General features: G+C 45.0%; 3 protein-coding genes and 1 pseudogene across 9 annotated transcripts; 2 read left to right on the plus strand and 2 right to left on the minus strand.

Annotated features, from left to right (window-relative positions):
* Positions 1–2572: 2572 nt before the first annotated feature.
* On the minus strand, positions 2573–15213 carry IGSF23 (immunoglobulin superfamily member 23). 2 transcript variants are annotated; one of them, XM_072774830.1, is made up of 5 exons: positions 15057–15213; positions 10400–10582; positions 8206–8478; positions 5250–5403; positions 2573–3088 (listed from the first exon to the last, which is right to left on the minus strand). In XM_072774830.1, the coding sequence occupies exons 1-5, from the start codon at positions 15118–15120 to the stop codon at positions 3055–3057; spliced, it is 708 nt and encodes a 235-aa protein (XP_072630931.1). In that variant the 5' UTR covers positions 15121–15213; the 3' UTR covers positions 2573–3054. The 2 variants fall into 2 exon arrangements, with proteins under 2 accessions (XP_072630931.1, XP_072630937.1); XM_072774836.1 differs by lacking the exon at positions 10400–10582 and having other exon boundaries at positions 15057–15204.
* A 7405-nt stretch (positions 15214–22618) lies between these two features.
* On the minus strand, positions 22619–22751 carry LOC140609104 (U4 spliceosomal RNA; annotated as a pseudogene).
* A 1613-nt stretch (positions 22752–24364) lies between these two features.
* CEACAM20 (CEA cell adhesion molecule 20) lies at positions 24365–103974 on the plus strand. Of its 4 annotated transcripts, none has more exons than XM_072774926.1 (13): positions 80853–81023; positions 81606–81970; positions 85678–85755; positions 86348–86626; positions 87069–87350; positions 88626–88904; positions 91770–92048; positions 94294–94408; positions 94618–94703; positions 95509–95570; positions 95936–95971; positions 96475–96597; positions 101781–103972. In XM_072774926.1, the coding sequence occupies exons 3-13, from the start codon at positions 85692–85694 to the stop codon at positions 101832–101834; spliced, it is 1659 nt and encodes a 552-aa protein (XP_072631027.1). In that variant the 5' UTR covers positions 80853–81023; positions 81606–81970; positions 85678–85691; the 3' UTR covers positions 101835–103972. The 4 variants fall into 4 exon arrangements, with proteins under 4 accessions (XP_072631049.1, XP_072631027.1, XP_072631036.1 ...); XM_072774935.1 differs by having other exon boundaries at positions 81829–81970; XM_072774948.1 differs by lacking the exons at positions 80853–81023; positions 81606–81970 and adding an exon at positions 24365–24523 and having other exon boundaries at positions 101781–103974.
* A 2764-nt stretch (positions 103975–106738) lies between these two features.
* Positions 106739–124677, plus strand: ZNF180 (zinc finger protein 180). 3 transcript variants are annotated; one of them, XM_072774908.1, is made up of 5 exons: positions 106739–107004; positions 109955–110044; positions 115047–115121; positions 119120–119246; positions 120323–124677. In XM_072774908.1, exons 2-5 carry the CDS (start codon positions 109994–109996, stop codon positions 122062–122064), a joined length of 1995 nt encoding a protein of 664 aa, XP_072631009.1. In that variant the 5' UTR covers positions 106739–107004; positions 109955–109993; the 3' UTR covers positions 122065–124677. The 3 variants fall into 3 exon arrangements, with proteins under 3 accessions (XP_072631009.1, XP_072631000.1, XP_072631018.1); XM_072774899.1 differs by lacking the exon at positions 106739–107004 and adding an exon at positions 107052–107128; XM_072774917.1 differs by lacking the exon at positions 106739–107004 and adding an exon at positions 114798–114885 and having other exon boundaries at positions 109996–110044.
* Positions 124678–135091: the final 10414 nt, after the last annotated feature.

Raw genomic sequence — 135091 nt, forward strand, 5'->3', positions numbered from 1 at the left:
TAAATGCTATAAAGCAGAACAATGCTATGGCAGCATTCAACCAGGGGACTGAATCTGTAACAGAGGTGGTCAGGTGGTCTCTTTGAGGAATTCTGCCTCGTTTATTTTTAGTGGTAGGGAGGGACATCACAAAAATTCACAGCTGTTCCAAAGGGCAAGGGAACAGCCTTGCTACAGCCTTGGCCAGAGGACAGCTAGACGCTGACTGGTGAGGGCGGTGGCTGCAGTGTCACTGTTGAGACCCAGCCAGATTTGGAGCTGTGAGAACCAGTTTCTTCCTGTCGCCACCCAAAGAGGAAATAGCTAGCTTCTCTAACAGTGGAGGAAAAAGGGAAGAGTGGAGGGGTACAGCAGGATGTCTAGGTGACAAAGGAACTGGTTAGATATTAGGGGTTTCCAAGCAAATCTGAGCCTTTGGACAGACCAGGGCAAGGACCCCAGAGTCAGTGATCTACACATATGGCTGCTGGGGGATTTATTTATTTTTAACAACAAGGGTTAGAGGTGCACCGTCCAATACAATAGCCACTAGCCACAGGTGGCAATATAAGTTAAAATTAAATTGAATTAAAAACAAAAACTGAGTTACACTATTCATATTGCAAGGGTTCAATAGCCACATGTACATCACCACAGAGAGTTCTGTTGGACAGCACTGGGCTAAAGCACAGGTTTTGGAACTGAGTAGACTTGAGTCGGCATCATGCATGCCTGTGTTACCTCAGGTGAGTGACTTGCCCTCTCTGAGCATCACTTTTATCCTAGGTACACAAGGATAATGACCAATAGCTGACACAGGAGGTAGGACCTCATGAAAGGAGAAGGGGGCTCTGGCCCCAAGGAGAGAGCAACAGGAAAGTGGGCTGATTGGAAACAGGGATTTCAGAGCCAGGTAGTTCTCCAGTTTGGAGAACAGTTCCACCTTGTTCTACCCATGTGACCCTGAGGAAGTGGCATACCCTCTCTCTGAGTCTCCCCTCCTTTGCCAGTAAAATGGGGATGGATTCTCTTTTCCTCAGTAGGTTGAGTGAAGATAATATGATACATGAGGGTAGGAGCTGGCACACAGACAGCCCTCAGCAGACAACATCTGAATTCAGGTCTGCTCCCATTACTGCTAATCATAATGACACGGTAGGTGGCTTTGTGTGGGTCACAAAACCATTGATGCTCCTCTGCTGTTAGATGCATCCATGCAGGGGCTTCATCCAAATTCCTTTCCCCTTGGCCTGCCATCTACCAGGATTCTCCAACAGCTCAAAATCAAGTAGTCAATCTTATTTACAAATGGGCCGTGGGTTTCTGGGGGTGGTGACCACCTCCCTCACTTCTCTACATCCAAGGTTTGTTTGTTTGTTTTTCTTTTTTGAAAAGGAGCCAAAATAAGTTGCACGTGCAGAAGACATTTTGGGGTGTCTGCCCAGCTTACAAGGCAAAACCTCCCCCACTTTCTGAGCAATGAGCCCCCACAGACAGGGCTGAGCCCCTTGAACTCTGCTTGTACAAATCATTCTGGCTCCCACTGCAGCCACAGGAATGGGACCACAGTTGACACTTGACCCAAGTGAGCCAATCAGATGCCTTCTCTGGGGGTTTCAGGAACAAGGTGAAGGGATTCTGTGGACTTGGAAGTGATGGGATCATGTCTCTCCCCACGTGGATAGAGAAGCACTGAGCACTCATCTGTGGAGAGAGACACAGAGAGAACTGTGAATCCCATGTGCCCAGAGAAGAGGATGACAAGGGATGAGGGCTGGGGCCTGCGAAGGAGGTTCCAGATGACAAGGGATGAGGGCTGGGGCCTGCGAAGGAGGTTCCAGAGCATTCTTACTTTCTGATCATGCACTCTTGCTTTTGGTGGGAACTTGAAAAAATAGCCACGGATTCTTCTCTCCATCAAGAGTTGGTGTTCATTTCTGACTCCTCAAATCTGGGATGGCTATGTAGCTGGCTTTGGCCGGAATGTGGCAGTAACAATGATGTGCCATTCTTAACCTTGGCCCCAAGAAGCATTGCCCCTCTGCTCTCACTCCTGGAATCCTGCCTCTGTCATATGAACAAGCTTGGGTCTGCCTGCTACAGAATGATAGATGATGTGGAGGACAGGTTACTTGTTCCAGACAACTGTCCTAGTCCAGACACCTCCTGGGTAACTGCCAGCTCATCACAGGGGCATGAGTGGGCCCAGGAGAGATGAGAAGAATGGCCCAGCTGAGACCAGCCCAAACAGATAACCCCACAGAATTCTAAGCTAAATCCATGGCTGTCTTTTTAAGCCATTAAAATGGGGGGATAGTTTGTTACACAGCAAGTTCTAACTGATGCACACTTGGATTTTTAGAAATCTTCCTGGATTTTTTTTAATTTTTATTTATTTATGATAGTCACACAGAGAGAGAGAGAGAGGGGCAGAGACACAGGCAGAGGGAGAAGCAGGCTCCATGCACCAGGAGCCTGACGTGGGACTCGATCCTGGGTCTCCAGGATCGCGCCCTGGGCCAAAGGCAGGCGCCAAACCGCTGCGCCACCCAGGGATCCCTCTTCCTGGATATTTATATTAAATTTGTCCACCCCCTTTTAGATTTTATTTATTCATTCATGAGAGACACAGAGACATAGGCAGAGGGAGAAGCAGGCTCCCCCCGGGGAGCCCAATGTGGGACTCAATCCCAGGACCCTGGGATCACGACCTGAGCCAAAGGCAGATGCTCAACCACTGAGCCTCCCAGGTGCCCCCATCCTTTTGTTTTTATTGGACCACTTAAGTGAGTATCCTTTGCTTTCAGTTCATGAATTTCATGAAATACGGACTGCTTGTATGGGTGGTTTCCAGGGATTTGGGGAGCTGGCCAGGTAGGATGCTGGCAGCTGGGGAGAGAGAGAGAAAAGCAGTCTCTGGGACTCTCAGCAAGATGAGAACATCCCACAGACAAAAGATCAGGAGGGAGGAGGTCTCATCAGGAGGTCCCAGGAACATCATCTTGTACCCCAGCCCCAGAATTCTCTTGCTGCCCTTCCTGGCATCACTTTGAGGCTGACAGACAAGTGCCCACTTCAGCAGCACATCCGTATTCTTTGTCTTCTAGCCCTATAATGAGAGAAAGAGAGAGAGAGAGAGAGAGAGAGAGAGAGATTGTCATCATCATCATCATCATCATCACAGATGTGGCTGACATTTATTGAAGGTTTACCATGTGCTGGGCACCATTTGCAGTGCTTTATTCCCGCCATGTCATGTAATCTGCACATTTTCCCTTTGAGGTACCTATTACCATTATCCTTATTTTACAGATAGGGTAGAGAGTCCCATGGCCTTAACTACAAACAACAGGGATCTCTCCTGGCCATTGGTGGGTGTTGTGGATGTGTGTGGAGCTTCCCTTCAGCCCACACCCCTCTTTTCTAAGAACTGCTCCTCCTCACTGGGAGGGTCAGGACAGCCACGCCTGTCCTAATGACCTCATTTCCTGAGGCTGGTTCCTTCTGGCTGACGTCAGCATCCATCTGTCATCATACATCTTGGCCAAAATGGTGGGAGGACAGGAAGTGACCCTTCCTGCCTGCTCATGAAGGCAGGGACTGGATTTCTCATCTTTCCCCTCCAAGAACATGGTTTTGGGTTAGGATCTGGGTTTGGTTCAGTGTCAGCCATTTGTCAGCTGCGTGTCCTGGGGGAAGGTGAGTTTCTCTGAGCTTTGGTTTACTCGCTTGGAAAATGAGGACAAGAATGTGCCCATCCTTCAGAGTAGCTGTGACTTGAAGGCTCCCAGCACTTACTGAGGGCCTGGGAAGTTGCAGCTGCTACAGTGATGATGAGGTAGGGGATTCACGTAGCAGCCTGGCCCTCCCCCACCCCTGGAAGGTTCTACACAGGACTCACAGACTGGAGACCGGACCCCATCCTCTCCCAGCTGATCCACAAGGCCTTTGCAAACCATGTCAGCTTGCAGTACACAGGCTACAGAGTTGTGTGTTGTTATGGCAGGAAAAAAGGGAGCAGAGGTTAGGAGTGAGAACTAGGAATGAGGCCAGGTTCTGGGTTTGAATCCCTCTCCAGCTGTGGGGTCTGGGGCCACTCACTTCTCTCTGAGACTTAGTTTCCTCTTTGATAAAAACAAGGTCTTTTTCTTATCCACCGCCCTACCTCCCTAACCCCACCTGCTGAGCTCTTGTGGAAATTAGATAGAATAATGTTTAGCAAGCAGATAATAGGTGCTCAGTACATGGTAAGATATTATAGTATTACCATAATAGCTACTACATCTAGCATTGAGATGCAAGTCAGGTGTAAGTCAGATCCCATCCCTCCTCTACTCTAAACCCTCCATGGCTTTCATGTCACTTAGAACAAAAGCCAAGTCCTTATATGGCCCCCAAGATCTCCGTTCCCTCTCTGATCTCATATCTCATGCCCTGTTTCTCTTCCCACTCCTCACACCACTCCAGCCATGCTGGCCTCCTTGCTATTGCTTGAACATGCCAGGTGAAGTCCTACCTCAGGGCCTTTGCACTGGCTGTTTTCCCTGCGGGGTAAGCCCTTCTGCCAGACATCCACTGACATCCATCCCTCCTTTGCTCAGTGTCTTTGCTCAGATGTCACTTTCTCGGGGAGGCCTTCACTGACTTAGTTAAACTGTGTCCCTCCCCAACCCTGGCCTTACTTCCCAGCCTTACTCTGCTACTGAGCACCCATCATTATCCAACATGCTCTCTATATTTTACTTGGTCACCACCAGAATTGCTGGTGTCTCAGACTAGAATGCAAGTTTGTGCAGGCCTGGACTTTCTGCTGCTATTCCCAGGGTTTTCCCCAGTGCTAGCAGCGTAGGTACTCGATAGATGTGTATAGAAGGGAAGAATATGGGGCTGACCGTATTCCAGGCACAGCTGTAGCCACTTTAGAAATACTAGCTTGTTTCATCCTCACGATAGCCCCTGAGGATGGCATTTTGTATATGGTCAAACTGAGGCACAGATGGGGTATGACTTGCCTCTGCCTTCACTGCAGGTACGGAACAGAGCTGGGATTTGAACTGAGGCAGATGAGCTCCAGAATCCCTTTCTGTCTCTCTGTTCTCCGGTGTTCCACCTTGGGTGGGTGCACAGGGGTCAATATCATCCTCCCTGAGTCTAAAGCTTCTTGGGAGGAGGCTACCGATTGGGTTTCTGTCTTGCTGCAGAGTGAGCTCTGTGGCTCATGGGGGCCGAGCGGACATCAGGCAGTGGACAGGGATGAGGACAGCACCTACTTTAGACTCTGGACGATGGTGAAGCTTATTCCTCCGATCAGCATTGCCGCCCCTACATTTCCAGCCACGAGGAGGCTGATGGCAGCTCCTCCTGACAGGGAGAGAACGGGGTCCGGCTCGATGGGCTCAGCCTCTGTGGGATCCACTTTCTCTTCTGGAGGAACAAGAAAGGGTGAGACTGAAGGAGCCATCCTCCCTCCACACCCCTGCCTCCCACCATTTCACCTCCTGAATGTGTCTTCATCCCATCCCCCTCCTCTCCATCCTCTGGTCTCCACCACAGCCTCTTCTTGGCTCTCCTGCCCCAGTCTCTCCTCCCACCAACCTCCCCACCACGCAGAAGCCAGAGGAGTCCGTGGAAAGCTCGAACTTGACCCTGTTCCTTCCCTGCTCAGAATTTTGCTGAGGCTTCCCAGGACCTGGGGAGGAAGCATCTCTCATTTTAATCTTTGAAGCCCTGCTACCTGCAGCCTCAGCTCTCTCTCCTCTCCACCTTTAAAACTCAGTCCCATTGGACTCTTCTCAATTTTCTTTCTTTTTTTCTACTCAATTTTCTAAGCTCACCTCTCTTTCCTACTTCCCAGCCTTTGTGCTCCTAGTATGCCATTTATGCCATTTTCCTTCCCTTGGCCTGGATAACTCCTATGTACTCTAGTACTGGCTCAGATTTCCCCTCCTCCAGGAAGCCCTCCCTGACCCCCTTGTTGGGTCAGGTGGCCTCTTGGGTCCCACATCCCTTGGCTCTCCCACCCAGCCTTGCCCACTCTAGTCATTACTATTTGAGGGCAGGGCCAGGGCTGTCTCCAGAATGTCCCCAGCACCACCCAACACGGGCTGGTTATGTAGTAGGCAGTAGGAAATTAACATTTCCAGAAGAGTTGATGAATGAGTAAAGGGGGGTCTCGAAAGTCATTCTCAATGAACATATCAGAGTCACCAGCTGCTATAAGATTTGCACTTAAAAAAAAAAAGATTTGCACTTTTTCTCTTGAGAATCACCCCAAAATCAAATCCTGAAGCTCCAATTGGACCCTGGCTAGGAAGAGATGGCAGCTCTCTGGGGCCTACCCCAGCCAGGGTTCCATCACTCCTGCCCTTTCCATGCTCTGGACCTTTGCTCATGTATTCCCTGCTGCCCACATCCCTCCCTGGCTTCTCTACTGGCCAGGTCCTCTATACTATTCTAGCTCACTCCAAGTCTCTTGTTCTCCATGCATAAATACATGAAAAATATATTCATGAGGATAGCTGCTATCATTCTTCTTTTTAAAATAAAGCTCCCTTGGTGTCCATTGAAAGATGAATGGAGGGATCCCTGAGTGACGCAGCGGTTTGGCGCCTGCCTTTGGCCCAGGGCGCGATCCTGGAGACCCGGGATCGAATCCCACGTCGGGCTCCCAGTGCATGGAGCCTGCTTCTCCCTCTGCCTCTCTCTCTCTCTCTCTCTCTCTCTCTCTGTGACTATCATAAAGAAATAAAAATTAAAAAAAAAAAAAAAAAAAAAAAGAAAGATGAATGGATAAAGAAGATGTGGTTTATGTATACAATGGAATATTCCTCAGCCATTAGAAACGACAAATACCCACCATTTGCTTCAACGTGGATGGAACTGGAAGGTATTATGCTGAGTGAAGTAAGTCCATCGGAGAAGGACAAACATTGTATGTTCTCATTCATTTGGGGAATATAAATAACAGTGAAAGGGAATATAAGGGAAGGGAGAAGAAATGTGTGGGAAATATCAGAAAGGGAGATAGAACATAAAGACTCCTAACTCGGAAACGAACTAGGGGTGATGGAAGGGGAGGAGGGCGGGGGGTGGGGGTGAATGGGTGACGGGCACTGAGGGGGGCACTTGACGGGATGAGCACTGGGTGTTATTCTGTATGTTGGTAAATTGAACACCAATAAAAAATAAATTTATTATATAAAAAATAAATAAAATAAATAAAAATAAATAAAATAAAATAAAATAAAATAAAATAAAATAAAGCTCCACATCCAATGTGGGGCTTGAACTCATGACCCCAAAATCAAGAGTCGCATGCTCCACGAGAGAACAAGCCAGGCAGCCTTAAAGCACCTGCTTTCTAACAGGTGTTCTGCTCGCCCCATTCACACATTATTTCTGCTCCTTATGACAATCTTGCAGAAGTGTACATGGTCACCCCCATTACACCCAGGAAGAAACAGAGGCTCAGAGAGGGAAAGTCACTTATCCTAAGTCACCTGGCCAGGGAAGCACAGGGGCAGGAATTTGACCGGCTCCCAGACTACTTTCCTGATCCCAACTAGCTGTTCTCATTATTGTCACCTGGGGCTCTGCACATTTCACTGCATACAGTAGTAGTCACAAAAGTAATAATAATATGGATAATACTAATTGCAGCCACGATACTAGCTCATGCTTTCTGAGCACTCCCTAGTGTTCAGTAGTGCTCAGCACTACTATTTGAAGCTGTTTGCCTGCTTATCTCATTGCATGCTCACAACTACACTTTGGGGTGGGTGCTGTTATTATCCCTATTTACAGACAAGGACACTGAGGCACAGAGAAGTCAAGGCACTGGTCCAAATTCACACATCCAGGACGTGGTAGAGCCAGAGTTCAAATTCCAAAGCCTGTGCTCAGAACCACTCATTATCACCTGCTTTTTTTTTTTTTTTTTTTTTTTTTTTAGGTGTGCGCTGAGACCTGAGAGGCCAGGTTCACACAGCCAGGAAACAGTTGGAGCCAGGAACCAGACAGCTGGCTCCAGATCCGGAGCTGAGCTTTTATTAGAGTTCATCTCTTTCAGCTGCAGCCTCTGCAAAATGGGCTAATCACCCCACTCTGCCAGGCAGATGGAAGAATGGGATGGCATCTTGGCTCTACAGGGTTTCAGAGTGGGTGGCTTTGTAGAAGGCTCAATGCAACCAAGGACGCAAAAGTCTGGGGTGGGGGTGGAGGACTCACCTGGCAGCGAGATGGTCACAGGGTCAGAGGGATACTGTCCTTGGCTGTTCTTGGCCGTGCACACATAGGTGCCCAGATTCTCCCAGGACAACCTCCGGATGATCAGCAGAGCCCCAGTCATGTAGGGCTCCCCATTGAGGGTCCAGTGTAGCACGGGCTTGGGGGTGATATAAGAAGCCAAACAATTCAGGACCACTGAGTAATTGAGGTCACTCTGGATAACGCCATCGATGTTGTAGGGGAATGTGAGCAGACTCACCCCCTTGGAACTGGCTGTGGAAACAAGAGCAAGGCCACATGGATGGAGACCACTCAGAGAGGCTGAGCACTTCTTTTGTCCACTGCAGGGACATTCATTCATTCATTAATTCATTCATTCACTCATCAACAAATGTATTTGGAGTTCCTGATCTGTGTCCAGTCCTGCTCCAGACCCGGGCATACCGCTCCCCTCAATCCCTCACCTTCATCACTTCTAACTGCTAGCACCTCACCCGTTGCCCCAGTACTTTGTCTGGCCACCAGGGCCTGCTCTGCCCAAGGAGGAAGCAGTCCAGAGAATTGGGAAATGAGCACACCCAGGGGCAGACCTATGCAATGACAGGCATGGGCTGGTATATAAATATCCCAGCAACCCAGCCTGCACTTGGACCAGGGTGAGGCCGAGTTGCTGGGAGGGAGTGGATGGATTCTGGATTATTTTGAAAGCCGAGCCCACAGGACTTGGTGATGCATTGGAGAGAGAGAAAGAGAAGAGTCAAGGGGGGCCTCCAAGGCTTGGGGCTGGCGCCACTGGCTGCTGGGAATGCTCTTTACAGAGATGGGGCATACATAATAGTTCTCTTTCCAATGTTTCTTCCAGGTTAAAGACTTGAGGTCCAGGGGTCTTAGGCCCAAGCTTCATGGTCAGAGAGAGGCCCAGTGAGTATTTAAACCTGGAAGTCTGATGTCGTGGTGAGTACTGGGAGCCTCCACACGGAGCTGATTTCCAAATTCAATGCAATATGATACAGTGAAAAGAACTTTAGTTCAACCTGAGAACTCATGCAAGGCTTCCTGGAGGAGGTGGTGTCTGAGCTAAGCCTTGCAGGAGGAAAAGGAGCCCACCAGGTGTAGAAACAAGAAGCAATGTAAAGAACCACCTGGATCTGGCTCTTACTAGGAGCCAAACACCATTCCAAACACATGCTAACTCATGGTCAGTTATACTGTGAGTGAGACTGATCCGTGCTTGGGCAAAATTATTCAGAAAGTTGTGATCAGCATTTGAAATGTGACGTGAAATATAACAGAAAATACCAGAATGCATTGCTCATAGCAATAATTGTTATTTTACGACACATGTCTTTCAATTACTTGTGGTGTGTGTCTATGTGTACACTCCAGGTCTTGAGGTGAAGTTCATTTCTCACTGTGGGTCTTGATTGAAAAAGCTTGAAAACCACTGGATTTACACACTTAAATTCTCAAAACAACCTGATGAGGTAGGATCTACCATGGCTCCATTTTACAGATGGGAACACCCAAGTATACAGATGGGAAGTCACTTTTCAAGGATGCACAGCTGGCCAGAGGCAGAGAAGGTATGTCTGTGCAAGGCCATTCCGGTTTCAGAGGCTCCACGAGCTCAGGGCTGAGAAGGGCATGGGCACGGGGAGGTGGGGGGCTCTCCCCACCCTGGTACCCTGGAGATGGTGCTGGGCTAGAGAGGCCACAGGGAAGGAGATAAGCTCCAGGATCATAGAGAGTCCTGTAGAATCCCAACATGGCCTCTTGCTTCTAGGTGACCACAGGCCACTGACATCACCTCTCTCTCAGCCTTAGATCCTCACCTGTGCAATGGGGTTGGTGCTTAGAGCATCTGCTTTCTCAGGTTGCTGTGAAATCCCCCGTGTTTGGTACAGAGTGAGGGCTCAGTAAGTTGGAGCTGGTCCTTCCTGCTTTTTGGTGTTTACTAGCTGGCCTCTCTGCAGGAGCACTTTCTCCCACTCTGTGGGGCAAACTCCTGCTCCACCTACACATCCCAGCTTGGATGGCCCCTCCTCTGGGAAGCCCTACCTCTCGCTGCCTGGGAATGTGGTCCCTCTTGGCCCCATTCACCCTTGCCAAGTATCTGCTTTGTCACATTCCTGTGTCCTCTGCTAGTTTCCAGCACCATGTCTTGGGGGTGTCATGTTTCTGATGAGCAGGCTACCTCGGTTGTCCAGTGTCTCCTGGCCTGTGTGGCTGTGCCCCTGGGGCCAAGAAGCAGAGAGAACACCATTCAGGCTTCCAGGAACAGGCAGGCGGGCACCGGCTCCTTCAGTCAAGAGGTCTGGAGACGCAGGGAAGGGCAGCTCCGAGGAGGCAAGGCAGGTGCAGGATGCGATCAGGATGCCTTGGCGGAGGTGGGAAGGGAGAGGAGAGAGCAGAGGGAGCAAATGGGACCAAAGGTAAGACGCTGCCCCAGCAAGTAACCCTTCCTGATTTGGGCGAGAAGGAGTATGGCACATTGAATGTGGGGTGGGCGAGCCTGCGTGGCTCAGTTTTAAGTGTCTGACTCTTGATTTCTGCTCAGGTCATGATCTCTGGGTCCTGGATTTGAGTTCCACACTCAGCAGGGAGTCTGCTTGAGGAGTCTCCTCTCCCTCTTCCTTTGTCCCTCCCCCCACTTGAGAGCTCTCTCTCTCTCTCTCTCAAATAAATAAATAAATCTAAAAAAAAAATAGGAAATGAAAAGGGAGCATTCACTGAGCACCTTCTATCAGCCAGATGCTGTTCTACACACTGAATATGTATCATCTTACTTACCCCTTACATTGACCCCACATTGCACACATTACTTAGGGTGTACTGCAGATCCGTTCTCTAACCTTCTCTGCCCTGTTCTGCTTCCCGAGAAAGTCTGACTTCTCTGAGCTGCATTGCTGGGTCCCCTTATCTTTTGCTTCTGGTTAGCTTCTGCCAATGGGAATGACTTTGAGGTAGCTGATCCCACAGCTCTCTCCCTGCTTTGTCAACATGGGCCGGCTGTGTCCCTCTACTAAAGCTGCTGTTGGTGGCCCTCTCCATATACCACTGTCTCTGAGGTTTGGGGTCTGTTCTTCCTCTTATGGCTTCTAGCACAGAGGGGGTAACAGCTTTCTGCTGTGGCTAGCCCTCTGGTGCTGCATGGTCTCAAGGGGGTTTACTTATGCCCTGCTTACATTTCTGCAAATAGTCCCTTTATTAAACTCCCCTCAAGGGGTGCCTGGGTGGCTCAGTTGGTTAAGTGTCTGCCTTCACCTCAGGTCATGACCCCAGGGTTCTGAGTTGAGCCCCAAGTTAGGCCCCTGGGTCAGCAGGGGGTCCGCTCCTCCCTTTCCCCCCTGCTTTTCCCTCTCTCTCCTGCTCATGCGTGTGCGCTCTCTCTCTCCCTCACATAACTCAATAAAAAATTTTAAAAGTCTTTAAACCCCTCTCATTAGTTTTTTGAGTAGACCATTTTCCTGCTTCAACCCTGAGTGACACAACTATTATACCCTGAGTAGGACTGAGGAAATGGAAGCTCAAAGAATTGAAGACCATTGTCCAGGATGTCATAGGTGGTAAACAACAGAATTCTGTAGTAAAGTAGACTGGTGATTGTGTCCCACTGTCCTCATTTGCTCTCACTTCCTTTAATTACATTTCCATGCGGCTTGGGGTTTAGAGCAGAATCCTTGGAATCTGGCTCCAGACCCTATGAACCTACCCACCCCATTCTACTGCCTCTCACTGGATTGACGGCTGTTGCAATAAGTACACAAGATCCAGTCATAAAAGACTAAAACATTTGAGATGAAAATGTAAAGAACTTTGGCCAAGTGAAAAAAACAACCACCACCCACCAAGTCAAAAGAACAATAACATGCCAGGAAAAATTATTTGCAACAGATTTCACAGACCAAGAGCTCATTTCGTGAATATGTAAAAAGTTCTGAGATATCAATAAGAAAATAGAAACATACAAAGGATATGTATAGACAACTCATAGAAAAGAAAATTCAAAAAAAAAAAAAAGAAAAAAGAAAAGAAAATTCAAATGTCTCTTGACATAAAGAAAATTTTCAGCTGTGCTCCCAGTAAGAGAAATGCAAATTAAAAACACCCCAAGGTAACACCTTTCACCTATCAGGTTGGCAAAGATCCAAAAGATTGATGACTCGTCTGTGTTGGTGAGGCTGAGGGCAATAGGAAAGTCCTATTCATGGCTGACACAACCCATGAAGAGGGCTGTCTGGTAAAGTCTTTCGGATTAAAAAATTTCCATATCCTTTGACTCTGAAATTAAATATCATGGAATGTGTTTTACAGATACATTTTCTCAGTATAAAATGTCTAATGGTCAGGGTCATCTGCTACCCCTTAGTTATAACGGGTAAAGATTGGAAATATCCAAGTGCCTGACAATAGGGAACCGATTTAATAAATTATGGTCCATTCACACAATAGAACAATACAGTTTTACAAAAGGCTGAAGAAGCACTCCAGAATGCCATCAACTGAGAGGGAAAGATCTCCAGAGTAAGTAGTTAAAAAACCAATTTAATAAATTATGGTCCATTCACACAATAGAACAATACAGTTATTATACAAAAGGACGAAGAAGCACTTGAGAATGCCATTAACTGAGAGGGAAAGATCTCCAGAGTAAGTAGTTAAGATACAAAGGCATGCTTCTGGATAGTTCTTATGGTGTGCTACTTTTGATGTAAAAACAGAAGAAAAGTAAATATATATATATGCATTTCTTATAAACATATAAAGAAACCCTGGGAGGATTCATACATAAAACAGTGGCTCTCTGTGTGTGACAGCGGGGAGGGAAGGAAAGAACTGGGTGAGTGGATAAGACAGTGACTTCACTCAAGGTCTTATTGAGACTCAAACCTTTGAGACTCAAACCATGGGAATGTATAGCCCATTCAAAAATTAAGTAAAATTTTTGGGTGCCTGGGTGGCTCAGTCAGTGAAGCGTCTGTCTTTGGCTCAGGTCATGATCCCAGGGTCCTGGGATGGAGCCCTACGTAGGGCTCCCTGCTCAGCGGGGAGCCTGCTTCTCCCTCTCTCTCTGCCCCTTCCCCTGCTTGTGCACTTTCTGTCAAATAAATAAATAAATAAATAAATAAATAAATAAATAAATAAATAAAATCTTTTAAAGAATTAAGTAGAATTTGAATAAAGAACATAAGAGAGCATAAACTATGTTCTTAATAGTCTTCACACACACACACCCCAGAATGTAAGCTCCAGAATTGGATGGCCAGTGTGCAAGCCCCAAAACTTATTAGCTCTGGTGACTTTGGGAAAATTAATGATCTTCTCTGAGCTTCAGTTTCCTTATCTATAAAATGGGAATGATAATGCCTCCAGGGATTTTTCAACTGGGGAGGATTTTGGTCCCCCCAGGGGGACATTGGCAATGTCTAGAAATCTTTTTGGTTGTCACGACTTGGGGTGGGGGGTGTGCTACTGGCATCCACTGGGTAGAGGCCAAGGAAGCTGCTCAGCATCCTACCATGCTCAGGACAGCCCCGGCAAGAGGGAAAGCATTGGACCCCAAAAGTAAGCAGTGTAGATGTTGAGAAGCCTTGATCGAATGCTTGTAAAGTGCTTAGAACAATGTATCAACAAGGCGACCGCCAAATCAGTGCTTGACATTACAATGATAATTATCATCACTGCTACCATTCTTGCTTCTGCAACTGAAAGTACTAGGTATAGTATAAATATGTCTTTTAAAGATTTTTAAAAAAGCAATACAAGGGAGCCTGGGTGGCTCAGTCATTGAATATTTGCGTTTGGCTCAGGTTGTGATCCCAGGGTCCTGGGGTTGAGTCCCGCATCGGGCTCCCCCACACGGAACCTGCTTCTCCCTCTGCCTGTGTCTCTGCCTCTCTCTGCGTCTCTCACAAATAAATAAATACAATCTTTAAAAAAATTTAAAAAGCAATACCCACTTACAGGATCAGAAATACCCACTTACAGAACAAATGTTAAAACATCAGCTTTCTTCATGAATGGGAAGTGGTGGCGAGGGGGTGATGACCCCCAGGGCAGCATCACCAGACACAGACAGTGCTGTGTGTGAAAGGTCTGTGGAAGGGCAGCTGCTGGGAGGGGGGATCAGCTGAGAACCTCACGTTGGCTCTGCCAGGGTCTCTGCCAGATTCTCCCAACCATTACTCACTGGTTGCCTCCACAACTCTGAGATCAGCACTAGTCTGTTTTATGTCAGGGAAACTGAGACAGAGTGAACTTGAGCCTTAGATCCAAGGTCGTAAGTGGATAGTTGGGAGTTGTCTCATCTTAGGGCCTTCTAGGTGGGTGCGGGGCTCACTGCCCACCTCCTACCTCCACTGATTTTATCTCTTAGCTGGCAGTTGGTGTGATTTGTCTTTATTTAAGATTTTATTTATTTATTTATTCATGAGAGACACAGAGAGAGGCAGAGACACAACACAGGCAGAGGGACAAGCAGGCTCCCCACGGAAGCCCGATGTGGGGCTCGATCTCAGGACCCCAGGACTCACAACCTGAGCCAAACGCAGACGCTCAACCACTGAGCCCCCCGGGCGGCCCCTGGTCCTGAATTCTGAATCTACCCTTGCCAGCCAGCTGTCTTGGACTCTTCTCCTCTCTGAGCTTCACTTCCCTTCTCCTAAAAAGGGTCAATAAATAGCACGGCCTTCTGGGGATTTCAAGAGTTCTCGTGCATTTTTCAACTGACTGGAGTCAGAGCTCTGACAGGGGGCAAGTCTGACTTGGAATAGAGACTCCTCTCGCTGGGAGCAGAGGACTGTCCTCTCCCTGTCCCCAACCTGTGGGTGAAGCCATTGTTTCTTACTCACCTGTAAGAAGTAGCCTCTTGCAGGCAGGGCTGCGGCCGGGGCGGGCGTCCAGAGGACACCTCATGCCTCGTTCTGTCCAGGGGCCACACAGGGGAGGTCGCCGCGTCTGGAGTGGGGGCCTCCTACCCTGCGCTATCAGGTTGGCATACCTCAGCCCCGCCCCCGTCCTGGCCCCACCCCCGCCTCCCTTCCCGGCCCGGCCCTTGGCTGAGAATTCACCTCCCAGACCTGCACTCTTCTCTAGCATTGTTGGGTTAGTGGGAGTGGTGCGGGGGGAGCACACAGGGCAGGATTCTGGGAGAAGGGGCTTGGGGGTTTCTCTCCCTTTCCTCTCTGCATCCCTTCCAGCCCTCCTGGCCGAGAGAATGATGAAGATGGAGAGTGGGGTAGAATGGTCCTGCCTCTGTCACTTCACATCAGAGGAGAGGAATGGGCGAAGAGCATCAGGTAGGAGGTGGCCGGGGCGTCGCTTGCCTCCTCACTTTGCTCCAGTCTCTGTGACTGTCAGCTCTGAGCTTCTACTTTTCTCTCCTGTAAGATGTGGATTTAAAAAAAAAATAGATTTTTATTTATTTTATCATTTATTCATGAGAAAGAGAGACAGAGAAGCAGAGACATAGGCAGAGGGAGAAGCAGGCTCCCTGCGGGGAACCCATGTGGGACTTGATCCCAGGACCCCAGGATCACGCCCTGAGCCAAAGGCATGCAGATGCTCAACCACTGAGCCACCCAGGTGCCCCACTGCTCCCTTTTCTTAGTGTCTTACACAAATCATGTCACAGCTGACTGCATCTCATTGCTCCAGTCTCAAATCAAATACCAATTGCTCAAAAGAGCCTTCCCTAATCCTGCTGTGGGTGAGGCCCCAGCTTCTTGCTAGCAAGACACACTGTTTTCTTTTCTTTCCAATATTCACTACTGTCTGAAATTATTCATTTCCTTGTCCACTTGTTTATTATTTGTCTCCCCTCTCCCCCATCTATTTCTCTAGAATGTCAGAAAGGTAGGGATTTTGTCTGGGTGTGTCCAGACAGTGTCTAGACCAGTGGCTAGCATATCATGGGTGCTAATAATTTTTTTTTTTATAGTGAATGAAGAATGAGTAAGTGAGTGAGTGTCATGGTAGGTTGGAATTTGAACTCCCACCTGACTGAGCAGCTCATACTTTTCCCTCCCAGAGAGGTCCAGGTTGTTTCCTGGGGCAGAGTTTCACCCATGAGCCTTTGAAAATAGTTATTATCAAGTGACTTGGTGATATCTTTATTGGCATTAGCCACATTGCCTTTTTTGATGATTTTTGTGAAGGCCTGCTGGGGCAATTAATCAGTCCAGGAGACCACCAGTAGGTGATAAGCAAATATTTGCAACACGATTAATAATCATCTGTGGATGAGGAGTCTGAGCTTTAGCTTGTTTAGCTTTCAGGCTGTTTTATCAGGATAACAGCACCTGGAGTTTCATTTGAGAAACCAGCCTTCTCACAGTTGCAGGGAGAGGAGGCCCAGGCCTGGCCAATTAGAGCACTTCATCCTCCAACCACAGTGATTGGGGAGAGGGTTGGGCACGTGACCCAAGCCTAGCCACTAAGAACATTTCAGCACTGTGCGTCAGTGATAGCTGGACACATACCATCCACCACAGGCTCCAGAAAAGCAAACAGAGGACTTTTATTGGAACTCTGGAGGAATAAAGCATTTTCTTTCTGTCTGGCTTGCTAAGCTGATGGGATCTGAGTATGGAACAACTGGAAGCCCTCTTTCTATCATGAGTAGAGAGGCTGCCTAGAATGAGGCCAACACATAAGAAAGCATAGTCAGTAGATGGACAGATTTTTGATGACATTTAAACACCTAGATCCAGCTGTGCCTGAAGTTGGCACTAATCGTTCAGCTTTTGTATCATCGGAGTCTACATATTTCCATTGATCTTCCTGGAACAATTTGATTTGGGATTTAGTTACTTGCTTCCAAAAAATAAAAAAATAAAAATAAAAACAACCTCTGATGGAAAGGAGAGGTGAAAAACAGAGTTTTTTTTTTTGAGAGCATGTGATTTAAGATCTAGTGGAGACTGAGGAAGGGTAGGGGATACCCTGGGGGAGGAGGACGATTAGCAGGTCTGTGTTTCCCAAGCCTCAGCCTTTCTCATACCACATTATAATTCCTTCCATATGCACACCCCACCTGCACTTTTGTTTATTTACTCAATATTTGACTTAAAAATGACTCATCTAAAGTAAGATTGACTCAGTTTTTAGACAATAACACCCATGAAATTACATACTAATATGCTACTTGCATCAATGCAGATGACAGGAAAAACATAATGATGAAAATAAAACATAACTGTCCACATAACTGCAAAATTTTTGATGTGTCACTGAAAGAACATGAGCCTTGATCCATTGCACAACAATGTGAAGATACTTACTGCTGAACTGTACCTTAAAAATGGTTAAGATTGGGCAGCCCTGGTGGCTCAGCAGTTTAGCGCCGCCTTTAGCCCAGGGTGTGATCCTGGACACCTGGGATCGAGTCCCACGTCGGGCTCCCTGCGTGGATCCTGCTTCTCCCTCTGCCTGTGTCTCTGCCTCTCTCTCTCTCTCTCTGTATCTCTCGTGAATAAATAAAAACAAAATCTTAAAAAAAAAAGAAATAGCTAAGTTACATTTGCAGAAATCATAACAAACCATCATCAAGTCCATAGGTAACCTGGGGAAGGGTTAGCTAAGTAGGAAAACAGAATGCAAATGGCAGATATAATGAGTCACTTCTGTTTCATTAGCATCAGCTTAACCAATGGATCAAGTTCAATCTGGATAGTGATGTCTTGTGGATATTATGTAGGCCCTGAAATGGGATGATAAAAAGAGAGAAGAAAAGAAGGAGAAGGAGAAGTAGAAGAAGAGAAGGAGAAGGAGGAGGAGGAGGAGGAGGAGGAGGAGAAGGAGAAGGAGGAGAAGGAGAAGGAGGAGAAGGAGAAGAAGAAGAAGAAGAAGAAGAAGAAGAAGAAGAAGAAGAAAGAAAGAAAGAAAGAAGAAGAAGAAGAAGAAGAAGAAGAAGAAGAAGAAGAAGAAGAAGAAGAAGAAAAAGAAGAAGAAAAAGAAGAAGAAGAGCCACTTCACCTCTATGGTATTTTTCTGCCCTAAAACCCAGAACACCAGTCTAAGTATGAGAAGAGCTTAGCTGAACTCAAATTGAGGGACATTCTAAAAAATACTCTGTGTTCCTTAAAATGGTCACAGTCATGAAAAAACAAGGTAGGACTGAGAAATTGTCACAAAGGAGGCTTGAGACACATGAAAACTAAATGCAATGTGGGATCTTGGATTGGATCCTGGAACAAAAGAAGCACATTAGTGGAAAAATTGGTGAAATTGGAATCATGTCTAGAGTTAAAAAAAAAAAAAGAATGAGTCCCTCTTGGAGGAGACAGTAATGACAATTGCTAGCATTTACAAAGAAGTTGACACTGAATAAGGGGGCACAGTGCTGTATGGCAGGGGATGCCATCATCCTATTACAGAGGAGGAGAACGAGGCACAGGTAGCCAACCTATCCAAGGCCATGTCGCTGGTACATGACTGGCAGACCCAGATGCTGGTTTCCAGAATCTGTGATCTTAAGCATTATATACACCAACCTTTTAGTCCCTTGGACCTCCTAACACTAATAGGTGTTAGATATTGTTGCCGCTTTTTCAGAGACAGGAGGAAACAGAGATATACAATGAGTGTGGTTAAATACATTGTCCAAGGCCAGACTCATAAGGCCAAGCCAGCCTTACTTCCTCTGGTCCTGGGACGATGAGTTTCCTGAGACACAGGGTCAGGTCCTGTTTTCCTGGCTCCTTGAGCCCTTGTAACATCATTCATTTCTCCCAGCCTGTGTGTGCAAGTATGTGCATATGCACATTTGCAAGGGCTTGGTGTGTTGGAGGAGAGCAGTAAAGCATCATTTAACTAATAACATGACAAATAACCAGTGCTGGGTGGCTCTGGACAAAGCTGAGTTGTAGAAGGCAGCTGGAAGGCCAAAAGGATCTTCTGTTTCACCAGGGGCTAGGTTTAGATAGGGAGAAGTCTTACTACACATGTTTCATGTTTCCATGGAAAGACTGGTCAGAGGCAACCCCAGCTCCTTCTACGGGGTTTGGAAATACCTGCCTACAGTTTGGTTGTCACTATGCTTGAGGACAGAAGAGTAATGATGTTTACGGGCTAAATACCCTGTGATAATAGGCAGGACCGTCCTCTACAACAGAAACTTGTCTCACCTAAAATGCCAGTACAATTCTAGTTAGAAACCTGGAGTTGGATAAGGCCCTGGTTTTTGTTCAACTTCCCTGTTATGAGATTGATGAGTCTGGGGTGGCTCAGACCCCCTCCCTCTGTTTTTAGATTTACCTATCCCTAGAAAGAGTCCATTTTCGCCTGTCACCTTCTGCTATATGATAAAGGGCCTACAGGAAATAAGATGATCTGGAAGAGAAATTAGTGGTGCCCTCACCCCTGATATATTAGGCCCTTCTCTCACAGCTAAAGTAGTTTTCCCTGGGCACATGGTTGTCTGGAATAAAGACTATGTTTCCCAGTCTCCCTTTCAGCAAGTGTGGCCCCAAGGCCAGGTTCTGGTCGATGAGATGTGAGCAGAATTGCCCTTTTGGGGTCATGCCCTGAAAGGAATGAGGTCTTTCTTTCTTGGTTTCCCTTCCTTCAGGCAAGAATGGGGACATGGTGGAGTGGCACCTTGGACCACTGCAATGAGTACAACACCATAGGGATGGCCAAGAACAGGATGGAAGAGCCCAGGCTCTGGACACCTTCATAGAGCAGAGCTGTATGCCAGCTTGCACTGTTACAGAAGAGAGAAATATATTTATATGTATTTATGTGTTATTAGAGCTATTCTTATTTTGAATCTGTTACACACAGCCAAATTTATATCCTAAGTTAAGTTGCTCGATTTAAGGGAGCAGAAAGCAGAGGGAGGTAATGGCAAACCCATTAGGCCGCACAGCTCAGTCATGTTTCCTTATATTCTTTATTGTTTGGTGAATAAAACCAACATGTTGCCCTCTCTTTCTCTTTTACTTCTGGATCTCTCTCTCTCTTTCTCTCCTGGTTCTGCCTTTAGGCCAGGATGAAGGGTGATCATTGAGATCTTAAATCTCCGCTCAGTTGCTGGTAGGAAAGTGGGTGCAAAGACACCAGATTGTCTGGAGCTTTTTCTGCAAAGCCCCACTTACACAGGGGAAAGACCAGATATGGATTTCCCCTGGATGTAGGAAGCTGAAGAGAAAATGTCCCAGGGGTTTTAGATTGTGGATTTGCCTGCTCAAGCCTTCTTTCTTCTGGGTGTCTTTTCGTGCTACAGAGGCAGGGAAGCTAAAACCACACTTCCTCACTTCTCTTGAAGCCAGGGTTCTGCCAACCTGACATATTTCATGAGATTTGGAAAGGGGAAGTGAAATGGTGGCCGTGCTTATGATGCTTCTGCCACAGATTCTGATGAGCACAGTCATGGAGAGGCTGGTGTCTTTTTCTGGGCCACCATCAGTGACTGGCTTTGTGCATTTTGAGAAGCTCTTATCTTTATGAATCTAGCAAGCATGGCATGGTCCTAGAGCCAAGAGCTCCAGTAGTAGCAGCTTTTTGATTCCCCAATTTTCTAGGATACTTACTGGTGTTAGCAGCTCCCCCAGTGGGTTAGTTCTGCAGCTTCAGATCTTTAGTCTGTGGGGCCTGATAGAATTGGCTTCCTTTTCCTTCCCATCAGAGAGCACCCAGCTAGCTGTCTTTCCATGGGCTAGGTCTGTCCCCTTGAGCCTCTAAGAATTGGAATCAATCTAGTCCTAAGTCAAATCAGATGTATTAGAATGTCACAGCCCCAGATCTACTCTCCCAACATTTAGAAAACACACCAACATTTCCTGCATGAAAGCAATTTTCTCACATTACTGTTTCAGTCATGGTCCATAGATCAATAGAAGGAAAATATGAATTTAAGTGACATGACACTTTGTTTGAATAAGAAGATCTAGCAGAATTATGATATTCTTTTTAGCTCCATGAGGGCAGAATAGAGAAGGGACAATAAAAACTCCTAAGTCTGGGATGCCTGGGTGGCTCAGCAGTTTAGCGCCTGCCTTCTGCCCAGGGCATGATCCTGGATTCCCGGGACTGAGTCCTGCATCAAGTGTCCTCTGCAGGGAGCCTGCTTCTCCCTCTGCCTATGTTTGTGTCTCTCTCTATGTGTCTCTTGTGAATAAATAAATAGAATCTTAAAAAAAAAAACCCAAACCTCCCAAGCCTTTGTACTTTTCAGGAAAAGGGAGTGTCGGTGTAGATATTATTAGCAAGGGCAACAGATTATTAGTTAAGACAAGCAGTCCAGATTTTAGAGGTGTTATGAACTAAATTGTGGTCCACTCCAACCATTCATATGTTGAAGCCCTAAATTCCAATGTGACTGTATTGAAGACACAATTATTAAAGAGATAATTAACTTCTTGTTTTAAAAAAAGTTTTTATTCATTTAGAGAGAGCATATGTATGTGCACACGAGTGATGGGGAGGAGCAAAGGGTGAGGGAGAGAGAAACTCAAACAGACAAGGGACTCCATCTCACAAACCTTTCAGATCACGACTTGAGCTGAAATCAAGAGTCAGACGCTTAGTCGACTGAGCCTCCCAGGTGTCCCAAAGAGGTAATTAACTTTAAATGAAGTCATAAGGGTGGAGCCCCAATCCAATGGGACCAGTGTTCTCATAAGACGAAAAGACATCAGGGATATGTGCACACAGGGCAAAGGCCATCTGAGGGCACAGCAAGATGATGCCCATCTACAGGCCAAAGAGAGCCTCAGAAGAAACAAACTCTGCCAGCATTGATCTTGAACTTCCCGCCTCCAGAATCATGAGAAAAAACCAGAATCATGAGAAAAAACTTGATATTTAAGCCATCAGTGTATCCAGTAATACTTTGTTATGGCAGTTCTAGCAAACTAATACAGGAATTTGAAGGTGGCTGTCAGAGGATGCAGCAACATCAATCTTTGAAGCCTTGCTGTCTTATAAGACTCCTTTGCTAGGAATAGATTTACAAGGACAGTTTCATTAGGCAAGGTCTGCTTTTCCGAAACTACAGGAGAGTACAGAACATTTTCTCTTTCTTGCCTTGCTGAGGTTTTTGTTACCAGCAGTTAGAACAGCCTAGAGTTTCAAGGCAAAGTCTTGCAATTATATATAAATACATATATTTTAAATATATAATATAAATATATGATATATAATTTTTATATATTATTTTATAATAAATATATGATTTTATATATTTTTTCTTTAATTTTTATTTATTTATGATAGTCACACACAGAGAGAGAGAGGGAGGCAGAGACATAGGCAGAGGGAGAGGGAGAAGCAGGCTCTATGCACCGGGAGCCCGACATGGGACTCGATCCCCGGTCTCCAGGATCGCGCCCTGGGCCAAAGGCAGGCGCTAAACCGCTGTGCCACCCAGGGATCCCTTATATATATATTTAACACTATGAGAATAAGGAAGCAGCTTTAACAGTAAAAACTTTCACAATGTGCAGAAAATGCAAATTTTAGGATTATGAGGGAAATTTTTCAGTTGGTAGTAATCATGCCACAGATAAACCTCATTGGCTATGATAGTGCAGCTGTGCAAAGCTTATAAATAATGGGATTATTAACAAACATACGACATGCGACATTTTTCACCCCCCAAGATAAAGAAATAAAGTAGGAGAGAAAAAATAAAAACTTTGGTTTGAATTGTTCCAGATTGGCTTTGAACCTGCGCCATCTTTTAGGCTTAATAATCTGTCACTTTACATCTCATTTGGTGGTTAACGGTGACATTTTACTAGTCCAAAGTTTGGAAAATATCTACATTTGCACAATTCCTCACTTCTTAGAGAATTGTATTGGAAAAACTTTTGTCTTCTTGCAAAGCTGAGGGGTCTACAATGGTGACGACTCCAGTCTTCAAAGTCTTACTGAGGGGTAGGGAGTGGGGTGGGCTTCTTCCCCTTAATGTCCATCTCGTATTTTAAGACATTTGTATATTTATTTATTAAGATTTATTTATTTACGAGAGACACACAGAGAGGCAGAAACACACAGGCAGAGGGAGAAGCAGGCTCCCCCAGGGGAGCCCCATGCAGGACTCGATCCCGGGACTGAACATCAGGCCTGAGCCAAAGGCAGATGCTCAACCACTGAGCCACCCAGGCATCCCTACTTTAAATCATTTTTAATGGACATTTCATCTTGCCACCTGTGTCCCTGCTCCTCACTCCATCCCACGCTTAACTGAGCCTGGGCTATGATCAAACGCGCAAACCAGCCTTCAAAATATCAGTTTGGACATTTCTGGCTGCATAACATGGGTGTCCTAACTCAAAATGGTTTGAAACTCTGACATGTACTATCCCATGTAGCAGGGGTTCCTATGATGGGGCAGTTCCTGGGCTGCTGAACACGGCTGCTCAGTGATAACTCCGCAACCCCAGGTCCCGCATCGCCCTTCCCAGCTCTCAGCACGCTGCACCCGAGGTCAACTCCCTCCGCGGACGAAGATGACCGCCACGTGCCCGCCAGCAACTGCAGCCGGGCCCCCAAACCTGAGAAGCGCTGGTCCCTTCCTAGATCTCCTCAAGAGCCAATAACAATTTCGATCCCTGGGTGGCGCAGCGGTTTGGCGCCTGCCTTTGGCCCAGGGCGCGATCCTGGAGACCCGGGATCGAATCCCACGTCGGGCTCCCGGTGCATGGAGCCTGCTTCTCCCTCTGCCTGTGTCTCTGCCTCTCTCTCTCTCACTGTGTGCCTATCATAAATAAATTTAAAAAAAAAAAAATTAAAAAAAAAAAAAAAAAAAAACAATTTCCCCATCATCCCCCTGGAGACATCCTCTCGCTCGCCATTGGCCAGAGCCAGGTCACATGACCAGTCGTGGGCCTGGGAGCATCTGATTGGCTCAGTCTTCGGCCAATCAGGATTTTTGTCCTTCCTGAGAGGCTTCGATCCGGAAGCCAGGGCCCAGAAAGAGAGGGAAGGGGCGCTCACGTGGCGCTGGGGCTGGTCCAGCGACGAGGGCAAGGAGGAAGGGGTGCTGCCGAGGCTCCCCAACGGCCTCCGCCAGCGTGTGAGTTCTGCAGCACCCGAGGCGGTTCCCGGCGCCCCCGAGCGCGGGTTCGCAGCCTCCCTTCCTGTGGCCCAGCCTCCAGCGCTTCTGTCCGCAGGACCTCACCCCTAAGAGCAGCCCCATGAAGGTGGAGGGTGGAGTCGGGGCTGGGGCCTGGCCCCTCCTGCCGACAGCCACGGGAAGGAACCATCCTGAAAGTGGGTCGTCTACCCCACACCCGCTTCCAGTTAAGTTACCTGCAGCTTCGGCCCTCCTCCTGCCTGAAACCTCCAGAGGCGCTGAGCCAGCACTGCCCAGGTAAGCGGCCCCGAAGTCCGGACGCACAGAAACTGTGTGTGCCACCCTAACTTTTTAAACCATGAATATTCGGAATTACCTGTTACACAGCGGTAGGTACATCCCTACACGAGGACACCAGGCAGTTCAGTGAGGTAGTATGATGCATATGTGTGTGGGACACACTCGATTTCAATGCTGTTACTATTTTAATTCTTATCCTCCCACCCCCAATAATTTAAAATCAATCTCTTGCGTATATACTTAGGCTGAACTGAGAGCCACCTGAGAAGTGGGAAGCAACATTGAACAATGGCAATACAATGTGAGCTATATGTGTTTTAAAATCGTCTAGTATGGGTATCCCTGGGTGGCTCAGCGGTTTAGTGCCTGCCCCTTTGGCCCAGGGCATGCCCCTGGAGTCCCAGGTCCTGATCCCGAGGTCCTGGGATTGAGTCCCACATCGGGCTCCCCGCAGGGAGCCTGCTTCTCCCTCTGCCTGTGTCTCTGCCTTTCTCTGTATGGCTCCCATGAATAAGTAAATAAAATCTTTTAAAAAATGAAAAAAAAATGTGTAGTAGTTACATTAAAAAGCAAAAAGACAGGATAACAGATTATTTTCACCTGCTTGGCACTCCCTCTATAAAATCTATTTCAGGTGGTCGTCATTTTGGTGGATTTGGATCAGTAATTGTATTGAAGCTAAATGTAACATATGTTGAGTTGTGAGAATCCTTGAAAATTATCTCTTGAAACATGGGTATGAAGAGCTATTTTTATTTTATTTTATTTTATTATTTTTTAAATAAATTTATTTTTTATTGGTGTTCAATTTACCAACATACAGAATAACACCCAATGCTCATCCCGTCAAGTGCCCCCCTCAGTGCCCGTCACCCATTCACCCCCACCCCCCGCCCCTCCTCCCCTTCCACCACCCCTAGTTCATTTCCCAGAGTTAGGAGTCTTTATGTTCTGTCTCCCTTTCTGATATTTCCCACACATTTCTTCTCCCTTCCCTTCTATTCCCTTTCACTATCGTTTATATTCCCCAAATGAATGAGACCATATAATGTTTGTCCTTCTCCAACTGACTTATTTCACTCAGCATAATACCCTCCAGTTCCATCCACATTGAAGCAAATGGCGGGTATTTGTCATTTCTAATGGCTGAGTAATATTCCATTGTATACATAAACCACATCTTCCTTATCCATTCATCTTTCGATGGACACTGAGGCTCCTTCCACAGTTTGGCTATTGTGGACATTGCTGCTAGAAACATTGGGGTGCAGGTGTCCCGGCGTTTCATTGCATCTGTATCTTTGGGGTAAATCCCCAACAGTGCAATTGCTGGGTGGTAGGGCAGGTCTATTTTTAACTCTTTGAGGAAACTCCACACAGTTTTCCACAGTGGCTGCACCAGTTCACATTCCCACCAACAGTGTAAGAGGGTTCCCTTTTCTCCACATCCTCTCCAACATTTGTGGTTTCCTGCCTTGTTAATTTTCCCCATTCTCACTGGTGTGAGGTGGTATCTCATTGTGATTTTGATTTGTATTTTCCTGATGGCGAGTGATGCGGAGCATTTTCTCATGTGCTTGTTGGCCATGTCTATGTCTTCCTCTGTGAGATTTCTCTTCATGTCTTTTGCCCATTTCATGATTGGATTGTTTGTTTCTTTGCTGTTGAGTTTAATAAGTTCTTTATAGATGTTGGAAACTAGCCCTTTATCTGATAGGTCATTTGCAAATATCTTCTCCATTTCTGTAGGTTGTCTTTGAGTTTTGTTGACTGTATCCTTTGCTGTGCAAAAGCTTCTTATCTTGATGAAGTCCCAATAGTTCATTTTTGCTTTTGTTTCTTTTGCCTTCGTGGATGTATCTTGCAAGAAGTTACTGTGGCCGAGTTCAAAAAGGGTGTTGCCTGTGTTCTCCTCTGAAGAGCTATTAACTAAAGAAAAACTAGATGAGAATATAATATTGTTATATATTTGGAGAGTCACTGATTTTAGTGTTCCTTACCAAAAAGATTGTCTTGACACGCTGTTATTTTTTTAAGTTTTTATTTAAATTCCCATTAGTTAATGTACAGTGTAATATTAGTTTTGGGTGTACAATTTAGTGATTCAACACTTCCATACAGTACGCGGTGCTCATCACAACAGGTGCCCTCTTTAACCCGAGTCTCCTATTTCACCCATCCCCCCCCAGCCCACTCCCCTCCTGTAACCATCAGTTTGTTCTCTATAGTTAAGAATCTGTTTCTTCTTTCTTTCTTTCTTTCTTTCTTTCTTTCTTTCTTTTCTTTCTTTTCTTTCTTTTCTTTCTTTTCTTTCTTTTCTTTCTTTTCTTTCCTTCCTTCCTTCCTTCCTTCCTTCCTTCTTTCTTTTTCTTTTCTTTTCTTTTCTTTTCTTTTCTTTTCTTTTTTTCTTTCATTATATTTACTTATTCATAGAGACACACAGAGAGAGGCAGAGACATAGGCAGAGAGAGAAGCAGGCTCCCTGTGGGGAGCCCGATGTGGGACTCAATCCCAGGACCTCGGGATCAGGACCTGAGCCAAAGGCAGATGCCCAACCATGGAGCCACCCAGATGCTCTGTTTTTGCCCCTTTCTTTCATTTCCCTTTGCTGGTTGTTTTCTTTCTTAAATTCTACATATGATTGAAATAATATGATATTTGTCTTTCTCTGACATACATCGCGTAGCATAATACTCTCTAGCTCCATCTATGTCATTGCATAATACTCTCTAGCTCCATTGCAAGATTTCATTCTTTTTAAAGGCTGACTTACACTCCATTGCATGTATATGTCACATCTTTTTTTTTTTTTCCCTCTCTTTTCTAGGATTAGAGTCAGGATGAGGGTGAAGATATGTATGTAAGTATCTTGCAGTTCACAGCCCTCTCCAGAAAGTTAGGGTCAGAAGTTAGGGGTTTGGAGTAGGAGATAGGGTTAAGGTATTTGCCTCACATCCTGAGGTTTGAGACCTCTCCAGTGAACAAACCCTCAGACTTCCGCTGGTGTGAGTGTATAGGCATGGCTGCTATCTACCCAGCTGAAGCAAGGAAGGGATTTGGGGCTCTAAATACTTTTTATTATTTTATTTTTTTAAATTTTATTTATTTTAGAGAGAGAAAGTGTGAGCGAGGGGAAGGGCAGAAGGAGAGGAGCAGACGCCACGCTGAGTGTGGGGCCCAACCTGGGGCTTGATCTCATCACCCTGAGACTATGATCTGGGTTGAAATCAAGAGTTGGCTGCTTAAACAACTGAGCCTGCCAGGTGCCCCTCTAAATACTTTTTAAATTGGTATTCAGTTGGTTCTTGTGTTTTTATATCTCTATACTCACACCATTTTCAGAAATATTACCAATTTTTAAATATTTGGGATCTTCTTCAGAATAACTAGGCCTCTCTCTCTCTCTCTGTCTCTCTCTCTTTTAAATCGTGTTTTGAGGAACCTATTTTCTCAGATCTAGGGTGAGTGTGAGTCTATGTGCTTGATATACTGCAGTTAAAAGATCTCTCCAGACAGGTAGAGTGTAGGGCTTAGGAGTAGGGTTACTGTTAGGGTATGTGACACACTATTAATTTTAATTTTTATTTTTTAAAAGATTTTCTTTATTCATGAGAGACACAGAGAGGCAGAGGGAGAAGCAGGCTTCTCACAGGGAGCCTGATGCAGGATTGGGAATTGAGCCCGAACCAGGGTGTATATGCTGTATGTGGCCAAAGCCACAATACCCTAATTACTAAGCAGGCAAAAATCCAGTTCTTCTTCAGGGGCTACCTCAACTTCCTCTATGGTCCCTTTGATAATGATCCACCACCCTACCCTGCTTCCAAAGCACTGCGCTCATACTGCTTTTGTGGTGTTCATCATGTTTAGTTGAAGGAATGCCTCCAAGCTACTCTGGGCTACCCAGAGTCAGGATGCGGCTGTGTTCTGTGCACCAAAGCCCCCAAGCAAGGGCCCACGGGAAGCACTGAGCACAGACTTACTTGATTGGTATAAGAGGTGCATTCTGTGTCAGAGAGATACTTTCCACTCCTGCATATCAGAAACCTCAGCAGAGCTTTGTGAACCTGCGTAGCTGGGCTCCATGCCAAACCCGCTAAATCAGTGTCTTGCAGGGGTGGGTCTGGATTTGTGCATTTGGGGGCAGAAGCTCCACAGATGATTCTAATATGGGAACAATTGAGTTTGTAAAAAGGTCAGAGTAGACTGAACTGCCAGGGTAAGTTGGTAGAGGAGGGGCCATGTACTACAATGTTTCGGGGAAGAGTGTATCAGATCAAGTAAAAAGAAAAAAAAAAACCAAAGTACAGACATGAATGTAAGGATGACAGTAAGGAGACCAGTTTTTTGAATAGGTTTATGTGAGAGTAATACTGGGTAACTGAATAAGCATGATAGGCCCTGTTCACATGGACTTTGAACATCTGTGCACAGTCAGGCAGTCAGCAGAGCCTGAGCATCTTAGAGACAGGCACACGGCTGAATCTTATTGTCACGCAAGTGGATGCTCAGGAAGAGGATAGCTTGCTTAGGGAAAAGAATGAGGAAGGCCTCCTTGGCAAGAAAAATATTTCTTTGAAGATCTTTCTTCAGAAATTTACCAGTTAAAATATCATAGAATTTTAGAACTAAAAATACATATTTAGGGGCAGCCTGGGTGGCTCAGTGGTTTAGTGCCACCTTCAGCCCAGGGCCTGATCCTGGAGACCCGGGATCAAGTCCCACGTCGGGCTCCCTGCATGGAGTCTGCTTCTCCCTCTGCCTGTGTCTCTGCCTCTCTCTCTCTCTCTCTCTCTATCTCATGAATGAATAAATAAAAATCTTTAAAAAAATACATATTTATCCTCTGTGCTTAAGTAGAATTCTGTAGAATATGAATTCCTCGTTGAAAAAAAAGAAATAGTTTCGTAATTAAATAAATTTTGGGGACACCCCCGGTGGCGCAGCAGTTTAGCGCCGCCTGCAGCCCGGGGTCTGATCCTGGAGATCCAGGATCGAGTCCCGCGTCAGGCTCCCTGCATGGAGCCCGCTTCTCCCTCTGCTTGTGTCTCTGCCTCTCAGTCTCTCTCTGAATAAATAAATTAAAAAAAAACTTAAATAAATTTTGGGATTAAAAAAGCAAAAGAAACGGTATAATTAATTTTAATAATATATTTTATTTAACCCAGTGTATCCAATATGTTGTCATTTCAACTTATAGTCAATATAAAAAATTACTGAAATGCTTTACAGTCTTTTTTTTTTAATGTAATCATTTTTCATCCCAAATCCCAGTTTATACTTGGCAGCATGTTTCACAGCAGACCACCAGCATTTCAAGTGCTTACTAGCCACACGTGACCACCAGCTAGTGGCTGCTGTTGGTGGACTGTGGCAGGTTCTAAAGTGTGCACAGTAAAGTAGGATCAGAGAGGTTTGGAGTTTGGCTCAAGGGCACACAGCAGGGCCCAGCTCTGCACTCTTCTCAGCCCCTGGCTTTCCCTAGGAGTTGGGGTCTGCCCCATAGCACAATCCAAGTCAATGGCACTCAAATTCTACATTCAAGAATCATCTGGGGAGCTTGTTAAGATGACAGTTCCAGCCCTACTCCAGACCTATAGTATCAGAACCTCTGGGAATGGAAGCCAGGAATCTGCATGAACAAACTCCTAGTGATTCTGACGCACATTTGTGGGGTATACTTGAAGGATCACTGCTTCCAGCACATTGGAATCACTTGGAAAGCTTTTCAGAATGCCAGTGCCCAGGCTATACCCCTGAGCAACCAGATCATAATCTCTGAGGGTGGACCAGAATATCCATATACTTTAAAAATCAACTTTATTGAAGTATAATTTACATTCATTAAAATGCACCCATTTTATGTGTAAGTTTTGATGTATTTTGACCCATGTAACTCCACTATAGTCAAGATACAGTACATCTTGGTGACCCCAAAGGATTCCTTTGTGACTCTTTGCAGTTAATTCCCCCACCCAAGGCAGCACTGACAGGCCTTTTTAAAAAGATTACATTTGGAAAAAAAAAAAAAAAAAAAGATTACATTTGGGCAGCCAGGGTGGCTCAGCGGTTTAGCGCTGCCTTCGGCCCAGGGCGTGATCCTGAAGACCCAGGACCGAGTTCCGCATTGGGCTCCTTTCACAGAGCCTGCTTCTCCCTCTGCCTGTGTCTCTCCCCCGCCCCTTTCAGTCTCTCATGAATAAATAAATAAAATCTTTAAAAAAATAAAAAGATTAGATTTGCCTCTCTTAGTATTTCTTACCAGTGGAATCACCAGAATGCACTATTTTGTACATTTTGAACACTCATTTCACTCAGCATAATGTTTTTGAAATTCAGCCATGTGCCTTCCAAAAAGACAGTTCTAACCTTGTGCCTGCTGATGGTTTAGGGATACCATGAGACATGTACAGCTGTGCCTTCGTCCCTGTTGTTCCCTTTGCCTGGGGCACCCTTAATCTTTTCTTCAGGTGTCCAAAAGACACCTGATGCTTTCTGCTCTCAGCCCCAGTTCCTCCTCCCTAGAGAACACTAACAAATGGACGCCTGGGTGGCTCAGTAGTTGAGCATCTGCCTTCGGCTCAGGTCGTGATCCCAGGGTCCTGGGATCAAGTCCCGCATCTGGCTCCCTATAGGGAGCCTGCTTCTCTTCCCTCTGCCTGTGTCTCTGCTTCTCTCTCTGTATCTCTCATGAATAAATAAAATCTTAAAAAAAAAAAAAAACCCACTAACAAATGTGGCTAAGGACTAGTTAGTTCTGGTAGCTGAGGAGGCGCTGCCTGGGTCAGGGCACCCTCTGTTCTTCTCCCAGAGGCTCTGAGAGGCCTCCAACTCATCTTCCTATCCCTAAATCGCCAGTCCATCCTCCAGGGGCCACCAGATTCTTGTTGCTTGGCTATGACCCTGTTTTTCTGGCTGTAACAGTATCAAGCTTTTGTGACTCTGCCACCCCATCCTGTACCATCTTACCAAGCTCTCCCCAGAAGCTGGTATGGGGATACACCGCCTCAATCTAGTAGTTCTTATACCTCCTTTTCTCACCACATGAAGGTGTGGACCGGGATGCTGCTGCCTCACAGCACCCAATTGGATGTGCTCTGTGTAAATGGTGCCTCCTGGTGGTAGAGGTGTGTATTTTGGGGCTCACAGGTAAGGGCTCACTGTGACTGCCGCATGGGGAGACTGGGGTATTAATTAGTGTTGACTCCCAGTCAGGAAGGGACCTTGCCCCGGGTGGGACTGTGATGGTTTCTCTTTTGAGAAGGAGAAGGCTGGCCTCTAACAGAAGATTAACGAGACAGGAGAGAAGGACGTAGCAGGAGGTCTTAAAGGGCCTTGTGCTAGCTCCCCAGGCCACCACCTGCCCGGGTGAGCTACAACCACTGGCCCACTGGTGGTGATTCCTTTTTGGTGGAATCAGTTCTCCAAACATCTGTCAGGAGAATTCTCAATTTAGAGGGCCTAGGGGCTGAAGGTTCAGGTTGCCCTCCAGCTCTACAGAAGGAATAAGATTTTGTAAGAGATTCCCCTGATATTCGTGCCCTTTTCTTCCTTGGTAATACAAACCTTGCTTTGTCAATGGATACATTGGAGCCTAGCAAAAATTACATTGTGTATGTTCCCCTGAGCTAACTATGGCCATGTGACTACATTTTGACCAAAGTAAAAGTGTTGTATGGGACTTCAAGGCAAACATTTTTTGCCCTTAAAAAAAGTTTCTCTAACCCCTTTTCCTTTTCACTACTGACTGGAATGTAGATGTGACAGCTGGAGTTCTAGGAGCCCTATTGGGTCACAACTTATGGACTGAAGAGGACAGCAATAATATGAAAGGAGACTGGGTCCCCCTGATGATGAAGTGCCACATTAGCTCTGGGTACCCTGTCTCCAGATCCCATTTTTGTAAAAGCAAATTAAACTTCTGTCTTGTTTAAGGTATTTGATTTTGGGTTTTCTATTATTTACTAGCTGAATCTAGTCATGATAGAACACTGTCAGGGAGGAGGAATATATCTTGTCAAGGCAGGTATATGCCTTGAGATTCTTTTGGGTCCACAGGGCAGGAAGCCACATTGAGGTAGTTTAAGGAAACTGAGGAATTTTTTATAAGGGAGTTCCAAGGTAGGAGTGGGGCTGTGCCTTAGGGACACCCAGAACCAGAGGCTCAAACTGCTGCAGGATATTTTTTTTTCTCTCTCACATCTGCCTCTGTGCCCTCAATTAATTCTTGTCTCTTATACTTTCTCCACAGAAGCCAGAACATAGCTCCTTACCCTCAGGTTCTCTGGGGCTCATGGTTTTGGGCACTCGGAGGGAGATATGAATCCCAAGTGAGCACAGGTGCAGTCCTTGGTTTTAGCAGGGCCTGTGGTGTGCTGGAAGGGTCCTGGCTCGGGTGGGAGCTTCCCTGCATTGAGGCCTCTGGAGCCACATCCACTGCTACCTCCCCTAGCCTCTATTCCCCCCTTCCCTTTTGCCAATGTCCTTTTTCCTGATTGTTCCAACTGGAATAGTCATTCTTCCATTAAAATCTGGGGCTCCTGGATGAATTGAACAGTGTGAGGAAATGTGGGTGATGTAATAGGCACTAAAATAAAAGTCGGATAAAACTCTTTATTCCTGAAACCACTGAGCTCAGGAGTGTGTCTGTCTGTCTGTCTGGGTTTGAATCCCAGACTTTACACTTGCTGGTTTGTAGCTGTGGCCTTGAGCAAAGCACCACTCAGTCTTCCTTTTGTCCTTTGAGAGGAGGAGATCCTGTTGTGAGGACCAAATGGGACAGCACATGTGGTGCCCCTGCGACACAGGAGGTACTTGCCAAATGTTAATTATCAGGGTTGTTACAGACTTTGTCCCTTTCAGGGGCTCCTGGAGCCTATTCCAACTAGCTTGGTGAGCTGTTAACTATCCCTCTAATGAACACTCCTTTCATAGCTTGAAATTAGCTATAGTGGGAGTATGCATGCCATGGGGCTTGATAAAAATGACAAATGAGGGCTGCCTGCTGCACCCTGTTTCCCGAATGTTCTTGTTCTTCTCTCATGCCCACCTCTCTTCTGAGACCCAGAACAATCCATTCAACTGTCTCCTGCAGGTTGCCACTTGCAGACCACAGGCTCTTGAAATCCCCATGTGGGAATTCAACTTGTCGCCTCTACTCTGTGCACCTCTGTGGTGAACCCTGTCTGCCATTTACCCCGTTATCCTCAGCCCTCCCTACACATTGGGGTGGGAGGGAAGGAAACCTTCTCTATCCTCAGGATCTTCCAGCTGGACTGAGAATTAAGTGCACATTAGGTTCACAAGAGAGGAAAAAAACCCCAGAGTTTTAGTTATGAGCCCACAGAGGTCCAATAATGAAACTGAGACCTGAAGAAATGAGTAATGCACAGTTTTTATATTTTATTTAGACAAAGAGATGGTAAATCTGTGAAGAATTGACAGGACAAAGAAACCTTAGCTTTGGGAGTTTCAGTTAGTAAGGAATCCGAAACAGAATTTGCCCTGAGGTAGTAAATTAATAAAAAGTAACAAGCCTTGTTTAAACAGCCTTCTGGGGCCCTGAATTTCCTTTATCTGGTGATAATAAGGATGTCTCTTTACCTTCTGGTACAGGGAGGGCACTTTTCACATGGGACATTTATTTCCTGCTGTCAGGGGGACAGAGGAGGGTCTGAGTATCCTTCTTGTACAGGCTGACTCCTAAGTAACTTTAAAATCAACATGCCAGGGGTGTCTGGGTGGCTCAGTCAGTTAAGTGTCTGACTTTTGCTCAGGTCATGATCCTGGGTCCTGGGATCCAGCTCTGCGTTGGGCTCCTTGCTTAGCAGAGACTCTTCTTCTCCTTCTCCCTCTGCCTCTCCCCATGCCTCCCACTCATGCACACACTGTTTCTCTCAAATAAATAAAATCTTTTTAAAAAATCAGTATGCCAAAGTGGCGCATTTTAGGGCCACCTGCCCTTCCCTATAGGGTCATCTGCAGCTCTTCTCACACCCCCTTCCAGTCTATCAAAAATTCCATTAGTTCTCCTCCAGAATTTCTCCAGAATCCCCTATTAGTTCCCTACTCTCTGCCCCCTACCCATCCCCAGGCAACCACTGGTCCACTTTCTGTCACTGTAGGTTAATTTGCATTTTCCCATCTTTTTATATAAATGGATTCACAGAGCAGGTACTCTTTGCTTTTGTCTGGCTGCTTTTACTCAGCATAATCACTGTGACCTTTTCTCTACATTGCTACAGCAGCAGCAGCTCCTTCCTTGTTTTCTCACTGTGTGGTAATCCCTTGTTTGGATACCCCACAGTGTGTTTCTCCGTTCTCCTGTTGATGGACATCTGGACTGTCCCAGTTTCAAAAAACTAGGAATAACTTGGTCCGAGCAGTGCAACCTATGGTCTGGGTCATGGTGGTCACGTCTCCCTGTCTACCTGCCCTTGTCCCCTTTCATCTTTCCCCCACTAGTAGCCACAGGGATTCCATGAAAACCTAAGTCATGTCTTGCCCCTTCCCTGCTCTGTGGCAAGCAGGGCAAGACCTAGGTCCTTATCATACCCACATGCCACCCCCTCCCTCTGGGTTACCTCATTTCCTCCTCTTTCCTCACTGGGTGTCCTCCAGGCCCACCTTCCATGCTCTTTGGTCCTCCACATCTGCACCATGGCCCCTGCATGGGTGGGTGTGAGTCTGCCTCTGGCCTGGCTCCTCCCTCTAGATGTTCCTCCTGTGGATCTGTTCTCTCACCCCCTTCAGCTCCCTGCACAAGTGTCTCCTCCCCAGAGAGCCCTCCCGACATTTCTCATCTCCCTCCCCTGCTTCCTTTGCACAGCTCTGACCACCTGCTCATGTACCTCCTCATTTACCTCCTTGCTTTGTTCGTTGGCTGCTCAGCTTACTAAGTAGCTATGGAATGCCCAGGTCTGACTGGCTATTCCAGTTCTTCTGTGCCACTCGAAGCCTCATCCAGATCTTCCTTACCTTCCCCAATGGCAGTCCCATTGCCCTTCCCCTGGTGATCACAACCTCACCCATCACCACCCAATCCCAGCAAACTCTCCTAAAAGCACCCCTGAGCATCTGGTTGCTGGCACTCCACACTGTTTTGTTATTACTCCCATTAAAGCATATTTTTCACACTGTCAAAAGGCAAGTCTCAAGCATTGCCTTGCCAGGTAATCCCAGCCAGTAGAGTATACACATGTTTTTCAGTGGCTCAGACTTTCACATCTTGGACTCACCTCTCACTTTCCCTCACGCTCAGCCATGGTGAGTCGCTTTGTGCCTAGGCACTTGCTTCCTCCAGGGAGTCATGATGATGACTCGCACTTCACCCTGTCGTGAGATGATTCAAGGCACATAAAATCCCTCGCATGGAGAAGAAATTTAATAAAAGTCCATTCCCTCTGTGCTGGAGGCCATCCAGATGTGTCAGGCCTGGTGTTCGTGTTTGGGAAATTTATGGTCCAGTGAAGGGCAATGCTGTCAGAGCCATAAGGGAGGGGAACCAGTGTTCTGGGACTCCTGGGGTGGGAGCCTCCTCCTTGGTGTAGAAAGGTGGGTCTGTGTTTCTTCCTTCGTTCATTCATTCATCATCCAACCTTGAAGTGTCAGCTGACTTCCAGCTGGCAGGAGTGGGTGGGGAGTGGTGATTGGGGGGAGGGAGTGGCTATGGGAGGAAGAGGTCCCCTGGTGGAGGGAACAGAGTGGGCACTGGGTTGTGTCAGGGCCACCTCGGAAGGGACAATGTCCTGTGGATCTCCATGAGGAAGTCTGACTTTATCTCTGCCAAAATGCAGAACTCACTGTCCCATTTTTTTCCTTCAAATCCTTCAGTGGCTCATCTTTGCTACTGAATCAGAATCAGCTCTATTTGTCCCTGTGGCTTCTGTGAACCCACACCATCCTCTCTTGAGCCGTGTTGGGCCTTTACCTGGTGCACCAAACCACTCACACTTCCTGCATTTCTTTCAACTAGATTCTGTTCTTTGCCCTCTGGGTCTGGTTGCCACATTCCCATGGATGTGACTTCATCTCAAAGCCTTTGCTTTAGCCCCAGGCAGTTTGGAGCCTCCACTCTTCTCCCACGTCCTCTGTTTTCACGCCTGTTCTGGCTATCCTCAGTGTGTTCTCCGTGGCAAGTTTCTTACTACCGACCCTACTAGGCTGTGAGAGTCTTTAGGGTGGGACTGGATCTTAGCCATCTTTGTACCCCCAGATGTACCAAGTGTGCCACTAGGGAAGAGGGGCCATTGTGGACCCGAAGAACGGAGTCTTGTCTGGGTGCTGGGAGGTTCACGGTACCTTCAGCAAAACCAGAATTACACAGGGTTTTCACTCCTTTTGTGCCTGTTGGTGCTATTACACCTGCTAATGAAGGGAATACCCCTGTGTCCTCACTACCATGTCCCCAAAACATACACACCCGGCCCTTTGAAGGGGGTTGCCCTTCTACCAGAAATTGCTCTGGATTTCCCTTGTGATGTTGGCTTGGAGACATCAAACCAGCGGCTCCTAGACACATATTGCCTGGCCCGCATGGTGCTTGGAAAATATCTTCAATGAGTCACCAACATTTACCAGTGCAAAGATGGTGTGTAAAAAGCCCAGATTTCCAAGTTCTATTGAAAAACAGCAAGATTGGCCACGCCGGTCCATGTCCCTGCAGGACAGCCAGCGTGCTGCTCTCCTTCTGTACCCTCCTGGTCCCCCTCATCCTCCGTTCTAAGGTTTGCCCCCTCTCTACTCTGTCAGTGAGGTCTTTGCCCTCTGGTTTCTAGTTGGGTGCCACCATGCAGGCGTCTTTGAGAGTCTGGAGGGAGAAGATGGTGTCTCAGGCTTGGATCCCTCAACGCTGCCTCAGCTGGCTGTGCTCCACTGCAGAAGGCCACAGATCCTGTGGGGCAGCCCGTCCTTTATCCCTAGCTTCACTTCTGGCTCTTTCTGGGTCTTGGCACCCTCTCCCCTGCTTCTTCACACCTCTCAGCTGTTAGTCCCGAGGAGCCACCACACCCACGGCAGGTTTCCTTGACCCTGCCCACACCTCCTCAAACCATTACATGCTCTTCAGATAGTCTGTCTGCAGGCCATCTGTTTCCTGTCAGGACACTGACTGAAACACCCCGAAACCCACCCTCCCTGGGCCTCTCAACCCTAACACACAGTGTTCAGTGACATCTGTGGAGCATAATACGGATGCATAAATGTGCACCCATCCTAAGTGTAAAGCAGACTGCACACACCAGGTTAACTAGAACCCGGATCAAAGTCAGAACATTTTCCCCGTTCCCAGCCCACCCCCACCCTACTTCCCCTCCTAGTCATTATCCTCCAGAGGGAAGCACAATCCTGTCTTGTAGGGCATAGGTTTGCTCTGCCTGCCCTTGTACTTTCTGCATAAATGGAATCAACCATCATGCACTCCTGGGTCTGACCTTTTACCCAACATTACGTCAGCAAGACTCATTCGTATGGTTGCCTGAATTGTGTTGTTGAACCCCGTGAAGCTGCTCATGTTCAGTTTCTGGTCCACATAACACTTTATCTGGTTTTACCTGCAGGAGTATTTGTTCCCATCCTGTGTAGAATGTTGTCATCCAGGGAGACTGGCAGTGTGTTTAGCGATCCACTCGGGTGGGCATCTGGATTATGTCATCATATTTGTGTTGTGCTCTCCTTGCAGCAGACTTTTTTTAAACAGATTTTTTTTAAAGATTTTATTTATTTATTCATGAGAGACACACAAAGAGAGGCAGAGACATAGGTAGAGGGAGAAGCAGGCTCCCTGCTGGGAGCCCAATGCGGGACTTGATCCCGGGACCAAGGCGTCCCTCCTTGTAGCAGACTTAAGAGGAAAGTGAAGTTAGGTCTTACAGCTGTGTCTCAGTAGTGTGGAAATAGACGCTGGAGCCAAAGGGCCCTGTAGTTTCTGAAAAAAGGTAGCAGGGAGTGCACCGCTTTGTGCAAGTGTGGGAGAGTCTGTGTGACATGTTTGAATCTGCAGTCTGGGAGTTGCTGGCTGTGCTGCTTTATGTCGTCTGGTTTGGACAGTGTGTTGGTTTCCTTTGCTTCTCTGATATCCAAGTGCTTCTTAACGAGAGGGGTGACAGCAACAAGATCACTTCCTATAGGTCACAGGACCACTTGGGGCACCGCCACCCAGTGGGTGCTGTGTGCTCCCCCCCCAGAACGCCTCTTCAGGGTTGGTGCACCCATCCAGCTGCAGGACTGCCAGCTGCCCTACACTCCCTTCTGGATCCCTCCCTGGAATCACCCTCTTCCAAAAGGAACTGCCAGCATCCTGCCCCATGCAGGTGGTCAGCCATCGGTCACTGCGGGGTACAAAGGCTGACCCCTGTGTTGGTTTGGTTGGGTCTACCAAAACAATGTACCACCAGCTGGAGGCTTGAGTAATGAAATGTATTTCCTCAGAGTTCTGGAGTCCAGAAGCCTAAAGTCAGGACGTCAAGCAGGGTTTGTTCCTTCAGAGGGCAGAAGAGACAGTCTGTTCCAGGCCAGTCCCTGGGCTTCTAGTAGCCTCAGGAGTTCCTTGGCTTGTAGATTATGTTCTCTGTGTGTCTTCACTTCACTTTCTGTCTTCGCTTTCGGGCCCAGAGTCCAGATTTCCCCCTTTTGTAAGAACACAGTCCTATTGAATCAGGGCCTGCCTTACTGACCTCAACTTATCATGTGCAAAAACCCTATTTCCAAAGAAGGTCCCATTCACCAGTCCTGGGAGTTAGAACTTCATCTTTTTGGGGACACAGTTCAACCCATAATAACCCCTTAGCCTCAGTTTGGGACAGTCCGACCTCAGGGCTCTCCAGAGGGTGGGTTGAGTTCTGAGTGGACAGAGGCCTCACTGTCCGTGGGCAGATCAGCTTCCTCTCCACCAGGCCTGGATCCAGGCGCACTCTCAGGCAAACTCCTGCACGCGGCTCCCTGTCTCAGAGTCTGTTCCCAGGGGACCTGAGACTGGGCCAGCACAGGGACACGGAAACTCCCAGAATCAGCTCTGCTGGCACTGAAGGCTGGTAATGTCCTCTGAAGGGCTACCAACCTTAAAGGTAAGACTGCTGCCAATTTGCCAGCAAAAGATGGGTTTGTTTGGGAATAAAAGAGAATCGCAATCTTGGACAAAGAAGCTGTGGCAAAAGCAACCATTGGGAAGTCTGGGGAAGGCACAATTTTTTAAGGAGAGAGAGTCTGTTGGGATGGCTTGTTATGAACCAAAGCCCATTGCAGTAACCTGGAAGTTCAAAGTGTGGCAGCTTCGCACTGCCTGAGCTGTTGCTGGTGGGGCCAGGGAGAGAGGAAACCGTTCCCTCCTCAGGCTGGAGTATTATCCATGTGCAAGGTCAAGTCTGTGGAACGTCAAGTTCCTCTCTTCCTGTCGGGTCTGCTGTTGACTACCGGGGGTAGGGTGTGAGAGCTCCCCCTGCCCAAACCTCCTGCCTCCATTTTAGTAAGGTGTCCTGTTTTTAATTTTCTTTCTTTCTTTTTCTTTTTTGTATATTTTTTTTATTGGAGTTCAATTTGCCAACATATAGTATAACACCCGATTCTCATCTCGTCAAGTGCCCTCCTCAGTGCCCACCTCCCTTTCCACCACCCTTTGTTCGTTTCCCAGAGTTAGGAGTCTCTCAAGTTCTGCCTCCCTCTCTGATTTTTCTCGCTCATTTTCTCTCCTTTCCCCTATAATCCCTTTCACTATTTTTTTATATTCCCCATATGAGTGAAACCATATGATGATTGTCCTTCTCTGATTGACTTACTTCACTCAGCATAATACCCTCCAGTTCCATCCACGTCGAAGCAAATGGTGGCTGTTAGTCGTTTCTAATGACTAATATTCCATTGTATACATATACCTCAGCTTCTTTATCCATTCATCTTTCGATGGACACCAAGGCTCCTTCCACAGTTTGGCTATTGTGGACATTGCTGCTATAAACATTGGGGTGCAGGTGTCTCGGCTTTTCACTGCATCTGTATCTTTGGGGTAAATCCCCAGTAGTGCAATTGCTGGGTTGTAGAGTAGCTCTATTTTTAACTCTTTGAGGAACCTCCACACAGTTTCCCAGAGTGGCTGTACCAGTTCATATTCCCACCATCAGTGCAAGAGGGTTCCCCACAATCAACGTGATAGATCATATCAACAAGAGAAATAACAAGAACCATATGATCCTCTCAATAGATGCAGAGAAAGCATTTGACCAAATTCAGCATCCATTCCTGATCAGAACTCTTCAGAGTGTGGGGATAGAGGGAACATTCCTCAGCATCTTAAAAGCCATCTACAAAAAACCCACAGCAAATATTCTCAATGGGGAAAAACTGAGAGCCTTTCCCCTAAGATCAGGAACATGACAGGGATGTTCACTCTCACCACTGCTATTCAACATAGTACTAGAAGTCCTAGCCTCAGCAATCAGACAACAAAAAGAAATAAAAGGCATTCAAATTGGCAACAAAGAAGTCAAACTCTCCCTCTCGCAGATGACATGATACTCTACATAGAAAACCCAAAAGACTCTATCCCAAGATTGCTAGAACTCATACAGCAATTCAGCAGTGTGGCAGGATACAAAATGCCCAGAAATCAGTGGCATTTCTATACACTAACAATGAGACTGAAGAAAGAGAAATTAAGGAGTCAATCCCATTTATAATTGCACCCAAAAGCATAAGATGCCTAGGAATAAACCTAACCAAAGAGGTAAAGGATCTATATCCTAAAAACTACAGAACACTTCTGAAAGAAATTGAGGAAGACACAAAGAGATGAAAAAACATTTCATGCTCATGGATTGGAAGAATTAATATTGTGAAAATGTCCTGCTACCCAGAGCAATTTTACATGTTCAATGCAATCCCTATCAAAATACTGTGGACTTTCTTCAGAGAGTTGGAACAAATAAGATTTGTGTGGAATCAGAAAAGACCCCACATAGCCAGGGGAATACTGAAAAAGAAAACCAATGCCGGGGGCATCACAATGCCAGATTTCAAGCTGTATTACAAAGCTGTGATCATCAAGACAGTGTGGTACTGGCACAAAAACAGACACCTAGATCAATGGAACAGAATAGAGAACCCAGAATGGACCCTCAACAATATGGTCAACTAATATTTGACAAAGCAGGAAAGACTATCCACTGTTCTTCGTTTTCATAGGGCCCACACTTCATGTCCACCACCTGAAGAGAGGTCTGTGTTAGGCTCTGCTGCCGTAGCAGGGCAGTGAAGACCTCATGCTGGATGGCCACGGTTCAAATTCCTGTCTTGCCACGCACTGGCTGTGTGAACTTGGGAGTGACAAGACCTCTCCAGACTTCAGTTTCTTCGTCTCTGATGGAGGGGGGATAATATTAATACCTTTTTCCTAAGTTCAATGTGAGGATTAAATGAACTCATCCACTAAACCTCTTAAAATTGTGCCTGGCACAGAGTAGGCACTCAATAAACACTCACTTTCATTATCCCAGTTTAGATTGAGCTCTGCTGCAGACAGTGCCTCCACATTCCCAAAGGAAGTAGGCTTCTGGCTGCTGACTTTTCTGCTTCCAAGGCTTAGGTGACTTCTAATGACCAGCTTATCTTACATTCATTCATCTCCCTCTGTGAATGTGCTTGCATCGGTCTGAGTGTTGTAAAATTTCAATCACATTGAATACACAAGTGAAAATAAAACTTGGTTTTTGTTATAGAAAGAAAAGGTGCTTAGGTAAATGGCCTGGAAAGTCCACAAAGTCTTGCCAAAGTTTATAAACTAGAACAAGAGAGCCCCAAGTGTAATAATTCCATCCTTTGAAAGACTGGCAAATTTTGAAAAAACAAATGTTCGTTATAAACGCAAAATTAAATCCAAGTGCCTTTCACATGTTTTTTTGTTTTAATTGTAACTTACTTTCTTTTTTTTTTTTAATTGTAACTTTCCATTTTGAAAGAGTTTAAGACTCAAGAGGAGTTACAGAAAAAGGACTGGGAGTTCCTTTGTACACCCTTCACCCAGTATACTGTTTCTACTCCCAGCACTTCTGACAGCAAGCATGTAGGTTTCTTTTCTCATACCAACAACCAGTTGTCAGATTCTCCCAACACTGATTGAGGGTCCTGCAGTTCCACTCTGGCACTAACCACCTGGAGTTAGCATCAGACCCCACAGGGGAAGGGCTCAGTCCCACAAGACTTCCACTACTTCAGATGCCAGTCCCAGGCATTGAGTGCCTAGGTCATCCACACTTCTGTTCAACTTGGCTACAAAGTTGGGGGGTTTCCCCAATCCGCCTCCCTTTCAGGTTCAGTAATTTGTTAGTATGGCTCAGTAAAACTCGGGGAAGCACTCAAACGTGCATTTTCTGGTTTATTATAAAGGATACAACTCAGGAACACCAAATGGAAGAGAGACAGAGGGCAAGGTATGGGGAAGGGGTGCACAGAGCTTCCGCGTGCCCTCTCTGAGTCTGCCACCCTTCTGGCACCTAAGTGTATTCAACAACCTGGAAGCTCTCTGAACTCCAGTGTTGAGGGTTTTAAGTAGGTTGTGTTACGTAGGCACGATTGATTAAACCATTGGCCACTAGTGATTAACTCAACCTCCAGGCCCTCTCTCCTCCCTGGATGTCCAGGGTGGGGCTGAAAGTTCTGACCCTCTGACCATGTCTTGGCCTTTCTGGCAATCAGCCCCCACCCTGATGGCCCCCAGTCACATTTTTGGCATAAAGGAGAACTCTGTCACTCTAGATTCCCAAAGCTTTCAGGACTTGTGTGCCAGGAACCCAGAACAAAGACCAATATTGAGTTTTTATTGTATCACACCCAGCTTTCCTCAGTGATCATATTTTATATAACTATACTACCTTGTCAAAATCAGGAAAATTTTTTTTTTCCCTGAATGTATCTTAAGTCTAGTCTAGTGTTAAAATCAGGAAATCGATGTTAGGACAATACTACTAATTCAGTACAGACCTTATCTCGCTGTTTTTTCTTTTTTAGATGTCTTTAAAATACTTAGAAAAACATAAAAACCCCTTTCGAGATGGGGTGAATTTTAGGTAAACTCTGCAGAGGAGGGTGGATCTTTGGCTAAGCTGTCTGGTGGGTGCAGGCTTTCCGGCTTTCGGCAAATTCCCCAGCAGCTGTGGTCTGCTCGAGTGTAGTCTGAGCACCAGATGGATGTGGTGTCTTACTGTCAAAGTTTAGACCCCTGGGTGCAGCCAGTCTGTCCCACCCTCACTCGCCTCTGAGAAACAAAACGCTGTGCCAGCAAATTGAAAGGGACGCTCACAGTGTGTTCTGTGTCTCCACCCAGTGGAGAAATACAGAAAAAAACTGCCAAGGGAGCCCCTGCCCCAGACCCCCATGAGGCCCAGCTGGGTAGGAACCATTGGCGCCTACACACAGACTGGCTCCCAGGAATCCCAGTTCCTCGGATTCATTGGTTTATGGTTTGTTCCTCAGATTCTGCTTATTTCTAATTAATTCCTCCTGCTTAAATGAAGACCCAGAGACCGCGCTCAGAGCAGGGAGCTTTTATACCCTGTAGACAAATGTGTGAAGACCTGACAACACAGAGGGGTTGGGGCTATGGGTAGTCAGTGGTGAGGAAGATACAGGTGAATTAACAAGCTTTGTTTGTGCAGATATCTCGGCCCCCGTTTCCCTGTCTCTGGTGATGAGAATGTCCTCTTTCCCCTGGTACAGGGAGGGGACCTCTCATGTGGGAGTTTTATGACCTGTTTCAGGGAAGAAGGGTGAGAGTGACCTTCCTGTGCCTGCTATTACTTAAAATTCCTTCAGCTTAGCATAGTTAGAGTGCCAAGGTGCCATATTTGGGGGTGACGTGCCCTGAACCCCATCAACACAGGGACAGCCTCAATTTTCAACCCAGGTTTGGAGCTTCTGATAAGGCATTTCTGGACTCAGTCTTGCACATTTAACCTCATTTGTAGCTTCTAAGGAAATGGGGCGCTGAATCCTCTTCACAGCCAGACATAATGAATCCCCTTCCACACAGCCCTGCTCTTCTCTGTGCTGATCAAAACATCCTGTCATTCCATAATCATCTCCCGTCTGCTGGTTATCACATCTCCTAGAACCCAGTGTCTTTCCTTTGGAGGGGACTCCCCGTGGGGATTCGAACTCCCCTGCCACCGTGTGAATAAACCTCTCGTCAGCCTGCAAGAAGTATTTCTCAGATCTTTATCAGATTTGCTTTCTCCTGCCTCCTGATTTTGCTGTGAGGGCCAAGAGAGCTAATGCACAGAAAGCACTTAGGAGAGTTCTTGTATCCTGAACTGTATGAGCCACATTCTTTGTTTTTTCAGTATTATGAAGCATCTGGGGCCTTGCTAATTCTGGAGGAGTCCATCTCCCCAGGGTAAAGTGAGATGGCAAAAGGCTTGCCTGTGAGCATGCCTTTCCTATGCAAACTAACCACCTCTGACCAGTTTCTTTATGGTGGAGCTCTCATGTTTTGGGCCACTCTCCCTGCCTGAATCCCAGGGTCAGGCAGCAGACAACTAGGGACAGACAACTAGGGACAGACCTTACACTCCATAGCCTGCTGAAATTATTCATACCAGCCAATTTTAAACCCACTTAGCCTGCTTTACCCGACTGCCCATTTTCTCCTGTAAGAAAAAAAACAACCCACAATCAATACCCTCTCTCACTGCCCTCCCACGGATGTTCTTTCATGTGGCTCTACATGAGAACCGTGACTGTTTCTTTAGTGGCAATCTCCTGATCTGTTGGCCTGACCCTACCTGAATGAAAATAAGATTTAGATTTTCAAACATCCCACATGTGCTCACAATCTCATCTGTCATCACAAACGCCTCTGCTTGCTCACAGCTGTTCTCGACAACACTGCCCACACTGACAAAGTCCTGTACACAAAGCCGGCATTCATGCAAAAGATGCCTCTGAATGCTTGCGTAGGGGAGCTGGGGAGAGGACCTGGATTCCCAAAGAAGGAGGAGGACTCTTTCCTTAGGGCCCACCTGCAGAGCTGCCTGAGCCCAGGGTCTCCCAGCAACCCCCATCCCCCTCCAACCAGCTCCACCTGCTTCTATTCTTGTCCAGATGAGCTTCAGGGCTGGGCATCTTTTCAAATTGAGTGCCAAATGTTATGTGTGTGCCTGCATTTTCATCTTGGAGAGAGGCCTGAAGATCTTTTTTCTGACTCTCTAGGGAATCTGACCCTCCCCCTAGAGATGAACAATCTTGTCTCAGATTTATCTCATCAATATGGTGTGACAGTCACACTAGTAGTTGCCTTTGGTCGAGGGAGAGGGGGTGGTGACTGGGTGGAACAAAAGGGCAGCCTCTGTCACTGGCAGGGTTCTGGCACATACTTATGTTGGTGTTTGCAAGAATTTGAGCTGTATATTTAGCTCTTGCATACTTTTCTCTAACTGCATTAGGAAAATTTGGGAATGTAGTAAAGCAAATGTGGCAAAATGTTAATTGTGAATTTAGGTTAAGGGATATAGGTATTCATTTTACTACTCTTCTCAGTGGGTTTAAAATTTTTAATAATTAAAAGTTGGGTAGAATTACAAGACCCAAACACACACATTAATATTAAAACCAAAAAGCGTTCCTAAAGAAGCAGGCAGGAGTCAAACCATCTTCTATACCCTTGCATGTCCATCTATCTTGTTTCTGTGTCTCTGGCTGGTTCACAAAACTTTTATCCTCCCCTTTGAGGAGTTAAGTCTGCTTAACCATCACCCCCTCCATCTCCCTAAGTTTTCCCAGCCCTGCGTGGGCCTGGAGCTTCAATGTACTCTAAGGAAGAAAACACTAATTGTTGACTCAGAGCTCAGTCCAGGTCCCAGATCTGCTGTTTTCTAGGTGTGTTTGTTACCTATTGCCATGTAACAAGTTGCCCCCAAATGTAGTGGCATACACAACAAACAATTATCTCACCTACCTGTGGGACCCTGAGCCAGAGCCACCCTATTGAGCCCTTCCTGAATTCCTGGCCTTAGTTGGAGATTGGGAAGAATGGGAACATGGTTGTTTCAAGGTGCTCAATGTTGGGGTCATTCCTTATGCACCAGTAGTGACTGGGGCACCAACCCAGGATGCTTTAAAGCAAAAAAGAACATGTCCTAGGACACAGTGCATGTTTTGAGAAGGCTCAGAAGAGAAAGCAGAGGGAGAGCCTCATCAAAGCCCCAGCCACTTGCTTCTGTGTCTTTCTACTCTCCTTTCTCCTTCCCTGCAAATCTGTTTCCCCTGCATCTCAGTGCCCAGCATGGGGAAAGGAGGCCACCCCCAGTACCCATTTTCAGAGCTCTTCTTCAAGCTAAGCTAGAATCTCTTGGTTTCAATCCCAAATTTCCTGGGAAAGAGACTCTGGTGTCCATACTGGGATTCTGAAGTTGTATAGGCAGTGCCCACCCCTGGCCCCAAGGGACTCCGACATCAGTCCCCTCCTCTGCCTGCAACTGGGCACCCAGGCCAGGGCTGGCATTGGGACACTGGGCAAGTTTGGGGCCCCCAGGAGCAGCTGTTGTGACCAGGCTTCTGGTGCACAAGGCTGAGTTGGTTGTATAGTCCCAGGAGGCACCTGTATGGGATGGGGAAGTTAAAGGGAAGAAGGCAACCCTAGGGGTGCTCACGAGCGGGGTACTTCTGTGGGCAGCAGGTTGGGAGGTCCTGCTGAGGGCCTCCAGGAACCACTCACTGGAAAACATTGCCTCTGAGCTCCTGTCCTCAGGGACGGGGAAGCTATTATGGCCCAAATCATGTCACCCCCAAATTCATATATTGAAGCCCTGGCCCTTAATGTGACTGTATTTGGAGATAGGGCCTCTTTATTTTATTTTATTTAAAAGCATTTTTTAAAAGGTTTTATTTATTCATTCATGAGACACACACACACACACACACACAGAGGCAGAGCCATAGGCAGAGGGAGAAGCAGGCTCCCTGCAGAGGAGCCTGATGCAGGACTCGATCCCAGGACCCCCAGGATCATGACCTGAGCCAAAGGCAGATGCTCAGCTACTGAGCCACCCAGGCAGATAGGGCCTCTTTAAAGGTTCCCCTTTCCCTACTTTGTAATGAATTACTCATTTGTGGGGAGCTATTCTGAGACTGTAAATATCCTATTCCTTATCATACTTTCACTTTATTAATTTTATTAATCAGTATTATTTATATATCAGTATGGACTTGTGGCTTCCTGTTTTATTCAGGAAAATAAAATATATCTGTTACTTATATCTGTTACTATCTGTTGAGAGTTGAGTTGTGTCCCATCCCCAGCCCCAAGTTCATATATGGAAGTCCTAACTCTCTAGTGCCCCAAAATGTGACCTTATTTGGAAATAGTGTCATTGCAAGTATGATTAATTACAATGAGATCATACTGGAGTTGGGTGGGTCCCTAACCCAACGTGACTGGTGTCCTTATAAAACGGGGAAATTTGGACATAGACATGCACACAGGGAGAATGCCACGTGAACATGAAAGCAGAGGTTGGAGGGATGTTTTACACCACCCAGAAGGTCATAGACTGTCTGCAAGTCATCAGAAGCCAGGAGTGAGGTAGGGAACACATTCTCCCTCTGCAGCCTCAGAAGGAACAGATTCTGCCCAGGCCTTGATCTGGGACTCTAGGACAAGGACACAATCTGTTTTTGTTGTTCAACTTACTCAGTGGGTGTTCCTTTGTTACATCAGCCCTTAGCAGATGCTCATTTATTTTGATGCTAAAAATATCCCTTACTTGCCCAGAATAGTTCAACTGCCTTTCAAACTGATCCCATCTCTTCTTGCTTTCTGGCACAATAAGATGTTCCAGGCCCACTTTGAACTTTTGCTGCCCTGTCCTCAGGATGAGCCGTATCTTCAAAGAGCCCTGGTTCCTTTGAGTGGTTCTTCAAGACCAGGGTCTGCACGCTCAGTGTCACTTAGCCCACATTTATGTCAGTCTTGATTTTTGTGTCTCTGACTACCTGTCGAAAAACCATCAATTTACCCTGAGACCACCAGTCCCAGTCAGGGCCACAGTGTCCTTCCAGCTTTTTCTCTTGCCTCATTTGTGCCTCCTTGCTCTGAGAGCCTGGAACCCAGCTCCCAATATCCTGAGTTCATTTGGATACTTGATCAGCCCTCTTGTGTGATGTGAGTAAATGTGTCCTGTGCCTCTCCCCTGTCCCCCCACCCCCACATGAATACTGCCTTCACCCTAGGTGGGCTTTGACTCCCTACTCTGGGCCTAGAGTCTCCACTCAACCCTGCCTGGTTGATCTGTCCCACCTAATGATTTGGGGCCTGAAATATTGGGGCAGGGGCTGCACACTTACCTGTGGAACTACAGAGTCTCCAGGGACACAAGCTGACCCCACGTCTGTTCTTTCCTCCTGGTCCACGTGGGCTACTGTGCCAGCCCATTCTTCCATGCTCCTTGGATGAAACTTCAGGCAGGGCTCTTATGTTTCAGATCCTCTTGGGTAATAAAAGGGCTTGCTGCCACCTTTTGTCCCAAGGGCTTGGTTCAGTAATAAAAGCATCTAGCCCCATTTCATCATGAACACCTGGATTGTTTTTGTTTCATTTTTTTTAAAGATTTTATTTATTTATTCATGAGAGACACAGAGAGAGAGAGAGAGAGAGAGAGAGAGAGAATGGCAGAAGCACAGGCAGAGGGAGAAGCAGGCTCCATGCAGGGAGCCTGATGTGGGATTCGATCCTGGGGCTCTAGGATCACACACTGGACCGAAGGCAGGCGCGCTAAACCACTGAGGCACCCAGGGATCCCCAAACACCTGGATTGTTTTCAAAATTCTTGCCTCCTCCAGTGACAATAGCTCCAGGCTAGGCGCTGAGGTCAGAACAAAGAGAGTGGAGGAATTATGCTTGGGCTTCTGACCCCAACCCTCCTTCCCACCTCTTCCTTTAGGATTGAGCCATGGGGGCCCCTGAAAAGCCTTCAATGGATAGGCCCAGGTGAGGCAGGCCCCAGCACTGCTGCTCACCACTCAGAGGGGGCTCTTATGCCCTGAAACTGAACCCAGGCCCACAGCCCCAGAATCTGCATCCCTATCTCTGCATAAAAATTATAATGATGGGGGAGCTGGGTGACTCAGTGGTTGAGCATCTGCCATGGGCTCAGGTCATGATCTTGGGGTCCTGGGGTTGAGTCCTGCATTGGGCTCCCCATAGGGAGCTTGCTTCTCCCTCTGCCTACGTCTCTGCCTCTCTCTTTGTGTCTCTCGTGAATACAATCTTTAAAAAAGAAATCACAGTGATAAACCAATGCTTTCAGTGCACTTACCGTTTTCTAGGTACTTTTCCAAGCACTTTACATATGTCTCAGGCTGGATTCTCTGGAAAGCAGACATTGAGACTGAGTGGGCTATGCAAGAGATTTGGTAGGGAGGCATGCCTGTGACAGGAAAGGAAATGGGGGAGCAGACCACACCCAGATATGCTGGCGTCCCAGCCACCAGTGAGGAGTTCCAGAGCCAAGAAAGCCTCTTGGAGAAGTCTCATGTTGAACAGAAATGCCCAGTCTCCAGCAGCCCCACCAAGCTCAGTCACTGACAATGGGGCCATCCCCCAAATAGCAGAAACCACAGTTCAGAGCTGAGACAGAGCCCTCACAGTCTTGAGAATGAATGTTTGGAACTTTATTTGTGTGTCCATAGCATTAGTTATGACAACTCTACCTGGAAATAATCCAAATGTCCATTAAAAGATGAATGGAGAAACAAATTGTGGAACATCCATACAGTGGAACACCACTTGGCAATAAAATAGAAATCAGAGAGAGAGACAAACTGAGATGAGAGACTCTTAAGTATAGGAAACAAACAGGGTTGCTGGAGGGGAGGGGAGTGGGGGTAACTGGGTGATAGGCATTAAAGAGGGCAGGTGATATAATGACCACTGGGGGTTATATAAGAATGTTGAATCACTAAAGTCTACCTCTGAAACTAGTAATACAATATATGTTAAGTAATTGATTTTCAATTAAAAAAATAGAATGAACTCTTGATCTACACAATAACTGGGATGAATTTCAAATTCATGATGCTGAGCAAAAGAAGCTGAACATGAAAGACCATGTAACATCTGATTCCATTTCCATGAACATTACATTTCCATCAACATTCCATGAACATTTGATTCCATTTCCATCAACATTCCAGAACATGTCCAAGACTGGCACCAACAGGCTTCCATCAGGAGAACTGGTTTTCAGGATTTGAAATCAGTCGGGTACCCTCTGGTAGCTCACTTTGAGACACAAAGCAGGGACTTGGGATAGCCATTTTCTCCCCTTAGGGACAGAGCTTGAGAAAATGATAATTAACATTATAACATATATAGCTATATATCCTATCCATATGCAGCATATATACCACGTGTAAAACAACACACACAAAGCCACACTGTGTTCCCACAGGAAGAAAAGTGTCATCACACTTGTATATGAGAATGAGATGAGGAAACAGGACAAAGGAGGTCACACAGTGTGTGGGTTATGAAGTGGTTCATCTGAGTTCAGGGAAAGGAGAGAAGCTGCACTGAGGGTGTGCTCAGGCCCATGAGACCAGCTCTATCCTGCCTTTGATTTGGAGGCACCCTCTGATCTTCTGACAATAAACCTCCTTCCACCAGAATGACTTTGCATTGGACTTTCCTGCCTCTTGAGGCCAGCAGGGCACTGGCAGTGCATCGGCCTCCTCGGGGACCCTGACTTGTTTTGGCCACTGCCCACTGAGGCTTCTTTCATGCCTTATGAAAGAAGGGGATGAGATGGGGGTGACCCATGGCACAAAAGTTCACAGCTGTCTTTGGGAGTCCCCTACCTCTGAAGGCTTGAGTGGCCTTAGCAGGTGCCAAGAGTTGGGGGGCTGCGCCTTTAGCAACCCTGGCTGGATGTGACAACTCTCCTCCACAACCTCGGATCATCTCACCTTTTCTGGCCTGCATGAGCCAGACTGGGAGTGCCATGGAGTTAATGTCCTGTAGGAACAGCCCTCAGACAATGCCTGAGAGAAAATGGAGCACAAATACCCCAGCGCCCTCTGTCCTTGGTGTGTGCCTGTCCTGCTTCCCAGAGTCTCCCAACAGGCTTGACCTCTGGTTACCTGCCACAGCAGCTGGCATAGCGGCCACCCTTTATGTCCTTCCTTCTCTTTATCACCCCCCACCACTGTTCCTTGAACTTCCCAGACTAACTAGGATGTCTCAGAGTCATCTTCTGGGGGATTCTAAACTAAGCCAACAAGCTAATACTTCTGAGCCCTCCCTAGAGCCCAGCCCAGCTGCAAGCACATATGATCTTTTATTCTTTGCAACAACCTCAGAAATGGGTACGACTATTAACCCCCATTTCAAAGGCAAGGAGACTGAGGCACAGAGAGGCAGGCTGAATAATGCACCCCCCTGAAGATATCCACATCCTAACCCCTTGAACCTGTGAATATGTTACCTCACATGGCAAGAGAGACTTGGCAGATGTGTTTGAGTTAAGGATCCTGAGATGGAGTTATCCACTTGGATTATTTGGATGGGCCCATTGTAATCATAAGAGTTCTTACAAGAGGGAAGCAGGAGGATCTGAGTCAGAGAAGGAGCTGGGGTGATGAGAGGTCAGAGCACCTTGAGGAGGGACCAGCAGCTAATCTAAAGGAATGCAGGTGTCTCTAGAAACTGGAAAAAGCAAGGGGATGGATTCTCCCCAAGAGCTCAGAGGAATGTGGCCATGCCACGCCACATTAGCTTTCTGACTTGCAGAACTGTGAGATAATACATTTGTGTTCTCTTAAGATGCTAAGTTTGCAGAAAATGAAGCCACAGAAAATGAAGTCAGTTGGCAGCTGCATGACCTCTTATGACCTCACCAGGAAAGTCGTGAATCACTTCTGTCCTAAACTATTGTCAGAGTGGTCCCAAGCCAGCCCAGATTCCAGGGAGGGGTTCTAGTCCTATCCTCTCTGTAAAGAAGTGACAAAGACTTTGCAGCCATTTTAATATCCTGACAACCTCGTGATTAATGTATATTGTTATATCCACTTCTCAGATGAGGAGAAGGCTCAGAGAGATCTAGTAATTTGCCCAAGATCACCCAACTAGAAAGTGGCTGAGCCAGAATTCAAACCCAGAGTTGCCATACTTTGTTGGCAGTGTTTGTTGGAAGTGTTTCCAATTCCTTCTTTGAACCTGGTGTGTTCAGAGCCTCCTGTTTCCAGAAGCCAGACTGTTGACATCTCTAACTTCTTTTATTCCTTCCGTCCTAGCTGGATCTGGCCAGGTGCTGATCACACATGGTTCTGGCGTCAGTTCAGACAGACTAACTTCGATTCCACATGTATTTTAGGAAAACTAACACTACACCAGCCGGCAGCATGTAATAAGCAGAAGATGAATCCCCTGTTCCAGACAGCCAAATAGATGGAGCAGATGGAACAGGAAATGAAAATAAACCTGATACCCCTCCAGTAGAGGAAAGAGGATTGCTGGAAGTATGAAGGTGGAGGGACACATCACAGAGCAACCCAACCAAAGGCATATGTTAGGAAAAATCTACATACTTCAGGCCAATGGGTGAAAAGTGAGCTGCAGTGTCAGCTCAGAGAACTTTCCATGAGATCTCATATGGTCTGGGAGCAGCAGTGAGGAGCAAGGGACATCACCCACTCCTTCTAGTCACACTGGCAAGGAGCTGTGGGAGAGAAAATAGCCACCCCTTGAGAGGACTGCAAGGAGGGGATGCCCCAGGGGCGAGTGTCTACCTTGGAACAAAGATAGGGTAAAAGATATGTTGTTGGTGAGAGCCTGAATTTCTGGAAGCACAGAGGAAAGGTTTCAGGAGCTGTGATAAGAGGTAGGAGTTGAGAACAGGACTCTGGGGATTAGAGTTTAGAAGATATGGGTGACCTAGGCTTCTGGAGCTCCTTGTGACTACCAGAAATTGGGGTGAAGGTCAGAGTTGGTCCGGAATTGTGGAGTGTGGTGGCGAGGCTGCGGATGCTGGGAGCAGGAAGGGGAGAGGCTTCTGTTGATGGAGGGTGAGCACCAGTGTGCAGGGTGCACACCCAGCCATCCCCCCATCCTTCAGTTTGCTGGGGTCATCTCGTGCTCTAGGTTTTAACTACAATTGCCAATGCATTTACTAGTTGACTTGGTCTCCGGGCATTTATTCTACAGATACACTTGTACAAGTATGAGTTTGGCAACCATTCAAGTGTCCATACACAAGGGACTAGTTGTGTAAACTGTGACACATTCCTACAGTGAAAGACTGCAGCATTGAGAAGCTGTGCACGATATGAAAGAAAACTCTGGAATATAATAAGGCAAAAAGAATAAGCTGCAGGACTGTGTATATTATATGTAGACCCTCAATGTGGCTTCTGAGCCCTCATGGCTCAGTTCCTTGCAGTCATGTGTCTCCTAGTGGTTCCCCCATTCCTACCCTAAATCTGGGCAGTAGGGATCTGGGCAGCATTCTGCCTTTCAGGCTCATCCTTGGGGTGATTGAAACACTTCTCCATCAGACTCAGCCCCTGAAACTGGATCACACTATTACTATTCGACAAAGGCAACCTGGTTCTGGGGTCTCCTATCATCTTCAACTGGAAGATCATCCTGGAGCCAATCCCCCAAACTTTCCAGTGTGTCAATAAGACAGCAACACCCTGAATAAATCCATCCTTGCTTGGGTTAACTAGAATGGACTCTGTTGTCTGCCACACAGAACCCTGACTGACAGAGCAATAAAGGGGGTCAGCATCCAGGAGCACGGCTCAGATCATGCCACATTGCTGGTGCAGAGGGGGCATGGCCACCAAGCATGCATGCCATGCTCCCTTAGCTGGGGCATCCATAGCTTTAATGTTCCATTACTGGACCCGGTCCATACCACTGCCTCTGCTCCCTACCCAAGGAATTAGTGTTCTGCTTCTTGTGTCATCAGCTCTCAATTCAAAGTCCAAGGAGAGTGGATCACATTGCCTGAACCCAGAGTATATGTCTGTTACCTAACTCAACAGAGGCTGGGAAAGTGGGTGTCAGAACTTGGGAGCTTCTGTTGGGAAGGATAAGCTCAGTCACTACCAAGATCCACATGGTGCTCATTCCTCCAAACACAGGAAAGAATTTCAGATGCCAGGCAGCTAAAAATCCCAACAAATATGCACCATACTGCATATTAGTTTGGTATGGATCTTTCTTGAGCTCTCAAAAATATGTTCCTATAGGGCTATTGTTTTTTTAAAGAGTTTATTTATTTATTCATGAGAGACACAGAGAGAGGCAGAGACACAGGTAGAGGGAGAAGCAGACTCCATGCAGGGAGCCTGATGTGGGACTCGATCCTGGGACTCCAGGATCATGACCTGAGCCGAAGTCAGACACTCAACTGCTGAGCCACCCAGGTGTCCCAGGGCTATTGTTTTTGTTATTTGTTTCTCTACAATTAATAGTAAGTTTTGGGATCTCTCTACATCAGTAATATACCTTTTTATTTTTTAAAAAATATTTATTTGACAGATAGTGTGCATGAGCAGGGGGAGGTATAGAAGGAGATGGAGAAGCAGACTCCTCTCTGAGTAGGAAGCCCAATGTGGGGCTCCATCCCAGGATCCTATGATCATGACCTGAACCAAACTCAAGAGTCAGGCACTCAACCTACCAAGCCACCCAGATGCTCTCATACTTTATTAATGTTAGTGACTTTCTATAGTTTTACAGTAAAAATTTACTAGTTTATTTAATCACTGTTACCAGTTAGCATTTAACTTGTTTCTGGTCCTCTGCAATTAAGAGTAATGCTTCAGTGAACATCCTAGTGCCTATATTTTGTCCGCCTATGTGGCTTACTTTTGGATAGATTGCCTGAATTTGGAATTTCTGGGTACAAAGAGCTCATATGTGATGTGTTTTAATACATACCATCATCTCAGAGAGTTTATCAATTTACTTTATATAACAGCATTTGAAAGAGTCTCTTTTTTCAGTACTGGACATAATTAATATTTCCCCTATTATTGCCCATCTGTTATAGGAACATTTGTACCTCAGCATTTTTAAAAAGATTTTATTTATTTATTTATTTATTTATTTATTTATTTATTTATGATAGTCACACAGAGAGAGAGAGAGGCAGAGACACAGGCAGAGGGAGAAGCAGGCTCCATGCACCCGGAGCCCGATGTGGGATTCGATCCCAGGTCTCCAGGATCGCGCCCTGGGCCAAAGGCAGGCGCCAAACCGCTGCGCCACCCAGGGATCCCTATTTATTTATTTATTTATTTATTTATTCATTCATTCATTCATTCATCCAGCCAGACAGCCAGCCATCTATTTATTTATTTACTTTAGAGTGTGTGGGGAGGGGCAGGGGGAGAGTACGAGAAACTCAAGCAGACTCCACCCTGAGCAAGGGGAGCTCAATGCAGGGCTTGATGTTGGGCTCAATCCCTGAGATCATAACCTGAGCCGAAACCAAGAGTTGGACACTCAGCCGACTGTGCTACCTAGGCATCCCCCCTCAACACTGTTTTAAATTGCATTTCTGTCATTGGTGAGGCTGTGTATCTTTTTCTAAGTTTATTGGTAAATTTGAGAATGGTGTCTTTTGGGAACTGCTTATTCGTGTATTTTGTCAATTTAAAAATATTGTGCTGTTTTCCTTTATTCATGTTGCTTTTCTGGAGTTCTTTGTATATTAGGGGATTTTAAGCATTTACCTGTTACCTGTTACCGGTGTTAATACTAGTGTCCTCGGACACCAGTGGGGCAGTGCCAGTGAATGGCCACCAGGGGGCGGACTGCCCTCAGCTAAGAAGGCGACTTGGTCTTGGCCTTGGAGGGATGTTCGTGGGATTTCCTTGCAGGAGGACTTGCTCTGTCTCTTTATACCTTTTGCTTTTTACCTTTGAGAGAGTCCTAGTTAACTAAGGGGTCATGAGTGGGGGATGGCCACTAGCATGTTCTCTCAACCAGTGGTAGTATAGCATGGTGATTAAAATGCTACATCAGACAGACTTGTGTCCAAATCCTGCTTCTTTCCCTCATGAGCTGTGTGGCTAGAAAGTGACCTGGCCTCTTTGAGCCTCCATTCCTGCCTGTGTGCCATGGGGATGAAAATTCTCACTTTGGATTAAATAGACTACTCAGCACAGGGATTCATTAAATATGGATTGAGCACCTACTATATGCCAGGCATTTTCCTAGGCTCTGAGCAAACAAGAGAGAACAAAACAGATAGAAATCCCAGCCTTCATGGAGCTGACATTAGGGGGAGGCAGATAATCAGCGAACACAGGGCATCAGAGAGTAAGTCAGACGGTAATGAGTTCTCTGAAGAGAAAACAGGGAGGTGGGGAACATAGAGAGCTGGGTGCACATAGAGTGGTTCAGGGAAGGTCTCTGAAGATGTGACACCTGAATAAGAACATGAATGAGGTGAGACAGGAAGCCTTGTGGGTACCTTGGGGAGAGTGTTTGGAGCAGAAAGCAAGCAAGGGCAAAGGCCCTGAGGCAAGACCATCGCATATTTACAGAACAACAGGGATCTGGCCATTCTTCAAGGTCTGGCTGGTCCCACTTCCAATTCCCCAGAACCTACGTACTTGACAAATATTATGTCAGACCCAGGGATGGAGTTTCTCTCTGCTAAGTGATTATGTCTGAAAGGGAAGCTGTGGGGCAAGGTGGCTTTGAGTGAGACCAGCCAAATTCTCACTTTACCTCTGTTAGCTCTGTGAGCTGAGGTAGGGTATTCAACCTCTCTGATCCTCTTACTTCCTTTACTTGTGAAATAGGGCAATGATTGTATCCCTCCTTGGGGCTGTTGCAAATGTAAAATGGACACTGTTTTGATTGCCTAGAAAATAGTAGGCATGGTGGGGGTGGTGGTAGTTAGGCTGTGGTTACTGTAAATGATGAAAATGTGAAGATAAGGGATGAGGATATAGTCCAGGGAGTGGTAATACTCTCTGAGGGTCACTGAGCACTACAATGGGTAGACGCTGCTCCAGGTGCTTTCATCATCTGCTCATCTAGTCCTTGCAGCCTTCTGTGCAGAAACGCTGTTAATGTTAGCCCCACTTGTCAGATGAAGAGACTGAGGCCTGGAAGTGCATAGGGTAGTGGCTGACATCCTATATTCAGATCCAGCTCTTCTATTTACATTCCAGGAGCTTTGATAAATCATTGAAGCTTTCAGGGCCTCAGCCTCCTCATTCAGAAAATGGGTAGAAATAACCCTGGCCTCATAGGGTGGCTGTGAGATTGAGTGGGTTGCTAAATACACAGAACAGTCCCTGGTACACAATAAATGCTTAATATATGTGTAAAAGAAAACTGCCACAGACGTGGGTAACTTGCAGAGTCACACAAGTGAAGTGGGTGAAGTGGGTACTAGAATCTGAGACTGGCTCTACAATATTTCCTGTTAATTACTTGATGTTGCCCTTCAAGCACTAAGTGAGGGTACTTGGGGACCTGTAGGAGACACCCAACCTACTCCCAGGAGGTCAGGAAACTTCTTAGAGGAGGTGATATCTGCATTTACCCTTGAAAGATGAGCAGACAGTGGGAGAACAGGGTCTCCCTGACTCCTAACCTCCCACCCCTCAAAAAAAGGAAGGAAGGAAGGAGCCCAAGGGAAAAAAAGAAGAAAAAGCATCTATATTCTCATGGTCTGTGCTGGTTTATGGAGTTCAACTGAGTGATCAGCAGAAGATGAAAAGATAGGGATGGGGAGGGGGACATGGGATAGGTCAGGAGGAGCTGTATATATAAATCTATTTTGCACATCACAGCTTGTTTTCTTAGGCCAGATTCCTGAAAGTAGAATATTTGAGCCACATTTTCATTCTTGATACATGGCATAAAACTGCCCTTCACAACAACATGCTAGTGTAGCCTGCTATGAAGTGTGTACGAGAGTGTCCATTTCTGAATATCTTTGCCCACATTGAGTATTATTGTTTTAAGATGTTGTGGTGATTTTACATCATTAAAGGTTTCCAAGGGGAGGATGTTTCCATTGGAGCCCTGAGGACAGTGATTGAGGAAGAGGGGCCTGAGGGACATGCAGGATGGATGCCAGGTGGGGCAAGTGGGAGGTAGAAGTGAGACCTGTTCATGGGTTTGACACATGGACAGGTACCAAGTGACTTTTAGTTTTGAGATACTTCTGATGGGGGCAGAAATCCCAGTTGAAAACAAGACCCCCTGAGGAGGTCCCCATCTTCTTTCCTTCCAGTGACTGGAAACTCACTACCTTTCATCCTGAACAGCCTATTATACCATCTGGCTCCTCAGACACTTTTCTGTTATCATCTGTGTTAGTTTCTTAGGGCTTTCATGACAAATTACTACAACCTTGGTGGCTTTGAACAACAGAAGTTTGTTCTGTCCCAGTCCCAGAGGCAGAAATTGAAATCAAGGTGTGGACAGGGCTGTGTGCTCTTTGAAGTCTCTAGGAGAGGATGGCTCCTTGCCCTGTCCAGCTGCTGGTGGTCTTGGGTGCTCCTTGGCTTATGACCGTCACTCTGGTCTCTGCTTCTGTCTTCATGTGGCTTCTCCTTTGTGTATCCGTGCCTCCTCTTCTGACTCTTACAAGACTTCGGACTTCTTTCTCTCCCCACCATCCCAGCCTCTCTCTTAGGCCCCTGGGCGATGCCAGTGGCCACCCATCTAACCATCTCACTGTTCCATTCCTACCTCCGGAAGGAAATAATGTCACCCTGGCTGTTTAGGGCTTGGCTGAAGATAGATTCCTGTCCTTCAGCTGGTTTTGGGAATGGGATATGAAAATGATCCAGCAGGTCCTTACCTTCCATGTGATCTCAGGGGGCCTCACCATTGGCCCTGCCTACACGGGCCAGAAGACAGTGAATCCACAGGGCTCCTTGCACATCGCTGTGTTCAACCACACAGATGTGGGCCTCTGCATCCTATGGAAGATCAAGGTGGACATGAGCCACCCAATGTAGAATGTCTGCTAGTCTGTGTTTGGTGAGTCGCACCCTCCCTTTCCCAGCAACCAGATGGCTCTTCCCAGCCTCTCATCTGATCACATCCCTTCCCTGTTCAAAACTCTTCCATGGCACTCAGTGCCCCAAGGACAACATGTGCTGTTGTGATTTTTGGCTGCTGTGACAAAGATTCAATTTAACAGGGGCTCAAAAGATACAGGCTTATTCCTCCTGCCCCCCCACCTTTGACAGTATAGGTATGATAATATTGTGGATATAACTGCACTATAGCATCAGAGGCCCAGGTCCTTCTAAATCCTCCCCCATTTTTAGGGAGTAGCACTTGTTAGCATGGACCAAAGTGGCTGACCATTCTGCCCCCATTCCAGTCTGGGAATGGGAAAAATGGGAAATGGGAATTTCCCTTCCTTTAAGAACATGTCCGAGAGCATCACTTCTGCTCACATCCCATTGGCCAGAAGTTAGTCACATGGCCACACACTGCTGTAAGAGAGGCTGGGAAATGTAGTTCTTATTCTGGAAGGCCACGTGCCTAGCTAAATATTGGGGTACTATTATTATGGAAAAAAGGGAAATGGATATTGGAGAACAACTAGCTATCTCTCCCAGAGTAGGGTTGGAAAATAGAAAACCTCCCTTAGGCTGGGTCAGGCACTGCCCCCCCTTCTGCGATTCCGCCATCCCCACTCAGGCTACTCTAGGTCATTGACTATCAGGGATGGTTCTGTCTCCCTGACTGGCATGGGGGCCTTGTGAAGACAGTGCCAGGCCTGCCTTGGTCTCTGGTGTGTCCCCAAACCTAAGACAGTGCCTAGCATGTAGCAAGTGCTCAAAAAACATTTTCTGAAAAAATGGGTAAATCTACTCACTCTCAGATATGTGTCTGCCTCTCTCATGGGCAGAGATGGTGCTGTGTTAATATTGGTTTATTTGTCCACTTAACATATAATTATGAAACATCAAATATGTGCTGGGCACTGACATGGCCCCTGCCCTCAAGAATATAAAGACAAGTGCTGAACCCACTGGGTCAGAGAGGGGAGGTAAGTTGCTTAGGATCACACAGCAACTGAGAGCCCAGGGAAGGGACCAGGTTGAGAGGGAAGGACAGGGCCTGGTAGAGATCCCAGGTCCCTGGTTGTGACTCTCTCTGGGAATTTATTTAGGCTGCTACAGGTAGTCCAGACATGCCCACAGTAACCACTACTGATGTCACCTTCATAGTTGGGTTCAACCTCACCCTCTTCTGCTCTACCATATGCAACCCTCTGGCCCAGTATGCATGGATGATCAATGGGAACCAGGGGCCCTCTGGATACTGGCCAGGCAAAATCTGCAGATGGCCTCCTAGCTGGGCCCAAGCTGAGGCAAGAGAGGGGTTCCACCTTTCTTTATAGATAAGGGTCATGGGTTGGAGCACCACCAGCACAGAGTCAGTCTCAGAGCTCAGTGACTCTTGGCACAGTGCTTGCTGCAAGGCCATTGCCTCCCTTGCCTTTTGCTGCTGGCATGGGGATAGGGGTGGGGTCAGTTGATGTTGAGCTTTCATGTGTCCAAGCTGCTTCTCCCACCTTAAGGAGGTTTATATGTTAACATCAATTAATTAGATTAATTAAGTCAGGAGCCATGTACCTAGTGCTGACCACATACCAAGCACACATGCAGGGCAGTGAGTCCACACAATCCAGTGAGGTGGCTACTCTCTTCCCTGATTTCCACAGATGAGATAACAGGCTCAGAGCTTGCTAATACTTGAGACTGCTGGGATTTGGGGCCCAACCCATCTGACTCCGAAACTGGGGTTCTTAACCCTCATGCTATAGCATCTCCAGTCATGCCAGTATAAGCAACATGACTTAGAAGGCCCAGAGGTCCCACAAACCTCCTTCTCCTTCCCTCTCTCCTTTCCTTCCCTTTACACTTCCTTCCTTCCCTCACACTTTTCCTACCCCCCTTCCCTCCTTCCATCTCTCAAGTGTCACTGAGCACTTCCCCCTATGGACACCAAAAGGATCACCTTTGCACTTACTCTTACAGTCCCCTAGCTCTTTGGCCCCAAATGCATAATTCTGAAATTTCTCTCTAAGTTGCTCTTGTATGATGCAGAAAAATGAGACCAGACCAGTCTCTTACACCACACACAAAGATAAACTCAGAATCATTGAAAGATCTAAATGTGAGACAAGAATCCATCAAAATCCTAGAGGAGAACACAGGCAACAACCTTTTTGACTTGGCCACAGCAAATTCTTGCTAGACACATCTATGAAGGCAAGGGAAACAAAAGCAAAAATAAACTATTGGGACTTCATCAAGATAATAAGCTTCTGCACAGCAAAGGAAACAATCAGAAAAACTAAAAGACAACCTACAGAATGGGAGAAGCTATTTGCAAGTGACATACCAGATAAAGGGCTAGTATCCAAGATCTATAAAGAACTCATAAAACTCAACACCCAAGAAACAAACAATCCATTCATGAAATGGGCAGAAGACACAAACAGACATTTCTCCAGAGGAGACATACGTATGGCCAACAAGCACATGAGAAAATGCTCCACATCACTTGCCATCAGGAAAATACAAATCAAAACCACAATGAGATACCACCTCACATCAGTGAGAATGGGGAAAATTAACAAGACAGGAAACAACAAATGTTGGAGAGGATGTGGAGAAAGGGGAACCCTCTTGCGCTGTTGGTGGGAATGTGAACTTGTACAGCCACTCTGGAAAACTGTGTGGAGGTTCCTCAAGAAGTTAACAATAGAGCTACCCTATTAATGCAATTGCATTACTGGGTATTTACCCTAAAGATACACATGTAGTGAAACGCTGGGATATCTGTACCCCAATGTTCATAGCAGTAATGTCCATGATAGCCAAACTGTGGAAGGAGCCAACAATATCCTTTGACAGATGGATGAATAAAGACGATGTGGTCTATATATACAATAGAATATTACTCAGCCATCAGAAAGGACAAATACCCACCATTTGTTTTGACGTGGGTGGAACTGGAGGGTTTATGCTGAGTGAAGTAAGTCAATTGGAGAAGGACGATTATCATATGGTTTCACTTATATGTGGAATAAAAGAAACAGTGAAAGGCGTTTAATGCAATCCCTATCAAAATACCATGGACTTCAGAGAGTTGGAACAAATTATTTTAAGATTTGTATGGAATCAGAAAAGACACCGAATAGCCAGGGGAATATTAAAAAAGAAAACCATAGCTGGGGGCATCACAATGCCAGATTTCAGGTTGTACTACAAAGCTGTGGTCATCAAGACAGTGTGGTACTGGCACAAAAACAGACACATAGATTAATGGAAAAGAATAGAGAATCCAGAAGTGGACCCTCAACTTTATGGTCAACTAATATTCAACAAAGGAGGAAAGACTATCCACTGGAAAAAAGACAGTCTCTTTAATAAATGGTGCTGGGAAAATTGGACATCCACATGCAGAAGAATGAAACTGGACGATTCTCTTGCACCATACACAAAGATAAACTCAAAATGGATGAAAGATCTAAATGTGAGACAAGATTCCATCAAAATCCTAGAGGTGAACACAGGTAACACCCTTGTTGAACTTGGCCACAGTAACTTCTTGCAAGATACATCCATGAAGGCAAGGGAAACAAAAGCAAAAATGAACTATTGGGACTTCCATCAAGATAAGAAGCTTTTGCACAGCAAAGGATACAGTCAACAAAACTAAAAGACAACCTACAGAATGGGAGAAGATATTTGCAAATGACCTATCAGATAAAGGGCTAGTATCCAAGATCTACAAAGAACTTATTAAACTCAACAGCAAAGAAACAATCCAACCATGAAATGGGCAAAAGACACAAACCCTCTCACAGAGGAAGACATAGACATGGCCAACAAGCACATGGGAAAATGCTCCGCATCACTTGCCATCAGGGAAATACAAATCAAAACCACAATGAGATACCACCTCACACCAGTGAGGATGGGGAAAATTAACAAGGCAGGAAACCATAAATATTGGAGAGGATGTGGAGAAAGGGGAACCCTCCTGCACTGTTGGTGGGAATGTGAACTGGTGCAGCCACTCTGGAAAACTGTGTGGAGGTTCCTCAAAGAGTTAAAAATAGACCTGCCCTACGACCAGCAATTGCACTGTTGGGGATTTACCCCAAAGATACAGATGCAATGAAACGCCGGGACACCTGCACCCCAATGTTTCTAGCAGCAATGTCCACAATAGCCAAACTGTGGAAGGAGCCTCGGTGTCCATCGAAAGATGAATGGGTAAAGAAGATGTGTTTATGTATACAATGGAATATTACTCAGCCATTAGGAACGACGAATAGCCACCATTTGCTTCAATGTGAATGGAACTGGAGGGTATTATGCTGAGTGAAACAAGTCAATCGGAGAAGGACAAACATATGGGGAATATAAAATATAGTGAAAGGGAATAAAGGGGAAAGGAGAAAAAATGAGTGGGAATTATCAGAAAGGGAGACAGAACATGAGAGACTCCTAACTCTGGGAAACGAACTAGGGGTGGTGGAAGAGGAGGTGGGGGAGGTGACTGGATGACGGGCACTGAGGGGGCACTTGATGGAATGAGCACTGGGTGTTATTCTGTATATTGGCAAATTGAACACCAATAAAAAAATACATTTATTTTTAAAAAAAGGTAAAGTCAAGTGCTGATTATCGCCCACAGGGTTGGCAGGGGCACCGGAACTGGGCTTGGAGTGGGGTGTGGAATGAAGGGGGTGGAGGAGCTTGGAAGCTGTCAAAATGACTCTGTAGATAAACCCCTGCGCTGTCCCGTACTCCGTCCTGGAGGAGGAGAGGCTCCAGATGTGGGGGGCATGAGAAAGGAGCCCACTGGCCAGTCCAGGGACCCCTGTTGACCCCAGCCCCCCTTCCTTTTATCACCCTGAGAAGGTATATGAAGAGTGAGAGCTTGAAGGGGTTGGAGAGGTTACTGCAGGAAGTCAGGGGAAATGAGGGAGCTCCTTCTCAGGCTGTCCCAGGCCACATAGAACGTACGTTTTGGGCAGTGTGAATGTGGCTCCATTGGAAGGTCAGCTCCGTGGGAGCAGGGCCTTGTCTGTTCCATCCGCTCCTGTGTCCACAGTACCCGGAACAATGCATGGCCCACAGTAGATTCCTGATACATGTTTGTTGACTAGTTGGGTGAGAGGATAGATCTTCTCTGGGACTGCAGTGAGGACCAGTGCACGGACTTGCAAAGCACACGGTTTGGATTGGGTAGATGTGTCACCATCCAATACTGAGGGCTTTTATCGCCCAGGGTCCTCCCAGCCCTTGCGTGTGGCTGTTCCATCCTCTTCTCCGTGGGCTTCCAGGTTCAATCCGTGACGGCTGTGATGCAGGGTAAGGTAGCATAACATAGAGAGAAGTCGAATCACTATGTTCTATGCCTGAAACTAATGTCACATTGTGTGTCAACCTGACTCAAAAAAATTCTGAAAAAATGGACCCCCATTTTCACCTGTGAAACTGTGAAACTTGGTGGTGGTGTTTTTATTTTTTATTTTTTGTCTCTTATGTTTTTTTTTTTTTTTTTGTATTGCTGGCTTGTCACTGTCTCTCTGTAGTGTTGTTTTCAAAGATAAATACCCAGGGTGGTTGAGTGTGAGGTCATCTCAAACACAGAGTAGTAACCTTGATGGTGGACAATTTGGCACATGTATTAAAAAGCCTTGAAATTTGACCCATTCATGTCTTCCTATCATAGATGTGTGCAAAGATGAAACTGCAAAGGTGGACATTGTAGCTTTCTTTCTTTTTGTTCTAAACGGAGATATAACTGATATATAAGATTGTATTAGTGTTAGGTGTACCATACAATGATTTGATCTATTTATATACTGCAAAATGATTGCCACAATAAGGTTAGTCAGCATTCACAACCTGACGTAGTTACAAATTCTTTCTCTTTTGTGAATTTTTAAGATCTACTCTCTTAACAATTTTCAAATATTTAAGTATTATTAACTGTGGTATAGCTTTCCTCCTTAATATAAAAATAATCAGAGCTGACAGGAGCATTCAGAAGTCCAAGAGTAGGGTGCTAGTTATTTTGCATCTATATAATAGAGTATTCTGTAGCCATAAGACAGAGTTATTGAAGAGTGCTTCATGACATGGAAAAATGTACCACGTCTTGTTTTATTCCTCATCTTTTATCATGCTTGTGAACATCTTTTAATGTGGATAAACATTCTGCTCTAATTTTGCTTCTCAGATTTGCAAAATATCCTGTTGAGTGGATTTACCACAGTGCATTTCAAGAATACTCTATTTAGGCTACTCCCCCCATTCACCCAGAGATAAATATTTTCCTATATCTACAATGATTATCTTAAGACAAATCCAATAGGAATTCTGAGATCAAAGAGAAGGTACATTTTCATGTACTTTGACACACCCTGGCCAGAAGGTCTGCTCTGACGTACCCTCATTCTCACCAGCACTAGCTGCTGCTGTTGAAAAATTCTCCACCACTGGTTTTCAAACTCACTTTCTCCTTTGTTGTCTCCTATACTGATCAGATGATACTTACTTGTCTACTCTCTCTGCCCCTCCACCTACTTGCCAAGCAGCCTACAGATCTCAAAAACCAAGGATCAAGGTGATGTGAGGGTCCCTTCTGCAGGTTGCTTCCTTGTCCACCCCTAGGCCTTTGGGATCCAGTTGTGGAAACTACTTGCCAGATAGAATCTGAGGCAGAGAAGAAGCCACCTTTACTTGTCTTCTTGCTATCACTTGTTCTGATAAACTCATATCTGTGACCTTTGAGGGTGTTTGATGCCAGCATCTCCATACCAGGCTCGTGCCTGTAGCCTGTAACTCTACTTGTGGCCAACGCCGCATACCTGGCACCTGAAGTGGCACAGACGATCAGGCCCCCTTGGGACACGTGGAGGCTGCCCCGCCTGTCCAGAGGCACATGGCCACATTCCTCATCAAAAGCAGCACCAAGCTACTCTTTCTGGCTGGGGAGCCGGGTCATGGCAGAGTCTGGAGGACCCTGCAGAACTGGTAAGACCCTGGTGCTGGTGGACCCTGCCCCAAACCTCAGCCCCTCTTCCCAGGTTCACCTCCAAGACCATGGGGGCACTTCTTACCCTCACTGGGCAACCTGGGCTGATGGCAGTAGGACACAGTGGGGCAGGACTGATGGGGTCTCTTTGAGGATAAGGAAAATCCGAGGACCCTGCAGTGGGCAGGGGCTTCTCAGACACTCTTGCTCTTCCTCTGGGCCTAGTCTCCAGCTGAGAGGAGGCAGAGACAACCAAACCATTGGGGCATCACAAAACATGGCTGGTCCCTTGGAGGCTCTCTGCAGAGGTGGTGGGCTTTGGAAATGGCTGTCTTGCAGGTAACAGCTCTATGCTTACGATTTCCTGGTTTTCTTGCCCCCACGTCTTCACATCTTAGGGAACCGTCCCTCCATGGTTCAGGTGCTCATGCCCCTGAACTCAGAGTCTTCTCTGACTTTTCTCTCTCTCACATCCCATCTCCTATCTACCAGCAAATCCTGTTGGCTTCAGGATCTCAGATTTCACTTTCCCAGTTTCCTTGGCACAACCACTTTGGTTCAAGTCATTGACCTCTCTCTCCTGGACTGTGGCATTCAGCTCCTAACTGCCTTGCTCTGCGTTGCCCAGGGTTACTGGATGTAGCTGTACATATAGTTGGGAGCACTGTGGGCAGTACTTGTAACATGCAGGGCAGCTCTACCCCTTGGAGCTGAGCAACGAGGCAATTCTACCCTTGGACTCCAAAATCCGTTCACCATGCAGGCAGAATGAGCACTTTGGAGCAAAAGGCACACATTGTATTACCCCTTAGCTCAAATCCTCCAGTGGTTCTGTAACTCTCTCAGAACACAATCCTTACAATGATCTAAAGAGCTGGTAAGGGGCACCTGGGTGGCTCCGTGGTTGAGCATCTGCCTTCGGCTCAGGTTGTGATCCTGGGGTCCTGGGACCCAGTCCCACATCAGGCTCCCCGCAGGGAGCCTGCTTCTCCCTCTGCCTGTGTCTGTCTCTCATGAATAATTTTTTTTTTAATCTTAAAAAAAAATACTTTAAAAAGCTGGCAGGAATTGTTCCCAACCAGGGCTAATACTGCCCTCTAGCGGATATTTGGAAACGTGTGGGGATGTTTATTCCTTGTCTGGATACCTGGAGGGATCTTCTGGTGTAGCAGAGGGCCAGCCTTGCTGAACTGCTTGCAATGCATGGGAGAGTCCCATATGGATAGTAACTGTTAATAATAATAATAATAATAATAATAATAATAATAATAATAATAATACCACCATAGATGCTAATAGCGTTTGTGTGGTGTGCCTCCCTTACCTCTAACCTTAGCTCCTACCTCTCTCCTTTTTCACTTACTCAACTGCAGCCACACTGATCTTTCTTTTGTTCCCTTAAGACAGCATACTCACTCCTGCCTCAGGGCCTTTGCATATGCTTTTTCCTCTCCCATTGTTGAATTCCTGTGAGTGAGAATCTAAAAGGGGCTAATTCCAGTGCTGAATGCTGCCAAGTGGCCCCTATGATAGTGACCCTTGCCTCCTCCCTCAGGCTTCTTCATGATTTCCTGCAACAAGCAGGTGTCTGCCTAGGTGGCCATTACCTCCATTCCTTCCTGGGCCACCGAGGGGAACAGTGTCACCCTGTCTGTCCGGCAACTCCTTCAGAATCTCATCTCTTACAAACGGTTCTGAGGAGCAGCCAGCCACCACCAAGGTTTTGGATCCTCAATTTTATTTTATTTTATTTTATTTTTTTTAAAGATTTTTATTTATTTATTCATAGAGATGCAGAGAGGGAGAGAGAGAGAGAGAGAGGCAGAGACATAGGCAGAGGGAGAAGCAGGCTCCATGCAGAGAGCCTGACGTGGGACTCGATCCAGTGTCTCCAGATCACGCCCTGGGCTGCAGGCGGCGCTAAACCGCTGCGCCACCAGGGCTGCCCCTGGATCCTCAATTTTAAATTCATCAACCATGACCATACTCCAGGACCAGCCCACACTGGCTGGAGACAGGCAGGGCTGATAGTTCCCTGACTGTCACTGACACGTGAGCTTTGGATGACAGCATCTACACGCTGCAACTCATCTCTTTTGATGGGACCAGTGGCCATTGTGCTATGTTACTTGTCTCTGGTAAGGGCAGTTCTGGCGGGGGAGGGCTCTCTGGTGACACAACTAGCTATAGTTAGCATTTATGAAGTGCTTTCTCTGTACCTTACCTGGTCCTGCGGGTAGGATGTGATGGGCTCCTCACTACACCTTTCAGGGAAACAGGGTCAGAGAGGCTTAACATGATCAGTGACACCCATGGAACTGGGATTTGAACCCAATCTCTGTTTATCCCTAAAGTCCCTTTTTAAGGACAGTGTCCTTAAAGAGTGTTATTACATACGAGCAAGATACTGTTACTCCCTTCCCTTTATTAAAGTAACACACGTGTTATTTCTTGTCTTTTTGATAATAAGGGCTGTTCATTGTTTTTAAAGTGTGATACCATTAAAAGGATGTGGGACAGTGATCCCATTGTCAGGGATGTGCAAGTGAGCCCTCCTAGGTGTAGCTGGTGAGAGTTCAGGGGAAAGCCTTTTCTGAAGGCTATGTGGTCTTTTTTTAGTTGCAAAATTTTAGAATGTTTTATTTGGAAATAATTTAAAATTTAAAATTGTGGCAAAAATAAAAAGAGTACAACAAAGAACACCCAGGTCCTCCTATTCATCTGTTGTTAATATTTACCCCTAACATTGTGGGCTCTCTCTCTCATGTCTCCCCATCCCCAACCCCCATCTGAGAGTAAGTTACAAATATCATGACCCTCTACCCCTAAATACTTGAGTGTGTATTGATAAATTTACAGTGATGCAATACTTTTATTGAATTGTCCATCCATTATTCTAACTTTGTCAGTCAACACAATAAAAACTCCTTTTTAATGTATTTTCCCCCATCCAGCTCAGGAACCAGTCTACGGTCAGGAATTGCATTTTGTGTCCTGTCTCCAGCCTCTTTTAATCTGGAATTTCCCACAGCCTCTCTTTATCTTTAATAGCATTGGCTTTTTTTTTTTTTTTTAAGAGACTGTACCTCCCTCTTTACAAACTAGGACATTTCTCATTCTATATTTGTCTGATGTTTCCTTGTGATTAGGTTGAGATTTGGCATTCTCAGCCAGAATACTGAGTGTGTGATGTTGTGTCCTTGGGGCATTGCATTTGGGGGGACACAATATCCATCTGTCCACCATTGGCGATGTAATTTTGCCCAATTACTATACTGTATAATTACTGCTTTCTTTTTCCCTCCCTTGTAATAAATACGCATTCTGTGAGAAGACACTTTAAGGCCATATCCTATTCCTCACCAAAACTCCCTCTGATGTTTAGTATCCATTGATGGTTCTTGCTTTGGAGATCTTTACCAAGAGGGTTGCAAGTGATGATTTCTGAGTCCAACACTCCTAACATTGACCAGTCAGCATTTGGGATTCTTCTACAAGCAAGATCCCTTCCTCATCTCTCTTTCCTATCATCTAATTTTTTTCTCTCCTCTCTTCTCCTCTCCTTTCCTCCTCTCCTCTCCTCTCCCTTTCTTCCTTTCTCTCTCTTTCCTTCCTTCTTCCCTCCCCACTCCCCACCTACCTACCTTCTTTTCTCTCTCTCATCTGTCATCTATTGTCTATCTATCATCAGCATGCACTCATGAATTTTTTTAATGGTTTATACTCATCACTGTACTTAATGTTTTGGTGCTTAAGTTATTATAGATTTGGCCAGTGAGCATCTCTTTAATTTTCCTGTGACACAGACATTTTTTAAAAGCACTTCCTTCCTTGCTGGCATAGAATATTTCAGGCTCATGTTGTACATATCCTGCTCTGCTTCTGTGTAGTTATTCAAAGAAAACAAAAGCACTAACTCAAAAAGATATCTCCAACCCTCATCATCATATTCATTGCAGCATTATTTATAATACTCAAGATATGGAAACAACCGAAGTGTCCACTGAATTAGTAAAGAAAATGTGTAAATTATATTGCATTTAAAGTTTCTGTTTCCATGTTTTTTGTTGCTAGTATATAGGAATACAGTTGAATTCTGTGTGTTGATCTTGTATCTTGAGACCTTACTGAACTCACTTGTTGGTTGCAGGAGTATTTTGTTTTTATTTTTTGTGTATCATTTAGGATTTTCTTCATAGACCATCATAACACCTTTAGACAGAGATAGTTTTATGTCTTCTTTTCTAACATGAATGCCTTTTATTTCCTTTTCTTGATTTATTGCACTGGCTAGAACTTGTAGTACTTTGTTAAATAAGAGTAGTGAGACCAGACATTATGACTTATTTCTAACTTTAGGAAGAAAGAATTCATTCTTCTACCATAAAGTATGTTAGCTATGGTGTGTGTGTGTGTGTGTATAGATATTCTTTCTTAAGTTGAGGAAATTCATCTCCATTCCTAGTTTTCTGAGAATTTTTATCATGAACAGATACTGAGTTTTCTCAAATGCTCTCTCAGCATCAATGATCCTGTGATTTTTCTTTATTAGCCTGTTAATATGGTGGGTGACATTAATTGGTTTTCAAATATGAAACCAGTCTTGGATCCCTGGAATAAACCCCATTTGGTGATAGTGTACAATTCTTTTTATATATTTCTAAAGTCTATTTGTTAATATTTTGTTAAGAATGTTTGTGTCTATATTCATGTAAAGACATGGCCTGTGATTTTCTTTCTTTGTTATTATACTATCTTTGGTTTTGATATCAGGGTAATATTGGCCTCATAGAATAGATAGAGAAGTGTTTCTTCCTCTTCTGTATTCTGGAAGAGACTGTGTAAAATTGGTGCTGATTCTTTAAACAGTTAGTAGAACCCTCATGCAAAACCATCCAGGCCTGGAGACTTCTTTTTCTGGAGTTTAAAATTACAAAATCAGTTTTCTTAATTGTCATAGGCTATTCAAATAATCTGTTTCATATTGGGGTAGTGATGGTAGGTCGTGATCTTTGAGGAACTAGTTCATTTCCTTTGAATGGCTAAATTTATTTGTGTAGAGCTGTTTGTCATATCCCCTTATCATCCCTCTGATGTCAGCAGGGCCTGATGTGATTACAAGTGTGTTGTTCGGGTTTCAAATGTTTGGAGAGTGTGCCATCATCTCTCTGTTAGTTATTTCCTGTTTGTGTCCATTGTGGTCAGAGAACACACTACACTGTATGATTTCCATTTTGTTACATTTCTTGAGGTTTGTTTTACAGCCCAGGATATGGGTTATCTTGATATATGTACCATGAATGTTTGAAAACAATGTACTTTTTGCTGCTGTTGGGTGGAGTGTTCCATAAGTGTCAATTAAATCTTTTTTTAAATATTTTATATATTTATTCATGACAGAGAGAGATACAGAGACATAGGCAGAGGGAGAAGCAGGCTCCCTTTAGGGAGCCTGATGTGGGACTTGATCCCAGGACCCTGGAATCACGCCCTGAGCCAAAGGCAGATGCTCAACCACTGAGCCACCCAGATGTCCCAGTATCAATTAGATCTTGTTGGTCGATGGTGGGGTTGTGTCCTGCTACATCCTTGCTAGTTTCCTATCTAGTTGTTCTACCACTTGTCGACAGTAGTGCAGAGCTATCAAACTATAATCATGGATTTATCTATTTTTCACTTTGGTTCTATCTTCAGTTTTTCTTCACATGGTTTTCGCCTTTGTTGTTTGGTGTGTACACATGTAAGGATGCTGTGTCATCTTGCTCTTTTATCACTATGTAATGTCTCTTGGTAAATTTATTTACTCTGAAGTCCACTGTATCTGATAGTAATTATAGCCACTCTGGCTTTCTTTTGAATAACATTTGCATGGTGTATCTTTTCCCATTCTTTTATTTTCAAGAAGACATTTTATTGTATTTGAAATGAGTTTCTTGTTGATATTTTATAGTTGGCTCGTTTAAAAAATACAATTTAAATTAAAAAATAAAATAAAAAAATATGGTCCTGGGGCACCTGGTTGGCTCAGTTGGTTAAATGTCCAACTCTTGATTTCAGCTTAGCTCATAATCTCAGGGTCATGAGATTGAGCCCTGTGCTGGGCTCTGTGCTCAGTATGGATCTACTTGGGATACTCTCTCTCCCCCTCTCCTTCTCCCACCCCTTCTGCCCCTGCCAAATAAAGAAATCTTTTTAAAAATACAGTCTTCACTGTAATTTAAGACTCTCTGTAGTTTGCCCTTTTATAAACAGCGTTGTCCTAGGTATCTTTGTAGCTAATTCTTTGCACATGGCTATGAAAATGTCATTAGGAATAATTATAAAAAGTGGAACCACTAGGTCAAAAGGTATATATATTTTAAAGCTTTTGATCTGTATTGCCAAACTATCTTAAAAAAGATTTTTACTAATTTATAACCTAGGTGTAAGGGTCTTCACCTGGACTCTGCAGTTGGTCCTCAGAGGAGCCCATAAGCACCTGAAATTAGATGCAAATGTGTGGATGTGTGTGTTTTTTGGGGAGAGGATTTGGGATCCACTCTTCAGTGGACCTTGGAAACACCCACTGCTGGCTTTGTTGGTTCCAAAGTGGCAGCATTTCCTGCCCTTGATAATTCCTGGGGCTCCAGATCCCTTCTGACACTATCACCCTCAGTTTCTCATTTCTCCTCCCCAGAGAAGCTACACCAGTCTCAGGTGGCATCCCAGAACCTGGCCCCAGTGGACCACATGGACTCCTTAAATTTGACATGTGTCTCCCCAGAACAATGATGTATGATCTGGTGGTTTCTGAACCTCGAGCTGATTTGGGAAGGGGGTGGACCAATGATCTCTATAGATGGCAGGACCCTCACCAATCCCACAGTCACACCCAATGACTCTGGTACCTACTACTGTGAGACCAGGACTCACCTTGAGTCCAGGCTCAGTGGAGCCCTTATGGTGGTTGTGGCCTGCAAGTATGGGTTTCCTTGCCCCATAACGGACCCACCTCTGATACACATGGTACCTCCCTCTCAACCATCCACTGGTTCATCCACTATTTATAGCTAAGTACAGGGCCATATAAAGCAGGGGCTCTACAGACTGATTGGATTCAAATCTGGGCTCTGCTCTTTCTTCATTGGTGACCTTGAGCTCCACTGTATGCTGAAGATTGCTCTAGTCAGTGCAGTGAAACTAACCGACAAGCATCTCTGTCCTCATGGAGCTGAAGTTCCACAAGGGTCAGTGAGGGACACAGACATGACAGTTAGGGGGATAGTTGCTGGAATAGTTGATTTGTTCATTCATTCATTCATTTATTCACTCATGCACTGGACAAACCTTCAGGTTGTGTCACTGCATGCCCCACCCAACGTGTGGTGCTTCCAGTCCTGAACTAAATGCACAATGTGGGCAGAGTAGTTGTCCTTAATTTCCACACTCTTCCCAATTTTAGGATTTTTTTTCTCTTGGTCCAGATGGCTCTGACACTCCTACTGTGACCTTGTCAGACCCAGATTTTGTGATTGGTTCCAACCTCACCCTGGTCTGATCGGCTGACTCCCAGCCCCTTGCCCAATATGTGTGCAGCATCAGTGGGATTTTTGGGCCTTATAGCTAGAACCTCTATTCCTGGTCTCTCCAGGGCACACTCAGAGGTCTATACCTGCAAAGCCTCAAACTCTGTTTCCAGCTTTCACAGGAGTGTGAATGCCAACATCACTGTCTCAGGTATTGCTATGATCTGAATGTTTGTGTCTCCTGCAAATTCATATGGAAGGTGATGAAGTCATGAGGATGGAGCCTCAGGAATGGGATAGGTCCTTTATAAAAGAGGCTCCAGAGAGATCCCTAGCCCCTTCCACTATGTGAGGACACAGAACCAGGAAGAGGGCTCTCTCTAGAACCTGACCATGCTGGCACCCTCCAGAACCATGAGATATAAATTTCTCAGATGTAAATTTCTCAAATATAAAATTCTGTTATAAGCTATCTAGTCTGTGTTTTGTTATAGCAGCTCAGATGGACTTGGACTGATCATTCCCTGCTCCAGGACTTTATTAGGGGAGATTGGTTTTGTTTTATTTTTTAGGATTCTTTTCCTGGCTGTTCCACTTCCATATATATTCAGCAAGATTTTTCTAACCCATGTTATGCAAAATAAGTTTTTACATTTTTAAAAAATATTTTATTTATTTATTCATGAGAGACGAGAGAGGCAGAGACCTAGGCAGAGGGAGAAGCAGGCTCCCAAAGGGAAGCCTGATGCGGTACTCGATCCCAGGACCCTGGGATCACAACCTGAGCCAAAGGCAGATCCTCAACCACTGAGCCACCCAGGCACCCCAAGTTTTTACATTCTTAAACCAAATAACTGACTCTTATGTGTAGGGGTTACTTTTTAAAAATATTATATGCTAACTTTTCATATTTTAAATAAATTCCATGATACTTGTAGGAAAAGAAAAGTATACAGATGAGCAAGAGAAGAAACTCGTCTACAGTTAAGCCTCCCAGAGATAATGATGTGGCTTCTCTAATACCCTTATTTTAGTAATTACATTTAAATATATGTATTTTAAACAAAAATAGTATTATATTCTGTTTACCATTATTTTACCTGTTTTTTAACCTTTAATCTTCTGGGATGCCTGGGATTGAGTCCCACATCAGGCTCCATGCAGGGAGCCTGTTCTCCCTCTGCCTATGTCTCTGCCTCTCTCTCTGTATCTCTCATGAATAAATAAATAAAATCTTTTTTTAAATTAAAAAAATAAACTTTAATCTTCTAACCTTTAGTATCCTTCTATGTTAATATAGAGCCATATTACATCCTGCATTTGGACTCTTTCTCTATTGGACACATACTGTATGTTCAGTGTTGAAAAATTAGACAATGAAGGAAGCTTTTAAAAGGAAAAGAAAAGGAAGAAAACCTCTATAATTCTAGAGACGACCACTGCTAGTATTTTGGTATATCCTCTTATAGAGTCATTCCCTGTGCCTACTTATTAAAAATTAATAAAGACGTGCATTTTCTCTTACACAAGGAGAATGTACTATGCATAATGTTTTGCAACCAGTTTTTTTAGTTTAACAAAATTTCATGAATATTGGTTTAGAATAACACACATCGACCTACAGTGCAGCTTTTAGTGACTACGTGTATTTGCTTTGTGGATGTGGGGTAACCAGCTTGGTCAGTGTCCTGTGACAAAGCATATAGGCCACTCCTGTGGGCTTTATCTGATCCTTCCCCATTCATGTGACAAAATATTCTAAATACCAAGTTTTGAAAGGGCCATTCCAGTCTTAGGAGACTCAAGGCTGTTCTGCTTTACCTCCAATTTTATGTTTATTTAATGTTTTTAAATTTCCACAAAATACTCATCTCTAAGAGTCATAGCACTCTGATCTCTTAAAAATATGTTTACATAGCAACATTGTGGGTCAACTACAATAAAAATGTAAAAAGATACATAATTACATAAAATCTAGGAGAAATCACATCAGGTTCAGACCTCTATCTTCTTTGTGAGGTGGGATTGACCAGTGTATACCAGGGGAGGACCAGAACTTGTCAGGAGATTTCTCTTATTTCCAGATCAGGAGCTTTCCATTCACCCTGTGAGTTTATTGGGAAAGAGATGGGGCATCTCAGACTTCTTATAGGGTCAGCTGGGGGTCTTGAAGTCCCTCTTTTTAGAAAGGAGGAACCCAATTCAGAGCTGGAACTTGGGAAGATAGCCAGGATTGTGATGTGGAGATGCAGAGTTCAGAGACTGGGAGGCTGGCACAATTTCACAGGTGAGGTTCACAGGTAGTGTTGTCTAAGGTGAGGTAGTGGGGATAGAGAGGAGGGGCCGGAAAACAGAGTTACTAAAACATGGAGCCCACAGGATTTGGTGACTGATTGGGTGTTGGAAATTAGTTAGGGAAAGGAGAGAATCCAGGAGGATGTCCAGATGTTTGAATTTTAGAGAGAAAAAAGAATTTGGAGGGAGGGAGGACCATTGACCCTGAGTGAAGAACCAGGTGTCTGTCCCACAGTCAGAGGATGCTGAGACATTTCTGGATTGTGGAAGCTGGACAGAAATCTCCTTCTGTGGATAGGGTTGACCAAGGCTTCACTTCTTTTCTCTTCTTTTTTTTTCTGTCTCCTTCCTTCCTTCTTTCCTCTTTCCTTCCTTCCTTCCCTCCCTCCTTCCTCCTTCCCTTCCTTCCTCCTTCCCTTCCTTCCTCCCTTCCTTCCTTCCTCTCTTTCTTTCTTTCTTTCTTTCTTTCTTTCTTTCTTTCTTTCTTTCTTTCTATTTAATGGTGAGGGTAAGGATTTTATTCATAAATGATTCATAAATGATACTGATTAATTAGGTCTCTATATGAAAAAATAATTTTCATCTCTACCTCACTGCACACAACATTTTAAATTTCAGATATATCATACATCTAAATATGAAAGATAAAACAGGTAGCAACTTCTTTCTAGATATGTCTCCTGAGGCAAGGGAAACAAAAGCAAAAATAAGCTATTGGGACTTCATCAAAATATTGTGAAATGTTTCTTACTTCTGGCCAATAATGTCCTTTAAAGTTTCTTATTTTTTCAGAGAGGTGGAAATGTCATCCACATGGAAATATCCTTCGAAACCCTGCCCAGAGGTGCCAAATCCTTACAAAGCCAAGAGGAAAAACTGAGGCTTGTGGCAGAGGCCAGCTATTGCAACAGATCTGAGATTATTTGCATAGTAAAGTAGAGGATTGCAATCATGTCCCAATCACTTTTGTTTAAAAAAAATGCATTGAGGTTTCCATGATGAGTAAGACATACCATGTGGGCTAATTGACTACCTCCACAGCATTTTCCCCATCAATTAAGAAGTGTAATGATGGGGATCCCTGGGTTGCGCAGCGGTTTAGCGCCTGCCTTTGGCCCAGGGCGCGATCCTGGAGACCCGGGATCGAATCCCACGTCAGGCTCCCGGAATGGAGCCTGCTTCTCCCTCTGCCTGTGTCTCTGCTTCTCTCTCTCTCTCTGTCTATCATAAATAAATAAATAAATCTTAAAAAAAAAAAAAAAAAAAGAAGTGTAATGATGAAGAACACCCCCTTCCATGTTGCATTCTTTCTTTCCATATCATCTATCTTACTCTATAGAAACCACGGTTTGTGTGGCTCAGTTCCAGAGTGGAATTGCATTTTAAAATTCATGGTCCAAATAGGAATTCCAGGCTTCAATCCTCTTTCTCAAAGGACATACAGGAGTGTGAACAAGGTCCTTGGCAATTTTAGCCAATGTCTTCACGTCATCAGTTTGTCTCTAACATGCTACAATTCCTGGAGGCCTCTCACTTTCCCATCACAGAGCTCACTCTTTCCCTTATCCATGCTTTCCTGTCCCCACCATCTTCTTCAGATGGAGTTTTCATGGCTGGCTTGAGTACGGAAGATTGGGAACTCTTTTCTTCCTTGTTGCTGGATAAGAACTAGGTAACTTATAAAATTGTTTAAGCATGGTCTTTTCTTTTTAAAGATTTTATTTATTAGAGAGAGCATAGCAGGGGGAGCAGCAGGCAGTGGGAGAGGGAGAAGCAGACTCCCCACTGAGCAGGAGCCTGATGGGGCTCCATCCCTGGATCCTAGGATCATGTCCTGAGCCAATCATGACGCTTAACCAACTGAGCCACCCAGGCGCCCTGATGCATGATCTTAATGTAAACTTAAAGCATCCTGTATACGCAACAGGCTATAAAAAAGATCTGAAACATTTTGCTATCTAATTCGTGGTGCCCAGGTTCTAGAAGTCATGGCTCATGCTCAGTGTGTTGGGATCCAGATTGTTATGGTGATGGAGGGGGCAGGACTGGGAAATTGTTAAGTTATCCTGGTGGCCAAGGGAGAGCTAGAGAAGCTTCTGAGAAAATTTCCTCCTTTGAACTGTGGCTGAGAAGTGATGTGTCAATTCCTATGATGCCCTTGAGCATCTTGAGCTCAATAAAATATCCAAATGTCTGTGGGCTAATTTTTTATCTTTGCCCTAGAAATTTATAGTCATGCTGGGTAACAGGCACTGAGGGGGGCACTTGATGGGATGAGCACTGGGTGTTATTCTATATGTTGGCAAATAAAATAAACTCAAAGCTTTAAAGATTAAAAAAAAAAAAAGAAATTTATAGTCATGGCAACAAGTATGGTATAGTGGCCCTGGTGGTGCAGAATGATGTGTGTGTGTGTGTGTGTGTGTGTGTGTGTGTGTGTGTGTGTAGAGGTTCTCCATTATAGATTTTTCCAATCATGGTTTGAGATACTAGGATTGCATTGCCTGGGTCCTTGTATACGATATCCTTTCTCTTCTCATTTATACTTCTCCTGCTTTTCCTACACTGTGGGCACAAAAAGTCAGTGGTACAAAATTGAATGTGCCAGGTGCTCCAAGAAGACTCAGCTCTATGACTGGAGAAAAACTTCACTCTTCCCTCTGGGCCTCAGTTTCTCCATAGAGAATAGAATGGAACTAGACAGAAATGTCTTTTTAAATGGAGTAATAATATTGAGTAGATTCCTTCTCAAAGTAAGTTTCACAAGTTTTACTATCTTCTAAGACAAAGGACACAAGCCACCATAAACTCCCAAGTTTCTAAAAGATCAGGGTTCTGATCTTAAGGTAAGCAGTTCAAAGGAACATTTCCAATGGTGACTGAACAGGGTACCAAGTGGGAGGCATTCAGCTGCAAAAACCATAATTGTTACTTTACAAGGTGCCCCAGGCTTATTTCATGGCTCAGTGAAATCTTTCTGTCCATCCCTCCATCCTTAGTTTGTTGAATATCCTCTCCAGTGTTCTACCTCACGGTCCCAAGATGGCTGCCTCAATTCTAGATATCCAGCCCTCGCATCACATGATGGTGGTAAGCAGAAAAGATGCCCACATCCGGATCTATGAATATGTTACAAATCTGTAAGTATGTTGTGTTACATAGCAAGAGAAACTTTGCAGATGTAATTAGGGTTACATATTTAAAGATAGGCAGGTAGCCTGGATTATCCACATGGGCCCCGTGGAGCACAGCCGAGCAAAGCAGAGAACTTTTTCCAGGTGGAAACAGTAGAGAGCTATGGCAGAAAGAAAAGCCAGAGAAATTCCAGGCATGAGAGAGATTTCTCGTGCATTGCTGGCCTTGAGATGCAGGTCTCTCATGCAAGGACTAAGGGAGAGGCTTCCGGAGTCAAGGGTGGCCCACAGCTGGGAAGGGGGAGCTCAGTCTTAAAACTCCAAGCAGTTGGGTTCATCCTGTCAAGTGCCCCCCTCTATTTCTATAGTTTTAAATTGCCAAGTTTGTGGTGATTTGTTATGATCAGCAATAGGGAACTCACAGTTATTTAAGTATAGGAAGCAGGGAATAGTTCTTTGGAACCCTGGCTCCATTTTTTTCCCTAGGAATTAATTCCTAGGAGCCTCCAGACACTTTCTTGATTCACCTTGTCACTTCCTTCAAGTTGTTGCCTGAGACTCGGTGAGTCTCCCAATGTTGTCCTAGGTTCTGCATTCCTGCTTGTCACTCTGACCTCTTGCCCTGATCCCTCATACCATGCACCACTTTCTAACATCATAGATAATTCAGTTATTTTATCACGTATCCTTCTTATTGTCTCTCCCCTCTGCCCATTCTTGCATAAAGAATGATTTTTTTAAATAGGTTTTATTTATTTGAGAGAAAGCACACAAGCAGGAGGAGCAGCAGACCCAGAAACAGACTCCTGGCTGAGCAGGGAGGCCAAAGTGGGGCTCGATCCCAGGACCCCAGAATCATGACCTGAGCTGAAGGCAGATGCTCAATCACTGATCCATCCAGGCACTCCAAAACGTGGTTTCTTTAAGGGCAGAGGTTCGTACTTGTTTCACTAGCTGATGTGCTCTAAGCGCCTAAAACAGGGCCTGGCACATACTAGGGCCAAATATATCTTTTCTGTGTGAAGGTGGGAGGCAGCCATAGAGAGGCAGTATGAGTTGGGAGGTCAGTGGAGGCCACACATGGAAAGATACAGCCTTGAACCAGCCTGCATATGGCTGCTAGGTGAGGGTGTGGGGAGCAGAAGGGCCCTGGGTTTATTTTCACCTGTCAGAAACAAAGTGGAAGTTGTACCTACAGGGCAGGGCCCAGGAAATTCCTCTTTGTTGTTGAGGCATGAAAACAGAACCTGCCATGGGGAGGGTGGGTAGGGGATTTTGGGAGAGAAAACCCTGCTCCCATATGAAGGAGATTTGAGAAGTCCACTCCAGCAGCGGCTCTGCCTACTTTGGGTGGGGTAGAGGGGAGGGAGAGGAGAGAGTCTCAGGATGCAAGCAGAACTGAGAAGAGCAATCAAGGGAAATCTGGTGGAGGAGTGAGAAGACCGAGAAGACCGAGAAATCCTGGGAAGAACAGGACGGATAGATGGAGGCCTTGAATACTGGCTCACGTGCACCAGGTACGCCTAGCACAGGAACCACACAGACAGTGGGAGTGTGCTGGGGTGATCATCTGGGTGTACAGAGGAGATGAGGCTGGAGGCAGCCAGAAACCACATTAGGACCTTGGGAGGCAGGAGAGATGGAGGTTAAGAGCCAGGTAGAACAGAACCTGGGGCCTGATAGGCCTTATGACTTTAGGCAAGTCATCTCCTCTCCGTGGGCTTCAGTGGTCTTAACATGAGACAGAATAATAATGTCCCTAACTTACTTGACTTTTCATTTTTCCACAGTTTGTATTACTTCCTGATATTCCACTTAACTTATTTATTATGCTTATTGCTTATCATCTCTCTGGGCACTGGAACCGGGTTTTCCATCCATTTTGTCCTGAGCACCCAGGGCAGCCCAGGAGGTGCTCAGGACATGCGTGTTGAAAGGCTGAGTGAGTGTGTACTTCCTCACAGGAGCTGCTGTCACAACAGTCACCACACCTAGTGGAGACTCACTCGTACTGAATGTTTACTCTGTGCCAGGCACTGTTCCAGGCACCTTCCCAGCATTAAATCATTTCAAGCTCACAAATGTCGTGTTTGTCCCAGTCTGCAGATGGGGCATGGAAGCTCATAGGGGTGACGTAACTTTCCCGACAAACCACAGCTGGGGCGTGGATCACTCAGACAGGAGCCTACCGCTCATGGCCCTGGAGCCTCTGAAGTGGCAAAACCATCCCCACCCCCTCTAACAGCTGAGGAAAATGGTCACAAGGGAGGTGAATTGACATGCCCATGGCTGCACGGTTGGCAAGGATTGGAACCTCTGCAGGTTGTCTCCAGAGCCAGTCTGCTCAACCTCATGTGTCCCTGGAGCAGATACTTGGTGGCTCTGCCTGTGGCAAGAATGAGACCCAGATGAGCAACTAGCCGAGGCAGCTGGGTGACCAAGCTCTCCCTCCAGTGATGTCAAGGTACCTCTCTTGCTTTAGGTAATCATTTCAGAGTTTTCTCAGCCTTACCTGAACCACCCACCCCCTCACTTCCTCTGTTCTAGAGCCACCTGAACTTCCTTCTGTGTCTCAAACTCAGCAATTTCCCACATGCCACCCCCTCTGCCTACCAGACTCTCGCCTGACCCACTCCTGCATCTTCTAGGTCTCAGGCTTGATGTCCTCTCCTCCAGGAGTCCTCCCTGACCTCCAGGCTGGTCAGGCTCCTCCTTTGGGCCTCCCCAGCATGCTAAGTTGGCACTGACTGGGGACAGGTCTGTCTACCCTACAAGACTGTGAGCTCGTGCTGGCAGGCCTGGAGATGTCTTGGTCACTACTGTGTTCCCAGTGCTACTAAGCACAGGTTTCAGCACAGAATAGGAATTCAGGAAATGTTTGTAAATGAATGAGGGAGGGAGGGAGGGAATGAATGAATGAATGAATGAATGAATACATGGATTGATGGTTGTTAATGGTTGTTTCCTAACCCCATTGATTATAGTAAATCTTCGTCTGGGTGCTCCCAAAGACCAACAGCTTGTCTTGCCCAAAGGGAATAATAATAATAATAATAATAATAATAATAATAATAATAATAATAAAAGCAATTCTCCTATATTGAACCTTTACTGTGTTTTCAAGTCTCAGCTCAGATGTCTACTCTTCCAGGAAGCCCTCCCTGTCTCTTGTCCCCAGGCTGGGTCAAGCACCCCCTAGGGTTCTCCCAACCCAGCTCACTCTGTGCTTCCTGCTTTTTGTTTATGACCAGTATCCTTTCAGCTCACTTAATATTTCCAAACTGCTTACAGTGAGCCTGGCACTGAGTCTGATTTTATTAAGCTCTCAACAACCGGGAGCCACCATTATTGTTTTGTTATCATTACTATTGACTATCATTATCTCTGTTCCTGTCCACTTAACTCTAACATTCTGTGGTTGTCCCTCCCTGGCACCTCTTCTCCCTGAATTGTTTCTGCATCCTGGCAAAGAGCTTACAAGGAGGGAGACATAATTCTCGAGGGGACTCAGAGCCAAAAGGCAGGGATTTCTTTATCCTTCTCCACCCTGGTGGAAACCCCAGATTCCTAGGGCTCTTGTTCTGTGTGCTGGACAGAGGAAGGAAAGAGAGCCCTGGGGTGAGGGGTGGGGAGGTAGGTCCAAAGTTCCTCCCTGCCACTGCCACCACCACCCCTGTCTGTCCTGGGAGCCACTGTCATCAAAGTGAGTTTGCAGCAGGGCAGAGGGGAAGAAGAGGGAGCTGAAGGGATAGAGCTGGAGTGAAGACAGTGTCTGTGTGTGCAAGCCAGGGCACGCTGGTCAGGTGCCAGGACCCATGGGGCTCGCTGACTTGTGGGGCCACCACTGGGTGGGAATCCTGCTTGCAGGTGAGTGCGCTGTTCCCTTCAGAGGGTGTGGGGATGGTGTGTGTGCGTGTGTGTGTGTGTGTGTATGTGCGTGCGCACACGCACATGCACATACACAAAAGAGACACAGAGACACAGAGACATTAAGATCAGAGAAATAAAAACAAATACAAAAGCGATCGACAAAGGTAGAGACCAGAGATAATGACATATATACAGAGAGAGGTGGATTTGGAACCACAGAACCGGAGACCTAGAGAGAAATAGGGGGACAGAGAGGCAGAGAGTGGAAATGACAGAAGAAGAGGTAGCCCAGGGAAGAACAGGGAGGGTCAGAAGAGAAGGAGTGAAATGACAGCCAAAGGGACAGCAAGAAAAGTATACAGACATACAGAGAAATAGATTTGGGGAAGTCGTTGGGGGAGGGGGGGGTTGGAGGGAAAGAGCTGGAACATAACACAGACAGGTGGAGGGAGGATGTGCCAGTCCCAAGTGGCCAGGTCACACCTCAATCAGGACAGTGGATGGATGAGAAATTGATGCTTAGGGTCTCTGAGCAAAAGGAAGAAATGAGACTATTTTGATAAGAAAAGCATTTTGGGGCAAAGAAATGATTTTGCAATGGGTAGTGTGCAAAATTCAGCCTTGCTTTGCTGTGTGGCCCTGAGACTTGGCTCCTTCCCCTGGCTGACCCTGGCAGGCCACAGGAGCTCCGGAGTCCCCTGAGGGGCTGCCAGTTATCACCTTCTCTGCAGAATTTGCTTCCCTCCTGTGCACACAAGGCAGGACCCTGTGGGGAGGAGGCAGGAGGGAAGGGGTTAGGTAAAGGCTCTCTGCAGAGGGAGGTTTCAGATGCATGTGATGAGGTGCACCGCACCATTGATGCTTTCACTCGTGGTCTTTCTCTTATCCTTATGACAGTCATATGAGGTGGAAACTATTATTACTCCATTTTACAGATGGGGAAATTGAGACTCTCAAAGAGGACATCACTTGCCAAAAAATAAAATGATAAAATTGGGATTCACATGCAGGCTTTGAGCCTGTGGATTTAACTTCTAGTGCTATTGCAGGCAGAAAATACAAACATGGAAATAATTATAATAGTGACTGAGCACTTAACTATGAACTGTTTTAAACATGTCACACCTGGAATATCTCATCAAGCCCCATAGCAACCCGATGAACTAAGTTCTCTTTTCCCCATTTTGCTGGTGAAGAAAGTGAGGCTTGCACATAGAGAGCCCCCTTGCCTGTGATCAGAGCCAGGAAACATTAGACTCAATATTTGTTTCCGAATATCCGGGGAGCCCATGCCCTTAACCACTGACTGAGCAGGGAATGGGGCAGGACTCAGGCCAGATTGGGGTCCAGTTAGGGCTGGAGAGAAACATGGCTGTCAGCCTCTGTGAATTGGGCTGACGGGAGGGGTGGGGGGTGTCAATGTCAGCTGCATATGATCATGGCAGCGGGGGTTGGGGGAGTCCCCACTCATGCCCACAGTCTCTTCAAGCCTCCACAAATGTAGAATGGACAGATGGAAAACCAACAATTTCTGCTATCTTGTTCCCTTTCTGCCCGAGGGCAAGTCTGCGGAAGTACCAAAGGTTAATTTCCCCCACCAGAGATAATAGAAGTTCCCATTAATCAGGGATAAGCTCTGTGCCCATCCCTGGGCTGACAGGAGGAATTATTATTTTTAAGATTTTATTTATTTATTCATGACAGACACAGAGAGGCAAAGACACAAGCAGAGGGAGAAGCAGGCTCTCTGTAGATTGCTGATGCAGGACTCAATCCCAGGACCCTGGGATCAATCACCGAGCCACCCAGGTGTCCCTGACAGGAGGAATTATGTGGTGTGAGGAACACAGTCTTTAGGGGCTGGCAGTTCAGGTTCAAGTTTGGCTTCTGCCGCTTACTATAATGGTTTTGGAAAGTGACTCCTCCTGTCTGAGCACATCTCTTCCCTCTTGAGGAATGAGGAGACTGATTATGTATCTCCTCTAGGGTGAGAATCATTGGAGACAGCACAGTGACCCTCAGGGGCCCAATTCCAGCTTCCCAGTATTCATTACCCCAACACAACAACCCTGGGGTACAGGTGATAGACACTATGTCCATTCTACAGCTGGACAGATTGAGGTTCAAGAAGATTAAAAACATGCCACAAGTCACATGGTGAGTGAGTAGTGGCTAGGAGTCCAGCTTGTCGGGGTGAAGTGCCACATCCATGACCTAGACCCCCTTATATTTATGGAGACCATAACTGGACCTCCAACACACCTCTTCCTCCCTAAATGCCTCTTCCCTCTTCCCCACCAGCCTTACTTTTGACCATGTGGAGTCTACCAGCTGCAGCCCAACTCACCCTTGATACCAACCCATTTACCACCACCCAAGGTGAGAAGGATGCTGTTCCATCTATGTCTGGGACCCCCTGGGCAACTCAGACTCATGGCAGATTCATAGATGTGGACACAGAAAACAAAGCTATCCTTCTGATCCCTGCCTTCATACCTAAATCACCATTAGGATTCCATACTCGAAGTTCCAACGAGACCAATCAGATTGGCCCAGCCAGGGTCTGGCAACAACTGGTTGGTCAAATCAAGTGTACTGGGGCAGGTGTAGAGGGGTGGACTGTGGCTAGCATGGTTGTGGGTGGGAAAGGTTGGCTAAGAAGTAGGCACTGGGATCTGGCTGGCATCCCTGTTACAAAGGTGATTCTCCTTAAAAGCTGATATTAATTGACCCATTGTCTTATCCCAGATCCTTCTGCTTTATTTGTACAATCCCTTTTAATGAAGACTCAGAGAGAGGAAATAAGTTGCCCATGACCACACTTAAAATGAGCAGTAGATCTAGCATTTGAGCCCAGGCATTGAGCTCGTGTGTCTTCTGGCAATTCCAATCCATCCTTGACTCTCTGGGTCTCTCTGTGGCTACATTTTTCTTGGTCCTCCTCTGTCTCCTTATCTCTCTTTCTGTGCAGGACTGCTGGCCAAGCCCACCATTTCAATCAGCCAAAACACTGCCACAGAGCAGATGGAACAGGTGACCTTCTACTGTTACACCAAGGATGCCAATGTTACCATCCAGTGGTTCTTCAAAGATGTCCCCCTGGTGTTCCATGAACGCATGCAGCTGTCCACGGATGGCAAGAACCTCACTATCCTCACTGTGCAACGGGAGGACTCTGGGATTTACAAATGTGAAGCTCAGGGTTTCCTCCATGTCCACAGGAGTGATCCCACCTTCCTGACTGTGAACTGTGAGTCCCTTTCCATTCTCCCCAGCCCTTCACTGACACCCCCTTCTTGGTGATTTCATTCAGTCTCACAGCTTTAGAAACCATCCAATGTGGACTTGTCTACCCTTGGACTCCAGACGTATAACTGTTTGATGTCTCTACTTGGATACTACCGGAAACATCCAAGTTAAGATATCTAAAACTAAGTCACCTTCAGATGTCTTGTCTGGCAGGGGCAAGGAAAGAGCATTTGCTGGTATGCTTTAGGTGTGTCTTAAATCCCGCTTTACCTACAGATAAGGCTGACATTTAATTTCCATTAGACTCCTGTCTCTCCTTTGTAGTTGATCCAGAGCTTGGGTATGGAGAAGAGAAATACTAATATTTATTGACTCCTGAGCTCTCCGTAAGAGAGCCATTGCTGATGTGATTGTTACTGCTATGATTGTTCTTGTCTTCCCAGATGGTCCTGACCCATTTGAAATCAAGTTGGAGTCTGGCATATCCAGCGGGGAGGTGGTTGAGGTGATAGAGGGTTCCACTGTGACCCTCTCGGTGGACACACGGTCTCATCCACCTCCTGACTATTCCTGGTTTCTCCTCAACAACTCTCTCCCATCTTCCTCGATGAGAACATTTACCATCCAGGCTGTGTCCAAGGAGCATGAAGGCATGTACAGGTGTTTGGTGTCCAACATTGCCACCCACCTGCTCCGCCTGAGTGCTCTTGAAGTCCGAGTCCTTGGTAAGCCTCTTTTTCCTGTTTCCTTTGTTCCTCTGAGAGTCAGAGCTACACCAGTATCCCAGAGGTTGAGAACACAGAAGAGTGGGGATTTCCTCTGTGGCTGGTGACAGCATAGGTCTCTGACCACAGGGAAGGGCCTGGCTCCTGGCTTGGCACATCTTCCACAAGACCTTGTTGGCTGTCTATGGGTTGTCCATTCTTTGGTTCTCTGAAACTTGGTAGGGGGGTTGATTCTCTCTACATACAAACACTAACACAGTATTCACACATCTCAACACGTGAGTAGTAACCACATATGCACAGCACATTCACACACCTGTACAACACACACAAGACACACATAATTCATGTACAACTAATACACATAACACACAACACAACCAACATACAACATGCATGCAAGGCACATGCACACAACAGATACATATAACATGTACACAACAGATACATACAACACACAGAGAACATAACACGTCATAGACCTACATCACATGCTCACACTGTATAGACAACCCCCTAACACATACATGCAATACACTCACACATACACACAACACATATACTACACACAGGAGATACTCACACATAAAACACAGACATACTATCTCACATGTGATACATATGCAACAAACAATACCACAAACACACCACACACTCTCACGTAAAACATATACACCCACAACATATAACATACATACAACATATAACATAACACACACATCACAGTCACTCAAGATCCTCACATACAACACAGAAAATGCACCACATACTCTACATTCAGTACCCTCAGCACATGTACACAACTGACACATTACACATACTCAGTGTATATATACTATACACACAACGCAGTCATACACACAGCATGTAGAACACCATACAACACATATGTATAACACACACAATACCACACACAACATACTCTCACATGCAGAGAATATATACATACAATGCACACTCACAAAGTGAATATGAACAATACCTCATAGTCACAAAACATATACACAGACACACACACAAACTTACACACAAAACATGCCCATATTCCACACACTCACTGTACACAGAAAGCCCATAACATACTCACATTATTGCCACACAGCACACACTCATACCTCCCATTAATGTAGTCATAGGCAAAGTACACACACACACACACACACACACCACCCACAATATATAACATAGATCCCTGGAAAGCCCTATGGGGCCCACCTGGGCAAGAGACTGGGGAAGAGTTCCTGACCCCTACCCTATGTCTCTGTGTGTTTCCAGAAATGCTGACTGAGCCTCACATTGTGCCCCCAACCCTGAATCTCGTGGAAAATGCCAGCTCTGTGACCCTGACCTGCCAGACCTCCCACAAGGAGGCTGGAGTCCTGTGGTTCCTGAGGGGCCAGGCCCTCCTGCCCAACAAACACCTGGTGCTGTCGGCCAACAACAGGAGCCTGGTAATCCATGGCCTCCGGAGAGACGACACGGGACCCTATGAGTGTGAGGTCTGGAATTGGGGCAGCCGGGCACGAAGCAAGGCCGTAAGGCTCACCATCAGCTGTGAGTCACCCAAGCTGCACCTTGTCCTCCTCTTTCCCTCCTTCCTTCCCTCCCTTCCTTCCAGCCATTCATCCCACAATTACTGAACACTGGTTCTGTGCCAGGCACGTCTGGGCATGGAACAAGACAAATCACCTGCCCATGTGGGGCTTACCTTCTAGTGGGGAGACACACCCTAAACAGTTAAGGGAGAGACATGGTGTGTTGGGCGGGGCTGAGGAGAACCATAAGGCAGCATGGGGGCAGGGGAAGCTGGGAGGGGAAGGTGCTACTGTCTTAGGTGGAGTCATCAGGGAGGCCTCCCTGAGGAGGTGGTGTTCATGCAGAACTGCATAGGCAGATAAGGGAAGAGAGTGCCAGGGGGAGGGAGCAGCATGTGGAGTGGGTGGTGAGCAGTGGGCACAGGGACCCAAGGAGGCTGAGGCAACTAGACAGGCGAATTAGGGAGAGGACAGAACAGAAGAGGTCAAGAGGTAAAAGGGTGGGGACAAATTCCATTAGCCATGGTGAAGGCACTGGGAGCAACAGAAGGTTCTAGGGGGAAGGAGGAGAGGATTAGGTTTTCACAGGATATCCTGGGCCCTGTCTGTGGGGTGGAAGCTGGGGAGACAGAAGTGGTTTAGAAAGTGTTGTGATTGTTCAGGTCCTTGGAGAGGCGGACCCCAAGGCAGAATTAAAGGGATGAGACATGCAAGGATTTTAGTAGGAGGGATGCTCCTGTGCAAAAAAGTAGGGAGAAGGCCTTGGAAGGCTGGGGGAACCAGTGACCGAGATGCTTATCCCACCCTGAGCAAGCAGGAGAGAGGGAGGGAGAGAAGGTTGGATGGAAGCGTGGAGCCCCACCATGCAGTCTGAGAAACATCATCAAGACTATCAGAAAGCCTTGTATCTCCCAGGAAGGAGCCTGCCTCTGTTTCCCCAATACACTCAGGTACAGGTAGAGGGTAGCCCGTGGGAGGGACAGCAGTGGATTTTAGGGCACAGAGGCTGGGCACTTGGGTTATTGAAACTCCTGCTGTGAGAAGTCTGTGAGGTGCTTTCTCCGGGTGGCCACAGTTGTCCGTCAGGGAAATGAGGAGTGATCAGACCATGGATGCATTTTGAATATAGAACTCAGGATTTGCTGCTGTTGACACAAGTGAAAGAGAAAGGGACTGACTCCAAAGTTGTTTTTTTGTTTGTTTATTTGTTTGTTTGTTTGCCTGAGCTATTCAAACAGTGTAGTGGCCACAAACTGAAGTGAAGAAGAGGCACCTGCAGGGAGAAAAAGCACATACTGAGTATGTGTATGTGTATGTGTATGTGTATGTGTGTTAAGTAATGGGGCATATGGAGGCTTACGTACCCTACTGCTCTCTTCTTCACTTCCCACTTCAGTCATAAAACCAAAAACTGTTCTTTTGCTCATCTCTGCTGAGCAAATGTGGGGTGCTTGATAAGTTGTAGCCATGACTTTTGGAGCTCACAGCCTACTTGGGATGAGGAGGTCGATAATCAGGCAAAGAAAAAAAAATACAGTGTCAAGAGTGCTGCCACGGGATGACAGGATTTGGGGAACCCAAAGGAAGCCCCCACCAGTCTGGGAGATGTGGGGAGGCTCATCGTGAGAGGTGGTCTCTACCATGAGATCCATAGGACAAGGAAGCTAGGTAGAGCAGACTCAGGGAAGAGCATTCCAGAGAAGGAAGAGAATGTGTGAAGGCTCTAAAGTAAGAGGCAGCATGATAAAGATGGAACATCTGAGTGGGATCTTATTTCTGAATTGAGACTGGAGGGGGTGGAGGGTTGTGGAGAGGTGAGAGGTGGGGCTGGAAGGATCTGTAAGGGCAAGATTGTGAATGAGCTCATCAGCTGCAGCCTTTGTCCGAAGGGCATTAGGGAGCCATGGAGGGCTCCGAGCAGGGGAGGGATAGTGTCAAGTTTGTACTTCGGGAGCCCCTCTGGCCGCTGTGTGGAGGATTTGACACCCGGATGGGAAGACCCTGAGGGATCCTGGTGGCCATGGGATTCTGATGGGGAGAATATCAAAGGATGCCTAGCAGGCAATGAGGGCAGGATTTTCCTCCTTTCCCTGAGTCCCAACTCTTTGCATCCTTCTTTCCAGCAGTTCATGTTAATTTAAATAAGACAAAGCCTCAACTCTTAGTTTGCATGAGAAACTCAACAGCCATTTTGCTTGTTTCTTTCACTGTGTGGGAGGAGAGCCAGGTGCCAGGAATCTCCTTCTGGCTTCAGGAAGGAAATTTGCAAGTATCTGACCTTGGAGAACAAGGGGATGTACATTTAAATATCCCAACAGGGCTATTTGCTCAATTCACTAAAAAAGTCCATCAGAATGGTGAAGTTTTTGGAAATGTAGGGCTATGTTCACAAGCCACAGCAACAGTTTGGGAAGCCTGGATGCATTATGAGGCTCCGTGGTGAGAGTTCGCTTTTGCAAGGGTAGGGGGTTTTGTTTTTTATTTTGATGTTGTTTTCCTTTGGGTTTGTCTGGTCCACATCGTGGACTACAGTCTGCCTGTGTGGCACCTAAGGAGGAAAAGAGAACATCTCTCTCGAGACTCGTTTTCTTTTTTTTTTTTTTTTTTTTTTATTGGTGTTCAATTTACTAACATACAGAATAACACCCAGTGCCCGTCACCCATTCACTCCCACCCCCCGCCCTCCTCCCCTTCTACCACCCCTAGTTCGTTTTCAAAGGCATCAGAAGAGCCAGGCTACAACCTAAAGTTCTGTTAGACTCAAGAAGGGGTGGGGATGGAGATGGGGGGAAGGGGGTAAAACTTCCAGTGTGGAAGCAGACTGGGCAGTAAGGGAAACCTCACCAGCAGAGAGTGGGTGCATGATGTTTGGCTTTGCACACAGATGGCCCTGATCAAGTGGACATCACCAGAGGGGCAGCATCTGGGGCGGTCAGCACTGTCAAGGCAGAGCTCAACTCTAGCCTGACCCTGTACTGTCAGGCAGAGTCTCAGCCAGGCGCTGAGTTTCAATGGACCCTTGAACACTCCACCACTGTGTATATGGGGCAGCAGTTAATCATCGGGACCCTGACCTGGGAACACCAGGGTGTCTACAACTGCATGGCCTCCAACCCACTGACCCAGCTGGCCCGCTCTGCCTCGGTCCTGGTCACAGTGGTAGGTGAGTCCCTTAGTGCCTTTTCCACTGGGGCTCAGGTGGCTTTTCCTAATGCCGGCCTCACTATCTAGTCTTCTAGTATGATGAGTGTACTGCATGGAGCTGCTGAATCCCAGTCCTTAATGCTCGGGAACTAGAACATCTGCATCCTAGCTGCGTGCCCCAGAAAACCCTCCAGGCTGCTCTGAGCTTCAGTTTTCTTACCTGGAAATGGGAGTTGTAATGCCTTCCCTTCTAGAGTTGTTTAGAAGTATAGTAAGTCAGGGAGATAGTCAATGAGCAAAGGAGTGAACTGGTAGGAATTATATTAATTATAGGAACTATATATATATATTTAAAGATTTTATTTATTTGAGAGAGAGGGAGAGTGAGCAAGTGCAAGCAGGGGAGGAACAAAGGGAGAGGGAAAAGCCGACTTTCCACTGAGCAGGGAGCCAGATGTGAAGCTTGATCCCAGGACCCTGAGATCATGACCTGAGCTGAAGGCAGATGCTTAACTCACTGAGCCACTCAGGTGCCCCTAACTATAGGAATTATATTAATAATAACTGGATGTGACTGGCAGTGAGTCCCTGTATTTCTGTCTTGAGTTCCTGAGAGGGCAACACAGTATCACTATTAGCCAGAGTCTGTATCCCAGTTCTGATGCTTATTAGCTGTATGACATGGGGTATGCTGCTTAACCTCTCTGGACCTCCAACTCCTTGTGGGTAAAACAAACATAATAATTGTGCTTAGATCATAGGGTCGTTGAAAATTAACCAACATTTGTAAAGTTTTTATGGCAGTGCCTGGCATATTATGTTTATTAAACAAATGAAATTATTCTTAATTGAGCCTATTGCCAGATGCCTGAAATAAGCCTTTCCATACACAATATCAGCAAATGCTTTTTGATGCTCTCTACCAGCCAACTCTGAGGTGGGCCTGCTGGTATCTCTGTTGTGTAGGAGAGACTGAGCCCCATCCTACAGTTTGAAACCAGGCCGGCTGCCTCAGGACTCATGTTCTTAGTTATCACCAAGCGGAGGACCATATGTACCTTCCCAGACTACCTTATTTAATCCTCAAAACACTCTCTGGTCTTGTTAAGACCATTTGATGAATGGAGAAACAGAAGCTCAGGGGAGGGAGCAGTGAGTCCTGTTGATGGTCATGGGAATGTTATAGGATTTGAACGAGATCACATGTGAAGGGCTCTTGCAGCTTAGAGCTTGGTGGATGGCAGTTTCTGGCATCATCATCATTGGATCATACCATTGCCTTTCATCAAATACTGACTGTGTCAGGCACGGTGCTGGTTCTCCTACATGGGATCTCATTCAATCTCCTCAAAGCCTGTAGGGTTATGAATGGCTCTGCTTGTTTGACAGAGAAAGAAATGAGGGCTCAAAGAATGAAACTAAGAACCTCCAAAGCATCCTGGAAGCCCCCTCATGCCCCTCCAAAGCAGAGAGCCCCTTCCTCTTAACCCTGATCCTCATGGCTGCCTTCCCAAACCCTGTGGCTGGACTTTACCCCTTTGAGAAGGCTTCTGGGCAGAAGCTGGATGGGCAAACACAGGCCCACGTTAATGATTACAGCTGCCATTTATTAATCAATCACCTGTAGTATGCCCGGCATGAGCATTCACGATTTCATTTCATCTTCACATCATCACTGTGCAGTGAGTACCATTTCCTTCACTTTGCAGATGAGGAAATGAGACTCAGAAGGATGTCACTTGTCCATGGTCACAGGGCCCCAGAAAGTTAAAGGTGACTCAGGTATGAAAATGAGGGGGAAAATAGCGGAAAGCCAGGTTTCTGATTTTCAAAGCCCTTTCCTCTGAAGGCCATATTTGATCCATTATCTTAAACAGTATTGTCATCCCACCAACATTTACTGATCACTTTCCGTGGGCCTAAGTATTGTCCTACCTTGAACATGTTGAACATTCCATATTTTGAACATGAATACTCTTATATTGAATCTTTTTAGCAACCACTGACACTATTATCCCTTTTTACAGAGGAGACAACTGAAGCACAGAGAGGTTAAGTAGCATGGTCAAGGTCACACAGCTGAGATGTGAATAAGCCATTTGGCTCTAAAAATTATGCTATTAATATGACAAAATGCTGCCTCCCAGTGACTGGAAAACAAGTGTTCATCAAGTGGCACTAGAGATAAAACCACAGCTTGGGAAGGGGAGGGGGGCAGGCACGAGGGTGTCAGACCAGGGTCCCAATTCTTTCTCCTTGCCCAGGTCCCAGGTCTTCCCTGTCTGCAAGAGTCATTGTTGGCATTGCCCTCGGGATCCTGATTTTCATTGCCCTGACTGCAGGCCTGGGCTATTTCCTCTACAACAGAAATGCCAAACGGTAAAGCTGGGAATGGGGTAGGGGACATGGTGGCCTGCAGGGGGCCTGCCTGGCTGAAGAGTTGCTGACCATGGTGCTGAGCTGTGTTAGTAGCAACTGGGGAACTCAGGGGGATTGGGACATTGCCCAATAATGGACATGGGTTATGGGTAGCACCTGCAAAGATGGTGAGGTCTGGGGGCAGAAGAATGAGGGACTTGGGGTTTCAGGTTCTCAAGGAAAAAAGCAGAGGACCCCGTCCAGGAGGCAGCAACACCCAGCTCTGCGGAGGAGCCCTGTGCAGAGTCCTGTTCTAGTAAGTGACTTCATGGCTGATACCCAGGGCAGCGGTGGAGGCTAGAGAATAGGCTGGTACTGGGAGCCCGGACTTCTGCTCCCAGCTCTGCCACTAGTGATCATGGATGAGATTGGAGCCAAGAACTTGGAGGAGTTCTGCTCTTCCAACATCCACAGCATAAATGGGCATTTGTTACCCTTCTCTCCTTCCTCAATCTCAGAAAATTTTGCTAATTGATCGCTGTAGGCAGAGAGAATCAATTGCAACACTCATCCCTGCTGAACCCAAACTCACCTTTATAACCCATCTCAACACAGTGCTTCATGCACCCTCTACTGATGGGTGGGAGCTGACTAAAGGCAAAATGAAACACCTTTGACATCTCTGGGCTAAGATTCTGGAAGGATGGACCCCACAAAATGGAAGCCCTAGAGACTGTCCAATCCAGCTCAGGTTTACAGAGAGGAAATCCATGCCCAAGAAGGATAAAGGATAAATCCACTCTACAGAGAACCCAATGACACAGATAGCAATAGGTCTTAGATTTCTGTCCTCATCCATCTCATCAAACAGCCTTATCTAACCCAGAACTAGATTTCCAGGGCATTTCTAGGTCAAGCTCACCAGAGATGTGATGGAGAGTCCTGGGGAAGGAAAAAGGGAGGGAGGGAGAGAGGGAGGGAGGGAGGGAGGGAGGTAAGGAGGGAGGGAGGGAGGAAGGAAGGAAGGAAGGAAGGTAGGCAGGCAGGCAGACAACGAAAACAACCCCTTCCCTTACATCTCTTCCTGATACCAGCCCTGGGCTGTCATTCCATTTCTCTAGATTGGCCAAAGGCCATGTATGCCAATTTACCTGAACCTCAAGGACAAGTTGGAGTCAAAGAGGTGAGCAATGCTCCAGAGGGACCCTCCCTGCTCCCCTGAGAATCTGGCCCTTCCCCAGTGCAGCAGGGCTGTTCCAGTCCCACCTCTGGGGTTGGGAAGTGAGGCATATTCTCTTGAGAATACCCAGTGCTAGCTTGAGTTTCTCTGCATTTCCTCCCCTGCCTCCTCTGGGAATCCACAAGACCCTCTCTGGCTTTCCATCTCTTTTTGTCTTGCCTTTCAACATGACAATGCCTAGCCTTGAGCTCCTCTAGGAGTCAGAAGGGATGTAAGGGGCCTCTGAGACCAAAGCTGTTTCTGAGAATTGCTGGGAACGGTCCCCATCCCAAGCCCTGTGACCTCTTTATCACTTTCTTTTTTCCCAGATGCTGCCACCAGATCCCCTAGAGCAATTTTATGAGGTAGGTTGGCACTGCTGGGTTTGACTTTAAAAAGCTGCAGTGAGAATACAATCTGAGAATTTTGTATTTGACAAGTCTGAGGAACCATCCTGTGTAACTCTTTATTGTGCATTGCAAGGCTAGGGAAGGGGGGGACAGTGGCCCAAGGCCTCAGAGGCAGCTCGACCAGATTCTGGGTCCCTGGCTCCTGCTGTGATTTCTTTTACCTCCGGGGCTCTGAATTGGATTGCAAATGAGATAGCAGTAGCCTAGCACATGCTGAGGTGCAAAGGAAATTTTGGAGTAGAGATTGCCAAGGTAGCCAGGTGAAAAGACAGAGTTCTAGGTCAGGGCCAGGGCCCTAGGTCCTAAACTTACATCTATTTCTGATTCTTTGTAAGAACCTGGTGAAACCTATTCCTCTCTGAGGTCGCTGAAGAGTGCAAGTTGGCACTTTCTAGACATGGTGATTTTAAGGCAATCTGTGCCCGTGATCCCTAACTGATCTCTCCATTTGCTTGTAGAAGGATCCACCATCAACAGCCTCTGGATACTATTGCCATGGCCCCAGAAAACCATCTTCCACAGTTGCATTGGATCCACTGGTCCCCACTCTACCAAAAGGAAACACAGAGTCAGACTATGAGGTACTTTTATGCCACCCTGAATCTTTGAACAGGTGGAGAGCTGTCACCAATCTGCCTCTCCTCTTTGCTGAGAAGTCTGTAGGATAAGCTACCAAGAGCATTTTCCCTTCACTGTTTTTCAGTTCCATTCCACTCATTTCCATCCTATCATGTTCTAGTTCATTTCATTCTATTCCTTTCCAGTCCCCTTGATTTTTACTCCAGCCCATGTTTCCCTCACATTTATTTTCATCTTACCTGTTAGGAGGTGCAGGAGGAGCAGGAACATATCCCCCAGATTGAGCAGGCACTCTGAGGCCATAAAACAAAGCAGATGCTTGCTTACATTACAGTTTACAGAGAGTTTCATTCAGAATAACTTACTGACTGGGGGAAATCAGGTGGATGATGATCAAGAAGGAGTGCAGCAATTCTCCACAAGATCCCAGTCTTAGTCCACAGATTTTAGAGGGTGAAGGCAAGGTGTCTAACGTGTACCAGACCTCTTGCCACCAACTGTGCTCCAGAAGGGTGGAGGTGGGGAAGAAATTGTATCATCATCTCTACCAGTTATCTAAACAAGCGTAGGCAAGACCAAAACAAGCCTTCCCACATTCGGTCGTGGCATACCCTAACCTGCAAGGTGCCTGAAACACGTAGCCCCAAGAAAGGTCGTCTTGCAGATGTGGACAAGGTGGAGTCAGTACTGTGGGCACTCCTACATCACTCATTTCCTTTCTACCCATTTTACTTTACTCCTCCACCCTTTTTATTTGAGAGGGAGAGCAACTGAGAGAGAGCAAGTGTGCACACGAGAGAGCATGAGGTAGGGGAGGGGAAGAAGGAGAATATCTCCAGCAGACATCCATCCCCACTGCAGAGTCTGATGTGGGTCTCAATCTCATGACCCTTAGATTGTGACCTGATCGGAAACTAAAAGTTGGGTGCTTAACCCACTGAGCCACCCAGGCGCCCAACTTTACTCCATTTCTTTCCCACTTTATCCAACCATTTGCTTGCCATTCTATTTACTTCCATTCTCTTCCATCTTTCTGCATGCCATTTCTTTTGTTTCTTTTCATAAAATTCCTTGTTTTCCTCTTATTTCATGCCATTCCATTCCTCTCCATCTCTTCTTTATGTCTCTTCTATTCTTTCCCATTGCTTTCTATTGCATTTTCCTCATTTTTATTTTTTCCCTCTAACTCCACTGGGTTCATGCCTTCTACATTCTGCAGCCTTCTCTTCCATTTCTGTCCATTCTGTTTCCATCCCAACCTTCTGTGTCATTTCTATTCTCTTTCTTTTCATCCCTGTTCTTCCCCACTCATATATTTAGTCCATCCTACAATTCTAGCTCCCACCATCACCTTTTCTTTCTTTCTCTCTCTCTTTCTTTCTTTCTTTCTTTCTTTCTTTCTTTCTTTCTTTCTTTCTTTCTTTCTTTCTTTCTTTCTTTCTTTCTTTCTTTCTTTCTTTCCTTCCTTCCTTCCTTCCTTCCTTCCTTCCTTCCTTCCTTCCTCCTCCCTCCCTCCCTCCCTCCCTCCCTTCCTTTTTTTTAAAAAAGATTTTATTTATTTATTTATTTATTTATGATATATAGAGAGGAAACATGAGTGGGGGAAGGGGCAGAGGGAGAGGGTGAAGTAGGCTCCCCACTGAGCAGGGAGCCTGATATGGGGCCCAATCCCAGGGTCCTGAACCACAGGCAGATGCTCAACCAACTGAGTCACTCAGGTGCCCTCATCCTGCTCCTTTCTGTTCAATCTCCCTATTTACACGGTGCCATGTACCTGGCTTTCATTTCATTCTAGCACATTCCCCTTCTTCTCCTTCCATACAGTATTTTTGTACTCTCTTCCTTTTCCTTCCACTTCTTTCCTCCTTCTCCCTCCATTTCCTTTCCCCTATGCCTTCCTCTGCTGCTCAATTCTATTCACTGTTTCCCATTTCCATCTACTCTGTCCTCTTCCATCCCTTCTCCACTCTTCTCCATTGGATCCTATTCCATGCTCCCGTTGTCCTCTCCCATCACACTCCCTTCCAGCAGCTCATACTACTTTCCTTACCATTTAGCTTCCTGATTTCAGGTCCTCTCCTTCTGTTCCTTCCCATCTCCTTTCCCCCCAAGACACACCATTGCACGAGCTCCATTCTATGCCATCTTCTCATTCTAGATTCCACAGCACTCCAATTTTGTTGCTGTATTGCCATTCCTAAATTCCCAGTTTCCCTTATCATATTACATTTTTGTCACTTGTCTTCCATTCTTTTCCTCTCTTCAGATGCCTTCCCTTGCTACTCTGGTCCATTCAGTTCTTATCCTATGCTCCATGTCATTCTTCTCCTTTCCACACCAGCTTATTTTACTCCATTCTTTTCCTTTTCATTCTTTTCAACTATAATTTTTATACTTATTTTAAAAAGATTTTATTTATTTATTTATTTATTTATTTATTTGAGAGAGAGAGAGAGAGAGAGAGAGAGACTGTGAGAGTGATCACGAGCTAGGGGGAGGCAGAGGGAAAGGGAGAAGCAGACTCCCCACTGAGTAGGGAGCCCAATGTGTGGCTCAATCCTGGGACCCCAGGATCATGACCTAAGCCAAAGGCACCCACTAAGCCCACAGGCACCCACAAAGCCAACCCACTAAGCCACCCAGGCACCCCTGATTTTCTATTTATTCCATTTCTTTCATTTACATTTTTTGGATGCGATGCCATTTATTTCACTCGACTCCCTGACATCAATTTCCATTCCATTCCATTTCTCACTATTCCCATCCCTTTCAGTGCATTGATAACCATCTATCCTCTTTAATTTGTTTTCTTTTCTTTCTAATCTTTAATTTTTTTTCATATTTACCTCTCTACATTTCTCCCATGGAGGATTTGAGACAATTGACAGCAAACTTATATACCACACTATATAATGGTGCTTAATTACAAATAGGAACCACAATTAGGAAAATACTTTAAATAAGAGCAGGAAGTTAAGGTATGTATAAGAAAGTAAACATGCTGGACCTACAGAGTATCTGTCCCTATATTTCTCATTTGTCTTTGACTTCCCTAATAGCCAATTTTTTTTTTAAAAAGCATCATCAGTTTTATCACCCAAAAAGAAGAAAATTATTAGCTCATTTGGGCAATTGAGAAGCAGAGCTTCCCATTGAAAGTTCAGGTGATGGCTTCCTGGTTTTAAGGATTAGTGAAATTATCTCAGATGACTCAAGTGATAACATCTATATTCAGGACTAACCAGATTACTCCATGTTCAGAGATGGACTTTAGACAGTATCCTCTGAAGGAGTCAGTGACTAATCAGACTTTTTAGGAGGCAAAAGAGGGAGGCCAGAACGGATTTGGAAAAAAGAAACTTCAGGGACACAGAACTCCAATTTTTTTGTGTCTGAAGTGCTGCCTAGCAGTGGAGTGACAGATGCATTCCCTGTTATTTCAGAGGGTAGACCAATTACTGTGGAGGGTAGATTGGAGGGTGCCAGGCTTTAGTCTAATTGACAGATGAATCCCTCTCAAAAGATGTAAATGTCTTATGTATCATAGTCAGGGATTTTAAACATTATCTTTTTTTTTTTTTTTAAGTAGGCTCCATACCCAATGTGGGGCTTGAACTCATGACCCCAAGATCGAGAGCCACATGCTCTACCAACTAAGCCAGCCAGGTACCCCCATAGTCAGAGACTTCAGTAAAAAGACAAACCCTCCGAAAGTAATTAAGAGAACACTGGGGAATCTCAGATAACTCAATTTCAGAAATTACCTGTGGTCGTACAAGGACTGGAATGTTATCAGGAAGCTTTTCTCTCTTATATGGTTGCTCATATTTGCTAAGCAAGGAACTTGCCCCATTGTTCTTAGTCCAGATTGAGTTCCTGTGCAAGCTTCCTGGTCACTACTCCTCTATAACTTCAGATTACGTATAACAACACCCTCTATTACTACTTTAGAGTTTCCAGGTTCAAATTCTACAGAGGAGAATCAGACTGGCTCAGGCCATTGTACAGATTGTGTTGAGGCTTGCCAGCTCTTCAGTCAGCTTAGCACCAGTACAGCTAGTCGTTTAGGCCCCTCTCTTCATCAGGGTCCATGGAGGAGAGCTGCATTTGTTCCCTTCCATCAGTAAAGCAAAAGCTCTTCCTAGAAGTCTCACTCACTGAAACTCTTCTTATGTCTCCTTGGCCAGAATTCTGCCACATGGTATATTCCTTGTTGCAAAGAAGGTCGAGAGGGTGAGGTGTTACGCTTCCTAGTCTTGTCAGTGGAAGTAGGCAAGGGATAAGATATGGGGAAGAGTGTTGGGTCAGCAAACTCAACATCTGCTCTATTCTGGAGGGTTGAGAAGGAGCAAACCATGCAAAGCGTCTGGAGTGGAGTACTCCAAGTTGAGGGGCATTAAGTGAAAAGGTTCTGAAGTGGGTATATTATAATCTGTTGCTGCACAACAAAGTACCACAAATTTGGCAGCTTAAAATAGTATATGTTATTATGTCAAAGTTTCCATCAGGAGTCCACGCACTGCTTAGATGGGCCTTTTGCCAGGCTATAATCGAGATGTTGGCCTGGGCTCAGATCTCATCTGAGGTTTGACTGGGGAAGGATCTACTTCCAAGCTCATGTGGTTATTGGCAGCCTTAAGTTGGCTTCAATTGGCAGCCTAACAGACATCTTGCAGGCTGTCCTAACAAGGGCCTCGATTTCTTACTGTCTAACAAGGCAGCTAGCTGGAGGCTGCCCTTGTCCTTTGCCATTGGCTCTCTCCATAGGCAGCTCACAACATTGCATCTTGCTTTTTCAAAGCCAAGACAGAAGTTGTGATCTTATGTAACAGAATCAGTACATGCAATCATGCACATCTTGTCATTTTGCCATATTCTGCTGGATAGGTGCCAGTGACAGATCTTGCCCTCAAGGGAAGAGGATGACATAAAGGCATGAATACCAGGAGGTGAGGAGTATGAAGGACACTTTAGAATCTGTCCTCCATGGTAGGGAAGTATATCAGCCATTATAGGAACACAAAGGGGCCAGCATGACTGAAGTGCAGTGAGATAGGAAGAAGATCTTTGGAATTTCCAAGATGGAGGACAGTGCCAGAGTATCTGGGCCTTGGACTAAATATAGCAAGTAGGCCAGGAAGGCCTTCCCAGAAAATGGAACTCATTTTTTCTCTTTGTGTAACAGGTGCTTGTGAATCCAGAACAGAACATTTACTGCCAGATCAACCCCTCAGTCTAACAGAAGCAGATTTCCTTCAGAAATCCTAGAAAAATCACGCTCAATCAGATATTCAATGAAATGTATTGGGTTCCTATTGTATTCCAGCCATTGACTTTGTAGATCTTGTGATATTCTGTTTTAATGTGTTTTTCAAGCTCCAGACCCTAGCTCCTGCCAAAATCTTGGGCTTTTGACTCATGTTTCTTTAAAAGCAATACAAACAGGGAGAAAGTGACCCAGAACTGAGTGCAAAGGTTTAAAACCTAGCAGTTGGTGATGCTATAGCTGTATCATGAGGATGAGCAAACACTGGTGATGGACACGTCAGGTGGGTTGGGAAAATGTAGTGTGAGCCAGCCAGAGATGAGCAGGGGATGTATTCAGGGGCCAGTCTTTCAAATAATGGCAGAGGAGAAGAACAAGGGGCTATTAAGAGATGATTACAGGAAAAAATCAGAATGAAGCAAGAAGCCTGGGGAGGAGCAGATGCAAGATGCTTAGAGTCCCTAGGGCTTTGGGGGTAGAAGTGGTGAGAATCAGACTTGGTGAAGAGAGAGTGAGGAGTGAAGGGTGACTCTCAGGTTTCTGGGAGTCACCTTGGATGACTGCAAGCCACTTTCTGAGGCAGTAATGAGGGAGGAGCACATTTCAGATAGGGAAGGAAAATCAAGAATTTGTCTTAGGCAAATCAAAAATAGATTGGAGAATAAAACAGGCAACTGTTCATAAAAGTCTGGATAGATCAGGGTAGGAGATACACATCTGAGAGTTGTCAGTGGGATTTAAAGTTATGGGGCTGTAGGATATCCTGTGTCAGGGCTTTCCAAGACCAGCCTCAGGCTCAATGATTTGCTGGAAAGATTCATAGGACCCAGAAGTGGTTATACTCATGGTTATGGCTTATTATAGCAAAAACATAGAGAATAAAATCGGCATAGGGAAAAGGTGCATGGGGTGAAATCTGAAGGACACCATGTACAAACTTCCAAGTGTCTTTGCTCAGTAGAGTCACAGGGGAATTCCCCCAACAATGATGTGTGATAACAGTTGTGAAGGGTTGCCAACCCACTTGTGAAGGGTTGCCAACCCAGAAAGCTCACCCTGAACCTGAGTGTCCAGGGTTTTTATAGGAGGTCAGTTACATGGGCATATACTGTAGGATTGACCTGTCACTGAAGCTCTAGGCCCTTACAGAAGGGAAGTTGGTGTTCACCATAGATCACATTGTATAAATTAAGGACAAGCTGGGATAGCATGGCTCAAGGCCTCAGGCCTGCAAAAACCCTTTATCAGAACATTAGAAGACCTTAGTTCCTAGAAGCCAACCAAGAGCCAGTCATGGAAAAAGGCCTTTCTTGGGTTTGAATGCCCCAGGCCTATTGAGTTAACCCTTTTCCCTACAGATTGCAAAGAGAATGGATAAAGACAGAAAAGAGAAGGGCTGATAATTAAGCCATGGGTCCCTCCAATGTTTATAGTTTGAGAAGAGGATTGAGCAAAGGACAAGACTGTCTTTTATTTCCCCCACTGCCAAGAACCTGCCACACCCCAGTATCGGAGGGACAGGTTATACTCCCCCTCTAGTGACTCTTGCCTTTATCTTCTAACATTTAGAGCAAATGGATTAATGACCTCCTTGTTTCTCAGTATGTGTTGAGCCCTCACCCAAATCGTGGCCAACAGAACCTCCATATTAAACTTGGCTCCTACCCAATCCCCAAACAGCTGATAGAGAAGCCTCTGGGTTCGATGGGCGTCTTCTAGAATGAGTTCCTGTACCTCACAGTAAAGTAAAACTTACTATGTTGTTCATTTTGAAAGGAGAAAAAAAATAGCAAACAAAAGACAGAGTCAGTTTTAAATTCTATTTTACTAATGCTTTAATGTCTGAATTATCTTAAATTTAAAAAAATTGAAAAAATACAGTAAAAGAAGATGAGACAATGGTCAAAGCATCCCATCATGATTTTGTCACTTTTACATACTGAATCTGTAGATCATTCTGCAAGATTTGACATCTTCACAATACAGCTTGTGGCATGGAGATTCTGTTATATCTGTCATTGGGGTTTTGAAGGTTTCTTCTTATGCTTCCTTTGTTTTCATTATTATGAATAAATATAAACTTTCCGGTCTTGTTTGCAAACTTAATATTGCTTATAAAGAGGAAAGATATGCGGGCAAGGGGCAATATAATGTAAAAGGAGCATGAACTCTATCCCAGCTCTGCCCTCACACTACAATCCAGGGTAAGTTATTAAACACTTCTGGGTCTCAATTTCATCTTCTGTAAAAGGAAGTAACAGTCCAACCTTGTATGAATTGCTATGAGGACTAAGTGAGAAACATTTATAAGGACCTTAGAGCAGTCCCTGGCACAGAGTGGTACATAAACGTTTCCCATTATTGTTTTCATATTTGATGCCTTTCTAGCCTCTCTTGAATGTTCATTTCTTTTAGTTAATTCTCTTGGGTCTTGAGGTTTGTAGTAGTATCTGCTAATCATAGTAATTTTGCATTCTCTGTGCCCAACGGTTATGACGCATATCTTTTTTTTTTTTTTTTTGAGAGTGTGCTAGTGGGTGGGAAGGGGCAGAAGGAGAGAGAGGATCTTAAGCAGGCTCCATGCCCGGTGTGGAGCCCGACATGGGGCTTGATCCCATGACCCTGAGATTGAGACCTGATCAAGAGTCAGATGCTCAACTGATTGAGCCACTTAAGGGTCCCATGATTCATATCTGTTTTGTAATGAAGTTTTATTTTTAAAACCAGTCCCTATCTTTAGAACACATAAGGAAACACTTACAGATGAAGTGGAGTAATGTGTAGGATTTGCTTCAAAATGACTGGGGGAGGAGTAAAGTGGAAAGCAAAGGTGGGGCTAGAGAGAAAAGATCCAGTGAAAAATTAAATTGCATGCCAGGCCAAAGGAGGGGGTACCCTTTAACTAGTCTCTCTACTTTTGTGCTGGAAATGTATGTAATAAAAAGTTAAAAAAACAGTAGGTTACCTACTTCTATTTTAAAAATAACATATTTAACCCTCATATGTCAGCAGCATGCCCATTAAAAAGAGAACACAAGAATGTCACTTCTACAGATATTGTGAAAATGATAGCTGACACAATCCAAATGCAAGGAAATATCTGGTTAACCAGCTTGTGCTCTCTCCCCCGCAATATATAAATAAAATCTTTTAAAAAATAAATATTGTCAAGGAAGAGATGAAATAATTATCAGAGATGATTGTCTCACTAGAAAAGCCAAGAATATCAAAGGAAATGCTGTAAAAATTCCTAACATTGCAGTGGCAACAGGGTGGCTCAGTCGATTAAACATCTGCCTTCAGCTCAGGCCATAATACCAGGGTCCTGGGATTGAGCCCCATGTTGGACTCTCTGCTCAGCAGGGAGTCTGCCTCCCTCTCTTGTGCATGCACTCTCAAATAAATAAATAAAAATCTTAAATCCTAACATTTCAATTAGGTTAAACCAGATACAAAATAAGTATTACTTTTTATTTTTAAAGTTTTTAAATGTATTTAAGTAATCTCTATATCCAATGTGGGTCTCAAACCCACAAAACCGAGATCAAGAGTCACATGGTGAATGGACTGAGCCAGCCAGATGCCCCCAAAATAAACAGTAAAAAAATCAACCCCAATGACCAATTATAAGAAATTGAGGGGGGTAGAGATTAATTCCAAAGAGCAATAATTTGTTGTTAAAAGAAGTTATGTGAAGAGAAGTACAGGAGTACTTTGACAGCAATTTAAAAAACCCTTTAAAATGCCGTATTTTATATAGCAGGGGCTCCAACTGTCAGCTTCTCCCTGGTGGTGGTGGGAAGTAAACATCACTGTTTCCTCACAGGGTGATTGTGCCAGTTAAGATGTTAACGGGTTTAACCAAGGGTCAGGAACCTTTATTTATTCAAAAACAAACCAAATATTTATTGAGCATCTATTATGTGCCAGGTACCTTAGGATGCTGGGGATACAGCAGTGATCAAAGTAGATAGAAATCCTCTCCCTTATTGAGCTGACAGTCCAGTGGCGAAAGCAGATAAACAACCGACCAAGCGAATACCTACAACATATATTAGGTTAGATGTGAAAAGTTCTCTAAAGAATAAAGATGAGAAGGGAGCCAGGGAGTGCATGGCGAGCGAAGGGTTTGCGCGTTTACAAGGGTTTATGGGGGAATGCCTCATGAGAGAGTGACATCTGCCTAAAGAGCAGATGGAGAGAATCCAGGGGAATCCTCAAAGGAGGAGCTGCCGGCCAGCATGAACAGCACGTACAAGGTGGGAGCCTAACGGAGTTTCTAGAGAAGGTGGAAAGGCCAGCGTGGCTGGAACTGAGATGAGGCAAAAAGCGAAGGGGAGGGGTAGAGTACAGATCCATGAAGTCTTACAGGCAGAGAAAGAACTCCATTTAAAAAGCAAAAGGATTCTTGCTTTTTACTATTATGATCTATAAAAACATATCAGCAGGCCAGATTCTTGAAGGACCTGACAGGAAGTCACTGGACTGTGTAACGGGCTTGTAGCCACTATCTTTGGGCTTGAAGCCACTATTTTGGGGCTTGAGGACCAAAACGGAGACCTCGCGGGAAGCCCGGGAGGGGTCCCCGCCCTTTCATCCCGATCCTGTTTCCACGGCCGCTCCTGGGCGTCCAGCGGGCCCCAGGCCAGGCAGCCACTGCCCACGCATCGGAGCCTAGGCCTGGGCCTCCAGGTCCTACGTCTCCTCGCCCCGCAGAAACGCGGACAGCTCCCACCGTCGCAGCTCCCACCATCGACCCCAACCCCAGGCGGCTAGCGGTAATCCCCACGCTCGCCTCCTGGAGGAGCTGGAATCCCGCCGAATCGCCGCCGGCGCCGTTGAGGCTTCTGGGAATTGTAGTCCCAGCTCGCCCAGCCCAAACGCACTTCCGGGTTCGGCCAGAAACGCAGCCATTGTCCCGCGCACCGGTGTCTGCTGTCGCCGCGCACCTGGGCTCGGACGTCAGCCGAGCGGCCCTGTGGATGCCGACTAGAGCCGGGGGCCGAACTAACGTCCCCCGAGTCTGTGGTGTGCAGAAACGGCTCAAGGCGCTGCTTAACCCGACCTCGTCCTGCCGCAGAGCCGTGCCGGTCACCGAAGCTGGGACAGGCCCGGCCTGGGCCGCGAGCCCGTGGACGCCCAGGTGGGTGAGGGGCGGGGCGGCGCTGTGCGCGCATGCGCAGGGCGTAGGCGGGAACCCGGGGTTCGGAGCGTGAATGGGCGACCTCGGACCTGCGCGATCGGTGCTTCAGCCTCGGGTCCACGAAGTAGGTGGAGATGGTGCAGCTGGGGATTCGGGACTGAGGGCGTGTGCGAGTCCTTGATCAGGTGGTGCTCTTGTCCCAGCCTGAGAATGCCCAGGTTGAAGACAGGCCACATGCAGAGATGTGGGGACATCCTGAGAGCCCCGCCTTCCCTTCCTGCGATGCCAGGGCGGTTTAGTGCAGGATCCGAGGACCGAATCCCAGGATGATAGAGTACTCAAAAGCAGATCAGGAGGAGAGGGGCTCTGCTACTGTCCCTGCATTTTTTTTTAAAGATTTTATTTACTTATTCACGAGAGACACACAGAGAGGCAGAGCCATAGGTAGAGGGAGAAGCAGGCCTCCTGTGGGGAGCCGGATTCGGGACTTGATCCCAGGATCCCGGGATCACGACCTGAGCCAAATGCTCAGATGCTCAACCACTGAGCCACCCAGACGTCCCACTGTCCCTGTATTTTGAGCAAGCGTGTGAGTAGGAAACATGAGGTGGGAGGTGAGATTCTGGGGATTGTCTTGGGGCCCCGGGGGCGCCCTGGGTAGTGGAGAGACCAGGTTTGAGTTGCAGATTCTTGCTCCAGAAGAAGTGGTGCTACTTGAACGAACTATCTGAGAATCACTGGTGGCTGCAGACTCCTCGGTTGAAGGAGGGACCAGGGCTGGAGACAGGGTCTAGGCAGAGTGCTCCCTGCACGTGCTGGGGGTGTTTGAACGGGAAGCAGAAATGTGGACTGGTAATCCTGGGACTCAGGTAGGATAGTGCAGGGTGCTGGGGCATTCAAGTTTGGTATAGACTTTGGGTTGGAGGTGTAGAATTGGCATCGAAGAAGGACAGAGCTGCAGTAGTTGCATGATATTGACAGCTGTTTGATAAGGAAGCGGGGTGCTGCCAGCATGGTTATAATATTGGCATTCGCAGAACATTTGCTTAGGGGCCACTCTGGTTGCAGGCATGAGAATGCCCAGGTTAGTAGAGAGAGAGTATGGGCTGCAGATTTGGACCTGGAGAGGGCTGTACTCTGTGGCATCTAGGGGCTCACATTTGGACTGGAGGAAGCAAAAGGACCTGGTTGCCATGGGAGCTGCTCTGTCGTCAGCTTGAGAACCCCCAGATGGTGAGTCCCAAGTCCTGGGGCTGACTCTGGAGTTCTTTGCTCAAGCTACTATTTGGGTGTTCTGATATCCTAGTGTGTGAGCAGGCAGTGGGGCAGGTGACCCTAGAGGCCTCACAGAGGCTTGTGGGTACTTGAGGTATCCCGGGTATTGAGGTGCAGAGTGGGAGATGCAGCTTCTCATCTCAGAAGCAGGGACTGCACAGTACTCTCGGGCTGGTGGAAGGCCCAGGTCCTGGATGCAGGTTGCTGGGTGTGAGCCTGCTCTGCGTGTGCCAGGGTGTGCCAGCAGGAGGTGGCCCGGTGCAATCGCTGCTGGAGCTGCAGGTTCTGGTCTTGGAACGCCTGGTATTTGAGCAGAATGGGGAGGCACGGGTAGTCCTAGGACCCTGATTCTGCCTGGGGATGCCCAGGTGAGTGGAGGGAGCACCTGCAGGTTCTGGGCTGCTTCATGACCCCTTGTACAAACATATAGGTATTTGGACAGGAAACAGGCTAGAGGTGGGAATTAGAGGGTGCTGAGGTCTTTGGGCAGATGGTGCACTAATCACAGCCTGGTGGTACCCAGGTTGCTGGGAAGACAGGATCTGCCCCAGCTTCAGGTGCCCAGAAAGACATTTGACAGGAATCTGGGCAGGTGGGGCTCAAGTAGGGACCAGTGGATGTTGATGGAGGAAATGGTATGTGCAAGTTCAGGAAACAGCTGCATTGTGAAACCACACTATAGTGTTTGGGAATCTAGTAGGGTTGCAGAGGTGTGGGTAAGAGGGAGAGATGGAGTAGGGTTGGTAAGATGGTGTGTGGGCTGGGATTTGCTGGGGGGCTGTTCTAGTCTCAGACCTAGGAATATCAAGTTGGTGCAAAGACAGCTGAGGTCCACATTCTGGGCCTCGGAGGGGGTGATTTGTGCTGCTGTTGGTCAGGAAGCTCCCAGGCCCATGCCGCCTCTGTTGCTGATTCAGGCCTGAGGATATATCCATCTTGGTGGAGGGACCGGGTCTGAGCTACATGTTCAGAGCTCAGGAGGGTTTGTGGCTGGGAATCAGGCTGGTGCTGCTCTGGTAAGGGCCAGTGAACCCCAGAATGGCGGAGGCACGAAGCCCTAGGTGCACCTGAGCTATGTGCGTATGCTTGGCTGTTTGAGTAGGAAGAGGGAGCAATTCATCACAGGTTGCTGGAGGGTCAAGCCAGGTTAATGGAGGGGTAGGATCCTGGGAGGGCTGGGGCTGTGTCAGGAACCTTACGCATTCAGTCAGGGAGTATGATTCTGGGTCATCAGAATCAGGAGCCCTGCTCCTTGCCCTTGGAAGAGGTGCTGGTTTAGGGCTGCAGATTGACATCATGGCACAGGAGGAGTGCACACTAGGTGGTCCTCAATGTGCTGGGCATTTGTGAGGATCCCAGAACCCAGTGGGGCAGGGAGGGATGGGTGTGTATTGCAGATTTTGGTGGCTGGCAGAAGGCTGTGTTTGGGCATGACTTATGGTTAGGGGGTCCAGAGGCCTGTGATATAGAGGCACCAGGTTGGAGCTGCAGAGTCTTAGTCTGGGCAAGGGATTGAGGGACTCTAGGTGCATGCACAGCTCTTCAGGCAGAAACATTTAGAGGCACTCTTGCCACAAGGACTGGATCCTAGAAGTAGAGACTAATGCGGTTGAGGGTGGGGAGGCTGCCACAGACCTATGTGAGGATGCTCCACTCAGGGCTTTTACCATTGCAGCTCGGGATCTCAGCCCCCTGCCTGTGCCTGGAGGAGAGCATGGAAGAGAGAGATGAGAAGCCCCCAGAGCCCATGAAGACCTGTGCACAGGTGAGCAGAGCTTCCCTTCCTCTAGGAGACCCAGGGCTGGCTCCCACCCATACCCCACAACCCGCCCTTTAGGCTTGGGTGCTGTCCTGGCTCTCTTTGCAGTGTTCTGGGGGGCTTTTGGGCTCTCCTGACTTTTTACACTATACATTTTAGGAGGCTCCCTGCATTTCCTCACCATTTTAACCCAGATAATTATTTCCCGGAGGAATTTGGCTGTATCAGAGGTCCCTAGTGTACTGATTCCCTTGTGGCCAGTAACTCCCAGTTTTGCTTGGAAATGAGTAATTGCAAAAAATATCTGAGAGTGTGCCATGCAAGAGGAGTGTTAAAGAGTCATGCGAAGACCATGAAATGGAATATGCTGTGGCCATTGATGTGATAATGCATATTTCCCAATGTACAAAGATACATACGACCTATATTAAGTAAATAGTGTTTAGAAATGATTTTTTTTTTTTTAAGGATTTATTTACTTAGGGAGAGAGGAGCATGTGTGAGCTGGGCAAGGGGCAGGGGGGAGGAATAGCCCTTTTGCCATTTTTTTCTGTTACACAACTGAACTAGCAACCTGTTCATTATAATTATTACTTTCATCACATATCTATTGATTGCCTAACCGGTGTTAGGCCCCGTGTGAGGTGGTGGGGAGAAAGATGACCCGAGTTCTCACAGACAGAAATGCGCTTCTTGTATGTTTCAAGGATACATGGGAAAAGCAGAAACCTCTTCCTTCTTGTAGTAGTCATATGTAGCTTCACACCCCAAAACATAGCAGCTTAAAACAACCAGCTTTTATGATCGCACAGTTTCTCAGGGTCAGGAACCTGGGAGCAGCTTATCTGGATGTTTTTGGTGCTCAGCATCTCTGATAAGGTTGCAGTAACTTGTTGGCCTGGGCTGCTCTCTTCAGAAGGCTTGACTGGGTAGGAGGACTCCTTTGCCAGCTCATTCATGTGGCTGCTGATGAGAGGCCTCAGTTCCACACTACATAGACCTCTCTCCAGCGACGTACACAGCACAGCAGCCGGCTTCTCCTGGAGCAAAGGACCTGAGAAAGAGAGAGAGAGCTTAACTGCACACAGCCAAAGCGGAAGCCACAGTATCTTTTATCTGATCTCAGAAGTGACACAGCATCACTTGTTCTTTTCTTTTCTTTCTTTCTTTCTTTCTTTCTTTCTTTCTTTCTTTCTTTCTTTCTTTCTTTCTTTCTTTCTTTCTTTCAGATTTTATTTATTCATGAGAGACAAAGAGAGAGAGAGGCAGACAGAGGCAGAGGGAGAAGCAGGCTCCATGCAGGGAGCCCAATGCGGGACTTGATCCCAGGGCCCTGGGGTCATGCCCTGAGTCGAAGGCAGATGCTCAACCACTGAGCCACCCAGGCATCCCTCTTTTCTTTCTTTTCTTTTCTTTTCTTTTCTTTTCTTTTCTTTTCTTTTCTTTTCTTTTCTTTTCTTTTCTTTTCTTTTTTCTTTCTTTTCTTTTCTTTCTTTTCTTTTCTTTTCCTTTTTTTCTTTTTCTTTTTCTTTTTTTTAAGATTTATTTATATGAGAGAGACAGAGCATGAGCAGGGGAAGGGCAGAGGGAGAAGCAGACTCCCCACTGAGCAGGGAGCCTAATGAGGGACTTGATCCCAGGACCCTGAGATCAGGACCTGAGCCAAAGGCAGATGCTTAACCAACGGAGCTATCAGGCATTTCAGCATCATTTCTTCTGTAATCTGTTGGTCACACAGACCCATCCTGATACCATGTGGGCAACGACTACATAGAGTGTGAGTTTCGGGATGTTGAGAGGTCATTGGCCCTCTTGAAAGCTGGCCAGCACACTTCTGAACTCTGAATGTCCTCTACTAAATTTTAGTCATTATCAGAAGATGCATAAGTGCTTTGTTTGGGCCTGATGGGTATCAGTTAAAGCCCTGACAGGGAGAGAAATTGAGGGAGCCCAAGTCTTGGTGCTAAATGAGAGATATAAGTCTAGTGAGCCAGGCTACTGGCCATCAACTGAGAGATTTCAGTGACTTACACATTGGGAGTAGCCAGACCAGGGAAGGCCCTGCCTGCCTTCAGGGCTTGAGACCAAAACCCTGCCAAGGGCGTGATAGAGCCTCACCTGTCTCCTGTTGGTCTCAACACGCAGAGTTGATCTTAAGTGTTTTCATCGTATGGAAAAAATCATAACTGTGAGATGCTGGACATGTTTTTTTTTTTTTTTTTTTTTTTTTTTAATTGGAGTTCAGTTTGCCAACATATAGCATAATACCCAGTGCTTATCCCGCCAAGTGCCCCCCTCAGTGCCCATCACCCCAGTCACCCCAACCCCCTGCCGATGCTGAATATGTTAATTAACTTGATTGTGGTACTTGTTTCACAGTGTCCACATACATAGAAAACATTACATCATTCACCTTAAATACAGTTTTTATCAAGTGTACCTCAGTAAAGTTGTAAAGTAAATAAGTTAATAGTGAAAAAAATAAAAGGCTTTTTTAATACCACTCATATGCCCCAAACCCTGCACATATGTCTAAACCTGTCAAATTCAGATAGCTCAAGTTATGTCCGTCAATACTGTGAATACAAAGATGAAAAATACACAATTCTTCACAGCACCGAACTCAGGACCCAGGGGAGAGGTGTAGAGATGGAAGCAATAATGCAGGGAGAGTGATTTTACTATTATAGTAAAGATCTGATAAAAACAGCTAAGAAATCCTAAGGGAAGAATAGATGAGACGTTGTGCTACCAGAGAAGGCTTCCTGGAAGAGGTGGCCTGAATGATGAGACTGAGCAGTGGGCCAGAAGAAAGGAGCAGAATTTGCATCTGGCAGTCAACACTTGGACCATCTCTGGTGAACTCCGTGAACTTAAACGAGTTTACTAAATGTTATTACCATAGTCTCTGTGGTGGTGAGAGAGACCTATCACTCGTGTCTTCAGAAAAGTTTGTATAATTGGGCACCTGGAGGGTCCCAATTGGTTAAGTGTCTGATTCTTGACTTCTGCTCAAATTGTGATCTCTGAGTCCTGGGATTGAGCCCCATGTTGGGCTCTGGGCTGAGTGGATTCTCTCTTGCCCTCTCCCTCTGCCCCTCCCCCTGCTTGTGTTATCTCTCTCAGATAAATAAGTAAATATATATATTTTTAAGTTTAGATAATTGGGGGATCCCTGGGTGGCTCAGTGGTTTAGCCAGGGTGTGATCCTGGAGTCCTGGGATCGAGTCCTGCATCAGGGTCCCTGCATGGAGCCTGCTTCTCCCTCTGCCTATGTCTCTGCCTCTCTCTGTGTGTCTCTCATGAATAAATAAATAAAATCTTTTTTTAAAAAGTTTAGATAATTGTATGAGATGTTCTGTGTTGAATACTCTGTGTCTGATGAAACATACCTGGCCGATGGTTGGTGACAACATCTGGAAGAAGCTGCAGGAGCTACGATATAAATACAGGAGCTATTCCTAAAATAGTAATCCAGAGTGGTGAGAAAGAGTGAGTGGGTGTAGGGGTGTGTGTGTGTGTGTGTGTGTGTGTGTGTGTGTTCATATACTTTGTGACAAGATGGCTTTTGAGTTGGTCAGGAGCAGATTCTGAAGGCTAGTGCTTTGCATTTTGAGAAACAGGAGTACCCGTCAGTTCTAACAAGCAGAGCCGCTGGGAGCTCAGGGATTTGGTGCCTCCTGGGACCACATTCTATGTCCCTTGTTTCAGTGGGGGTTTACTAGCAGCACGAGTGTACGAAGTGCCCAATCTGTGTCAGTGCTGATTTAAGCACAGTGAAGCTGTGCTGAGCAAGAGATAAGTGTCCAGCTCTTCCGGAGCCCACTGTTGTGGAAGCAGCTAAAAAACCAGAGGTGTGGGCAGCCCGGGTGGCTCAGCGGTTTAGTGCCGCCTTTGGCCCAGGGTGTGATCCTGGAGACCCGGGATCGAGTCCCACATCGGGCTTCCTGCATGGAGCCTGCTTCTCCCTCTGCCTGTGTCTCTGCCTCTCTCTCCTTCTGTGTCTCTCATGAATAAATAAATAAAATCTTTAAAAAAAAAAAAAACACCAGAGGTGTGAGGAGTGAAACCAGGAGACAGTGATAGCTTCAGCTGCTTGCTTGGGGGTGAGGAAGGACATGGACTTGGAGTTGACTCCGAGCAGACTGGTCTCCTTTTTGTTTTCCTTCTGAAAACTTTAACCCAAAAGGTGCTGGACACAGTCTTGATTAAAGGGAAGGGGCACCCGTGTTCCCTGAGTAAGATCGTCCCAACAGTTGTGGCAAACAAGAAATATGAAATGGAAAGCAGTAAGGCTAGAATAAGGTGTGTTATTGAATTGCAGTTGGAGGCATCAGCATGAATTTATAGCCTCTAATATATATGGATAAGTAGTTAGAGAAACAAAGACTTGATATCACCTGATTTAAAGAGGTGAGCATTTTTTGATGTATGCGCTGGCCATTTTTATTTCTTCCTATTGAGTTGCATGTGCATTTTCCTTTGTGCCTTGTACTATTAAAGGTACCTTTCTTTTGCTGATTTAGAACAAGTCTTAACTCTATAGATTCTTACTGAGGGTGGTGCCTGTGTTGTGTGTGATGCTTTTTGCCAAACATTTTGTGAAGTTAATTTTTGGACCTCTTTCTTGACGATTCTTGAGTCATGCTGTATTCTGTGTTATTTGCTTGTAATTCTGTGATCCAGGAATTCCGACAACATGATGGTACAGTTCTTCTCTCCCACATAGTGTCTGGGGTCACTCACTTCCATTTTGCAGGTGGCTGGGCCAGGGTCACCTGGAAGAGCCACAGTGCCCATGTCCGGTGCCTCGTTGCTCCTCTAGATGTCTCCTGTCTCTCTACATGGTAAGCTTGAACTTACCAATGGGGAGGAGCAAAAGTTTTGTAGGTGGGATGTGTTCAAATAGGTGGTTTTTCAAATCCTAGCCCTACTTACAGTGTAAGTTTTGATTCATGACTTAGCTTCCTGGTTATTTTCCTTTTACTCATCTGTTTTGCTTTCTCAGGACTCTCTCCTTCCTCAGGAGATTATTATCAAGGTTGAAAGAGAAGATGCCGGGTCACTGGCCATTCCATCCCAGGTGAGTTGGCCTCTCTACGTTGAGAAATGTGCATGGCTAGTCAGCAGCAGGGACCAGGTTACTGAGCTGGGAGGTGAGCAAAAAGTGAGGAAACAGAAGTACACATGGATGACTTTTACAAAAACTTAGTTATCATCTCAAAGATCCAAGACAATGATAGCTGCAAGGGAGTTTGAGATTGAGGGTTTTTTGTTTTTTGTTTTTTCCCTTTAAAGAATTGAAAAGATCTGACTCTCTTTGAGTGGTTGCATGAAGAAGTAAGTGGAGAAAAAGGAGAGAGAGGAGTTAAAACTTCAAAGCAGAGTCTTTGCTTAGCACCATAGGAATTGAATTCATTCATGTGAACATGTTGGCTCTGCAGAGGAGGGAGGACCCGTACAGGAAGAATGGGGTTGAGGGAATTCTTCAAAGTCTTGGAAATCTCTATGAGCAATCAGGTTGTTATTGATTGGGCATGAGGGTGGGAATTGGAATGGAGACGTACTTCTCCACTTGAGTGGAGAAGGCTGAAACAGTAATATTGGATTATGAGAGACCAGCAGCTTCAGGAGTTATTAACAGGGTTGCGGTCAGTCTGAAAGGATCAGTCCGAGATAGTGACCCCTAATAATATTCCATCCAGCTGCTTTTGTGAGTTTTCTTTCCCAGTGACATTCTGGAAACTACATTCTGTAGATCATATGACATTGAGATTCGCTCTTGCAGTTAGGTACATTCAGTGAAAGCCCCATAGGGTGAGGTACTAATTAAAAGACAATTTATTTTTTATTTTTTATTTATTTATTTATTTTTTATTTATGATAGGCACACAGTGAGAGAGAGAGAGAGAGGCAGAGACATAGGCAGAGGGAGAAGCAGGCTCCATGCACCGGGAGCCTGACGTGGGATTCGATCCTGGGTCTCCAGGATCGCGCCCTGGGCCAAAGGCAGGCGCTAAACCGCTGCGCCACCCAGGGATCCCAAAAGACAATTTTTGAATATGGGACACCTGGGTGGTCAGCGGTTGGGCGTCTGCCTTTGGCTCTGGTCGTGATCCTGGGGTCCCAGGATCAAGTCCCACATCGGGTTCTCTGAAGGGAGCCTGCTTCTCCCTCTGCCTGTGTCTCTGCCTCTCTTTCTCTGTGTCTCTCATGAATGAGTAAATTTAAAAATCTTTTAAAAAAAGATAATTTTTGAATATATCAGTTAGAAAAATTAAAATGAATGATCTATGGACTCTAAACTAAATAATTAAATGGAGAGGATGAAAGGAGCTTTAAATGGGAAGGCAAAGAATATAGACCAGTGGATGGTAATAGTAGATACTTGAATCGAGTACTGGCCCCAAACCATTAAAGAATGAGAAGAATAAGGGAGAGCAATCTGATATAATCAGAGAATTCTGTCTGTGTGACTTGAGAGATAGAGTGCTTTTTAGCTATTTCAAGGTCTGAGGTCTCACCCTAAGAGTGGCGTGCTGGGAGTTGGGCTAGTACTAGGCATTGATGACTGAGAACATGTTACACAAAGCTGAGGCCATGTCCCAGCTGCTGACTTCAGACATACATTTTAATTTTTCTATCCTTCGAGCTCTTCATCTGGAAAAAAGGTGCTGCTACTAGTATTTTTGCACAGGGGCCTTGCGAGAATTAGATGAATGATTTATGTAACATGCTTAGCTCACAGCCTGATACCATACAGGAAGTGCCTCATTAAGGCCAGTTAGTTTTAGGGGTGCCTGGGTGGGGCAGTCAAGCATCTGACTCTTGACTTTGGCTCAGGTCCTGATCTCAGGGTCGTGAGATCGAGCCCTGCATTGGGTTCTGTGCTCAGTATGGAGTCTGCTTAAAATTCTCTCTCCCTGAGGCACCTGGGTGGCTCAGTGGTTCAGTGTTGCCTTTGGCTCAGATCGTGATCCCAGGGTCCTGGGATCAAATCCCTTTTCCGGCTCCCCACAGGGAGCCTGCTTCTCCCTCTGCTTGTGTCTCTACCTCTCTCTGTGTGTCTCATGTATAAATAAATAAAATCTTTTAAAAAAATTCTCTTTCTCTCTTTCTTTCCCCCATAAAATAAATATATATATTTTAAAAAGTCAATTAGTTTTATATTATTTATTATCAGCACTCTACAGATCAATGTTAGAGACAGTACAAGATGAGATAATACAAGTTGTTGAAGTAGAGGATAACTCCGAGGTATTATACATTTTCAGGAAATGGGGGTTGGTGTTCAAGTAGTTGGTAGGACAAAAATCCAAGAAGTAAGGTAAATGGAGTGACTTTCAATGTAACTGGGAAGACATACACCCTCCCCTTTTGATGCCAAGCAATAATGAGTCTGCAGAGCCTGCAGAGGAGAGGGTTTTGGGGGAAATGTAGGTTTCCATTAACAGGGATATAGAGGGAATATTTGGTGATGATGTTGAAGCTATAGGATTTTGTCATTATAGAAGTAGGGGAGTGTTTATTAAAAGGAAATATGAACCGATGCTTGAGAAAATACCTATAGATCCATGTTCAGACATAGGTGGCAATGTGCAAATGATATTTCTGAATCTTGTTTGGGGCTAATCATGAAAACTTTTGAGGTTTTGGTGAAACATATAGGCCCCAACTTAGAAAAATGCAAGAACAGCAGCATTTTGCATGGAGTTATGTGGGATTCAGGGACTTTATCCTGTTCATGAAGCACAGCTCAGGACTGTGCTTAAAAAAGTCTTTCGTGGCAAGTGGCATTCCACTTCTCTGGCCTTTGCTGCCTTTGGACAAGGACAAATCACCGTTAGCCCTTTAGTGGATCAAAATTCCTGCCCAGTATTCTTGGAAATGAGTTCTGTCTTGCTTAGAGGAGGCAGTCCAAGACCCCCCTCTACATGACAATAATGACAGTGTGTCCCCTAAAGGCTCTACAGGGCAGCTCTGAGTGTGGACAACACACAACTGTCATCTCAAGGCTGAGAGTTAAAGATATAGGTTACATTGGCAGTCACTTAATTTTTCAGAGTTCTCAAATCTAATCTTAAAATTTTTCTTTTTAACTTAAGTTGTAGATAATTAATATACAGTGCAATATTGGTTTCTGGAGTAGAATTCAGGGATTCATCACTTACATACGACACCCAGTGCTCATCATAACAAGTGCCCTCCTTGATACCCATCACCCATCTAGCCCATTTGCCAGCTTTTGTCTTCTTGTTTAGTAAACTGCTAATAGCTTTTCATATATCATACAGTGAATTCGCTGAACAATCCAATGAGTTGAGTATGATTCAGCCTAATAAATAGAGATGAGATAAACTACTCTTAGAAGATTGATGGTCAGATTAGATATCTATTTTTAAAATTCAGACCTTTGCTTTTAATAGATGGGGAAACCCATCTCTTTTCCAAATCCAGTGCTCCTAACCTATATATACTGCCTTTCATCAAGGTCTACATTTTATCTTCTATTTCAAGCATCAATAAAGTAAAGCCTGTGGGCCAGTTCTGACTCACCACCTGCTTTTGTAAATAAAACTTTGTCATAATAAGCCACACGCATGTGTTTAAATAATTTCTGTGCCTGCTTTCTTGCTGCAGGAGAGCTGAGTGGTTGTAATAGAGACCGTATGGCTTGCAAAGCCCGAAATGTAGACTCTCTGACCTTTGACAGAAAAAGTATACTGACCCAGTTTTGTTAGCCTCTTGGGAATTTGGAGGGAATTCCTAAGGGGGAATTTTATATTCACCAGTGCATAATTAGAAGAAGCATTTTCTTCAAGGTGAACAAGAGAGAAAATAATTTATATCTGTTCTGATCTGGTATTCCTTTTTGGGCTTGTATAAATAGATCCAGCATCCAAAACCCAAAGGGGCTTATGTAAAAGGCACATGTACACCTTAACTATAATCCTTTGGACAGTCTCAGGACAATTTCTAGGCCATCAAATGTTCTTGCTTCTGTTTGTCAAACTTTTCCTCCTTTGTGAACATTGGAAGAAAATGATGTCCAGATGAGCAGGAATGTGTGTTCTGTTTTAGGAAGGAGTGAACTTCAAAATTGTGACTGTGGACTTCACTCAAAAGGAAGAAGGCACTTTGAACCCTGCTCAGAGGATCCTGGACAGAGATGTGATCCTAGAGAACCACAGGGACCTGGTCTCTTGGGGTAAGAATTAATGAAGTTTGTATATTGAAATGATCCAGTTGATTAAGAGCTATGAAGTTCAAAAGTCAGAATGATTTTTGACCACACACAGAGTGCATTTGTGCTTTTTATTCCCCAATGAAGATTGCATTTTTAACTTGTAGGATTGCAAAGGTATAGCTTCTTGGTTTTGAGCTTGTGCAGTCTTAATACTTACTAAAAACCAAAGGCTGGGACCAAATTCTGCAGTGAGTTTCTTTTGTCCCCAGTGCAGACACCCTAAGTCCTATGTTGGTCCAATCTCCTATGGGAGCAAGGGGTGAATATAAACATTTCCCAACATACATATCCAGGTGAGAAACAGACACTTAGGAATCATTGCAGATATTGAAGGTTAATTTCAAAAAGCCCCATAGGCCATGCTACATATTTCTCCATCTCCCACTCCTACTGGACTGTATACATTGCTGCCTTTTCCAGGTATACTCTCTGTTGCTTGACCTCGTAACCACATAGGCTTCTGTTTCTGAGCTCATCTCCATTCTCTCTCACTTGGAACCTCGGGAATCTATTGGGCCATAATAGCCCCTAAGGTATTTAGGAAACCTGAGATACCAGTGCCCTCATTGTTTTTCTTGGTTCACAAGGTAGTTTGCCCATGTCTTTCTGACACAGCTATGCTAGCAGGTTTCATGCCAGGAATTTCTGGAAATGTAGATGCTGTTCTCTAGTTCAGTGAAGATGTGTCTAGCACTAAACAGGGTAGAAAGGACTCTTTTTTTGGCTAAGATTTGCAAAATTATTTTTGTTATTCTGTAGATTGTTCATGGGTGATCTTATTTTGGAATATGGAGATATTTAGTATCTAAAGTCTTTTTATTCAGAAACCCTGAATTTTAATATCATTGTACTGTTGGGCTGTGATAGTTCTCTGCTTACTGCTTCATCCCACCCTTCTGTTTTCTTAATCCAGGTTATAGATCCACAGCTGAAAATGAATCCATATATATTTTGGATATTTGCTTGTCAGCTTTTTTCCCCCAGTATTCCAACTTCAACATTTTTTGGCTAGGATGTTTTATTTTGTTTTCTTCTAGATTTGACAACCTCACTTGGAAGGAGAGCATCAACATCAAAACAGAACATTTTTAATGATGAACCATCCCATGGAGTGAAGTTAGAAAGATTGACAAGAGATGATCCTTGGTTATCTTCATGTCAAGTTCAGGATTGTAGGGACCAGTTGGAAAAGCAACAGGAAAAACAAGAGACACTTTTGAAGGAAATGGCATTTACTCACAGGAAAGCTATTACTTATGAGAGAGTCTATAAAAGTGATGAACTTGAAGAGGAAAGTGGTCTGAGTTCCAGTCTTCTTTCACCCCAGATGGTACCCATAAGAAACCATTTTCATAAACATGCCTCACATGTTAAAAAGTTGCATTATAATTCTATTGTAAACAGTCATGAGATGATTGATGACAGTAAGGAACTCTGTGAGAATAATGAATGTGGAAATCTTCCCCAGAACGTTCACCTTATTCAGATTACAAGAACTCAAACAGAAGATAAATCCTATGGATTTAGTGACAGTATTCAATCATTTAATCATGATGTACCTCTAAATACACATCAGAAAATACATGCAAGAGGAACATCCTTAGATTTTAAGGAATGTGGGCAAGTTTTGAACCACAGTATATCCCATAAGGAACAAGAGAGAATACCTGTTGAAGAGAGTCAATATGACTGTGGTAAAACCTCCCAGAGTTCATCGCTTGCTCAAAACATGAGAAACCATTCTGAAGAGAAACCCTTTGAATGTAATCAGTGTGGGAAATCCTTCAGCTGGAGCTCTCATCTTGTTGCACATCAGAGAACTCATACAGGGGAGAAACCTTATGAATGTAATGAATGTGGGAAGTCCTTTAGCCGGAGCTCTCACCTTGTTTCTCACCAGAGAACTCACACTGGAGAGAAACCTTACAGATGTAATCAGTGTGGGAAATCTTTTAGCCAGAGCTATGTTCTTGTTGTGCATCAGAGAACTCATACTGGAGAGAAGCCCTATGAATGCAATCAATGTGGAAAGTCATTCAGGCAGAGCTACAAACTTATTGCACATCAAAGAACTCACACTGGAGAGAAGCCCTATGAGTGCAATCAGTGTGGGAAATCATTTATCCAGAGTTATAAACTTATTGCACATCAAAGAATTCATACTGGAGAGAAACCCTATGAGTGCAATCAATGTGGAAAGTCCTTTAGTCAAAGTTACAAACTTGTTGCCCATCAGAGAACTCACACAGGAGAAAAACCCTTTGAATGTAATCAGTGTGGAAAATCCTTCAGCTGGAGCTCTCAGCTTGTTGCACATCAAAGAACTCATACTGGAGAAAAACCCTATGAATGTAACGAGTGTGGAAAGTCTTTCAATCGCAGTTCTCACCTTGTTATGCATCAGAGAACTCATACTGGAGAAAAACCTTACGAATGTAATCAGTGTGGGAAGTCCTTTAGCCAGAGTTATGTTCTTGTTGTACATCAGAGAACTCATACTGGGGAAAAGCCCTATGAGTGCAATCAGTGTGGGAAGTCCTTCAGGCAGAGTTCATGCCTTACTCAACATCAAAGAACTCATACTGGAGAGAAACCCTATGAATGTAATCAGTGTGGAAAAACATTCAGCTTGAGTGCTCGACTTATTGTACATCAAAGAACTCATACCGGAGAAAAGCCCTTTACATGTAATCAATGTGGGAAAGCTTTCATTAATAGTTCTAAACTTATTAGGCATCAGGCAACTCATACTGAGGAGAAACCCTATGAATGTAACTAGTTTGGAAATCTTTCAGCCAGAGTATATTTCTTTTTTTCTTTCCTTTTCCTTTTCCTTGCATTTCTTTCCCTTCCTTCCTTCCTTCCTTCCTTCCTTCCTTCCTTCCTTCCTTCCTTCCTTCTTGTTTTCTTTCAAATATCAACCTTTTGTTGTGTATCTGGAAGTTTGTTCTGGAGAAGAAAAACAATGAAGCACGTATTTTTGCTTAGCAATTTTGTATTAAAAAAATCAAACTTGGCTGTTATGACACATTGCCACATAAGTAATAAATATTGGCACTTTTCCTTGCAGAAAGCACTCTGACCTGAATCTGAGAAAATTACCATTAAATGGGCAACTCACTATGGAGCAATTGAAAGTGATGTAGATTTCTTCAACAATAAAGAGTAAATGAGAATGCAAACGCTGGTGGGCATGTTGAGAAAATTGGAAAATTGCTAGTTATTAGAGTCTAGGCTGGAAAACAGTATTTCAGTATCATTTTATGACACGATTTCCCTGGCAGGTAGTTTGTTATCTATTTTATCCAGCACTTTCTATTATATGTGAAGATTTCATAAAGATTAGGAAAATGGCCATGATATAAAGTGAAAAAAAAATGCAGGCCAAGAGAATAAAACATTAATTTCTAGAACCATTGTAATATTTGTGTATGGATCAGAATTGAAATTGAAATCCAGAATGGTTTCTTGGTACACCTATTTGATTTTTAAGTTTATGCCTGGTTTTCTTCTCTTTTGGAATGTTTTACTGTAGTAATATGGAGAGTAAAAATGAGTCAAAAACAGAGTAAGCCAAAGATTCCCATCTTTGACCATTTAGGAAAGACTAGGTGACTAGATAGAGATTGCTCAGAGTTCTGGGATTTCTATTTGGATTAGTTTGAGCAGGTCACTCCTTAGGACTTGGATTCCCAGGGATCTTCCTCATAGAAAATATTTCCCTGGGTATGGGGAACTGGAAATTTAGGCCAGAAGGGGTTCTATATGAGCAATTAAAAATATGCAGGTTGTGTAGAGGGCATGTTTTTATATTTCCAAAGCAGTATAAAGGAGCTCTATTTTTTTAAAAGATTTTAATTATTTATTCATGAGAGATAGGCAGAGACATAGGCAGAGGGAGAAGCAGGCTCCATGCAGGGAGCCTGATGGAGGACTCGATCCCAGGACTTCAGGATCATGCCCTGAGCCGAAGGCAGATGCCCAGTCACTAAGCCACCCAGGCATCCCAAGGAGCTCTATTTTAAGGGACCCCAACCCCCATGTAGTTTTTTTTTTTTACCTCTCTTTTTTTTTACCTTCTCTGGAATATGTTTCCTAAGTGAAAGTCTTCTGAGTGGGAGGGCACTCTCATGGCTAGCTAAGTGCTCATCACCTAAATTAAGCTTGCAAGAATAATTTTAGGTAAGATTTGTAGCTATTGGTTGGTTTCTAATATGTGGGTTATATGTCTTTTCGGCCTTTGCCCCTAAATCATAAATTCTAATCCTGTGGATTATCATGGGCCTGAAACCTCTGATCCTAGAGAGTTAGTAAAAAGTAAGCTGAGAGTTTAAATGGGAGACCAGAGAATAGGGATGAATTCTCTGGAGGAAAAAGGAGAAACTGAAAGTGACATCTGATAGGAGTTTCCCTTAGTAAAATTCTGTCCCCATGAGATGACTGTAAGTGGAGCCATCTCTGAGGATTAGGCCAGAGTACAGAACATATGGCAGTGATTGAATTTCTGGGGAACAGTTGTTGATGGCTGAAAACTGGCTCTACACACACCCTAGAAGAACTTCAATCAGTCGGGGAATGGACAGATAGAGGAACAGCCTTCTGGAGAAGACATAAAATGGTGAAAAGTTCTTATTTAGCAATGGGATCTGACGAGGCTTCTTTCCCCCAAAATTATAGATAAAACCAGCACCAGCGCTAGGATGTTTCATTGGGCATGTTGAATCTTACTTCAAAGGCAAGAAGCCATGATTGTACAAATGAGCATAAAGCCAAATGGGCTAAGAATGAGTGCTCTAAACATTTCAGATTTGGGAAGTGATTTATTACAAAGCAATCACTTCAGTAGACATTGAAAATGTTTCATTGAAAGTATGAAATTTTTAAAACTGCAGAAATTTTTAAGTGTGTGTCTATATATATGTGTATGTGTTTCTGGCCACCTTGAATATGAGTGATCTGTGTGCACTAAATCATAAGTATAATATCAGTTTCTAAGTGGGGATTTAGGATTTTCAAGTGTATTGAAATAAGATAGATTTGATTTATAAATAAATGGTAATTTATATCATTGGCTCAATAATTTCCCTTGTAGGAAAAAATTCCTTTGATTTATAGTTAGTCCATCAGAAATTCCTGTATCAAAAAAAAATTCCTGTATCAATAATAAGTTTAAGGCATATGACAGCATGCCAAAAATATATAATTAAACTTTTGAACCTAAAATTTAAGGTTAAAAAGGGGAATCAGTAGCTTGATTTTAATGACATATGTATGGCATATGGCATATACAGTATACATAAATATGTGTGTGTGTGATGACTTATGTCCCTTGCATTAAAATTGTCTGTAAAATTCACAAAAGTAAAGCTGTACTTTGCCATAGAAGAATTTATAGAGATTTCACAAGCTACATTTCTTTCACCATACTCCAGTGAAATTAGAAATAAATGAAAAGTGACCAAAATGTTTTTAACTATTTAACTTATTTCTCCTAGAACCAATTTTTCATTTTTCCCAGCATTGTTGAGGTATAGTTGACCTACAGCACTGTGTAAGTTTAGGGTACATGGCATGACTTGATTTACATACTTTTTGAATGGATTATCACAATTAGTTAACATTCATCATCTCATATAGATATGGACCATGGGTTTTTCTTTTCCCTGCTGCTGAGAACTCAAGATACTCTCTAGCAACTTTCAAATATATAGCAGTGTTGACTATAGTTTTATGCATTCCTCCCACACTCCTACTCAGCCTTTACTGCCTTTGCACTCTTCTCACCTTGTTTTGTGGTTTGATGTTTCAGCTTACTGCTAGGCTTGAAAAGATAAATGTGTTTTTTGTTTTCTGTTTTTTTTTTTCTTTTTTGTTTTTGTTTTTTGTTTTTTTGAGATATTTCATCTGGAAGAGGGGAGATCCAGATTTTTAAATACTGTTATCAGATACACCTTTGTATTTAAATCATTTGGATTTTGCATTCCATCAGTAGCATCTATTCTGTATGTCTTACTTAACATACTTGACTAGACCTGTTAAGTTACCTATGACTTTGGAACTTTATCTTGAAAAATCAGTATTTTTTCCAGTTTGTTGACAGGCTGCACCTGGACTGTTTCACTGTAGAAGACTCAGTGGATCACATCAGTAAATAGCTCATTACTCTTTACAAATTGTAGCAGCCTGGGTTCTTACTTGGGAAGCACATGAGCCAACTCTAGCCAATTGGTTCAGAAAAAGGAGTTTATTGAAAGGACATTAGGTGGGTCCAAGAATTGGCAAGAAGTGGTAAGATCATGTTCTGAGATTTATAGACAGGAATGATTGCCAGAATTATGCTGTGGAGCCTATGAGAGTTCCTTAATGTTCCCAAAGTTTCTTAATTAATTTTCTTAATATATTTCTACATTGATTTCTTCTGATTCCAAGTCTGAGACAAGTGCCTAGGTCTTGGCAATCCTAAGCTGTGCCTGCACCTGAGCTATGCGGTAGTTTGAGAAGCCAGGGGCCACTAGCCTTTGTGTTCCCTGGACTCTGTGGTGTTAGGTGGGCTTGACCTTCTACTTATACTAATTAAATAGAGAATTTGTCATCATAGAATTTTATTCATTTACAAAACAGCAGCAAAGTTTCCAATATAGCCCTCTCTTCTGCCTAACCCATAAGTCAACATTTTCTTCACCTTCTATATTTTGATTTAAGTATGTGTATATATATATAGCCTCCTATGTAACATAATACAGCTATCTCTCTTAAAATCAAAAACATCAAGTTCTTGAAATTTGGATATTTGCTTGGGTATTGTTCCTTTTCGTTTCCTAGGTTCTATGAGTTCATTCTCTGACAGTATTTGCTCAGGTCTGGATTGTTGATATCTATGCTTTTGGTTCATTGCAGATCAGACAGGTTCATAAGTTTTCTGACCATAAACTCTTCCTCTTGCTTTATGTTTGGTCTGTCCACATTTTTCTCCACCGTTACTTGCTTTATGAACAGACAAGGACCATGCTACTCCTATGGGACGTTTTGTGGCAGGCTGGAACTTTCTGTGGGTGTAAGTACCTGGTTTGTCTGTACTTTTGAAAAACTTTAAGACATGCCAGTAACCTGAATTGGTTATTTTAAAAATTGAACTATAATTAACATGAAATGTTATGTTAGTTTTAAGTGTACAACATTGATTAGACAATTCTATACATTATTCAATTCAGCGTTCATCATAGTGTAGTCACCACCTGTCACTATACAATGTAAAATAGTAATAATATGTAGATATGATCATAAGTGGAATGTGTTGAAATTTTAGTAGTGGGGATTAGGTTCAAAAGGAATCAAATCTATAGAAAAGCCAAAGGATATTTTTCTGATGAAATACCAAAGCCTTTTATTTGTATTCTCTGATACTACTATTCTCTACTAATTGTATAGAGATTCCACCATTGATAACTGGGTATACTCTCTGCTTTAGTATTTATGTTGCATTGGGGTAGAGGAAGTTGAAATCTCTTTTCGTAATCTGGTGATAGATTTTAGGTGTTGTTGATAGCATTTGTCATCTAGACCTGTCTATGATACACCCAGTTCCAAGATGTGTTCCCAAGAAATTGGACACCCAGTCACCACAGCTTCCCCACATGGTGCAGCTTGTACCCATGTACGAGTGCCCAGTTTGGCTCTGTCACCAAACGGGAAGATGGGATGACTACTGCTTGAGGAGTACTGTTCTCTGTTATTCCTGGACTAAGTCCAGTTGTATGTTTTTTAATAAAAGGAAAACTAAAGTTTCTAGCTTTAAATGAAACTAAAATTGTGGATTTGTGTTTAGAAGACATTCAAATTGATCAGAAGACACTGAGTTAGAATAAAGATGTTTAGGAGATGGAGACTAGGTTAAAACTAAAGTTCAATTGGAATCAGCAGCATTAGCACCATGAAAGACTGCACAGCCTCTTGGGTTACACATTCATCCTGGGGAACCAGTGATCGTGCTACAGTGATGGGTTCCTTGGTGAGTAGCTTAGGTTCTGGCAGAAAAATAGAAATGGGCTTGTAATACCTTGTGGATACTAAGTAAAGACACATTCAGAAACATTTTGGTGGTGTTACAGAAGCCAAAGGGACTACTAGCCCAAGTGAAATTCCCACCAGCCAGACAGGAATACTGTGAGCATTGACAAACCTTTAGTCATGAACAGCTAGACCAAGGTAGATCTATATAGATCCATTGTGAGATGTAGTATCAAGAGTGCTTAAGAAAGGTACTTAGTCTGTGACAGTGATGATTTATGAGAGGGGTCTTCACATCAGTGTGATAAAACTACTAGGTGTCACCAATTTATTCTTAAAAGGTTGTCAGAAGAGGTGGGTGACTGCCTTAACTTTAGCTCAAGGAAAACCCAACTGAAATATATTCTCTACTTCAAAGACTATCCTATATATTTTTATTTTATGGAAGAATTCAAGGAGTGGGTACTATGGAGGATCCTCAGGGAAAGTCCCATCTGGTTCTTGTTCATTGAGTGGACATCATCAGCTATGAAGAGTTTCCAGATATTACAGTTTTTTTTTCTTAAAAGAATTTTGAAGATAGATGTTTCCAGGATTTTCTCAGGATGACGCTGAGCACATGGATCTACTTTTCTGCTGTTCTCCTCACCTGTTCTTCACGGGCACAATATTACTGTTTCCAACATCACATCTTCATACAGTGAACATCCTAAGCAGGAAGGCAGGGATTTCCTTTTTGTCAGGAAGAAACATCTTCCTCATGGTCACCCCAGAACGTTTGACCTAAATAATGTAGCCACCCTTCCTACAAGGAGGATTCAGAAAGTGAGCATCTGACATTTTCAGCTCTGATTATGGAAGATACGTAACTCAGACAACACCAGATAGAAATAGGGCTATTGTAGACATTGTCCATATTTTGTTTATCGTGGACACAGTCTTTCACTGTATATGACTTTCTCTTACATCTGGCACTTCTCTGCATCCAAAGGCACATCTCCAAGGCATATCCCCCTTTGAACTTAGGAATAAACCTTTTAAGAATTTCATCTCCCATCTCAAGGTCTTGCTTCATAGTTTTTGTCTTTAAAATCTACTGGGTAGAGTAAGTGAGGGCATCTCCTAGCCAATACCCCAGGATGTAGAGAGAAAAATTGGCCCCTCTTTAAAAAATTGTATTTATTTTTAAAATTTTTTTAATTCACATTAGTAAACATATAGTGTATTATTAGTTTCGGGGGTAGAATTTAGTGATTCACCAGTTGCCTATAATACCCAGTGCTCATTATATCACGTGCCCTTCTTAATGCCCATCACCCAGTTACCCCAACCCCCCTCCTCTCCAGCAACCCCTCAATTTGTTTTCTGTAGTTAAGTCTCATGGTGTGCCTCACTCTCCGTTTTTATCTTATTTTAGAGAGAGAGCCAATGGGGGCAAGCAGGGTGGGAGGGGCAGAGGCAGAGGGAAGAGAGAATCCTAAGCAGGCTGCACTGAGCACAGAGCCTGATGTGAGGTTGGATCTCACCATCCTGAGATGGTGACCTGAGCTAAAACCATGAGTCAGTTGCTGAGCCACTCAGGTGCTCCCAAATCAGCCTCTTTGAGGACCTTCTACAGGTGGGGCCAGAACCTACCTTGTATGATCACCAAAGATGACTCTCCAAAAAGTTTTGCTTCAGAGATGAACCCAAAACACTTCTCTTGACACCATTTTATACAGCAAAGCTATCACCTACCCACCTTCTTCACACACATATACACACACAACCAACTCAGTGATTAAGATGTATGAAAATAAGGTTCAACCTCATTTGTGATATCAAATTTAAAAGAAGGTGGTTTTTTAAAAAATCCAATCCAATTCCAGAGATGGAGGTACAGAAGGCACAATTTGGTAAATAAAACCCACATTTCCATTCATACTGCTAAGACAGCATAAATTTAGGTAGCATTCCTAGAAAATAATTTAACAATATATATCAAGAGCCACTCAAATACTTAGATCCTTAGCTCCAACAATTTTCCTTGACAAGGATAAATGCCCATGGAACATCACTACAATATAATAAAAATTGGTTAAGAAAAAAAGGAAATGTCAACTTTAGTGAAATGGATAGAAAAATTTGGCTTATTCATGATGGAATATCATGCAGACATTTGAAATGTTTTTTCAAAAGGTTTGAAAAGGCATTGTCTGACTAGCAATTGACATTGGTTCCTACATGTCCATAGGATAAAAATCTATGTTACTTAGCTTAAGGGAGAAACAAATTCCCTCTGTGGGGCTGTTATTTCCCCCCTTTGCCAACAATTACCTTCTGCTTCCAGTAGAACAGGACCCTCATGGCCTCATGTCCACCACATTCAATTATAATTCCCAGGTCTTATCTCTATCCCTGTTCTGCCCTGTTCTCTGTGCTCTAGTAGTTTTAATCAGAAGAGACTGTTCTCCTAGGAAGATGCATGAGGATGCCTGGAGGAATCTTCTAAACATGCAGTTCAGGATTTGGAGCCCACATACCACCTAACATGATTAAGTAGAGATAATAACCACTTCAAAGTAGAAGTCTGAGTGAGCAGATGCAGGGCTGTTGGATTCTGAAAATAATTGTCTGGCCAGGGTCAGGAGAAGCTTTCCCCCAATCACAGGCCCAGGGCTATCTTTCATAAACATGCAGTGTAGTCCATGATTTTAATCCCATTAAATCCAAGTATTTATCTTAAGATTTTACTTATTTGAGAGAGAGAGAGAGTATGAGATAATTTTATTTGTACAATATGTATCTTAATTTTAAAAACAAAATCTCTTTTCTCTTGCACAGGTAGTTCTCAAATTTTGCCATGCATCAGAATCAGAAGAGGGGTTTCTTAGAACATAGACTTCTGAGTCCCCAGAAACCTGACCCCAGGGTTTGTGATTTAGCAGGCCTTGCCTGAGGTTTGGGGGTTTGCAACAATGCCACTGGCTCAGGCCCACAGTCTGAGAATCACAGCCCTAGAATGGTTTTAAGTGTTTAAATGGAGTTAAATATATTTGGGTCACAAAAGTTCTAAGTTCTTACCTTAAATTGTACCAAACAGTAAACATGAAATCAAATCAAATCAAAGTTTGTCCCAAACTTTAAACATGACATCAAGTTAATGTTGGGAGGAATCTGGCCACTGGAAGTGATGTGTGGGAAGCAGGTGTAAAGCCCCACCCAGGCCCCCCTCGCTGGTATTAAAAGTGGTCCTGGTCTTTCTCTACTCAGATCTTCCCCCAAGGAGAGTGGCTACAGAGCCAATTGCTTGAGCCTCCTGAGCTCGTTTCTTCCAGAGTTCTGCCTGCGTGGAGAGGGAAAAATAAAGTAAGATGAAATCAGAGAGGGAGACAAACCATAAGACACTCAACTCTAGGAAACAAACTGAGGGTCGCTGGAGGGGAGGGGAGTGGAAAGATGGGGTAACTGGGTGATATAAGGAGTGTTATATGCAATTAACGAATTACTGAACTCTACCTCTGAAATTAATGATACACTATGTTAATTAACTTAATTTAAATAAAATAGGATAAAAATAAAATGCACAATTTGGTGTGGGTTTTTGTGTATTCACATCATTGTGCAACCATCACAACAATCAAGTTTAGAACATTTTTATCACCCCCAAAAGAAACCCTGTAAACATTAGCAGTCACTTCTCATCTTGCTCCAACATTCACCCCGTCCTCAGCCCTAGGTAACTAGTAATGTCTCTGCCCCTAAGGCTGTCTATTCTGGACATTTCATATAAATGGAATCATACAATATGTGAAATTTCATTATTGATTTTTTTCACTTAGTATAATGTTTTCAAGGCTCATTCATATTGCAAAGTGTACCACAACTCATTCCTTTTTATTGCTGAATAATAATTCACTGTATGAATATAGCACATTTTCTCTATCCATCCATAAGTTAATAGACATGACCTTATTTGCACCTTTTGGGGCTATTGTAAATAAGGCTTCTATGAATGTTCATGTACAGATTTTGTGGGAGCATATGTTTTCTCTCAGGTATGTACCTAAGAGTGGGATTTCCAAGTGTATGGAAACTTTATGTTTAAATATTTGAGGGGCAGCCAGACTGTTTCCCAAAGTGACTTGGAGCATTTTACACCTCCAGCAGCAGCTCCAATGCAGGGAGCCAGATGTGGGACTCCGGGATCAAAGGCAGGCACTAAACCGCCGAGCCACCCAGGGGTCCCTTCATTTGCCATTTTAAAATTGAGTTGTCGGGGATCCCTGGGTGGCGCAGTGGTTTGGCGCCTGCCTTTGGCCCAAGGCACGATCCTGGAGACCCGGGATCGAGTCCCACTGATCCTGGAGACCCGAGATCGAGTCCCACGTCGGGATCCCGGTGCATGGAGCCTGCTTCTCCCTCTGCCTGTGTCTCTGCCTCTCTCTCTCTCTCTCTCTCTGTGTGTGTGACTATCATAAATAAATAAAAATTAAAAAAAATAAATAAAATTGAGTTGTCTTATTATTGAACTGTAAACACTGTTTTTGTATTCTAGATATAAGCTCCTTATCAGATGCATGATTTACACATGATGTTTTTATTTGCTAGTGTTTTATTGAGAATGTTTGCATCTGTATTCATAAAAGACATTGGCATATAGTTTTCTTGAGATATATCATTGTCTGATTTTGTTACATGGCAATATCAGCCTTAGAAATGAATTGAGATGTGTTTCCTTGTCTTATATTTTTTGGAAGAGTTTGTGAAGAATTGCCACTAATTCAGGAACTTTCTTTGTTCCTTTAAAAATGATTAATTCCCCCATCATAAGTATATTCTGATTTTCTACTTATTCTTGAGTCAAATTTGATCATTTGTGTCTTTCTAGGAATTTGTTAGTTATCTAATTTGTTGGTATATGGTTGTTCATAGTATTCCTGTATAACCCTTTTTTTATCAGAAATGTCCCCTCTTTAATTTCTTATTTAGTAATTTGAGCCTTTTTCTTTCTTTTTCTTATTCAGTCTGGCTAAAGATTTGTACATTTTCTTGATCTTTGCCAAGAACCTACTTTTGGTTTCATTGATTTTTCCCTAATGTTATTCTCTATTCTATATTTCATTATTTACTCTAATCTCTTATTTCTTCCTGATTGCTTTAATTTCAGTGTTCTTAAAGGAAACACTTGGGTTATTAATTTGAGATTCTTTTTTGTTTTAATATAGGAATTTATAGCCAGAGATGTTGATAGAATCCAGTGATCACATGCAGAATCCTTAGTTTCATTTGTACTCATTTGTGCTTGGCTGTGTGTATTCAGTTCTGTGCAATTTTATTGCAGTTCTGTGTAGGCTCATGTATCCAGCATCACACTCAAGATATAGAACAGCACCATCGCCAAAAGAATGCCCCTTTACAGCCACACCCTTCCCCCCGCCACTTTGCACTTTGGCAACCACTGAACTATTGTCTGTTTCTATAATTTTGTCATTTCAAGAATGTTTATAAATGGAATAATACAAAAGGTAGGTAACGTGTTGGGATTGACATTTTTTTTTCTCTCAGAATAATTCTCTGGAAATTCATCCAACTTGTCTCATGTATAAATAGTATATTTATTTTTATTGCTGAGTGTATGCATGTGTATGTATATGCCTATGATCTGTATGCATCACAGTTTCTTTATTCACCCATTGGATTGTTTTTAGGTTTGGGCTATTTCAAAATAAAGCTGCTATGAACACTTGTGTATAGGTGTTTATGTGAACATAAGTTTCCATTGTTCTGGGATAAGTCCCAAGAGTCAAGTTGTATAAAGTGACTTCATATTTAGTTTTTTTTAAAAGCTTTATTTATTTATTTTAGAGTGGGGGGAGTGCAGAGGGCGAAGGAGATAGAGAATCTCAAGCAGACTCCCTGCTGAGCAGAGAGCCAGGGGTGAGGCTCAATCTGAAAACCCATGAGATCATGACCTGAACTGAAACCAAGAGTTGGAGGCTCAACCAGCTGAGCCACCCAGTTGCCCCAATTTTATACTTAGCCTTAAAGTAACTTCCAAATGTTCCAAATTGGTACTCGGTTGTACCATCATGAGTGGTGTGAGTGATCAATGTGAGTGATTCTGTTTCTCTGCATCCTTGTCAGAATTTGGTGGTGTCACTATTTTTTACTTTATCAATTCTAATAGATGTGGAGGTATAACTCACTGTGCTTTTAATTTGCATTTCCCTGATGATTAATTAAGTTGAACATGTTTATACATGCTTATTTGCCATCTGTGTACGCTCTTTGGAGAAATGTCTGTTCCTCTCTTCCCCATTTTCTAATTTCTAATTATATTGTTTAGTTTTGTACTATTGAGTTTCTTTACATGTTCTATATGCTAGCCCTTTGTTGGATATGTGGTTTCGGGGAATGTCATCAAAAAAGACATGACTGCTGATTGACCAGCCTGGAAACAGACACTTGGAGGCTCTTCACCCCCTCTCCTGTCCTTGGACTGTAGGTTCTACTTGCCTTTCCCATTCTCAGAGGCTGCTCCAAGGACATTGTCTTGGAATGATGACGTGGTGTTGAAAACACCTGCACAGTATACATGACTGAGCACAGTTAGGGCCTCTTTAAAAACTTGAAGATTTGGAGGGCGAATGTGGGGATCCACTTGTCTTTCAGCCACCCAAGACAAGCCTCATTTGTAAGTTCCCTTTGCTTATTAAAATTGCCACCTACCAAATTGGAGTGGCCTATCTCCTTGGTTTTTCCTGGCACTCCAAATACTGGGGCTGATTTTAGATTACACCAGGGAAGCTCCTAGAAGTTGTGAACCAACAATTGGCAAGACAACCAGAAGATAGAAGAAATGGGTCTTGCGGAAGAAGCATCCATGGCAGAAATCCTGATTTGGCCATTGGCCTCTTTGTGGGGAGGAGTGGCCCATGTGTTAGATACTTGTGGACCATCACATGAGTATAGGGACGCCCTGAAAATGCCAGCTGGTGTGCTTGTTCAAGTAATTGTGCATTGTGCTCTGTGGCAAGGAAGGGAAACATATGGTGGTCACATGGACTGGCCTCTCTTAGTGCGTAGTTCCACTGGCCAACCGGAGGCTGAAGCTCATGTCGGAAAGTTAGAAGACAAGCTATATTAGAAAAGAACGTGAGAATGCCCACTAGTCTGGTGGCTTTGGGCTGACAGACATGATGGGAGCATAGGATAATAAGTTAGAGACCTTCACATGCCCTTTTGCAAGGCTAGGAGTGTACAAGCTGCCTTGAACTAAGGCCTGGGCACTTGTGACTAAGCCTGATTAGGATGTATGACATGGAATCCCTGGGAGAATGATGAGAATGAAGAGAAGGAGGTTATAGTGATTGACAGGGAAGGGGATGGAATTGCCCATGCCATCCAACCCCTAATTCAACAGAAAACAAAAGCACAGCAACGACAACCCCAAGCAGCGTAACAGCCTTTATTTCAGGAAACATTTATGTTGAGAGAATACACTCCCACTGAGCTTATTGATATATAGCTGCCAAGTTTCAGCAAAGGCCAGGGAAAATATTCTGGCATGGTTGTTGTGGCTATAGGATACCGGGGGTGGTGGTGTTTCTCTGACCCAGCAGGAGGCAGAGAAAATGAGCAACATCACCACACACCCTACTCTCTGGCAGCATCTGCGTGATGCCCAGGGAATTCAGGGTACTCACTTCCTTATAGGCTGGATTATTTTATCCTGCAGGGAGGCTTGATGTAATGAGGAATTATCTCCCTGGGCATGTGGGATCCTGGAAATCTAGAGAGGAGGTATAGCAAATTCT

The sequence above is a fragment of the Canis lupus genome, chromosome 1 (genome assembly GCF_048164855.1).
Source record: "Canis lupus baileyi chromosome 1, mCanLup2.hap1, whole genome shotgun sequence".
Classification (NCBI taxonomy): Eukaryota; Metazoa; Chordata; class Mammalia; order Carnivora; family Canidae; genus Canis; species Canis lupus.

Coding starts and splice junctions, on each gene's coding strand:
- IGSF23 (XM_072774830.1), bottom strand. CDS start 15,120: ATGAGGTGTCCTCTGGACGCCCGCCCCGGCCGCAGCCCTGCCTGCAAG. Junction 10,583..15,056: donor CAAGAGGCTACTTCTTACAG/GTGAGTAAGAAA, acceptor ACCTCCGCCAAG/GCATCCTGATCGCATCCTGC. Junction 8,479..10,399: donor GGAGACACTGGACAACCGAG/GTAGCCTGCTCA, acceptor TTGTTTCCACAG/CCAGTTCCAAGGGGGTGAGT.
- CEACAM20 (XM_072774948.1), top strand. CDS start 85,692: ATGTGGAGTCTACCAGCTGCAGCCCAACTCACCCTTGATACCAACCCA. Junction 88,905..91,769: donor CGTAAGGCTCACCATCAGCT/GTGAGTCACCCA, acceptor CTTTGCACACAG/ATGGCCCTGATCAAGTGGAC. Junction 95,972..96,474: donor CCCTAGAGCAATTTTATGAG/GTAGGTTGGCAC, acceptor ATTTGCTTGTAG/AAGGATCCACCATCAACAGC.
- ZNF180 (XM_072774899.1), top strand. CDS start 107,078: ATGGGCGACCTCGGACCTGCGCGATCGGTGCTTCAGCCTCGGGTCCAC. Junction 107,129..109,954: donor TTCAGCCTCGGGTCCACGAA/GTAGGTGGAGAT, acceptor TTACCATTGCAG/CTCGGGATCTCAGCCCCCTG. Junction 115,122..119,119: donor CACTGGCCATTCCATCCCAG/GTGAGTTGGCCT, acceptor GTTCTGTTTTAG/GAAGGAGTGAACTTCAAAAT.